Source organism: Bombus affinis, chromosome 3, assembly GCF_024516045.1.
Source record: "Bombus affinis isolate iyBomAffi1 chromosome 3, iyBomAffi1.2, whole genome shotgun sequence".
NCBI lineage: Eukaryota > Metazoa > Arthropoda > Insecta > Hymenoptera > Apidae > Bombus > Bombus affinis.
The window spans coordinates 15,761,197-15,905,375 of NC_066346.1; the positions used below are offsets into that span (position 1 = coordinate 15,761,197).

Consider the following 144,179-nt stretch of genomic DNA (forward strand, 5'->3'; position numbering starts at 1 on the left):
TAATAGAAAGCAAAATAAACTGCAACATCCCGTTAAAAACTCCTGAACACATAGAACAGGCAGTAGCAACATTGACAGCAACTATTCAAGAAGCAGCAAGGACAACCACTACACCCGAACCAACCAGCAGACAAACAATAACAATCCCGCAAGAAATACTTGACAAAATCAAAGAAAAAAGAAAAGCAAAAGCAAAATGGCAAAAATACAGAACCCGAGAAAACAAAAAACACTTAAACAAACTTGCAAAGGAAATAAAAAACAAAATAAAGGAGCACAACGATAATGAATTCGCAAAGTTCATAGGGACACTGTCCACACACGAGATCACCAACTATTCACTATGGAAAGCCACGAAAAAAATAAGGAAGCCAATAATACCCGTCCCGGCAATCAGAAAAGCAGATAACACATGGGCAAGAAGCAACGAAGAACAAGCTGAAGAATTCTCCATCCACCTCTGCAACACATTCACACCACACATTATCAACAACAGCAACCTCAAAAGTCATACGGAGGAGGATCCACAAACCACTACTACCACAGCCGACAAGGAATACAACATAGCTAAAACATCGGCACAAGAAATTAGAAACATAATTGATAAAACAAAAAACAACAAAGCGCCAGGAATCGACCTAATCAATGGTAAAATCTTGAAAAACCTTCCGCCAAAAGCAATAAGACTAATGACAATAATATTCAATGCAATTCTAAGAATTCAATACTTCCCCAAACCATGGAAATTAGCACAGATCAAAATTGTACATAAACCAGGCAAAGACCCGCACCAAACTGCATCTTACAGACCAATATCACTGCTTCCAGTATTTTCCAAAATACTGGAAAAAATAATATATTGCCGGATAAAAACAATAATAGAGACAAAAAAACTAATACCGGATCACCAATTTGGTTTCAGAAACAAACACTCCACGATAGAGCAAATGCACAGGCTTATAAACGAAATAATAGTAGCACTAGAAAACAAGGAATACTGCACAGCCCTCTTTATAGACATAGAGAAAGCATTCGATAAAATTAACCATGAAAGTCTACTACAAACAATTAGGAAACAATTCCCGGAGCAAATACACCACTTAATAAAATCCTACCTAAGCAGCAGAACCTTCGTAATAAAAATCAAGGACACACATTCTCAAGTTAAAGACATCAAGGCCGGGGTACCACAAGGAAGCGTCCTAGGCCCAATACTATACACATTATACACGGCGAACATACCAACAACTACCAACAGCACAGTATTGACATTCGCGGACGACACAGCTATACTAGTCAGGCATACTAACCCAGAAACGGCAGTCAAAATACTACAAGAACATATCATAAAAATAGAAAATTGGCTACAAGAAAAACAAATAAAAGCAAACCCCAATAAATGCAACCATATTACATTCACGCTACGAAAAAAGATACCACCAAACATCCTATTGAACGGCACGCATATAACGCAAACAAAGCATGTCAAATACCTAGGACTCCACTTAGATCAAAAACTCACCTGGAAACTACACATCAAATCGATAGTAGAAAAAATACAGAAAACAAGGAGACAAATGCATTGGCTAACAAGCCAAAAATCCAAACTAAGCACAGAAAATAAATTAAAAATATATAAAACGATCATAAAACCAATCTGGACGTACGGAATACCACTATGGGGGACGGCAGCAATGAGCCATATAAACAAAATAGAGGTAATACAGGCTAAAATCCTCAGAACAATAGTAAACGGATCTTGGTACGTCAGAAACGAAGATATACGAAGGGACCTGGGAATGCCAACGGTCAAGGAAGAAATTAGCAGATACTCCGAGAAATACAAATCAAGAATAGCAACACACACAAACCGGCTAGCTGCGGAACCATACAAAACCATAAATATAGACAGAAGACTAAAAAGGAAGCACCCAGCAGACCTTATAAAGGACATAACCTAACAAACACGAGGATGGTACCCCGCTGGGGGTAGGCACCAACATGCTAATTTAACCGTTAAAAAATTCCACCAAATGTCCAAATTGGGCAAATTGTGAATTTTAATAAATAAATAAAAAAAAAAAAAACGTTGTACACGTCAAACGTTCCTTGATTCGATGAAATGCAGCCTCTACTTTGCTCGATTTGTCACGGATTAGTTGCACCGTGCAAGCAAGGTTTATACTTAGACTTCAAAGTACCGAACATCGATAAAACACAACGCAGGTACGTGTTCTAAACGATGACACGAGCTTCCAAGTTTTCCAAGGAAAAATTGTTTCCCGCGGTTTGCGCGGTGGCTCGCGCTGCTATTCCAACGTTCGCAACGGAAAATTTTTTCCAAATGCGCATTACGCGACACTTTCCGAAAGTTTGTTAACGCTGTAACGAGACAGGAACCGCTGCGAGAATTATAACAGTGAAATTTGAAACGAAACCGACGATGCAGATGGAAATTACGTTATTCTGGACATTTACTCGCGAACGTAGTTTATTTAGTATTAGTGAAAAATTAGCACAAGGTATGAACAATAGTTTTAAACGCACTATTAATCTCAAAAACGATCTCGCTATTTACCGTGGCTTATCGACGTAGCGAACAAAATTGGTTTTCCCAATAATTCGATGATCTTTTTTCCGATACTTGTGTGATACATTTTCAAATCTGTTCCACATTTTGCACGTATAATAATAATAATCACCATAGTTTTGTCTCGTTACAGCGCCAGTGAAATTTCGAAATTATTCGGTGCGATATACCCAATGGCTTGAGAAAGCGTTCCAACGTTTATCACGGAATGTTTTCACGAATGTGCGATGCGTGTCATGCGAGATATTTGGAAATTTCGCTGGTGCTGTAACGAGACGCGAGTATTGTATTGGAAAAATTTGAAATGGATCGGAAAATGTATATGGAAGTTACAGGACCTTTCTCGAAAATTATCGACAGTTCAAATATCAGGTTGTACAACAAAAGAGTCTTTCGTTTTATAAGAAAATAATAGACGCACGACGTTTCTTGTTTCCTTTATTTTATCGAACTACGTACGTTCCATTTTGTTCTATTAAGGTAAAGACCACGACATTTGACAGATTAGCTGTCGTGTTTGTATAAAGATGCATTGTCGTAAAAGACATATTCGTAGAGGAAAGACACTTTTGGGGCAACCTAATATTTGGCTGAACCTGACAAAACTGTACGCTTGTAATAAATAAAAAAAAAGCCTGCTACGCCCTTTCGATCATTTTAGCTCGAGTTATGTATGGGTCGACCCAATTACGTTCTTACAACGTTAGAGGATACCTTCGTTTTGAAGAAAATGAAATAAGATCGCACATTTTCGTTTCAATTTTCTTGATTAAAAATCTTCTCCCAACGTTACAAATATGTTTTATTATCGTTAAAATAGGGACAGACTCGAAAGTACAAAAATTGCAGAGTCGCAACTGATGTAACGAACATAATCATGATAGTCGTGTCTCGTTACAGCGTTAACGGGATTTCAAAATGTTTGGCATAATACGCGATCCTACGCAAAATTTCCGCCAGCTCGGTGAAGTTTCGGCTATCCGAGTCTCGTATTATACGATGTGTTTCCAGCTTTCTCCTAACTGCGCGTTTTTTTTTCGAAATTTTAACGCCGGCACCGCGCGAACAAAGTAAATAGATTAATTGAACTTTTAATCGATCAAATAGTCAACTAAACTGAAACGCAAGTACGATGTTAAGTTATCGAAATCAATTTTACGATTTTACCGTACGAACGCCGGTATCATCCGACCTTTCGGTATTTTCCGAGTTTTCTATTGTTCGTGTGATACGCGTCACCTCGGAACGATCAAGATTATTCGAACACTTTCGCAAGCCATAATAAGATTACAGAAAAAAGTACTTTGCTGTGAATACACGTTTCATCGGAGGAATCGAAATTTGTACAGGACGAAGTAACGTCGTTCGAACGAAGCTGCGATAGACTTAAAGTTGGGCTGTACAATTTCTAGATTTATATTAATCTTATAGAACGAAAAGACCCAGAGCTCTATGAACGTTCTAAGAGAACGGATCTCCTTCGGCGTAAATGGCGCTCCTTATCGGCGAACGGCTACAATATCCTGAATCTTTCTTTTCGACGGTTTCCACGTCGATCGAGAGAAACTATTCGTCGAACTGGACTATCCGTGGCTGATCTATTACGGCAGAAAGTGAAAAAGAACGTAAACGAAGGAAATGGCCGACATAAAGGACGATAACTGTTAATTTAAACGTAATAGAACGAAAGAATACGACGTATTCGTTAAAGGATATTTAAGACAATTTAAATTAAAATCGATTTTCACACGACGTTCTTCGATTTTTTCCAGAACCAGATTATATCTATGATAACGTTTCGATTATATCGTTTTATGCAAAAGAAAGCCAATTATATGATTGAAAGTAGAAATTTGGATCAACGTATGGATATCCTCCTATTTCGTTGCACGAGTTGCGAATAACCTGTCGAATAATGATAAAGATAGAAACGAATATGACAAAGGCATAACGAAGGAACTAATATTCAGAATTTCGTGCGTTTAATTCCTCGAAAATTGCACTTTTAAACGCATCGGTCTCGCAGTTCAACCTGCCGGGAACAAAGAATTTTATCGGAAACATCGTTCTAACATTTCAATTTTACAAACGTTTCGCTCTGCTTCGTTAAAAGCTGCGCGTATTTGGTAGATAGAAAATTATGCACATACGTTAAAACGTATAACGCGCAACAGGCAAGGATATACGCGTACGCGCTGCAAACGCGTTAAAAGCGAAAAATATCGCTGAAATTATTTTCCCATAATAAAGAAATCGTCGGGCCTCTTACGAATACAAAAGATAATTCGTTAAGATTATAGTGTCTATTAATTTTACCATAACGAGTTTAACAGAGCTTTCGAAACTAAAAGCTTTATCACAGACGATAAACCCTTTGAGTGCTGAATACTCACGGCCTATGTCGTCCGTAAAGACGGCGCTTGTCTAGCGCTGACGATCGCTGTGGATGGAATACTTTTTCGTTAGACTGAACTCTGTTGATTAACTATTCAAAGCGCAAATCGTAATAAGTTATAGTAGTTTAAATGATTAAAATGAAAGAGATTAAATGATTCAAGAGCGTTATATTTTAGTTATTTTTAATTATTTATTATAAACATTGAAATTTACAGTTAACTAGAATTTGGGTAATAAACTAGAAAACTAAATTTAGTAAATATGTGAAATCCCTAGAGTTCATGTAGGATAGGGATTCTTTTTGTTTTACGGGTTGTAAATTCGAGCTATCGCGGGGAGACGCGGTCGTTAGAATACGCGTCAACGGGAGTCGTAAATTCCCGTTACGATTAGAATAATCGACACCACGAATAGTTCGATCCCCGTATTTCGGTTAGGATAATCGGGGTGGTTAATGCGGTATAACACTGGGAGTCAGAGTTATAATAATGTATATTTCCAACACTTTATACAATCACACAAAGTAGTAACGCCGTTGAAAAGATATAAACAATTAACAACTTTATCGCACGCAGATAATATAGATGTATACAATATAGAGCAATGCTCTTACAATTGAACTTAGTCTCTTGGTGGACGTAGCACGATATGATACTTAATAGAATAAGCGAATGTTTGGCAATGTCGCGGATCGACTTGAATTGGCGTTCTGTTCAGAGTTAGACGTTAGGCGTTAGAATTTTGACTAGCTGGTCGCTCTTGCGTTGAGATGGAAGAAAGTTCAGTGTGGGTGTGCCCTTTTGCATGACGAACGCGGATTCGTTGTTCACACTTTTCGTTAAGAAAAGTGAGGGTAACGATCCGCGATGTCGATTGGTTATGCCCTACGCTGATGCTTGAAGGGATGGGTAGAAGGCCTCCTACCATCGTGGTTGATAGGTGACCTTGTTCATGGAAAAACCTGATTGTTTTATTAGCTAGCTATTCGATTCTTCCCGATGGGTGCGTGTTCGCTTTCTCCGTATTTTTTCAGCGCGCCTAATAAATCCAAGGACCTCTCTAAAAACCAGATGTGGTTCGAAAATATGTTTGGCTTAAGAAATTCTTCAGGACAAAGGGGTTGAATGAAGACGCCTGTTGATACAATACAGTGACAGCGAAAGAATATATTGGGTCCTTAGGTTTATTGAGGGTCGGAGTGACGTTACGCAGGCCGCTGGCTGTCCGGTCGCGAGGGCTGGCATGCAGATGTTTAGGCGACGTAACACGGGTAGCACGACAGGCTGTGTTTAACGGAGAGATCGATACGGACGAGCAGTTGAAGAAGTACGTGTTCCCCAGACGGACAGACAGAGAGTTACATTAGAGAGACAGACAAGGTTATAGAATAGTTGTTTAAGATTGTAAAGACTGAAGATTTAAGATTTAAAGATTGAAGAAGAAAGATCGGTAGCTCAGGACGTTCAGGTAAACATTGCACCAAAGACTTATAATTTCCCGTTTAGATAATCATCGTTATTGATTGTTATAGACGCATATTAATTGTTGTTCATTTTTGTATTTTATCAAATCATTTCATAATAAAAAAAACTCGATTTTCAGACTTCAGAATCGAAATATTAAACTCCCAATAGACGATGAGACAGCAGCACTGATACCGATACGGATTCAAACTTCGTATTCCGAGACATTGTCTTAGAGGAAGCATAAATAACATCCACAAGAAAAACAAAGACGGAAATGGAGAAACTCAACGTGGACATGGAAAAACTTCTAGAGACCCTTTAAAGACGAGATAAGAGGGAAATAGTTGAAACAAACAACAATATAGAACGATTAGAAGGAACTCAGAAAGCCACAAACTGGATATCAGAGTATGAAGAGGAATGCAAAAAATACAAAATAAAAAGCGATGAGGAAAAGTCAAAGGTATGAGAAAGTACCTAGGAAAAACAGCAAAAAGGCGGTACCAAACAAATCTACTGAAAGCTGGAGGACACAACTGGGAAGATTGGAAAGAAACATTTATCAAAGCCTTTAAGAATAAAGGTTGGCCGGCAACGGTGCATGCTTACAACTGTAAATACCTTTCAGGTTCGTTCGTAGAATATGCAATAGAGAAAGAACGACTAATATTGGAAGTAAAAAGGGAAATGGATGAAGAGGTGAGGATACACCTGATTGTCATTGGATTACCTATCGAAGTCCAAGACAAAATCGAAAGGGAAAATATACAGACAACAAATGACCTAATAGGAATATATTTAAATATATTATGCAAACGTTGGACAACGTTATGTTTTGTTAAGCTAACAGGATACACTAAAAGTCCATTATCAAGAAAGGGGATGTGGCCCGTAAGCAAGTATGTTCTTCTCGATATGATCATCAGACAGTACCTGTGATGCGGTTATCCCGGAAGTACATTGCGGAGTCGGTAGAGAGCGTTTCCTGACCTCTCGCCAGGGAGACAATAGATGAGGATTTAAGGGTGTCGAATAGGGATCCATGCAACGCGGAGGCGACTCGTTCCTTCGCCCTTCCTCTTCCTCTTCGCCCGATGTGCTTTCCTTTATGACGATTTGAGGCTCGCCATAGTTTGCCACATTCACATTCGGGCTGCACAATTGTCTTCTCATCTTGATTTAGAAAACTCTCACTTGAACATAAATAAAACGTTTCTTCGTTGAAACCGTATCATAGTGGAGAACGATCGAACAGTACAAAAGAATGAATAAAATTAAGTCACATTTTTATTAATTTTCTTTTGTATCTAAAAACAAATCTGATAGATTCAAAGATACAAGATCTTTGAAAATATCGTATGGAATTTAATACTAATTTAGTGTGCAATTAAAAAATTACTATACTATTTTATTTCTCCTATATACATGTTGGAGATAAAAGGACATCGGGGCCTTTCTTTTGGAATTTTTGGGAAGACCCCCAATACTTTAGTCTAGACTTTTTATTATAGCTGCACTTAAATAATAAAACTCAGAAGTAGTTGTTTATGATTTAATCCGACTATGTTTACCCGAGATTTATGACAGTAGGCTTGGGCTCGAAGTGACACAACTGGTCGCTAAACGTAGCCACGGTCATGGCATGGACGTTTTTACCTAACAAAGCTATGGAGTAATTGTATAGATCTCCTTAAAAATATAGTTGACCCGAGGGGTACAGAGACGAGTATATAAGTGCAGTTCCATTTGGACTGAGGGAGTTCTACTTATACTGTAGACAAGTAAGTTGAGTTCTACTTATATCGTAGACAAGTAAGTTGAGTTACACTTGAATTGTGGACAAGTAAGCTCAGTACGACTTAGACTTTGGAAGAAGACGTATTTGTTATCCCTTTGACCATGGATTCGTTATTGAACCTAAGATCATTGTCATTGGCATCTCGAGTATCTAATTGCCACAGTTACTTGCCAACTCTGTACCATATCGGTACTGTAATCATGTCGGTACCAGTAAATACTATCCATATCGTATAACAACAATGGTTAATCCAAATGAAGATTCGTTACACGCCCCTAATCCCAATGAGAACTCGAGATATGTGTATTTTTCTTTTCTTTTTGCTTAAAAGATTTCCTGTTTATTGTCACATTAGAATGTCAGATTCTTTTGGCACACGAAGGCTTCGTAAATATCAGAAGGAATATAGCGTGGAAAAATGTTGTTTTATTTTTAAAGTTCTACGCTTCGCTACTTTTTTCCTAGTACGTTCGCTTTAGCAATAACACTGACTTTTTCGCCCGTTAAAAACGGATTACGCAGACGCGCTCACGCAGCACGTGCCCAGAACGAATGTTGCGAGTCGATATTTTCTTTTGCGAATCGCTCTCGTTATTTCGTTGGAAATGTTACCGTGCGGATATCAAACAGCCATTGTAAGTTATTAGACGTTAAAATTTTTCGACAGCTTCGCGTATTCCACCAGTTTCTCGATATTCCCCTTCGAACCTACAAATTGCTTCCGTATCTCGCCAACAGCTAGTCCTCGTATCTTACGCAGACGTCGATTAGAAGTAGAATTTTCGATAAAATTTAAATTTCCCTTTTCAGTTCGTACTTCGATTTATGGGCTCGTACATACGTTTCTCTCTTATATATTACGTGCATTTGCATATATATCTGTTTCTCTATCCCATGCGTCGTAGTTTTTGGATGAAACCAACAGCTTGTACACACGTGCAGGATTTTATTTTTCGTGATAAATCGAACAAGAATATATTCTTTCGTGCTTAGGGCGAGGTTTAAGGCGAGGAAGGCCCGAACCGTATCGAAGTTCTAAAGGTACGTGACCAAGGACATGTCGCCGGAGGAGTTCCTGAGCAGATTCGACGACACACTGAAGAAGGAGGACCTCAACGCGGCTATCGGAGATGATGGGGCCGAGCCCTTGCAAAAGAGCATCGAAGGTACGTGCGAAGGGATGCTAAGGAAGTCGAACTGTGCGGCGAGCCGCAAGTACGCGAACTACTGGTGGAACCCGATGATCGCGGAACTGAGAACGCAGGCGCACAAAGCGCTCAGGAAGGTGACGAGAGAAAGGAAGAAGAATGCCGGCAACACCGAGCCCCTCGTCAACGCCTACAAGGAGATCCGAAGGCAGTTAAAAAAGGAGATCGCCCGCAGCAAAAAAACAGCTTGGGCAGAATACTGCAAGATACTGAAGAGCGACCCTTGGGGCAAACCCTATCGCACGGTCATGAAGAAATGTAAAAGCAAGGGACCAACCAACGACATGCCGATCGACATGGTGAAGGCAGTCCTACAGAGGCTATTCACCTTGGGACACGGACCCCCCCCCCCCATTATGAGGGCCGCGAAGAGGCAGAGACCGAAGAAGAAGGAGATATTAGCCTCAGCGTCGCCATCGGCGAAGGCGATGTCGTCGATGCCGCCGGAAGAATGAACACCAAGAAGGCTGCAGGAGTCGATGGCGTGCCGGGCGAGATCGCGAAGCTGATAGCGAGTCGCAGGAGCGAGCTCGTGACAAGGCCGTTCAACGGCATCACCGAATCAGGAAGGATCCCAGACTGCTGGAAGACGGCCAGAGTAATACTGCTAAGGAAACCGGGAAAGGATCCCAGTCTCCCTAACGCATACCGGCCGATAAGCATACTCCCAACCATGAGCAAGATCTGGGGAAAATGCTTTAAGAAGATCATCGAGAGATGCATCGGAATGGACCCGTTCCATCGGAGGCAATATGGCTTCAGAAAGAAGAGGAGTACGGTAGATGCCATCACGCAGGTGATAAAAGTTTGCCAACATCTGCAAACAGAAGAAGGTAATTTGCGTGATGATCACCCTGGATATTAGCAATGCCTTCAATTCGCTCAGCTGGAAGAGCATATACGAGGAATTTGACAAGAGGAAGCTGCCATGGAAGGTCAAAAGGCTAATCGGCAGTTACCTATCCGGAAAGAGGATCATCGTGAGCAACCAGCACGGCACGGTGGAGCACGAGGTGGCGGCGGGAGTTCCGCAGGGATCCATCCTCGGACCATTCCTGTGGATCTTGGTATACGACCGGTTGCTCGAGAGACTCGACAACATGCCAATGGTCAGAGCAACCTCCTTCGCGGATGAGCTGGCCATCACATGTTCCGTCGGGAGGAACGAAGAGGCCACCGCCAAGGTCAACACGATGCTAAGGATCGCCAACGATTGGTGCACGAGTGTCGGGCTCACCCTGGCGAGAGAAAAGACGGAGGTCATGCTCATCACAAGCTTGCGAGTGCCGAGAGTGGTGAAACTCAGGTTGGGCTCCTCGGACATCGAAACGGTCGATCGCATCAGGTATCTCGGAGTCGTCATCGACTCCAGTCGGAGGTTCGGTGCGCATATCGAGATGGTGTGTAATAGAGCCGACAAGTTAATAGGAGCCTTTAGGGGAATTCTACCCAACATCAACGGGCCGACCAGCTTGGCTCGTAGGCTCTACTACAATGTGTGGGAGTCCATCGTAACTTACGGAGCACCGGTGTGGGCTAGAGCAGCGAATACCGATAAGAACAGGAAAAAGTTGAAACGAGCACAACGAACGGCCCTGTGCATAACAACGACGGCATACCGTACCGTCTCCCACGCGGCACAAAATATCACAAAGAAGCCAATACCGAGTGCGCTGCTATTTACCAAAAAGAAGATGGACATCGATCACCACATCATGCAGCTGCTAACCGGGCATGGGAGCTTCGGTGTCTATAGGAAAAGGATTGGCAGGGACAGCGACAGCAACTGTCTCGACTGTGGAGACCCGAACGGCGGTGCAGAGCACGCCCTCTTCGCGTGCCCGAAGTGGACGGACAGAAGGATCGAGCTGGAGAACGCTCTGGGCGGGAAGATAGACGTGGGCAATCTGATCGCCACGTTGACCGCCAAGAACGAGAGCTGGAATAAATTCAGGCAATTCTGCAAGACCGTCATGTGCCACAGGAGGGTGACAGCGAGGGCCTGGGAAGAGGCAAGGAGGAGAACGAGCGAAACAACAACTACGCGGAGCAATGAGGGCAAGAACACGAAACAACGAAAAACCGCAGAAGGAGACCAGCCCAGTATTCTGAACTGGCTGAGAGGACGACATGAGCAGTAACTGCCCCAAGAAGTAGATACAACGGGGCACGAAAGGACAACCCTGATGACTGCCGACAGGTTTTACCGGGGTTGTCTGCCCTCTAAGCGGAGGAAGAAGGAGGAGGGGTTTTTAGTGGGTATGGCAACGACATCCGACCGACTCCCACATAACCCAGTGATGCGGGTCACTGGGCATGCGTAATAGCATTTTCCCCTCCCCACGCAAAAAAAAAAGTCATACGAGTAGCATTGAATCGGTGGAAATATCGAATTTCGAAAGTTTGATTCGAGTCCAAGATACGAGATTCCAAAGAGAAAGTTCGCCCTCAGGTCGACGATATCGATTTAATATTACATGCGATTTATTTTCGTTCGCTGAATCAGTGAACTTCTACATTTCACGCGGTTCATCGGGTCGAATGATTTTTCTGCATACAAAGGGCCGGAAAATTTGAAACATACTGTAGCCTAAACCGGTCGCCGGATTAAACTCGACGAAGCTTCGAATCGAGAAAAACGTGCAATCGTAATCTGGCTTTTACGAAAATGGACACAACGACGTTACCGGACAAATAACGAAATTCTTGTCCATTATTGAAATTCTATTGAAATTCTATTAAATCGCCAACTACGTTCTTATTGAAATTTTCATTTATTTCTTTTTAAACGCACGATCGAATTTATCGCACGCGTACTCTTCTGATTATATTCTATCGTTGATATTATTACGACGAACATTGTACATAAAAATTTAGAAAGTTACTATGCACAATATTTGATTTTTCCTCAATTTTACTTTAACGAATTTCGAGTTTTAGTTTACGTTACTTAGAAAGTTCGAATTTTCTCCGTTTATGGCAATACGAAACTATTAGGTCGTCCGAAAAGTTTCTTTCGTTCTATAAGGAAATAATGGATGCACATTTTCCGTTTTATATTATTTTATCGAATTACCTATGATCCGTTTTGTTTTATCAAACTAAAGATCACAATGTTCGACAGATTAGGTTTTATGTTTGTATAAAGATGCGTCGTTGAAAAAGACGTCTCTTTGAAAGAAAGACACTTTCCGGACAACCCAACATACAGGGTGGTTGGTAACTGGTGGTACAAGCGGGAAGGGGGTGATTCTACGCGAAAAAAGAAGTCGAAAATATAGAATAAAAATTTTTCGTTCGAGGTTTTATTTTCGAGCAATTGAAAGAAAAGATTATTGTAGCCTTTCATACTTTAAAACAAACGAATGCGTTAGAAAGTGTTCATAGAAATTTAATTAGAAGAGCAGAAGTATGTGTTGGACAGAATGGGCAACACTTTCGGCAATTTTTGTAATAATAAACTTTATGATTACTTCATGTTATTTCATTATGTATTCCTAATTTTCCGTTGCGGCAAAAACAAACTTAAACTGCGATAATATCCATCGAGACAACGATGTACAGTGAGGTCCGTTATAACGAGACGTGATAAAGTGCACGCGTACCGAGCGAAAATTCAAAGTCGATTTTCTCGAAAACGAAGCCTCAAACGAAAAATTTTTATTCTATATTTTCGACTTCTTTTTCGCGTAGAATCACCCCCTTTCCGTTTGTACCACCAGTTACCAACCAACCTGTATAATATTACTGGAAACATTGTACTCGGACACAAGGTTTAATACGATGCTTTAAATAATAGAAGTTTCAGATGGAACGATAATATTGGGTTGGCAACTAAGTGATTGCGGATTTTGTCAGTGCCACCTAATGATAAAATCCGCAACCACTTAGTTGCCAACCCAATATAAAATATTAGGAGGAAAAAGTCCGAAATAGTAAAAGTTCGTGGTCGACTAAGTGCAGACCAGCATTTTCATGGCGATAAATTAAGTTGAAGCACAATATCATTAATTCTCGATGCTGCAGCGCTCGCCAAGTTTTATACCCCAATTTCGTCCTCGTTTCGACAAATGAAAATACTCCTGATGCTTGAAGAAAATTTCGAACTTTTAACGTTCGAAGAAAGAAACTTGCATATAAAGTAACGGTTCTCTCATATTTTCCTCAAACTCGAGAAAGTTTGTTAACGAAAGGAAGATACGACCGAGTGGAAACTGTGGACAGAATGAAAAATATCTAAACACCCAGAATAACAATCAATTACGAAATTACGAAGAAAAAGTCACACAAATATAAGTCGTGTAATAAATAAATTTCGTAAAACATCGATAAACATTGCTTTGTTTGCTGTTAGTTTGTTATCAACTAAACTGTACATGTAAATGATACTATATCGCGTTAATTTGAATCCAAATTTTCAAAGTTTGAAGAGAAATCGTAAGAAATTCCTACGTGCAACATATTTTTCAGTTTTTACTTTTCCATCTTTTTATTTCTTTTTGCAATGCTTTGTTACGTTACGCGAGATTATAAAAGTTGAGAATCGCGCGGAATAAAACGAAAAATAGTACATTTTACTTTCTCGTATAATCTCGATGAGAAAAACAAAATTGCAGCGTATATCGAAAAACAAATTTTCGTTCCGCGTAAAATCTCGAGAAATTCTTCCTTTCTTCGTCCGTGTCAGATGATAGACGAATGACGCATCAGATGACTCGTGCGATTCCTTAGCATAGAAGAGTGAATTGAAATATTCACGAAGCGCGATGTACTGTTAACCAGTTAACCGTGGAATTTAGTTTTAGAAATCAACGTGAATAAAATGCAAATAAAAATAAACGACGACGAGTATACACGTCGAACACAAAGAAAATGTGTTACGTGTTCCTGTTATAAGTTTTACGACGACGTTAAACCAAAATGACGATGGCTTACATTTTTCTTCGAAAAAATGAATTATTTCCGACATAAAATGTTAAAATTGTAACAAAATAACAAAATTCGTAAACAAGAAAAATGTGAAAAGATAGAAGAAATTCAGTGGATCCTCCCAGTGTGGTATTTCTCGAAACAGAATATCGCACAAAGTGGCACTTGGCAAATCTAACACCAGCAACGTGAAGTGGATTCGATCAATGATATAACTGGTATAAAATTGGGGAAATGTTTTTTGATAGGAAGCGTAGGTTTTACGGTTGAACTCGTAGATGGTGGAGCAACTTTCGAAGCTCGTGTTCGTGGAATTGCATATTCGATAATTTATTCAACACACATTCGACCAAAAAACTGAATCGCATTATATTTTCTGTATTATATTTCGATCGTTATCGGGGAATACCGGACACACGCAGTAAAACATCCACTCAATTTGCAAGCATACAAAATTGCGCAAACAATTCGGGCATAGCCGATATATCGGTGAAAATAATCAACTGAGTTTATAAAAAGGAATACGTTGTACAGGGAATAACCGATATAACAAAGGAACAAATCAAATTTTTCAGTTTTACTGACAAAGCGAACGTATCACTAAATAACATTCTTAGCGCTTCTTACTAAAATTTGGAATTTTTATGGTAAATGGTAATGTTTTATATTATACGACAGATGAAACACACCGAGATTAACATTTTTCTCGACCTGTTTAATTCATGAAACGCGGTTAACTGTTTAAAAACGCTATCGACGATAGCTTTTCGAAAGATGTATAAATAAAACGAGGAGATAGAGCGAAATGAAATAACAACGAGTCGTTCGATTTCTCGTTATGTCGTGTTGTTAAGAAGCAACAGAAATGAAATTTCAATTTTCCATTAGAATCGACGGAAGGATCAAACGACGATACGGTAAGAGAAATCGCATGATTCCACTCAAGTGGCACCGTTTTGTCAACGCAGGCTAACGCGTGACCTTCGTTTCGATCAACATGGTTCAACATGGATCATACCGCCTGTGCTGTCAGATGTTCAGCCAAATGGTGTTTGCATTTGTCGTAGATAAAACGCTTGGAAAACTCGTCGCGCGCTAGTGCGCTTCTCCGTTTTCGCATGAAATCTCCGACTTTTTTCTACTTTCCTAGTTTCCTATTTTTTCTTTTTATCCGTTCTATACGATTCGCCTCTGAAAGGTTATTCTTGCTGTACCGCTACTATTAGGTTGTCCGAAAAGTTTCTCTCGTTTTATGAGGAAACAATAGACGCACGTTCTTTCTTTTATATTATTTTGTCGAATTACGTACGATCCGTTTTGTTCTGTTGAGATAAACACCGCGATATTTCACAGACTTACTTTCACGTTTGTACGAAGGTGCACTGTTGTAAAAAATTCTTTTTGCGAAAGAAAGACACTTTTCGGGCAACTTAATACGTTGTGTTCGTTTTATAAAGAAATAATAGACGCGCGATGTCCTTTCTTTTATATTAGTTTATCGAATTATGCACGAACATAATAATAGAGATATAAGGAAATGGATCGCACCTAATTCGATAAAATGATATAAAACAGAAATTGTTGCTCATCTATTATCATTTTATGAAACGAAAGAAACTTCTCGGACAACCTAGTACATCGAACGACTACCGTTGAATAAATTCTCTAAAAACGAAAATGTTTTTAATCGAATTAAACGATCGAGATGGCTGTAATACTTTTGTAGGATTTTACGAATACTTACCGAGCGTTGAAAGTTCGATGTGCTCAAATACTTATAAGCGATTTTTCTTTCTCGAGACGATTCCCTTTCGTTCGCGAACAACCTAAAAATGGAAAAAATATCGTTAACGGGTGTGTTCGTGGTAATCGTAACAACGTCGTTAACCGATTTATCGATGAATCGTTACGTGTGCTTTACGTTCTTTGCGAGATTCCACGACAAATATCGTTACGCGCGAGTTAATCGAGTAAACGACGTTTAAAACGGTTTAAAGTTATTCCCGATATCGCAACTATAAATAGGGAAATGATACAAAGAACAGTGTTTTAAACCTTTGAGTGCTGTGGGCGCATATAGGTGTCTGGCGAAAGCTATCGGTGTGGACTAAGGACATATATATGCGTTTTCTGTAAGTGCTCGGCATGGACTAAGGACGCATGTATGGGTTTTTCAATTTTTCCGAACACCTATGCAGAAGTAATACTATTACGTTTGCGTGAAATAAATATAAATGCATTCCTTACGGCAGTAAACAAATGCCAATAGTACCTCGTTATTGTTGAAGTGGTCACCACTTGTAAGAAAACTCTACATCTGGTTTTTTTAGTTTTCCCAAGCACTGAATTTTTCACACACAACTAAATTATTAACTCGTGTTATATTTATAAGGTTCAATAATGCGATAATTCAGGGATCGATTCTGAAGTCTGAAAATCGAGTTTTTTTTATTATGAAATGATTTGATAAAATATAAAAATGAACAACAATTAATATGCGTCTATAACAATCAATAACGATGATTATCTAAACGGGAAATTATAAGTCTTTGGTGCAATGTTTACCTGAACGTCCTGAGCTACCGATCTTTCTTCTTCAGTCTTTAAATCTTAAATCTTCAGTCTTCACAATCTCAAACAACTATTCTATAACCTTGTCTGTCTCTCTAATGTAACTCTCTGTCCACCCGTCTGGGGAACACGTGCTTCTTCAACTGCTCGTCCATGCAATAAAGGAAGATCGGAAGATCTTGTATCTTTGAATCTATCAGATTTGTTTTTACATACAAAAGAAAATTAATAAAAATGTGACTTATTTTTATTCATTCTTTTGTACTGTTCGATCGTTCTCCACTATGATACGGTTTCAACGAAGAAACGTTTTATTTATGTTCAAGTGAGAGTTTTCTAAATCAAGATGAGAAGACAATGGTACAGCCCGAATGTGAATGTGGCAAACTATGGCGAGCCTCAAATCGTCATAGAGGAAAGCACATCGGGCGAAGAGGAAGAGGAAGGGCGAAGGAACGAGTCGCCTCCGCGTTGCATGGATCCCGATTCGACACCCTTAAATCCTCATCTATTGTCTCCCTGGCGAGAGGTCAGGAAACGCTCTCTACCGACTCCGCAATGTACTTCCGGGATAACCGCATCACAGGTACTGTCTGATGGTCATATGTAGAAGAACATACTTGCTTATGGGCCACATCCCCTTTCTTGATAATGTATTTTTAGTGTATCCTGTTAGCTTAACAAAACATAACGTTGTCCAACGTTTGCATAATATATTTAAATATATTCCTATTAGGTCATTTGTTGTCTGTATATTTTATACTCTCTATCTTCTCCCCTTTCGCGTTCTCGGTCATGACGACACGTAGGTTAACTCTCAGCGGCATGACGTGGCGAAAATCGATTTATAAGGTTCAATAATGGGATAATTCAGGGATCGATTCTGAAGTCTGAAAATCGAGTTTTTTTTATTATGAAATGATTTGATAAAATGAAAAAATGAACAACAATTAATATGCGTCTATAACAATCAATAACGACGATTATCTAAACGGGAAATTATAAGTCTTTGGTGCAATGTTTACCTGAACGTCCTGAGCTACCGATCTTTCTTCTTCAGTCTTTAAATCTTAAATCTTCAGTCTTTACAATCTTAAACAACTATTCTATAGCCTGGTCTGTCTCTCTAATGTAACTCTCTGTCCGTCCGTCTGGGGAACATGTACTTCTTCAACTGCTCGTCCGTATCGATCTCTCCGTTAAGCACAGCCTGTCGTGCTACCCGTAAAACAAAAAGAATCCCTATCCTACACGAACTCTAGGGATTTTACATATTTACTAAATTTAGTTTTCTAGTTTATTACGCAAATTCTAGTTAACTGTAAATTTCAATGTTTATAATAAATAATTAAAAATAACTAAAATATAACGCTCTTGAATCATTTAATCTCTTTCATTTTAATCATTTAAACTACTATAACTTATTACGATTTGCGCTTTGAATAGTTAATCAACAGAGTTCAGTCTAACGAAAAAGTATTCCATCCACAGCGATCGTCAGCGCTAGACACGCGCCGTCTTTACGGACGACATAGGCCGTGAGTATTCAGCACTCAAAGGGTTTATCGTCTGTGATAAAGCTTTTAGTTTCGAAAGCTCTGTTAAACTCGTTATGGTAAAATTAATATACACTATAATCTTAACGAATTATCTTTTGTATTCGTAAGAGGCCCGACGATTTCTTTATTATGGGAAAATAATTTCAGCGATATTTTTCGCTTTTAACGCGTTTGCAGCGCGTACGCGTATATCCTTGCCTGTTGCGCGTTATACGTTTTAACGTATGTGCATAATTTTGTATCTACCAAATACGCGCAGCTTTTAACGAAGCAGAGCGAAACGTTTGTAAAATTGAAATGTTAGAACGATGTTTCCGATAAAATTCTTTGTTCCCGGCAGGTTGAACTGCGAGACCGATGCGTTTAAAAGTGCAATTTTCGAGGAATTAAACGCACGAAATTCTGAATATTAGTTCCTTCGTTATGCCTTTGTCATATTCGTTTCTATCTTTATCATTATTCGACAGGTTATTCGCAACTCGTGCAACGAAATAGGAGGATATCCATACGTTGATCCAAATTTCTACTTTCAATCATATAATTGGCTTTCTTTTGCATAAAACGATATAATCGAAACGTTATCATAGATATAATCTGGTTCTGGAAAAAATCGAAGAACGTCGTGTGAAAATCGATTTTAATTTAAATTGTCTTAAATATCCTTTAACGAATACGTCGTATTCTTTCGTTCTATTACGTTTAAATTAACAGTTATCGTCCTTTATGTCGGCCATTTCCTTCGTTTACGTTCTTTTTCACTTTCTGCCGTAATAGATCAGCCACGGATAGTCCAGTTCGACGAATAGTTTCTCTCGATCGACGTGGAAACCGTCGAAAAGAAAGATTCAGGATATTGTAACCGTTCGCCGATAAGGAGCGCCATTTACGCCGAAGGAGATCCGTTCTCTTAGAACGTTCATAGAGCTCTGGGTCTTTTCGTTCTATAAGATTAATATAAATCTAGAAATTGTACAGCCCAACTTTAAGTCTATCGCAGCTTCGTTCGAACGACGTTACTTCGTCCTGTACAAATTTCGATTCCTCCGATGAAACGTGTATTCACAGCAAAGTACTTTTTTCTGTAATCTTATTATGGCTTGCGAAAGTGTTCGAATAATCTTGATCGTTCCGAGGTGACGCGTATCACACGAACAATAGAAAACTCGGAAAATACCGAAAGGTCGGATGATACCGGCGTTCGTACGGTAAAATCGTAAAATTGATTTCGATAACTTAACATCGTACTTGCGTTTCAGTTTAGTTGACTATTTGATCGATTAAAAGTTCAATTAATCTATTTACTTTGTTCGCGCGGTGCCGGCGTTAAAATTTCGAAAAAAAAACGCGCAGTTAGGAGAAAGCTGGAAACACATCGTATAATACGAGACTCGGATAGCCGAAACTTCACCGAGCTGGCGGAAATTTTGCGTAGGATCGCGTATTATGCCAAACATTTTGAAATCCCGTTAACGCTGTAACGAGACACGACTATCATGATTATGTTCGTTACATCAGTTGCGACTCTGCAATTTTTGTACTTTCGAGTCTGTCCCTATTTTAACGATAATAAAACATATTTGTAACGTTGGGAGAAGATTTTTAATCAAGAAAATTGAAACGAAAATGTGCGATCTTTTTTCATTTTCTTCAAAACGAAGGTATCCTCTAACGTTGTAAGAACGTAATTGGGTCGACCCATACATAACTTGAGCTAAAATGATCGAAAGGGCGTAGCAGGCTTTTTTTTTATTTATTACAAGCGTACAGTTTTGTCAGGTTCAGCCAAATATTAGGTTGCCCCAAAAGTGTCTTTCCTCTACGAATATGTCTTTTACGACAATGCATCTTTATACAAACACGACAGCTAATCTGTCAAATGTCGTGGTCTTTACCTTAATAGAACAAAATGGAACGTACGTAGTTCGATAAAATAAAGGAAACAAGAAACGTCGTGCGTCTATTATTTTCTTATAAAACGAAAGACTCTTTTGTTGTACAACCTGATATTTGAACTATCGATAATTTTCGAGAAAGGTCCTGTAACTTCCATATACATTTTCCGATCCATTTCAAATTTTTCCAATACAATTGTTGGGAATATGATACATTTACACTGTACATGTGAATGTGTGTGTAAGCATCAGAGGACGTCCGGGTCTTGGTTGAGACAAAAGACAAGAGCCAGTCGTTAGAAGTATCTGGAAGAGTCGGTTGACAGCAAGCGTGCGTGCGAGTAGGTTTTTGAGGTCTTAAGAGTATAAGATATATGTATAACAGTTGTGTGCTAAATAAAGGGAATTATTTGTATTTCCGAATCCATTCTATATCTTTTTAGCATAATATATTTAAAGAAAAAGATTGATCGTACCTTCTGATCTGAAAAAATAGCTCTGTTTATTATACATTGTACATTATACATGTGTATGGGAATTAACTAGTGTCTATATAGTTTCACACTGACAAAATAGTTTCGAGTTACTTGAAAATAGTTGCTTGATTCAAGCAACTGTACGCGTTAACAAAATAGTTCCAACTTACTTGAAAATAGTTGCTTGATTCAAGCAACTGTACGCGTTAACAAAATAGCTTCGAGTTATTTGAAAATACTTGCTTCACTCAACTGCACACATTAATAAAATAGTTTCAAGTTACTTGAAAATAGTTGCTTGATTGAGGTAACTTGACCAATCTGAATCATCATAAAAACTTGGAAGGATATTTCAGACAAAATTACAGGTTCACATTGGCAAAATGATTTTAACTTACTTGAAAATAGTTGCTTGATTCAAGCAACTGTACACGTTAACAAAATAGTTTCAAGTAACTTGAAAATAGTTGTTTGATTCAGGTAACCTGACCAGTCTGAATCATCATAAAAACTTGGAAGGATATTTCAAGCAAAATTACAGATTCACATTGGTAAAATAATAGGTTCACATTGACAAAATGGTTTCGAATTACTTGAATTCAAATCGTTTGACGAAGCAACATGACTAATCTGAATAGTTTAATTGTCATCTTTATCCAAGAATCGCATAGTCGTCAATCGAGCCATTCGGAAATCACATTGACCAACTCCAAAATTGAAAAGTAGAGAAAAGTAATTACAAGTATCGCAAGTGGTGAGACAATATGCGATAAAAGTGAAAAGATAAGCGTGGCGTCAAGCTCTAAGGAACTAGAGGTTTTGTGAGAATCAATCGTGTACTTGGACGATGAAATTGCGAAATTATGAGATTGTCCAAAGATGAAGTTGGTCAATTTGACTTTCGCCAGGCTCGATCGTCACTACGACAGTTCTCGCGTATCGAAACTATCTTGATGTTTGTGTGGACAGGTGAGACGAATGAGCGATCGTGGCGGAGAAGAATCAGGACTGTTACGCCGCGTAACACATCCGCAGTCCATCCCGCGCGGCGTGACAGCCAACGGTCTACGTGCCGTCCTTCGAACCTTCCATAGGCCTAAGGACCCACCATAAAGTGAAATCCTAACTGCATTGTTCGCACACATGGTTTGAGTCAATCTGTCTGCCAGAAAAGACTTTCTAATTCCAGAAGTGTTTTCAGCTGGTTCTTTAGAAGGGTCCTTGGGTTTATTACGTGCTCTTAAGAATTGCGGAGAAAGCAGGTAGTGGCGTAACGAAAAAGGCGGAGATCTCCCTAACGGAAAATCCGAGTCTCCCCATAAACAATGTCGCCTAGGACCCAAGTTAGTAGGAGGCTTTTTCCTCCTATCTTCCTTCCCAACATTGGTCATAACCAATCAGCATCGCGGATCATTGCCCTCACTTGCCTAACTGAATATGTAAGCAACGAATCCGCGTTCTTCGGTCAAAGGGCACACCCATACCGAGCTTTCCTCCGCATTCACATTAGAATAAAACTTTAGAGTTTGATCGTCTCTCACGGTGCCTAGAGTTCCTGCATTTCCTACAACTCTCACCGTTCCTACCTCTCTAAGTGTTTGATCGTCTCTCACGGTGTCTAGAGTTCCCATAATCCCTATAGCTCTCACCGTTCCTATATCTTTCAGAGTTCCTTCATCATTTCTCAAGGTGCCTACACGGCCTAGAGTCTCCTAAGGCTCTCACATTATCCAGAACTCCGACAGTTCCTATAACTCTCAAGGGCCTAGAGCGCCTAAACGGGAATTTACGACTCCCGTTGACGCGTATTCTAACGACCGCTTCTCCCCGCGATAGCTCAAAAATACAAGGACCATCGCCGAGGGAAGCTACTTTCCTGTCCACCCTCTCTCAAACATCGGCTCCTCAGCTAGGTGGCCGAAGACATTCGGTCGTTACGATTGAAAGAGTGTCACCGACTTTGTTTGGCCGTAATCGTCGCGAATCAATCGCCGGATTTCCTCTTGGAGGCGTGACCAGAATATTGCCGAATCGTCGAGACCCAGAGTCTAGAATGTCCGCACCACCGAGCGGTAGAGGAAGTACGCACAATCTTCGGTTGGACATTATGGACGACATCGCAGACCTAAAAGCGAGGAAGATAAGATGAGTGTAGAGATGAAAAAATTAAGCAGAGATCAAACTTACGCGCTACACTTGATCTTCATTTTCTTTAAATTTTGATCCAGCTGATAAATCAGTAATTAAACCAAGGGAACTAAGTTTGAAATCAAGCGAATCTGAAATACTATCAGACTGTTGCTACGTGAGAACAATAGCCATCTTGTACTTCGTATTTGCTCGATTCCAAACTCTAATCGATATACCAGCAGAATTTACCAGCAAAATAATTATTCAGAGATTCTGTCGATAAAACAATTGAAGTTTAAAATCGAACGAATCCGAATTACTGCGAGATCGTTGGTGGCTATTGTTCTCGTAGCAACAAACTGATGATACTTCAGATTCGTTTGATTTCAAACTACAATTGATTTATCAATAGAGTTGTCGAAGAATTATTTTGTCGATATCGGTGTAGAACAATAGCCAACAACGATCTCGCTGTACTTCATATTTCCTCTATTACAAACGTCGATTCATTTACCAGCAGAGCATCTGAAGAATTATTTCACATGGATCATGTAGAAAAAAAAACGAACACGAAAATGGAACTGTAATAACATTTTTTATTCCTTGTTGAGAGCCGTTCTTAAACATTTTGCAGGAATTTTCCCTTCGCAAGAAGATCGAAAAATAACCACTTTTGACGCTCTGTTTTCATCCCATATGAATTTTATCTTTAATATTACCGATTGATAATAATGTCACTGCGATATTGTCCGCAATGATTGCAAATTATCTTCTCCGCGTTTCACCTATATCGATAATACAGAATATCAAACAACAATTATTTAATTTCACGTTGTTGTTGACTTTATTAATTTTTACGATAAAGTGCATTCTCTGGAAGAAATTTTACGATTTACGATTTTCTTTTTCATTCCTCCTTTCACCTACGATGGCTCTTAAACAAGAAACGATATCGTAACGAGAAATACAACTTACCTGAGCGTCCACTTTGGTTCCACTAGTGTTGTCCCATACGACTTTGTGTTTGACCTCGCTATTAGGGGACTTTTTACCCAACGTTTCCTTCACCGCCCTCACTACCTTCGATTTATCGAACTTGAGACTTAAACTGGCCGTTACTAAATCTTCCGGCTTCTTCGACATCGGTTGGTGTCTCTTCGTGAACCAATTCGACGGTACCATAAAGGTCGAAATAGCGGCTTTCGAGGATCCGCTAAGCTTACTTTTAGCTCCGTGCAATGTCGACACGTCGAAGCTATTGGAACGGAAGCTCTTCGATCGACTTCCTTTCTGTTCGGTCGTTTTTCCGGGCCAGTTTGATTTGCTATCATCCCGCGAACTCGGCGCTTCCTCGCCGCATCGGTTGATTTCCGTCGCAGAAGACGCTAACGAGCTTAGGATCGATATCAGATCCGCATTAGAGCAGACAATGCCCGCAGCACCGGAAACGGATGCACTCGCGGCTCTTGGCAGTTCCGAGACGCGCTTTCGGAGAGAAGACGTCGGCGAAACCGACGGAGTAGGCATTTCAGAGAATCGTTGTTTCGGCTGTTGAGTGTAACGTTGAGCGGAACTGTTACCCTCCAGCGGCTGTATTTCGTACACTTGCTCCGTCGACGTCCTGTACATCCTTAAGCGCACCTGGCAAACGGATTGCTTTTATTCGAAAGACAGTTTCTTTTTTATCATAATTCGTGCGTTATGATACACGTTTCGATGATTGAGCCGTTTAGCGTGACAAAGCGATGGAATTGTTTTGCACAGAAATTCTGGTTCTAAAATTATGTTAGGGATTCTAGGGCGTAATAACATCTTGGAACGCAAAGTTATCGATGTGTCGATGAAAGTTAAGCGAGCTTTATCGAATCACACGTTCGAGTCTTTGGGCGATTGCTAGGAATACGCGTAATGTTCTTTTCTGTGAGCTGAAAAGTTGAACGACTATAAAAGGCGTTTGTAGAGGATTTCAAAGCGGAAGAAGAAGCGATACAAATGTTTAGAATCAGAAATTATCTGTTTATATAGAGATCTATTTGATGCAAGGTCTAAAATCAATCAAATCGGATTGTACGGACGTATATTTGTAAAGCAACGAATATTTGGTTCTTTCAAATCTTAACTTCGCACGATCGTATAGAAGTTCGTCAACTTTAAACTCGGTTTTTCTTAGTCTGCAAACTAGCGGAGATAGAACGGCTAAAATAAACGAAAGATCCTTACCCTCCTCGCTTTTAGGTGCGTGCTTCCTCTACCGCTCGGTGGTGCGGACATTCTAGAGACTCTGGATCTCGACGACTCGGCAATATTCTGGTCACGCCTCCAAGAGGAAAACCGGCGATTGATTCGCGACGATTACGGCCAAACAAAGTCGGTGACACTCTTTCAATCGTAACGACCGAATGTCTTCGGCCACCTATCTGAGGAGCCGATGTTTGAGAGAGAGTGGACAGGAAAGTAGCTTCCCTCGGCGATGGTCCTGATCCTTCTCCGCCACGATCGCTCATTCGTCTCACCTGTCGACACAAACATCAAGATAGTTTCGATACGCGAGAACTGTCGTAGTGACGATCGAGCCTGGCGAAAGTCAAATTGACCAACTTCATCTTTGGACAATCTCATAATTTCGCAATTTCATCGTTCAAGTACACGATTGATTCTCACAAAACCTCTAGTTCCTTAGAGCTTGACGCCAAGCTCATCTTTTCACTTTTATCGCATATTGTCTCACCACTTGCGATACTTGTAATTACTTTTCTCTACTTTTCAATTTTGGAGTTGGTCAATGTGGTTTCCGAATGGCTCGATTGACTATGCGAGTCTTGGATAAAGATGACAATTAAACTATTCAGATTAGTCATGTTTATTATTTTCCTATCCTTATTTTTAATTTACACTATCCTTATTTTTTATAGACTTAAAACAAAAAACAAACAACAAAGAAATCTACAACATCAATCGGCTGATGAACTCCATAGTTAAGTTCGAGCCACCTCTTGTAAAGAAAGAAATAATACAATGCAAAAGGTGCCAAAGGTACGGCCACACGCAGAAATACTGCAATCATAACTTCCGGTGCGTAAAATGTGCAGGTAATGACCCCACTGACCAATGCACTAAATCCCCGGAAACCCCCGCCAAGTGTATCCACTGTCAAGGAGAGCATCCTGCGAACTACAAAGGATGCTCAGCCTACAAAACACTACATAATATAAAGTATCCAAAACTGAGACCCAAGGACATAACCATACAAGAACCTAAACACCAAAAACTCACCACACCAACAGTATCCTATGCGCAGGCAACGTAAGGAAACGTAAACAACTCGAAAACACACAGTGTACACACAGAAAATAGAATTCCCACCCCACAAAACACAGACAACTTTACCAGACTCGAAAAACTTATCGAGAAGCAAACTGAGCAAATTAACAACTTGCTGTCACTACTCACACTCTTCATGGACAAATTCATATGCACAGAAGCAAAATAAAACCAATGCGAATAGCTCTGTGGAACGCCAACGGTCTAGCTCAGCACAAATTTGAACTAGAACTATTCTTAAAACAACAGCAAATCGATGTGATGCTCATATCCGAAACCGACTTCACCGACAAAAACTACGTCAAAGTACATGGCTACAACTTCTACCACACACAACACCCCAGCGGAAAGGCCCACGGCGGCACCGGAATCATAATCAAATCAAACATCAAGCACTACGAACTTCCACCATTCCAGAAAGACTACCTCCAAGCAACAAACGTAGCAATAGAAGACTGTCATGGTACAATCATCACTTCAGCTGTATACTGCCCTCCCAGACACTCCATCGCCAAAGAAGACTTCGACAACTTCCTGGACACCCTGGGCAATAGATTCATAGCCGGAGGAGACTACAACGCCAAACACACCCAATGGGGCAGCAGACTGGTTACAGTAAGAGGCAAAAACCTCCTCAACAGCATAATAACCAACAACCTCAACTACCTTACCACATACGAACCCACACACTGGCCCACCGACACAAACAAAATACCCGATCTCCTTGATTTCCTCATAACTATAAATATCTCGTCAAGAAACGTCCAAATCAATTCCTCGGCTGATCTCTCCTCCAACCATTCCCCCGTGATAGTAACAGTCATTTCAACAATCATCGAGAATACACCTAATGGCTCCATTCATAACCAACACACCAACTGGCAGCTCTTTAGAGAAGTCTTTACCCACACAACTTCAGCCTCAACCTCACTAAAAACCAATGAAGAAATCGAAGCAGTCACGGAATACCTAAACACGAGCATAATAAACGCTATCCGCTTCTCCACACCGGCAATAACGTCCATCAGCAATCACGAATACCCCCAGTACATATTTAAAAAAATAGCAGAAAAACGTAGACTAAGAAGGATATGGCAGACCCATAGAACACCGGAGGACAAACGCAAACTAAACAACGCAACTAGAAAACTATCCAAAACCATAAAAAACTACAATAATGACCGTTTTCACAAATATCTCGCCAGCCTGTCCCCCACAGCCGACTCTAACTACTCACTATGGAAAGCCTCCAGGAAACTCACGCGTCCCCCACAAATAATACCTCCAATCCGCCGTCCGCAGGGTGGATGGGCGCGTAGCCCTATAGAAAAAGCCAACCTATTTGCCAAACACTTGACTGAAGTATTTCAACCCCATTCCTCCATAGCTGCAGCGGACGTCACCGAATACCTGCACACTCCCTTCCAAATGTCCCCTCCTATTGAGCCCTTCACTTCTGCAGAGATTATACAAGCAATCAGTCGCCTAAACCCCAAGAAAGCAGCAGGTCACGACCTAATAGGAAATAAAGCAATCAAGGAACTTCCCATAAAAGGGATTGCACTCGTCGCATCAATCTTTAACGCTATCCTCCGCCTTCAACACTTTCCCAAGGCTTGGAAAATCTCACTAATCACCCTCATCCCTAAACCCGGTAAACCAATATATGAAACCACCTCCTATCGCCCAATCAGTCTTTTACCTACCCTGTCTAAACTATTCGAGAGAATGCTCACGAATCGTCTCCTCCCACTCCTAGAAGAATTGAAAACACTCCCAGACCAGCAATTCGGCTTCCGAAAACAACACTCAACAGTAGAGCAAATCCACCGCATAACCCACATGATCAGCCAAACCCTTGAAAAGAAAAAATACTGTTCAGCGGTATTCCTAGACATCCAACAGGCATTCGACAAAGTATGGCATGAAGGGCTACTCTACAAGATCAAAAAGATCCTACCCCATCCATACTACTCCATCTTAAAATCCTACTTAACCAACAGACAATTCATAGTTAAATGCCTAGGCGCCTCTTCCGCAACATTCCCAATAGAATCCGGCATACACCAAGGTAGTGTCCTCGGACCCCTACTGTTCTCCATCTACACTGCCGACTTACCTATATCAAACGAGGTAACAATAGCAACATTTGCCGACGACACAGCACTATTAGCTACCCACGCAGACCCGGCAATTGCCTCATCCACTCTCCAGCGAAGTCTCGACTCCATGGAAAAGTGGTTCCAAAAATGGGGTTTTAAAATAAACGAAAAAAGATCCTCCCGTGTAACATTCACGCTCCGAAAACAAACCTGCCCCCAGGTCACCATTAACAACGCAATAATCCCAAGCAAGGACTCCGTAAGATACCTGGGCATGACCCTGGACAGGAGGCTAACTTGGAAAAAACATATCTCAGAAAAAACAAAGCAACTAAAGGAAAAACTAAGAAAATTCTATTGGCTCACGGGCCGACGCTCCAAACTAAACATACAGAACAAAATAACCCTCTACAAGACCGTAATAAAACCTGTCTGGACCTACGGAATCCAACTATGGGGAACAGCAAGTAACTCCAACATTGAAATACTCCAACGCTTCCAATCGAAAACGCTAAGATCCCTATTAAATGCACCCTGGTATGTTACCAACGAAACAATCCACCGTGACCTCAAGATACCTACAGTCAAAGATAAAATACACAAGTCCAGAAGCAGATATAACACAAGAGTCAACAACCACCACATCCCATTAGTGACCCAACTACTGGACACGACGGACCAGATCCGCAGACTAAAAAGAAAATACCCTCTAGATTAAATCCTTAGTTTCTACTAGAACCAACAATACAAAACTATTATAATCCATGTCATCGTATCACGCCAAACTAAGTTACTGAAAATTCTCAACGAGAATTGATTGTAAATATTCTAATAAATAAAAAAAAAACATCTTCTCAATTGCGCTACCAAATACCTACGGACAAAATTGTTCTTATAAATTTATGAATATTATGTGTTTACGTATTTGAATGAAAAGTGTTTTTCTTCACTTCACTTCAATGTAACGAGACGTGTCTATCATGATTACACCGGTAAAAATTGAGACTAATTTGGAAATATATATATGGAAGCTAGAAGATGCTTATTGCAGACGTACACATAGCAAAAAACTAATGTACAATGTAAAGAGTATTTTTAAACATATGATTGATTAGGGGTAAAAATGCTGCTACTAAAAATATTGTGACTTATTTATGCAATACATAATTAACTGTCCAAATACCGATGGTAATCAATAAGCATCTTATAATTCCTATTTACATTTATTTCAAAAGTTTCTTTCGTTTCATAAGGAAATAATAGATGCACGACACTTTTTGTTTTATATTATTTTATCGATTTATGTATGATCTATTTTGTAGTAATAGAACAAAACGAAAGAAACTTTTGAGACAGCCTAATGCATCTTGAAATTCATGAAAAACTTCAACAAAATATTCATGGAAAATTTCTGTAAGCGTCCGAGTACTTTCGTGAGCCGTTATATGTATAATAATTCGTTACAATGTTAGTGATAGCTTGGAAAGTGAACTATTTTTATTATACATCTTTTTACTTTCCATATTACGCTCATAGATACTCTAAAACGCCGCGATACTAACTCTTATCTATCATGTTTACGAATGCCTATAATTTGTGAAACCGCTTCTGATTTTACGGAAATTTTGCAGTTGCTTGATGAATGAAACAGATTTGTTAAGAGAATCACATGTTATAGATACCTGAACTGTGATTTATTTAATATATCTTTTCTGATTTGTTATCCTGCAACATTTCCATGTTTTACGAAGCTTTAAATTAAATTTCACAAGTTTATTTTCCTTAAGCTAAAGACGATGCTGGTGAAATATTTATTTCTGAAGTAAAAAGTAAAAATATAGCTTACATATTGCTTGTATTTAATCATGTATTACGATTAATCCTGTTGCGATACTCGTATATTTCAGTTAGGCTCTGGTTTTAGTAAACAAGAAAGATTTATAATATCTTAAGAGGATGTTTAGCATGAAATCATGCTAATAAGAAGTTTTTCATGTTTTTCTTCAGGCTTAAAATATTTTTTAATGTTGTGAAAAAATTGGGTTGAAAATGAATAAAAGGGTGCAACAGGGTATTTAAACAAACTAATGTCTCTTATATGAATAAGTCGAGTGATATGCTGTAAATTATTTTCACAAAAAGACACCCATTTTTATTATTGTTTTCTAAACAAAATTCAATATGATTTGTTATACCTGTAATAGGAAGTTTCTTTAACTAACATTTAGTTATCGATCCTATTTTTATTGAAGTTTAACAATACTGTTCAATGTTAATAATTATTAATTTATAAGTGAAGGGTAATTCCAACGAAGAAAGATATCATTTGCAAACAAATAGTTTCAGATGAAATCAGCATTGGTACTGTAAATTTAAGATATTATAAATCTAATATGTATTGTATCGCAAAGCGGGATTCATGATGAAAAATTAAATATAAAAGTCCATGAAATTTCGCAAATTTAAACATCTCAGTTGATACAGCTTTAATAAATGTGGACAAAAGTTTAGTCTATCTTTATATTTAAATAACGCATGATATTTAATTCTACAGTATAATTAAACAAAGATTCGAAGCTGAAAATTTCGAAATATAATTGAACAATATATCGTACAATAAATGTTATATGATGTTCTGTAAAGGAGAATTGCATTTTTATGAAGAGGATCAAAGATAAAAGAGATTTTTGTTGAACGATACGACCGTTTCGAAATTCCATTTTGATCTTGTGTATGTATAGTGTATCTCGTACAAAAGATATTACAACAAGCGTCCAGTCATAATGTGAAACATTAATCAAAATTTCTAATCTCGAGTGTTTCAAGTCCCAGAACTCATCTTAATAAATATAAGAAGGACAGATTAAATTCAATCTTATTTTTCTAATTTTCTCGTTAATAATTAAATATGAGCATCAATCAATCAATAGTTCATAATGCACGGTATAATGCGTGTATAACATTCATCTGATTTCAATTAACTTACGTTTAAGCAAAATAATTATTCGAACTAGTTTATCATTCACATTATTACACATTTTAATTGTATATATATCTAGTACAACATAGAAAGGATGTTTTAGGATTATGAGTATTCATTTAATTTTTAAGAAGAACAATAAGATTCAATACATGTACACAATAGTTAAAAATATGAAATCCAGTCGCTTTTACATTAAGTACCATTTCCTCGTAAATGAACATACAAAAGATAAATGTCAATAACTATAAATGCCTGTTTAATGTTTCTTTTTTGTTACGATTATATATGTAAAATTAGTTCTTGTAATGAATACTGCTTATAGGAATAAGGATTATTTTTCACTTGAAATAAGTTTGCTTTGATATTTTAAATGACTGAATAAAATGCGGACAAAATATTTTAACCATACACGTAAAGATTCAAGTACGTTACATACAATAACTATAAGAATATATTTTTAAAAACGTAAGAATTTGTACTTTAGATAGCAATGCGTTTAAAAGTTATTTTATGAATTCACTTTATTAATTACTGATTTAAAATCTCCAGCATTTTCAGTAAAATGTCCAGAAAGTAGAAGAAAAGTACAACAAAAGTAGAAAACAGTTAATTTTGTAATATAAATTTATAGTCTACCGAATTAATACTCATATTTCTAAAACAGGGTCTATACACTTTCAAAATTTCAATCAAATCATATGCATAGTATTTCTTTTATCTCATATTCTAATTTCACCACATTGAATTTTCTAAAGAAAGATGATCTATTTATTTTATATAACGCAAATCCTTTATTTTAGATATGCAAAGTCAAATATATTTTTGTCAATAAAGACACAAAAAATCTTAGATGTCTAAATGTCAGCTTTAAGAACAGTAGACTTGCCTGCCTTCAAACTTAAATGTCCTTTCCAGTAGTAAAACTTAAATAACATTAACAACGGCAGTAATATTTACACCTACAGATGGAGGATATTAGACTTCGATTAAAATACAAGTAGCTCAATAAATATGTGTCTAAGTACGATGGTTAAAGAATAACGATTCGTCATTCTTTATTCCAGCGCTTAATACTATCCTTCTTTCAACAAATACAATCCTAGAACAATGCCGCTGAAGAGAAATGTTATACGTGAATTTATTTGCCTTTGCAGGACGAAGGTTTATTAAATTATTAAATGAAAATATTAAATGAAAATGAATATGTATAATTATGTGTATAAAAATTGATATATGTATGTATGTATAAAATATATATATGTATGTATATATATATATATATATATGTCGGGTTGGCGTTAAGATTAGAGTTAGGTTTAAGGGTGTGAAACGAATCCCTATTGGCGCTAGACGTGATCGTTATGCAATAGAGGAGATATTTACTAGTGCAAATATGACTATGATGGAATTGGACAAGTAATCGCGATAATTAGATACTCGAGAAGCAAATGACAATGATCCTAGGCTCAATAACGAATCCGCGGTCAACGGGATGACGAACTTTACCCTTCGTTAGCGTCTAAGTTACACTGTATGTTAGAGCAAGGGGCAATTATTACGTATACGAAAGACAGGTCGATTGCCGATGAGATCACACTAGAGAGAGTGGCTCTCCGTCGCGGTGACGCTGTCGAAGAAATCTATGATGGGTGTGCCTAAGGGCACGATCATGAGAGTGCCAAGAGATCATCGGATTCGCGGAGAAAAGTCTTCGTTCGAAGGGTGAGGGAAATTGAAGTTGCTGTTAATTGGTCAATTTCCATGGTGGTGGTTAGAGAAAGATATTAGCTGTCCTTGGGAAAAGTTGCTAGCGGGAAGCGTCGTTCGTGGAAGGATAGATTTCTCTTATCTTCCCGTAGTGGGGGCACAGGCTATTTGTCTACTTGAAAGACTTTGTATAATTGAAACTTAATATTCGTAGCCGGTCCTCGCCCAGCTAAACATATACTGTGAAGATGCGTTGGCATCTGGCAATCACCTTACCCGAAGGACAAAGTCTGCGTGTGGCGAGCCACGGGGCAGAAACCATTGAAACGTTTACCGTCGTGCCCTGTCCCAAGTATTTCTTTTAAGAAGAGCTATAGAATTACTTCATGCCTTTGTTAGACAAAACGTTCATCCCTTTGACCGCGGCTACGTTCGGCGACTGATTGTCGCCTCGAGCCCGAGCTCACTATCATAAATCTCAAATAAATACAGTCGGATCGAATGACAACAGTTTCTTAATACGGCTATGGTGAAATCTAAATTTCAATACTAGGGGTCTTCCCAAAGTTCCAAAGGGAAGGTTCCGGTGTTCTTTCATCTCCGACATATATATATTATTATAATGACTTATTTTAATAATGACTTAATTTGTATAGTAAAAACAGCTAAAATCTCATGTAAGATTGTTGGGATGTTACGTGATATTTCTGTTGCATCATTGATTATCGTTATACTTTGAAAAATAATTAAGGAAGCGAACAATGCGTGGACGATTATGGCAGTTTTATTAATAAACGAACGTTTAATAGAGAATATGGATTTACTGGATAAATAAATGTTTCATTAAATGTAACTGTTACGTGCAGAATAATATGTTGTTACATGTATGAACTAAAGTTGATGTAATACTCATATTATATTTATGGTTTCAAAGAATTAATAAAATCTGCTGAGATTCAAACGTATGCTCTCCCTTTTATTCTATGAGAATTAAACATTTGGAAGATTTTATGAAAATGCACTAAACAATCAGAAGCATCTGTTTCTCCTTTTCTTTTTCTTCTTTTTTTTTTTTTTTTTAACATGTTGATTGCCACGCGATTTTTATACTTATTTTGACTTGGATAGATAGATTAAAGCGTACCATACCAAGACATTTTATTCTTGCAAAATATTCTAGTCTATTTGCGTACCTAAACACCTAAACACTCAACGTGTTGAAGAATTTCTGTGCAAAACAATTCCATCGCTTTGTCACGCTTAACGGCTCAATCATCGAAACATGTATCATAACGCACGAATTATGATAAAAAAGAAACTGTCTTTCGAATAAAAGCAATCCGTTTGCCAGGTGCGCTTAAGGATGTACAGGACGTCGACGGAGCAAGTGTACGAAATACAGCCGCTGGAGGGTAACAGTTCCGCTCAACGTTACACTCAACAGCCGAAACAACGATTCTCTGAAATGCCTACTCCGTCGGTTTCGCCGACGTCTTCTCTCCGAAAGCGCGTCTCGGAACTGCCAAGAGCCGCGAGTGCATCCGTTTCCGGTGCTGCGGGCATTGTCTGCTCTAATACGGATCTGATATCGATCCTAAGCTCGTTAGCGTCTTCCGCGACGGAAATCAACCGATGCGGCGAGGAAGCGCCGAGTTCGCGGGACGATAGCAAATCAAACTGGCCCGGAAAAACGACCGAACAGAAAGGAAGTCGATCGAAGAGCTTCCGTTCCAACAGCTTCGACGTGTCGACATTGCACGGAGCTAAAAGTAAGCTTAGCGGATCCTCGAAAGCCGCTATTTCGACCTTTATGGCTCCGTCGAATTGGTTCACGAAGAGACACCAACCGATGTCGAAAAAGCCGGAAGATTTGGTAACGGCCAGTTTAAGTCTCAAGTTCGATAAATCGAAGGTAGTGAAGGCGGTGAAGGAAACGTTGGGTAAAAAGTCCCCTAATAGCGAGGTCAAACACAAAGTCGTATGGGACAACACTAGTGGAACCAAAGTGGACGCTCAGGTAAGTTGTATTTCTCGTTACGATATCGTTTCTTGTTTAAGAGCCATCGTAGGTGAAAGGAGGAATGCAAGAACGCACATAATACGCAAAAATCTATGGCAGATTCAAAGTACAGTACTCGTTGTGATATTCGGTAAAGATAATAAGTTCTTCTATGGAGATTTCATTTTTCAAATTATTCTCGTACAAGTACGTATTTGCATAAATAAATAACACACGGTCTCTGCGTAAATACCCAGGCCAGTTATAAATATTTCAGTTTGCCAACGATATCTCAACATGTGGGACACTCACATGCGTGCTACTTCGTGAGCGATGATAAAGGCGCTGGTCAAGCCTTCGTCTCGATTTAACGCGCACGATCTCGAAGGACCTCCTATATCTAATCGCGTCAACCATACAGCAACATCGTGATTTACGTCCTTCGAGGACAGCATCTTTCTGTTCCATTTGTTCACGTTCTCGAGAGATCGTCTGGCATCGCCACGGCGGACCTACGACAATTTATTAATATTTTCTTAATAAAAGCTAGCAAATATTACGAATATATTATATTTATTATTACATCATGCATTATATACTATATATAAATATTCGTCAATGATAATAAATATATGTGCAAGTAATCGTGTTGTTGATTGTAATCAAATGTAACTTGTAACGCTATTAGTATTTTAATCTTCCTGAAAAATGTTGAAATGTTGATTCGACAGCAGAGAAGAATAGCAGAAAAAGAAAAGTAAAAGGAATCGCAAGTGTCGTATATCAATGATATTATCATAGGTCTATAACATTAAATTAAGATTCTTAAGAGATGAAAAAGGTTTAATAGTCGATTATACAGATATTTCGGATACACGATAAATGCGAGGTTTGTCAATGATCCGTGAAAATTGTTTGTTTGGAAATTTGTTTCCAAGGGATCGTTCACGGTTGTCCAATTTAACAAAATGGAACTCGTTGCATTTTATCGATCTAGAACGTCATGCGCAGATATTTTGACCTATATAATTTATATACCATACACAGTACAGATAAGTAGAAAATAAAATAATTGACACTCGCATATGCGTATCTCAGATAGTTACTACTTTAGTTAAATGATTTAATTTAATGGAAATCGCTTACCATAACGTCTCGTTTTTCCGCGTATAAAATCATTCGTACGATCACTAGAATCATGTTGGATTCGAGCGATGGGTCCATGTAAATTGCACTGACCTAGGATTAAAATACGTACGAAAATGTAACAGGCGTTAAAACAGTATTACAGCCTTACAAATAAATTATTATTCAAAACTCTCGTAAATACATCGTATCTTATATAATTTTCCTAAAAAATTAATTTTATTCGTTATATTTATCTTAGGAAATGTACGTTATTAATCTCAACAGCATTGGAAAACCAATTACCGAATGGCTGAAATTAATCGATTACAAAATTCCATTCCGGATAAATTATTCGCTGAACTTTTTAAAAGATACGTGTAAGCTTTGAACAGTGTAAACAGAAAATACAGAGCTTCCATCCGAATATACGATCGAGATGTTTGAAAGCAAGTAGCGTACCTTGAAAATACAGAGATACGCATAACTCTGCCCTATGTTTCCCGGTTGCTTGCGTACATATGTAGGAGGAGGTATTCTATATCTAAGTATAATAACAGAATTTCGTTTGGTATTACTTACGATGTTTAAAAGAGCCAAGATATATTGCTGTACTCGAATTCCATGAAAATCTACCACGGAGTAATCAGCAGCTATTCCAAGCTCTAGCCATCGTGGCGGCGAATCCTTAGCAGCTGGTCTTTTCTCTATGAAATGACTTATCTTAGAAATCGACTTATCTTCCACGAAATTAGAAAGTCTACTCGACTCGACTTGATAGCTTAAACGCATGATTATTAAAAGCATAAATTAATATCTACGAGCAAGTATTCGTGGAATAATTATTATGATATAAATAATTATTTCAAAAGTATAATTTCAAAAATATCAATTCGGTATCACCGTGAATTTCATCCTGCAAATTTCTTTAAAATTCTTGACAAATTTTGGTAAACGTATTCCTCCAGCAAATTTTTCTATTTTTCTATTTTTTTACATTAAATTAGGCAAGATAGATAAAGATTCGTGCAATGGACAATATACATATGTGTAATAGACAGGGAATAATAAAATAAATTAAAAACAGCGAAATATAGATGAACGTGTAGAAGATCAAGCGAGAGTGGAACGCAATAGGGAGAATACTTGTAAACCGAGTTTCTTTTAAGGCTGAAGATAAGCTATTCTTATATTACATGTTGTTATTATTACTTTTGTACACGATAGATTGGAATATCAGTACAATTTCTTTCTTTCAGTAATATTCGATGATTCGTTAATTTATTAACCGCTATATTGTACGTGGTAAGTAGAAAAGCAACGATTGTACAAGAATGGCATTTGGAAAAATATTTGACTTACTTGATAATCTGTTCCTTTGCCATTTAGGACCAGAGAAGTATCCAATTTCCTCGGGATTTGTTATTTTATATAGGTTGGGGTTGATAATCAATCTCGGATCCACTCGGATTGGTTATCACACCTTTTATTTTATCTCTTATACAAAACACCAAATCACACAGCAAACGTCTAAACTCTCCCAATGCGTCTTAGCAATTAAGGCGTGGTCGACTCCTATGACAAAAGAGCGTCGTTAGGAGTCGTACCAACATAACCCTAGTAACCTTTTAGTAACTAGCGGTCATACCAACTGAGCATTTCTCAACAGGATTTACGTCGATCGATAATTCTTCCACTATTGTATCGTTGTATTCTGTGGAGACATCGTCTTTTTCATCGTACAGAATCAATTTCTCAGCTTCTGGATATTCCACGTCGAAGACGTCACCGGAAAGATTATAAAATCCCTGAACATCGTGGCTTAAGGAATCGCGTTTGCTTCGTTTCGACTTTTTCTTAATTTCTTCAACTTCAAATTTATTCGATTTCCCTGTAACCGAATTTTCAACGTTTTACCACGTTTGCCTGTCTTATCTTCGCTATTCTCGTTACGGATAAAATGAAAAAATAGTTGCAAAATTTCTGAAATTGTAAATACGACCAGACTGGAACGTATCAACGACATATACGGTGTCACAAAATTGTGACAAGTCAATATTCCAGTTGTTAGTTTGTTGAATTTACGCCACCGCTGATTAAACGTATCACGCTTTAATAGAAAATTCAATTTCCCAGCGGGGAAAATGGAATTTTGCGCTAATTAAATTATTGCGCTTTTGTACAAAATTCCATTGTTTTCTGTTGCCCGCGAAAATGCAATTTTACGACGGACATTTCAGACAAATTTCCATCAGACGGCTTTCCATCCGTAAAAAAGAATGCTATCTATAAAAGTATGATACAGTGCACTTACTTGATTGCAATGATATCTCAACGATTATTAACAGATACCAAGATGTCTCGACAGTTGCAAAAATCTTTTATAAATAAATTACACGTGGCTCGCGAATCTGTTTCAACGTTGCTGGAAACTTTTTGCGTATATGATATACGAAGCATTTCGAAATGATCATTGCAGCACTGTAGCGAGACACGCCTAACTTGATCGTATCGATGAAATTTCAAACGGATTTGGAAGTGTGCGTAGAAGTTATATTTATCAGGGACACGTACTTTCCAAAAATCATCAAACTATTCGAACAGTCCATTATTATTTAGTATGTTAATAAGCCACGATGTAATACTCTTAAAGAGTTAGAAAGAATAAATTTTCGGAAAATGGAACAATTTGACTTTCAAATGGCTCGTACGTGATGTAATCATCTGTTTGATGAACTTTTAATTGCTATCGTAGATAGGATCGTAAAATACTACGAATGTTACAGACATTGTCGTGATTTTCCTATAAAGTAACACACGACGCGTAGTCCGTTTGATGTTCGATTTGCTTGGCTCTTGTAATCCAATTTCAATAAAATTGTACCAAATGCACGTGATATGAAAGAAAATATAAAATATACAAAATACTCTTTACTTCTCTTTTTTTTTTCTTTTCAATCATATCCTCAAAAATATGAATTTGCATCAAAATCTACAGTCTAATTAGAATATTAGAAAGAATATTCAGACAGACGATGTATATAAAGGAGATACAAATTACGACGATGAGAGAACTCGCAAGATATTTGTATCTGTGAAATTGCAACTGTTGCGTCGATAAATATCTACGCCGATTAAATTTTTGATACATTTCGGATTCTCATCAGAAAACCAGTAATAACATATTTCTATTTCGTAATATATTTCTGATATACAGAGGATGCTCTCAAAAATATATACACCCACTTTAATTAAATGGTATCGTGAAATTGCTGCATCGTATTATTACAATTTTTATACAAATCTTCCTTTCCTTCAATTTTGTGTACATTTCGGATGTATTCCTTTCTTTTAATCCTATTAATGGATCGATAGATTTAATTTTATAAAATTGATTTTTTGAATATTTATACATTCCATATCTTTTTAAGCACCACGTCACATGATTCTTTCGGTAGAAATAACTGCGTAAAATTACATTTTCTCTGTACCTGGGAGCTTTTGCGCGGTGAATTTTATACGATCGAAGCCCCTTTTTCGAGTGGCGTGGGTGCTTCGGCATGGGAAAGTGCCTCTCGTTAGCTGGCTGTTTCCATTTGTATAAAATCGTCGTTATTAGCGTCTTTATCACAACGAAACCATCCCATTACATCAGTGTATTTAAGGTTTCCCCACAGTTACCCCATCATTCGAGCAATCCACGTGCTTTACATAATTCTCAATATCACGTTTCCATTTTCTAACATCTGTGACTGTAGCTTTTCCAACGTCACGTACTCTTGATGAATTCTATCGCCGATTCTTACACCACCTCCCACGTTTTTAATTAAATTGTATTTTCTTTCTGTACGACTGGAACGTTGTTAGTTTCATACCAAATTCTTATTTATCGGAATTCTATTCTATTCTATTCGAACAGAGAAAAGAATGTGTAGATTTTTTAAAAAGAAACTGTTTTTTCGAGCTATCGCGGGGAGACGCGGTCGTTAGAATACGCGTCAACGGGAGTCGTAAATTCCCGTTACGATTAGAATGATCGACACCACGAATAGTTCGATCCCCGTATTTCGATTAAGATAATAGGGGTGATTCAGGTATGATAACACTGTGGTTCACAGAGTTAAAATATATATTTCCAACACTTAGTATACACGATTGAATAGATATAAACACTTAATAACTTATCACGCTGCAATAATATAGATATGAAAGTAACACGGTATGAGACTTAATGTTAGAAGTTAGATCTTTGACTGTGGTAGGAAATTCTGAGAGATATAGAAACGGTGAGAGTTATAGGGAATGCAGGAACTCTAGTCACCGTGAGAGACGATGGAAAACTCTGAAGCTTATTCTAATGTAAATACGGAGGAAAGCTTGGTATGGGTGTGCCCTTTGAACGAAGAACGCGGATTCGTTGCTTACATTTTTAGTTAGTAAAGTGAGGGCAACAATCCGCGATGTCGATTGGTTGGGACCAATGTTAGGAAGGAAGAGAGGAGGAAGAAACCTCCTACCAACTTGGGTCCTAGGCGACATTGTTTACAGGGAAACTCAGATTTTTCGTTAGGTATATCTCCGCTTTCTTCGTAATTCTGAAGAGCACGTAATAAACCCAAGGACCTTTCTAAAAACCGGCCGAAAACTCTTCTGGAATTAGAAAGTCTTTTCTGGCAAACAGATGTGCTTAGACCATGTGTGCGAACAATGCAGCTAGAATTGCAACTTTATAGTGGGTCCTTGGGCCTCTGGAGTGTTAGAAGGACGGCAGATAGACCGTTGGTTGGCAAGCCGCGCGGGATGGCGTGCAGATGTGTTGCGCGACAGAACAGAAACTTATCCGTCACTGAGAAATGTTAGGTTCGACTGATAAAACGTACAGACACCAGAGTATTCGTGGGAGCAGTCGAACATCAACGATTCTACGATCTCGGCATATTCCACCTCAAACGCGATTCCGTAAAATTCAAACTAATCGTCCAGCGAGCTGTTCCATGTTTTCCAAACTGAACAGATCGTGAGCATCGGCCAGCGATATGGGAAATGAAGATAATTTCCAATTGTTCGTAACATCTGACGATCATTCGACTTAAAACATAGTTCTCGCGGTCGCGGCAAACAAGTTACGCAGGCAATTTGTCAGCTGTCGAACGAGAGAGCTGGCTGGTTGTACTGCGTTGAAGCAGAGCGATTCGAAGAACGGCAGAGACGCGAAAGGGAAGCGTTCACCGAGAATACGTCCGTTTCGTCTTTCTCATTAGACGGTGGAAATGAATTGGCGATTTCACCATGAATACTACAAAGGAAGTTAACGCTGTAACTGGCGCGAGTTTCGCGTGAAACGTAGCCTTTGACGAGGTGAAAGCCGGTTTGTTTGCGCGTCTCGCCGAACAAATCCGATAACTAAAATTGTCTGACGAAATTGTTTTACACGAGCCGTGTTCTCGGTAACGCTAGCGGCTATTTAATCAAAATTGTCGGCCGCGTTTCTCGTTGGCCGTTCGATCAACCAACGTGTAATTAAAATGATAATCTTAATAGATCCTCATGGACATAGATAGCGAGGCTGGCAGTTGGCGAAGCGAGCTAAGCAAATAGCGAATTATATCGCGTGTTATAACTGGATCGTGGAAGTTTGCGCATATTTTTACACTGACAAATTAACCCTGCTGCTGATCCTCTAATATTTCTCGTTCGATCTCATCTATTACAAATAACAGATACGTAAGACAACATAGGAAAATATATAAGTAAATAGTATCGCGAATAATTACGAATAATTGCATTCATTTTCGTTAAAGGTAAATTATATTGTATTTACGTGCCAAGGATAGAACTGAAATTGCCGCTGATATTGATTTATTCTTGTTAAATTTCAATGTCAGAATAAAAAAGTTTAGCAGTTAGCGGTTGCGACCTCTTTGAAAAGCGTGTACCTAAAAGTGTGTCGCGAACAGTAAGCGATGGCGAGTATACTCGTCGAACACGGAATACGGGTGGCTGTTATAATATAGAATTAAGTTGTTACGAAACGACTGTTTTATTTTTCAATTTAGTACTGACGGGGCTCGTCGTAACGTAAAATACTGCCATCTCTTCGTGACGAGTATACTCGTGGAAAACAGCCAATTGGTTAAACCAGGACCAGATCACGATACCGTTTAAAGATGAAATTTGTAGAATGGCTAGAGTTAGAGAATATCGGAACTTTGTATTATTATAACGTTTACCATCGCTGCGCTCTCGATATTAACCCTTAACTGCTGCTCTGGGACTCCCAGACGATATAAACATCCGCGTAACTTCGCTCTCGAGCAACGCGTGATGTCAAGTGTCTTGGTAATTTTCAATTAAGTCGCCCCTTATGACTATAACTTATAACTTCTGATCTTTGTTCCGTATAGGAGTAATTGAGAACGTACAACTTTCCTTTCGCTTTGTTTCGTCTTGTCCATTATGGATGAAAATGCGATTATAGTTACGAAACGAATCATTCTTCGTTGATCGCGATACAATGGAAATGTTTACAGCGAACGTTCCCGAGTGCTTCGAATAAAGAAAGAACGATGCAATACGATACTCTTTGACTTATAAATAACTTTCCTTTGAGACCAATCGGTGGATCAATTTTCTGGCTCCGCAGACGCAATGTTACACGTAATCCTAGGAATCGTGAAGTTTTCAGTCTTTTCTAATATTATTTTTCAACTTGAAATTCAATCTATTGGACGTAGGAATATTTTTACTGTAAACTATTAGAAAAATGTCCATCGTATAATCGACGAGCATCGCGAGAGTAATATCCAGGCTTTAAATTCTAAAGGCTCGTTACCGTACAACTGTAGTAGGCAACGTCGTTGCTCTAAACACGTACGTAATTTTGTTCACATTGTATAACCGATAACTATTTTCTTTTTATTATTTCTTTTTATTCGAATGTCCTTCAGCTTTCGCTTTACCACCGTACATCATCCCTACGTCATGCACCGATACTATTTTTCTTTTACACTGTGACACTTACTTGTCTGCTTGACCATGCGATCCTGATCATCATGCAAATGGTCCAAGACTGTTGTCGTAATACTCTACGGAATAACTAAAATTGTTGTATCGTTCTAACACGTTATAGATTTTATTAAAGAGGAACGTTTACTCGATAGAAGACTCAGATTCATGAAATAAGACACCGGTTTTCCCTGACGCCACTTTACGATATAAATAATTAAACTTTTTCTCCCTCGTATATGGAAAGCTTAAAATACTTTTCCTGTATTATCTATGCCAAATCTCCTGTCAATTTCGTTACTAAAATAAATGTTACAGTTATCAGCAATAATCGCCTGCACTCGACTATACGTTTCTTTAATTAAAAATTTATTAAAGCGAAGTCTTCGATTCTTTAAATTCTGCAAAATTTGATAAAAACGCGCAATGACTCGAAACTTCCGACGAGTAATGTACGCGAAAGACTCTGTATACTCGTTAGGTCGTTCCACAAACGAGAAACAGATCGAACTGTTCGCGTTCGAGTCAAACGTAAAGGGAAAAGATTAAATTTCCTAACTTTCCGTCGATAGGATCTTCATCGACGTTTATGACAGTTGACTTCTCTTAATTAGCGAAGCTTCAAGCTTTCGATATTTCCAAGTTTCAATAATTCTCATCAGTTCGCTGTCGAGTGCCGAAGCGTGCAGACGTGCCTCTAGTGCCCAGTGAAGTTCGAAAACAACACGTGTCGCCCAACCGTCGAAAGTGAACACAACGTGCTCCTATCTTCCCAAGTGTTTCCTATCCGCCAGAGAGAAGAAAAGCCTACGCACCTAACCCCAACCCGATCCCTGCCGCATAGCCTCACGACTAGTTATTCATATTGAAATAGCTAGCTCGATGATGGCCCAACAATCACGACCAGGCTCGCCTGTCCAAACCCATCACTACCCCGCGCTACTCCCCCCGTGGCAGAAATTCTGCAGATCCCCCCGTGCCAACGACGCCAATAAGGCGAAAAAACGCAAAACCGAACCAGCAGATACAAACTCGAACGAACAGCCACCAACGCAAATTAACACCCACAACAGGTTCGCAATTTTGGAATCCACCAACGATGCCATGGAAACCGCAGGCTCACCACTTAACCACCACGCACAGAGACGCCCCCCTCCCCCACCAATATTTATTAACGATGTCATCGACATCCAGACAATGACCAAGTCCTTAGAGAGAGATATCTCCAAGGAGGACTATAACCTGAAGATAACCAACAATCAGGTAAAAATCCTGCCTACGAATCCAGAAGCTTACAGGAAGCTCACCAAGACACTCAGGGCCCTGAACGCCAACTTCCACACCTACCAACTCAAAGAAGAAAGACCTTTTCGGGTGGTGCTACGAAACATCCACCACTCCGCAGACATCGACGAACTAAAAATAGAACTATCGAAACTCGGCCACGAAGTCACCAATGTCAGCAACATAAGGCATAGAGTCACAAAAGACCCGCTATCCCTATTTTTCATTGATTTAAAACAGAAACCAAACAACAAGGAAATCTACAATATCAGTCGCATAATGAACGCCATCGTTAAATTCGAACCACCGCAAACCAAAAAGGAGATAGTCCAATGCAAAAGGTGCCAAAGATATGGGCACACACAGAAATACTGCAACCACACCTTCCGCTGCGTCAAATGTGCAGGTACACACCCCACCGACCAGTGCAGGAAATCACCGGAAACCCCAGCGAAGTGCATCCACTGTCAAGGTGATCATCCTGCCAACTACAAAGGCTGCTCAGCCTACAAAACTCTGTACTCAAGCAAATACCCCAAACTTAGAACAAAAGAGGAAAATTACCAAACACCCAGCTCGCCGAAATCCACCGTTATCCCAATCCCCCCAACCAATCAAACACCCAGCCCTATCAAACTCACCACTCCCTCAAACTCCTATGCCCAAGCGGTACAAGGCACTCAAAATACACCAAATAGCCACAGGGATCCTCCCCAAAATAGTGCCCCCACCTCACCTAACACAGACAACGTCTCTAGACTTGAAAAGCTAATAGAGAAACAATCAGAGCAAATAAACAATTTGCTATCGCTATTAACAATCATAATGGAAAAATTAATACGCCCAGACACAAAATAAAACCAAGACGCATAGCTCTGTGGAACGCCAATGGTCTAGCGCAACGCAAACTTGAGCTAGAACTCTTCCTAAAACACCAGCTAATCGACATAATGCTCATATCTGAAACCCACTTCACCGACAAAAACTACCTGAACATAAACGGATACAAGTTCTACCATACCCAACACCCCAGCGGAAAGGCCCACGGTGGCACCGGAATCATAATCAAATCAAACATTAAGCACTACGAACTTCCACCATTCCAGAAAGACTACCTCCAAGCAACAAACGTAGCAATAGAAGACTGTCATGGTACAATCACCACTTCAGCTGTATACTGCCCTCCCAGACATTCCATCGCCAAAGAAGACTTCGACTACTTCCTGGACACCCTGGGCAATAGATTCATAGCCGGAGGAGACTACAATGCTAAACATACCCAATGGGGTAGCAGACTGGTTACAGTAAGAGGCAAAAACCTCCTCAACAGCATAATAACCAACAACCTCAACTACCTTACCACATACGAACCCACACACTGGCCCACCGACACAAACAAAATACCCGATCTCCTTGATTTCTTCATAACCAAAAATATCTCGCCAAGACACGTCCAAATCAATTCCTCGGCCGATCTCTCCTCTGATCATTCCCCTGTGATAGTAACAGTCAGTTCAACCATCATCGAGAATACACCTAATGGCTCCATTCATAACCAACACACCAACTGGCAGCTCTTTAGAGAAGTCTTTACCCGCACAACTTCAGCCTCAACCTCACTAAAAACCAATGACGAAATCGAAGCAGCCACGGAATACCTAAATGCGAGCATAATAAACGCTATTCGCGTCTCCACACCGGCAAAAACGTCCATCAGCAATCACGAATACCCCCAGTACATATTAAAAAAAATAGCAGAAAAACGTAGACTAAGAAGGATATGGCAGACCCATAGAACACCGGAGGACAAACGCAAACTAAACAACGCAACTAGAAAACTATCCAAAACCATAAAGAACTACAATAACGACCGTTTTCACAAATATCTCGCCAGCCTGTCCCCCACAGCCGACTCAAACTACTCACTATGGAAAGCATCCAGGAAACTCACGCGCCCCCCACAAATAATACCTCCAATCCGCCGCCCGCAGGGTGGATGGGCGCGTAGCCCTATAGAAAAAGCCAACATATTTGCTGAACACCTGACTGAAGTATTCCAACCCCATTCCTCCATAGCTGCAGCGGACGTCACCGAATACCTGCACACTCCCTTCCAAATGTCCCCTCCTATTGAACCCTTCACTTCTGCAGAGATCATAGAAGCAATCAGTCGCCTAAACCCCAAGAAAGCAGCAGGTCACGACCTAATAGGAAATAAAGCAATCAAGGAACTCCCCATAAAAGGGATCGCACTCATCGCATCAATCTTCAACGCCATCCTCCGCCTAGAACACTTTCCTAAGGCGTGGAAAATCTCACTAATCACCCTCATCCCCAAACCCGGTAAACCAATATATGAAGCCAGCTCCTATCGCCCAATCAGTCTCTTACCTACCCTGTCTAAACTATTCGAGAGGATGCTCACGAATCGTCTCCTTCCACTCCTAGAAGAATTGAAAACTCTCCCAGATCACCAATTCGGCTTCCGAAAACAACACTCAACAGTAGAGCAAATCCACCGCATAACCCACATGATCAGCCAAACCCTTGAAAAGAAAAAATACTGCTCAGCCGTATTCCTAGACATCCAACAGGCATTCGATAAAGTATGGCATGAAGGGCTACTCTACAAGCTTAAAAAAATCCTACCCCACCCATACTACTCCATCTTAAAATCCTACCTTACCAACAGACAATTCATAGTTAAATGTCTAGGCGCCACTTCCGCAACATTCCCAATAGAATCCGGCATACCGCAAGGTAGTGTCCTCGGACCCCTACTATTCTCCATCTACACTGCCGACTTACCCATATCAAACGAGGTAACAATAGCAACATTTGCCGACGACACAGCACTATTAGCTACCCACGCAGACCCGGCAATTGCCTCATCCACTCTCCAGCGAAGTCTCGACTCCATGGAAAAGTGGTTCCAAAAATGGGGTTTTAAAATAAACGAAAAAAAATCCTCCCATGTAACCTTCACGCTCCGAAAACAAACCTGCCCCCAGGTCACCATTAACAACACAATAATCCCAAGCAAGGACTCCGTAAGATACCTGGGCATGACCCTGGACAGGAGGCTAACTTGGAAAAATCATATCTCGGAAAAAACAAAGCAACTAAAGGAAAAACTAAGAAAATTTTATTGGCTCACGGGCCGACGCTCCAAACTAAACATACAGAACAAAATAACCCTCTACAAAGCCGTAATAAAACCTGTCTGGACCTACGGAATCCAACTATGGGGAACAGCAAGTAACTCCAACATTGAAATACTCCAACGCTTCCAATCGAAAACGCTAAGATCCCTATTAAATGCACCCTGGTATGTTACCAATGAAACAATCCACCGAGACCTCAAGATACCTACAGTCAAAGAAGAAATACACAAGTCCAGAAGCAGATATAGCACAAGAGGCAACAACCACCACAACCCACTAGTCACCCAACTACTGGACACGACGGACCAGATCCGCAGACTAAAAAGAAAATACCCACTAGATTAAACCCTTAGTCCTACTAGAATCAACAATATAAAGCTATTATAATCCATGTCATTGTATCACGCCAAATTAAGTTACTGAAAATTCTCAACGAGAATTGATTGTAAATATTCTAATAAATAAAAAAAAAAAAAAAAAAAAAAAAAAAAAAAAAAATAATTCTCATTCTCCGTTCGCCTTTCAATGACCGTTATTAGCGTGAGCGTGTGTCAATAATCAAAGCGAACGATGCTCTTTTGAACCTTCCTTTCCTCTTCCATTCGTCTTCCTTTTCAGAACGGAATAATGGCTAGATCTACTTTACTCGTTGCGCTGATTTAACGAGTGCGTGTTTATTCTCTCTTTATTCTTCGTCTGCTTCTGCCCTCGCGTCTGTTGAACATCGATTCGATTGCTGAACTCGACTGTGTGATTCTCCTATCAGGAACGACATTTGCGTCGGAATATACATGTTACGGTCGTTCTTTAAAATTCTTCTAAATTAAAAGTTCCTTAAAACTCTCCTAGCTGCAAAGTTCTTCTCCTGAAAGAGTCGCGGTAAACGTGGATATCTGACGTTACGCGTTCGTTAACGAGCATCTCTTATGTCAAATATTACAAAGCAACGATTTACCCAAAATATAGAAATATCTTCCGAAATAGCGGACTCATCGTTAGATTATTAGATCGCGGATGTTCGTGCATTTGTGGGAATTTTAAAAATGCAAAAGTCCATGAAACGTTTAGGAAACGTAGAGGATGAAATAAATCTCTATCCGTTTCGGTTTATTCAGTCGTATTCGTGAAAGTAGCAAACTGCACGAACATACGTATATTATTATTATTATATCTTGTTTTTGCGAAAAGCATTTCTCTTGCAAGCATTTGCCTTTTATATTTCTTACTTTTGGCGTTCCGCGTACTTATAGGAAATTGCAGCTTAATCGTTGCAATAAAACTTATCGCTTTCTATTTTCCGTTTCTGCACATCTTCGTAAATTTATCGTATTAGCGACGTGAAGTATAACGGACGATTGATCGTAAATTGAAATCACAAATTCCCCATCGACCATTTCACAACAGACTGCCGCAGTTGCATGTTTTATAGGGGTGAATAGCCGCAGAGAAATCGATTCCAGTTCTACAAGGGACAAGTGTTATTGCTTTCATTTGAGCGCTCTGCCTAAGTATATTGTTCGTGGATTTACTGCAACAATGTTTGGGATTCTAAATTGCAACCTCCCAAGAGAAAACTTCGAAATGCTCTAAATATCGTATCGGCTACTTTCACGTAATGATATATTTGTTTTTTGACAAATAAATAAAGAAAAGAAAAGAAGAGTAAAATACACATCGAGAGTATTTTACCTGGAATACGTATTCAAGGATTATTTGCAGATTTTTCAGACCAAAGATACTTTTGTAAAGTGTATAATCATTTATCTGGAAAGTATTAAAAGTACTTCGTTTCTAGTAGGATTATATAATATCAATATCGTATTTAGGAAGTTGTGAAATTGCGAACTTATTAATAGGAAACACCATATAGATACAGAGAATGAAATTACTGATCGATACGGAGGATATTAATTCATTTAATATCTTGGCGATAGCAGATGATCGCTTTGCAATTAATCAGTACTCTGCAATTTATAATTGGATATAATGCAGTTAATTATTTAAATCAATTGTTACGTGTATAAAGATTGATAGCAGGTATTTATAACTTTTCTGCGATTTTCACATTAAGCATGATGAAGCAGTTGAATGATTAATTGATTCTCTTTAACATAGCCATGAGGGAGACGAATTTTTTTAAAAAGAAATATTCTCTTACCAACTACCGTCGGCAAAATACCGAGCGTAGGATTAAACTGTTAGTTGTGAAAACTATTAATATTAAATTAACGTTCGTTGGGACGATATTCGTTGGAATTATATTTTCAAAGTCTCATCTTTATGTATACTACCTGAAGTATAATATTTCTGCAAATAGTGAAATATAAAATAGTGAAATGACGATGTTACAGTAAAAATTGTTTTATCGTACAAAATTGAATATCTTTGTGTATTTGCTACGATATAATTATTAAAAAGAAGAAGAAACTTTCGATCATGAGAAAGATGGAATATAATGAAATATATTCAGACATTGAATAAAAATTTTTATTTTCATTTCGGAGGATGGAACGAACACGAAATATGCAGCAAATTTTGCGAATATTTCAAAATGAAGGAACTGCGCAAATATAAATATTTGCAAGTTAATTGCACTTAATATGGAACACCTGACTTTAAAAGCTTCCCAAAAACAGAAACATGCTTTTCTTTTCAATTGCTTTCGAGAAATTAATAAGTCCTTTCTGTGTCGCTTTATAAATTCTTTTAACATCGATATTACGTTTTTTCCTAATATTAAATTCTAACAATTTCTTACAATTTTTCAGCTGAAAGTTGTATTAAAATAATTTTGGCAACTGCTGAAAATTGTTGAAATTGTTGCACCAAGAGCGTAATTTCTGGGAAAAAAGGGTCGATGAGAACTCAAATCCTTCCGGGACTGTTTTACTCGCTCTATTAAACAAACATGTTTAATGATAAATCATGCAAAAAGTAATATTTTTTACGTTCATTATTTAACACGACTCTCAGAAAAATTTTATAGGCTGTCAAACGTAACAATCAACTGCATTCGATCAACATGCTTTCATTTTTAAGGAAATATTTCATTTATTATTTGCGTTATTACTTTAATAAACGTTTGCTATACCGTTAACGTTCATATCTATAAACCAACGTTTACTTACAGCTTTACCCTTACATAACGTCAATCTTCGAAAGAATTACGGATTTTTATTATACAATATATTAATCTTAGTTATTATAACGTTAAGTTATTAGCAAAATTACAAGATTGAAGTTACCAGAAGAAAAAAAGCGAGGTGTTCGTTTCCTCTTTTACAAATATAGAAGAGGAAGGTTGCTTAAGAATGATTAAAACGTAAAATGAAATTCTAATTAAATAAACGCCGTATTACCATTTTTCTACTATAGTTTCGAGTAAATTCCGCGCACTAATCGTATTTCTCTACGGCACAATAATAACATTCTGTTAATCAGTCTTTGAAATGTCACCGCAAATGTTCCATGTGCAACGTGACGTGTATTCCGTGATAATTTTCTTAAACTATATGAAGTTAATGTAAATTCGAGCTATCGCGGGGAGACGCGGTCGTTAGAATACGCGTCAACGAGAGTCGTAAATTCCCGTTACGATTAGAATAATCGACACCACGAATAGTTCGATCCCCGTATTTCGGTTAGGATAATCGGGGTGGTTGATGCGGTATAACACTGAGAGTCACAGAATTATAATAATATATATTTCCAACAATTAGTCTACACGATTGAAAAGATATAAACAATTAACAACTTTATCGCACGCAGATAATATAGATGTATACAATATAGAGCAAGGCTCTTACAATTGAGCTTAGTCTCTTGGTGGACGTAGCACGATATTATACTTAATAAAATAAGCGAATGTTTGGCTATGTCGCGGATCGACTTGAATTGGCGTTCAGAATTTGACTCAAAGTGTAACGTTCGACGTTACAAGTGTAACGTCACAAGGAACTGATCGACTTTAGATGATTTCTTTGTTTCATCTTTAAGACGACCCCCACTATACTTAGGTCACGCCACCGTTCGCGCCTATGATCACGTATGTCTGTTCTTGCGTGGAAAACGTAACGGACCAAATTCGACGTTTCGAGAACTCGCTGCTTGGCGACAGCTATGCGCTCGTCGATACATTGTATATGATCCGGCGGTCAGATAAGACGATCTGACTGAGACATTATAGGGCCGCGAGTGACGGTTAGAAAATACAGCCTGTGTTAAGCCTCGTGGCGTAACATCCTCCCCCCGTTGAGAGGGTACCGATCAAATGATATGGTGTGGAGTCAGGTGCGTCGCTGGCGAATCTCCTTCGCTCCGTGTGGGTGGTCGGACTCGTCTGGATCTGGGTGAATGGGTAAGGGGACCAGTCTTTTGACGCCACGATCCAGGGTAGTTGTTGCCGTCTGCACGGTAGCGGTCCGTATGATTCCGTCGACTCCTGGATGGACCTTGATCACGCGGCCCAAAGGCCATTGCATGGATGGTACGTTATCCTCCCTGAGGACTACTACGGTGCCTACTCGGATGTCGTGACTGCCCTTGCTCCATTTATTTCGGATGTTCAGCTCGTTCAGGTATTCTCGATGCCAGCGGCGCCAGACATGTTGTTTGACCCTTTGAATGTGTTGCCAGCTGGAGAGACGATTGGATGGAGTGTCCCGGAAATCTCGTTCTCGAAAGCTTGTTAGTGCATCTCCGATGAGGAAGTGACCGGGAGTAAGGACAAGAAGATCGTTTGGGTCAGATGATATTGGAGTCAGAGGACGGGAGTTGAGGATAGACTCGATTTCAATGATCAGTGTGTTCAAATTTTCGTATGTTAAGAGCTCGTTACCTGCGACACGTCTGAGATGTCGTTTGAAGGACTTCACCGCAGCCTCCCACAGCCCGCCAATGTGAGGTGAGTTGGGAGGAATGAAGTGCCATTCGATTCGTCGATCGGCTAAAAAGGACTGAATCTTTACCTTATGATCGTCGGACTGCAGGAGGTTTCGGAGCTCTCGTAATTCATTGTTGGCGCCAACGAAGTTGGTGCCGTTGTCAGAATAAATTGTTACACAGAATCCTCGGCGAGCGATGAATCTTCGCAGAGCAGCAATGAAGGCCTCGCTAGTGAGATCGGTGACCAGCTCGAGGTGGACTGCTTTAACTGCAAGGCATACGAAGATTGCTACATATACCTTGATTTTTCGTCGGTTGCGATCCTTTCGTTCCTTGATGTAGAACGGTCCGCAATAATCGATTCCGACGTTAGTAAATGGACGAGATTCCGTTATCCGTGCAGCTGGAAGGTCGCCCATTACGTACTCTACTGGAGGTGGATTGGCTCGGCAGCAACGTACGCACTTCTTCAGCGTGCTCCAAACTTGACTACGGCCGTCGATAGGCCAGTAAGATCTCCTTAAGGCATATAAGGTAGCTTGAGTTCCGGAGTGGAGATTTAGGAGGTGTTCATGCTCGATTATGAGTGCTGTAACTGAGGATTTGGGTAGAATGATTGGGTGTTTTTGAGTGAAGGGCATTGGTGAATGACTGAGTCGGCCTCCGACTCGCAATATCTCGTCCTTGTCCAGAAATGGATTGAGTCGTTGCAGCTTCCCCTTCACTGCAGCATTTCGATCTGTGCGGAGAGTACGTATTTCATCTGGAAAATAACAGAGTTGTAACAATTTGACCAATTTGTTATGCGCATCGGTTAAATCATGTGTGGTTAGAGGTCCCCCCCGATCCTGTTTTTGCCTCCATCTGAGGCAACGAGCGGCAATTCTTATCAGCTTGGGCCAAGAAGAATATCTCTCCAGTAGACTGTGGTCAGGCGGAGTCACGGACAGACATGTTGCCTTCTTTTGCTCTGGTATTTCAACTAATGGTATTGGGTTCCACGACGGCCAGTATTTTTCAGGTTGTTGGAGCCATTCTGGTCCATGTTGCCAAATGGTAGATCGCAGGAAGTCTCGGGGTGATTGGCCTCGAGATATGAGATCGGCAGGGTTATCGGTAGTGGGAATGTGGCGCCAATCTGAGGTGTGAGTCTTTTGTTGAATCTCTGTCACACGATTGGCGACGAAGGTTTTCAGCGTGTGAGGTGATGTATTAATCCAGTGTAGAACGATTGTAGAATCAGTCCAGTAAACGGTCCGAGAAATGTTGCTTGGTAACGCTTGAAGAACTGTAGTGGCCAATGATGCGAGAAGAAGTGCTCCACTTAGTTCCAGCCTTGGAATGGTTTGTGATTTGAGTGGAGCCACCTTTGACCTTGCAGTGAGGAGTCGTGTCCAAACATGACCATCCGGAGCGATGGTGCGAAGGTAGACGCATGCCCCATACGCCCTTTCGCTGGCGTCGCAGAATCCGTGTAATTCGATTTCCGCTGCAGTCTTGATTATAGTTTTACGTGGAAACTTCACGTTATTTAGCAAAGGTAGCTGTGAATAATATTTGCTCCATTCTGTGTGTACGTCAGCCGGAAGAGATTCGTCCCAGTCAAGTTTTAAAGTCCAAAGTCGTTGGAGCAACATCTTAGCGCGAACGATCACTGGTGCCAGTAATCCAAGAGGGTCGTAGATCTTGGCAATTTCGGAGCTGATTGTTCTCTTCGTAATTCGAGAGGCGGTAGGATTGATTTTGACGGAATATAGGATCGAATCGTCAAAGGAATTCCAAACAACACCCAGAGTTTTGAAAGTTTGCGATTCGCCTAGTAGCAGCTTATCGTTTATGTCCTGCTCGGAAAGTCCTCGTAGCAGTGCCCGGTCGTTCGCTGCCCATTTTCGGATGTTTAAGCCGGCTAGTTTAAGCAATTCTATGAGCTCCGTTCTCAGTAGTTGTGCCTCGTTCTTTGTATCGGCTCCTGTGAGAACATCGTCGACGTAGAAGTCTCGCTGTAAGACCATCGCTGCTCGTGGGTATCGATGTCCCTCGTCGTCTGCCAGTTGTTTGAGGCACCGAATGGCTAGATAGGGGGCCGCTGGCAGCCCGAATGTCACTGTGTTAAGTTGATAGGTGTCAACTTCTCCGTCAGAGTTGCGCCACAAGATTTGTTGGAATTTCCGATCCTCTGGACGCACAAGAAATTGTCGATACATCTTTTCGACATCGCCTGTGTTACGCCACTAGGCTTAACACAGGCTGTATTTTCTAACCGTCACTCGCGGCCCTACAATGTCTCAGTCAGATCGTCTTATCTGACCACCGGATCATATACAATGTATCGACGAGCGCATAGCTGTCGCCAAGCAGCGAGTTCTCGAAACGTCGAATTTGGTCCGTTACGTTTTCCACGCAAGAACAGACATACGTGATCATAGGCGCGAACGGTGGCGTGACCTAAGTATAGTGGGGGTCGTCTTAAAGATGAAACAAAGAAATCATCTAAAGTCGATCAGTTCCTTGTGACGCGTCGAACGTTACACATTGAGTCAAAGATCTAACGCCGAATTTCTAACATTAAGTCTCATACCGTGCTACTCTATTATTGCAGCGTGATAAGTTATTAAGTGTTTATATCTATTCATTCGTGTATATTAAGTGTTGGAAATATAAATTTTAACTCTGTGAGCCACAGTGTTATCATACCTGAATCACCCCTATTATCTTAATCGAAATACGGGGATCGAACTATTCGTGGTGTCGATCATTCTGATCGTAACGGGAATTTACGACTCCCGTTGGCGCATATTCTAACGACCGCGTCTCCCCGCGATAGCTCGAAAATACATGGTCCTTCGAGCCGGATCACGTGCCATCAAAGAAGTGCACTAACCAGTGACTATACAGTGTCACGTGAAATCCACATTCCAACACCTTAGTCAACTGACCAAAGGAGCCGCCACCGGAGAGGAACACCTCCTTCGTTCAGCATCTACACGAGCCCACGCCACACTGTAGCGAGTAAAAACCGACTCTCTGACCAACGCCCATTTGATCCAGGTAAGATCGTTCCTACCATTAAAATCAAATATGGCCCAACCTGACTCGATCAACACATTGAGGCGGAGACGAAGCGGCCTCGCCAACCGCTTTACAATCACGAAACGCCAACTCGATGAATACGAAGAGTCTGGTCAAGTAGACAACGGCTACTTAGTATCTTGCCGTCAAGCGTTCGACGACGTCTGGAAGAAGTTACTCGCGGTTCAAGACGAGTTAGAAGGGTTAGATGAAGGGGAAGTCGATCGGGCCGCCGCGTTGTATCAAGAGAGGCTGGAGATTGACGTACGGTTCACAGGTCTCCTTGATAAAATACCCGCACCAAACCCCTCTCCGACTAAAACGCGCGATTCAGGCGTGAAGCCCGAGCCGACATCACTTACCTTACCAGAGGTCCGCGCTCCTCCGTTCGACGGTGCCCTCGAGAACTGGACCTATTTTTATGACACGTTCTCATCCACTGTAGATCGTAATGAAAATTTAACGAATGTCCAGAAATTTCAATATCTACGCGCAGCTATCACTGGACGGGCCGCACGGAGCATCCAATCATTGGAACCCACAGATGCCAACTACCCCATCGCGCTTAACACATTGAAGGAGAAATTTAATTGCCCCCTCCGGATCTGTATGCGTCATTGGGAATTGATGCGCAGTTATCCCGAAATGGAAAAGGAAACTCCTGAAGCCATTGAGGATTTGATGGAAACCATCAGCGTAAATCTCAAAGCGCTCGAAAGATTAGGACAGTCTGTAACTTCAGATGTAGTACTTATCGAGTTGATCGCGTCAAAATTGCCTTCGTCTAGTATGCGTAAATGGCAACGTACGTTGCCAAATCAGGAAGTACCTTCCTACCATCAGCTGATGGAATTCCTAAAAACACGAGCCAACGGGAATCAGCTCCTCTCTAAAGTAACGAAAACAAAGGAGCCACCCCCCAAACCTCATCGTCGCCGATATAACCTACCACATGGACGAACCTATGCTACAACCAGCAGGGCGCTGGTGTGTCCGACCTGCGACGGACCCCACAACCTCAGAGACTGTAAAGTTTTCAAAGCCAAATCAACCATAGAACGCCTTCAACTCGTAAAAATGGCATCGCTGTGTACAAACTGTCTAGGCAACGGACATTCGATAACACAGTGCACCGCGCGTTCGTGTCATATCTGCGGGCGACGACATCATACGTACCTACACCGAGAACAAATACAAGAAAATTCGCGGTCGTCGAGCAGTCGTTCATCGAGCGGTCGGTCATCGTCAGACAGTCGTTCATCAAGCGGTCGATCGTCGGGATGTCGTTCATCGTACGAACGATCCTCTCATGGACAATCGCCATCCGGATCATCGAAGTCGCGTTCGGTCCACCATTCGAGACGACCCGCCAAACATTCAAATAACCCTACACCTTCGGCTCCAAGCGATACAAAAGTTCACACTTCGTATGAGTCACGCGCATCACGGACCAAGGGTAATGTTCCAGAATCCTCGTCCAAAACCCAACCAGGTCAAAACTGACTAGACAAACGGGCCGCAAAGGAAGGGACCGAAACGACACATATATCTCTAGACGTTACGCCGCATCATGATCTGCTGGTCACAGCACAGATCGATGTGCTAGACAAGAGGGCATCTCCAATTCGAGCCAGAGCACTGCTAGATACTGGCTCTAGTATGAATTTCATGACTGAGAAATTCGCAAACTCCCTCGGTATAAAACGAAAGAGATGTTCGGTCCCAATCGGAGCCCTCGACGACTTGACCACTATCGCAAGGAGCCAACTAACGACAACCATTGTTTCTATGGATGGCAAATATGAACGCACAGCAACGTTTTTAGTAATCCCAACAATATCATCGGCAGTCCCAGACCACCCAATCGATCGGTCCGCTCTCCAGATACCCAAAAATCTAAAATTAGCCGATCCAACATTTCACATACCAAGCCCTATCGAAATATTATTGAGCTCGGGACCAACGTTAGCCTCATTATGTGTCGGGCAGATTAAAATATCACAATCCATCGATACTGAGTTATGTTTGCAGAAAACTCGCTTCGGTTGGGTTATCGGGGGGAGCCCATCCACGCAATCGGGCACACATTCGTTTCACATTACCACAGCCGATCTACAAACGGATCTCTCGCGATTTTGGGAAATCGGCGAGGGACCATCCACCACACATTTATCGGAAGCGGAATTACAGTGCGAAGAACATTTCCGTAACCATGTCCGACGCAACAAGGAAGGGCGATATATCGTCGCCCTGCCCTTCAACGAGAAGCTTCCCACACTTGGGACATCAAAGTCCGTTGCAATGAGTAGACTCGCCGCTCTTTCTCGCCGGTTCCAACGCGATAAGCAATTCGAAGCCGCGTACAACACGGTGATCCAAGAATATTTAGACTTAGGTCATATGACCAAGATTCCGCACACTCATCCCTCAAATAATGGTTACTATTTGCCGCATCACGGCGTGATAAAGGAATCGAGCAACACCACTAAACTCCGGGTAGTGTTCGATGGATCAGCAATCAGCACCACCGGAGTTTCTCTCAACGACACTCTGCATACCGGACCCAAACTCCAAGAAGATCTGGTTGAGATTCTGCTGAGATTCCGATCACATCAGTATGTCCTAACGGGTGACATCGAGAAGATGTATCGACAAATTCTCGTACGCCCAGACGATCGTAAATATCAACTGATTCTATGGCGCAATTCCAACGGGGAAATCGATACTTATCAGCTCAACACCGTGACCTTCGGACTATCAGCTGCCCCATATTTAGCACTCCGCTGCCTGAAACAATTGGCAGAAGACGAAGGAAATCGATTTCCGCGAGCGTCATCGGTTGTACAGCGTGATTTCTATGTCGACGACGCCCTCACCGGGGCCGATACAAAGGAAGAGTTAATAGCGGTACGACACGAACTCACGGACCTTCTCAGATCGGGCGGCTTAAACATCCGTGAATGGGCATCTAACGATAAGGACATACTGCGTGGACTATCCGAGAGAGAGACAAATCGAACACTACAATTGGGTGAGTCACAGACATTGAAAACTCTAGGTATCTATTGGGATTCCCAGGATGACACAATACTGTACTCAATTGAACCCACAGCGACCATCACCCGTGTCACAAAGCGATCAATGAGTTCGGTGATAGCCCGAATCTATGATCCATTAGGATTGCTCGCGCCAGTGATTGTCAGAGCCAAAATATTGCTTCAACGCGTCTGGGCATTAAAACTAGACTGGGATGAATCATTGCCATCCGAATTGCATACAGAATGGGACCGATACTATACCCAACTACCCTTGCTTAGTGATATTCGATTTCCTCGCAAAACGGTGGTCAAGGCAGCCACTCAGATAGAACTACACGGTTTTTGCGACGCCAGTGAAAAGGCATACGGGGCATGTATATATCTGCGCAGTCTCAGCTCGGATGGACATATCGAAACCCAATTACTCACCGTGCGATCAAAGGTCGCGCCGCTAAAATCCTTGACAATCCCAAGACTCGAATTAAGCGGAGCATTGCTCCTCACCTCGCTAATGTCCATGGTAAAGAATTCCCTCACTATAGACGTTTCTCGGATCGTTTATTGGACAGATTCGACCATCGTGCTCCAGTGGATCAAGTCCTCGCCACATACGTTAAAAACATTCGTAGCGAACCGCGTGGCCGAGATCCAAACGAAAACCAACATCGCCGATTGGCGGCATGTGCCTACGGATGACAACCCAGCGGATCTGATCTCCCGAGGGCAGGCTCCCAAGGAATTCCTGCGTCCAAACATCTGGAAACACGGACCCGAATGGCTCAAGCAGCAGCAGGAGAACTGGCCGATCTGGATTCCTACACCGTCGGGGGACATCCCGGAACAGAAAAAAACGATCTGTCTAACGACGAATAACAACGATAACCCCCTCCTTCACCGATACTCGTCCTGGACCAGACTAATCAGAGTCGTCGCTTGGTGTCTTCGATGGAAACATAAACAACACCTAGCTGCCCATCTAACAACAGACGAATTAACCAGGGCTCACAACAGGGTGATCAAAATCATACAATCCGGTCATTTTGCGACGGAAATTCGGACACTACAGAAAGATCGAAGCAGGGACGTTGGAGGAAAACTACAACCATTAAATCCCTTCCTCGACGAAGATGGGATATTACGAGTCGGAGGACGACTAACCAACTCTTCTATACCCTTCAATCAAAAATACCCCATTATATTACCCAAAGCATCTGTTACAGAGCTCATCATAAACCAGGAGCATCGGAAAAACCACCACACCGGGACACAAGCCACCCTGTACGCGGTAAGATTGCGCTACTGGCCGATCGACAGTCGTAGCCAAGTGTGGCGTACCATTAAAAGGTGCGTCCGCTGCTGCAGAGCCAACCCGCCACCAGTGGAATATTTGATGGGTGATTTGCCAGAGGCGCGTATTACCGAATCGCGTCCGCTTACGAACGTCGGAATCGACTACTGCGGCCCATTCTACATCAAGGAGAGGAGGGATCGCAACCGACGTAAAATAAAAATATACGCTGCCATATTCGTTTGTCTAGCAACCAAGGCTGTCCATATAGAACTAGTCAGCGATCTAACCACCGACGCTTTCCTAGCCGCTCTACGTCGATTCATTTCGCGGCGAGGACATTGCGCAACCATCCTTACCGACAATGGCACCAATTTCGTCGGGGCCAACCGGGAGCTGCAAGAACTCCGGACCCTATTGCAGTCTGACGACCACAAGGAGAGGGTACAGAATTTTCTCGCCGACCGACAGATACAATGGCGTTTCAACCCTCCAAACTCACCACACTTTGGCGGTTTATGGGAAGCCGCGGTGAAATCCTTCAAGCGCCATCTCATCCGCGTCGTCGGCACGGAGCTATTGACCTTTGAGCACCTTCATACTCTTGTGGTTGAGATTGAAGCCATCCCCAATTCACGCCCACTGACTCCCATATCACCCGATCCGAAAGATCCCCCTGTCCTCACTCCCGGTCATTTTCTAATCGGTGACACACTCACGAGTTTACGGGAGCGTGATTTCAGGACAGTTTCATCAGGACGGTTATCAAGTTGGCAGCGCATCCACCAGATCAAACAGCAGTTCTGGAGCAGATGGCATCGAGAGTACCTCAACGAGCTAACCCGCCGCAATAAATGGGACAAGGGCAAACATGATATCCGAGAAGGCACCGTAGTAGTTCTCAGGGAGGATAACGTACCACCCATGCAATGGCCTTTGGGCCGCGTGATCAAGGTCCATCCAGGAGTCGACGGAATCATACGGACCGCTACCGTGCAGACGGCAACAACTACCCTGGATCGTGGCGTCAAAAGATTGGACCCCTTACCCATTCACCCAGATCCAGACCCTTCCGACCACCCCCACGGAGCGAAGGAGATTCGCCAGCGACGCACCTGACTCCACACCATATCATTTGATCGGTACCCTCTCAACGGGGGGAGGATGTTACGCCACTAGGCTTAACACAGGCTGTATTTTCTAACCGTCACTCGCGGCCCTACAATGTCTCAGTCAGATCGTCTTATCTGACCGCCGGATCATATACAATGTATCGACGAGCGCATAGCTGTCGCCAAGCAGCGAGTTCTCGAAACGTCGAATTTGGTCCGTTACGTTTTCCACGCAAGAACAGACATACGTGATCATAGGCGCGAACGGTGGCGTGACCTAAGTATAGTGGGGGTCGTCTTAAAGATGAAACAAAGAAATCATCTAAAGTCGATCAGTTCCTTGTGACGCGTCGAACGTTACACATTGAGTCAAAGATCTAACGCCGAATTTCTAACATTAAGTCTCATACCGTGCTACTCTATTATTGCAGCGTGATAAGTTATTAAGTGTTTATATCTATTCATTCGTGTATATTAAGTGTTGGAAATATAAATTTTAACTCTGTGAGCCACAGTGTTATCATACCTGAATCACCCCTATTATCTTAATCGAAATACGGGGATCGAACTATTCGTGGTGTCGATCATTCTGATCGTAACGGGAATTTACGACTCCCGTTGGCGCATATTCTAACGACCGCGTCTCCCCGCGATAGCTCGAAAATACAGCCTGTAATGACATACTGATGAAAACGAAATCTTAAAAGGATAAGAAATATGTCGTCTTGTAGTTTCGGTCCCGTATGAAGTACGTCGTTTAATGAAACTCCGGTGGTGGTTGGTGCAGATCCGTCAAACACAACTCGGAGTTTTGTAGTCCGGCTGGATTCTTTGATCACGCCGTGATGTGGCAGAAAATATCCGTCGTCCGTGCAGTGGTCCGTGGTGATCTTCGTCATATGTCCTAATTCCAAGTATTCTTGTATTACGGCGTGATAGTCGGCTTCGAATTGTTTGTCTCGTTGGAATCGACGGCAGAGGGAAGTGAGTCGCTTCATTGCCATGGCTTTCGAAGATCCAAGCGGAGGAGTTGTTTCGTTGAATGGGAGAGCGACAACGTATCGCCCTTCGTTGTTGCGTTGAACGTGATTTCGAAAGTGCTCCTCGCACTGTCGTTCCGCTTCCGAAATTCGTGCGGTGGACGGACCCTCGTCGATTTCCCAAAAACGGGCGAGGTCCGCCTGTAAAGCCGTCGTGGAGGTGTGAAATGCGTATGCTAATGATTGTGAGGTTGGGCTCCCCCCGATGACCCATCCGAATCTCGTCTTTTGCAGACGCAAGTCGGGCCCGTTTGCTTGACTGATATCAAGTTGGCCGACACAGAGTGATGCTAGTGTTGGTCCGGCGCTCAACAATATTTCGATCGGAGCAGGTCTATGGAATCTTGGATCGGCTAATTGGAGATTCCTAGGTATCTGTATTGTTGAGCGATCTACGGGTTGGTTTGGGACCCAAGACGCGATAGTCGGTATGATCAGAAACGTCAAGTTGCGTTCGTATGTGCCGTCAATAGAGGTGATCGTGGCCGTGATGTAGCGTTTCGAGGTCGTCGATAACGTGTTGAGTGCTCCGATTGGGACCGAACATTTCTGTTGATTGAGTTTTAATGAGTTAGCGAGCCTTTCGGCGATAAAGTTCATGCTAGAGCCGGTATCTAGCAGAGCTCTACAACGAACTGGTTGAATTTCATTATTCAAGATGTTGACCTGCGCTGTGACTAACAAGTCGTGTTGCAATGGTTCAAAAGGGAGCGGGGTCGATGAGTCCGTTTTCTGTGGTTCGGTCCCTAACAGGCTCGTCTGATGACGTCATTGTTTTCCGTGTCGTTTAGGACTGGACGATATGGTCGATCCCGATGCCGCCGATCGCGGTAACCGAGATTCGCGTGTCGGGGATGTTCGCGGAGACGTTCGGGGAGACTCTCGGCGAGAATCTCGACGAGACGCTCGGGGAGACGTTCGGGGAGACGCTCGGGGAGACTCTCGGGGAGACTCTCGGCGAGAATACCGGCGAGACGATCGGGGAGACGAAGATGAGCGTCTCGAACGATGTGACGAACGCGGGGACGGTGAACTGGGCGAAGATCGACCGCTGGATGATCGGTCGCTTGACGATCGACCGCTCGATGTTCGGCCGACACGTGTTCGTGTTTTGCTATGCCCCTGGCCTTGATGCAGATACGTGTGATGTCGCTGTCTACAGATGCGACATGATCCCGCGGAGCATTGAGTGAGAGCGTGTCCCTTGCCTAAACAATTGGTACAGAGCGACGCCCTTTTGGCGATTTCCAGGCGTTCTTTGGGCGTCTTCGTTTTGAAGACATGGCAATTCCATAATTCGTGTTGTCCGTGGCAGTTCGGACACAACAACGTATTATGTGTAGTTACGAATGTATAGCTTCGCGGCGTGTCCTGTCGCCGACGGTCGTGTTGATCGGACGCCCCCTTTTTGACGGTTAATGATGAACACGCTCTGTCGCTATTCGTCCGTGTTTTCAGAAAATCTACTAAATGCGTATATGGCGGCAATTTCTTGTCCGGTAGGGTATGTTGCCATTCGCGAACAACGGCTGAGGGTAACTTCGACGTGACAAGCTTTATGAGAATGGCGTTTGACGTGACTGGGTCCCCGAGTCTTTCTAACGCTTGGAGATGTACTTTAACTGTCTCGATAAGATCGTCTATAGCTTCTGGTGTTTCTTTAGTTATTTTGGGATAGTCGAAAAGCAAATCCCAGTGACGCATGCAGATCTGACGGTGGCAGTCGAATTTTTCCCTAAGAGCGTCCATGGCGATTGCATAATTTGCGTCGGTGATGGGTAATGACTGTATGCTTCGCGCGGCCCAGCCAGTCAGGGCTGTTCGGAGATGATGAAATTTCTGAACCGGTGCTAAATTTTCATTTCTATCTATCGCTGATGAGAAGGCATCGTGAAACGACTGCCAATCTTCGAGGGCGCCATCAAATGTAGGTATGCGAACCTCCGGTAGTTTGAGCGACGCGGACTCGCGGCCGACGGCTGATTCGCCGCTTGTCGACTGTGACGGCGTACTTCGTCGTGTATTGATTAATTGTTTGGCTACTCGGCATTGCAGCCTTTCGTATTCTTCCGCTAGCTCACTGCCGCGCGCGATCTCTCCCTCGTCTAAAGTTACGATCTGGTGTTGTAATGCACGGATTTCCTTCTCGAAGGTTTCTAGACGTTCTTTAATTTGAAGCAAGTCGATCTCGTCCGGACAGCCTGATTGTTCGATGTCTTCCAGTTTTTTTGCGAGGCGTGTAAACTGGGCGCTACAGTAGCCCCGGCGACGACGCAAGTTGGCGAGCTCGTCTCCGGTTGACATTATTTTTTATGTAATTGATAGTGAAATCGTTTGGACTTACTTCTGTTGGCGATTATCCACCTTGCGGTAGGAGGATGTGTGGTTGCGTTTCAACCACCGAATTATACCTCTTCAAATGTGTCGACCCTTAACGTTACTGACCTCGCTGGGGTGGTAACGCTTCCGCTGCTGGTTGTGTTGGATTCACGTGGCACTGTATTGTAGTGGGTGTCACTGGCGTGCACTCTTCACTTGACACTGAATCCGGCTCGAAGGACCATGTAATTTCGAGCTATCGCGGGGAGACGCGGTCGTTAGAATACGCGTCAACGAGAGTCGTAAATTCCCGTTACGATTAGAATAATCGACACCACGAATAGTTCGATCCCCGTATTTCGGTTAGGATAATCGGGGTGGTTGATGCGGTATAACACTGAGAGTCACAGAATTATAATAATATATATTTCCAACAATTAGTCTACACGATTGAAAAGATATAAACAATTAACAACTTTATCGCACGCAGATAATATAGATGTATACAATATAGAGCAAGGCTCTTACAATTGAGCTTAGTCTCTTGGTGGACGTAGCACGATATTATACTTAATAAAATAAGCGAATGTTTGGCTATGTCGCGGATCGACTTGAATTGGCGTTCAGAATTTGACTCAAAGTGTAACGTTCGACGCGTCACAAGGAACTGATCGACTTTTGATGATTTCTTTGTCTCATCTTTAAGACGACCCCCACTATACTTAGGTCACGCCACCGTTCGCGCCTATGATCACGTATGTCTGTTCTTGCGTGGAAAACGTAACGGACCAAATTCGACGTTTCGAGAACTCGCTGCTTGGCGACAGCTATGCGCTCGTCGATACATTGTATATGATCCGGCGGTCAGATAAGACGATCTGACTGAGACATTGTAGGGCCGCGAGTGACGGTTAGAAAATACAGCCTGTGTTAAGCCTCGTGGCGTAACATTAACGTTTATAACATTCTATAAAGTAATAAGCAAACTAAATGAATAGCCTTCATCACGCTGTATATCCTGTTTGCATATTTAATATTAATATCAAAGCTTCCATGCAAAAAGATGTTGTATTTTGCAAGCGTATTTTATTACCGAGTGCATAATAATTCATTAACAATCCCCACGATTTATCGTCACAGTACGAAAGTACGTTCAATAATTTACATTCTGTTTTTAAACAGCCTGTTGTAGCTATACTTTGTTTTCACGTATTTCAAGTAAACATATCATCGATAAATACACCAGTACAAACGCTATTATATCGATGCAAACGTTGAAACATTTTCGTCATGGTGAAATGTATTTGGTACATCAATTTTAGCGAATTCAATTAATGTATGACGAATGTTAAGCATTTACTTTGATTCGTTGAGTTTTAAGAATGAAATTAATTAAAATTTCCTTCAATCAAGGTAGATGTAATTTTAACAGAAAATTCCATTAAATTTCTATAAGTATTTCTGTAGTATCGGAAAAAGGATAGGATTAGGATGATTTAGATTTGTAAAATTCTCCTAATACTATTTATTAAGATAAATAAAAATAACAGAGATTAAATGGACAGAGAACGATAAATGTTCAAATTGAACTAAAACACAAAAGTCTTATTCCGTTCAAATCATTCTCGCAACTCTATAACTAACAACTCGATCTCTCTACAACGCTAGCAACTCTACAACTCTCGTCTTCGGCATCTGCACTCGCACGCTCTCGCTTCTCAACTCATACTGCACGCCTTTTGAATTCGTTCTCGCTGGCGTCTCAACTAACACTACCCTTAGCGTCTCTTTGTTTTTTCTCGTCCCATCGAACACGTGTCCCGAAACCCCGTGGCCAGAGTCACGCAGGCTCTTTCCACAAAACTGTCCACTTGAAAGGACCGACGACACATTGATGTACTCGACGGCGCCACGGCTCTCGCCACTTTGTATACGGTTCGGCCGATATCTTGGGCCTTTTGCCCACGATACTACATTTCTAATGGTTACTCTTATCCCTATAGATAAAAATTAAAAAGCAAACTATCCTATAAAAATTAACAGATAAGATTATTTTTTCCTGTTAATTTCTATGCCATAATTGCCTCTTCGATTCCCTATTTCTCTACGATTTATTCGTCTCGTACACAATTTTAACGTAATATTTGTAACAACAGACAGAGATACTTAGTTAGATTTAACACGATTCTTTTTTTTCGCTTTTGTTAACAAATTATTCGCAGACCGCAGCTCCTCCTTCGATAAATTTTAATTCTCATTACGTGTACGTACATAAAACGTAGCGAGTACGAAACAATCACAGAATAACGTGATCTTCGATGAGATGCGATGTTTTAATAAGTTCTGATAATAGATGCATCATTAAATATGTAATTGGAAATGGTTGTTAATCGCGAGCATTAAATAATAATGTAATTTGAAAATAAATTAAATTCGATATATTTATACCGAATATATTAAAGACGTTTTAACATCGACATATTCAACATTTACTACTATTTTCCAGGCACAATATCTTCTTGTCGTTACGTATTTGAAACCTCCATAATATCTGAATTTATTTTAGCGGACACAGCAGTATGTAAAAGTTACATTAATAAAAAAAAAAAAAAACAACAAATCGCGATTATCTTCGTTAACTTACAAGATACGTATTATTAAATATCCAAAGAACAATTCTAAACAATTTTGCAGAAATAACATTCCAAACAAATATAATACTTATTAATTGATATATTAAATTCGTCGGATGCAATTTTTTAATCGCACATGAAACAAACGTATATTTCTCATTTCGTTGAATTGTTTTCTACATTTAAATTATTCCTGGATAGATGAGAATTATACGAAACTCTCGAAATAAGGAAATAAGCAAAATAAAAAGAAAAAAAGAAGAAAAAAGAGAAGAAACTGGTAGATTTCACTTATCGTTAAACTTATATTCTTAAACCAAGTTAAACTTAGTTCGCCATCTTCGTGATATCACGCAATTCAACAAACTGTCAGATGCAAATACAACGTTAACATAGAATTGTAACGATAAAAGTTATATTCGAAGTTATGGTAATCTCATCTGCTATGACTCATCATTGTGCAACTGTAACTTATACCATTAACAAATCTGTATTTTCAGCCACGTTTCTAACTATAATCGTACATTCCATGTACATAAGTAATGTCCACATTGAGGAACGTATAACGCTTAGTTAATAAATTCGAAACCACATCGTTCGCGTGTAGTCCACGTGAACTATATTTGAATTGTGTTAAAATGGCAATTTGTAAATTTTATACGTCATATCGAAGGGATTAAGGATATTGAAGGAGAATACATAAATATTCGAGTCGCGTACATAAGTCTTAATATTACGAGCATAAATCTCCAAAATCTTCCGAATCTCCGTCGTATCTCAGCCACGTGAAATTATTTTTCATAATCTTAGTACGTTATTGATCTACGATATAGTAAAAGTTCTATACAATAAGTAATAAGCTTTATACAATAGCTCGTGGTTGATAACTCCGCTAAAGACGTTAAATACAATTTATGGCAACAAAATTTTATCCTATTTTAACAGTTCGTGGAAATAAAAATCGACGGACTTATGCAACCTCCAGTTGGCGAACAAATTAACGCAAGTTCCCAACGAATGAAACGCGAATAATGAAATTACACGAATACCGAGGAACGAACTTTAAAATTCCTCGTATCGATCGAATCGACTGTTATTCATTGAATTTCCCAGGATCGCTAAAATAGGCTAAATCTCACGGGCCAAGGAATTTCCGACGATATGAAGGAATTAGGTAACGTTGTCGGAGAAGAGTGCGCGAATGTAATACAATACCTTGGAAAAGTAAAACGTTTCTTTTAATAATGTAAATGGGCTGAAAAATATTGCGGCAGAAGCGAGCAATTACTGATTCTACGTGAAAAACCGAGTGGAAAATGTGGAATAAAATTTGTAAAAATTTCAGTACACCGGTTAAATCCTCAATTTCGATCCTCGGATGAAAAAAAATTAATTGTAATAAATCATACCAGGTGTTTTTCCTATCTTTCTTATCTTTCACGTAGAATCACACTCTGTGTTTCTATTCGATCTATTGGCCAAAATCTATAAAATTCACGTGGCGATCAACGTATCGATGCATTCTGTCAATTAAAAAAAGAAGATATAGCTTAACGTAGAATAATCTTTTTTATTGCGATAGTGATGGAAATTTCATTATCGAGATTAATCGTGACCTTGTTGAAAGTCTGATCGGCGCTATAACGAAAGAGTAGTTAGGCGAGCGGAATCACGGCGTGGAATGGAAAAGCGTGAGAAAGTAGTCTCATAATGTAATTAATGATCGAGGAATCGAAATTCTGTCGTATTTTACAGCGAGGATAAGAACTACTCAAGCGACAATCGAATGTCACTTAAGCGCTCTGGAGATGGAATCAATTAGTACTTGAGTGGCGTTAATTCTTGCGCGAAGATAAATTCTCGCAAACTATTCGAAAAATAAGGATTAAAAGGTTTTTTCATAGGGAAGCGTAGGATTGAAGCTTAGGATTTAATTTTGACGCGAATAAATGAAAGTTTAAGAATCGAGATTTAATTGAAATAAAAGTAGGATCGTTAAATTAAAAAACGTGAATAATTCTCAATTTTTGTCGCATATGAAGTATAGACACAAGTCTTTCAAATAATAAAATATTTAACCAACGTTAAATATTTAACTATAACGTGAAAGTAATATAAATGTAAATGAATATCGAACATTCTGAATTATAACACCAATTAATCGCATGCTAATTAATATTTACGAATCATAAGCGAAACACGATGGAAAATCGAAATTCGATATATATATTTCGAACCGTAAAAATAAGATCAGTAGAATGAACATGAGTTGGTGTACACTAGTTTTTTATTAAATGAAAAATAATTGATACGAATAGTAATAATAATAGAATATTTCTTAATTAACTTTTTCATTAATAGATATTATGTTTACATATATACAAATAAATATAATTTTCTACAAATAATATATATGTTATCAATTTAGGATATGAGTATAAAATTTCTCACCATGTCACAAATTTTCCCGAACGTTATTTTTCGCATTTGAACTTGCAGTTGGATACTACGACTATATTTCTTATATTTGTTTACAAGTTTAATAAAACTATTTTACGCTATGGCTTCGCTTGTTACTTACGGCTTCTTCAAACCAAGCGATTAAGAGATGGAATAAAGCTGAAATTACGTGATATAATATGCGCGTATACTTCGTGTGCCTGACATTACGAGCATCACACTACTTACAAAGGAGATTTTACCTTGTATAAATCATACTTTTACTTTAGCAGCATGATAAATTTTATCCGATTACTTGAAAGCTGTTTGTATTCCGAGTTATTAAGCATCGTTATAACAACGAATGGTGTTGATAATTCTCTAATTTATTTAAATTTCCAAATTAACATAAAGTGTTACGTAATTATTTTATAAATGTCTTAAAACGTTATGAATATTAGTTTATATGAAATCTTCCCTTAGAGAACGTGGGCGGATGAATATTAAACTTTGATGGAACGCATCTAACGATGAAATATTACATATCTATGAAATTCATCTAAATGATTAAATATCAGATATCTATGGTATTCATCAAACGATTAAATATCAAATAATATAAAAAAAATATAAAATAACAGTTAGCAACATTTCGATATTATGGATTAATTGAATTAACTTTTAAATCGAAACACAAACGTGTTAACTACAACCTGCGGATTAAAGCGATTACAACTTTTTCCTTTTTTTTTACTTTTTTTTTTTTTTTGATAGGAAAACTTCAACCAATACTTTTGTGTAAGCCTGTGAGGTAAGCCTCGACTTCTAAACTAACTTCGTAAGCTATAGAACTAAAAGAGCATAATCGTAATGTGATACGAATAGTCGGAAGAAATTTAACATTTATTTAAAAACTATATATATTTATTTAAAAACCGCTATATTACAAAGTCTTTAACTATATTTTTATGAATCTGTATAATTTTTTAGAATTTTAAAAGGATACATATATATATGCAAGATCCCTAGATTTCATGTAGAATAGGGATTCTTTTTGTTTCGCGGGTAGCACGACAGGCTGTGTTTCACGGACAGACCGATCTTCCCTTGTTTTACGGACGACCATTTTAAGAAGCACTTTTTTCCCGAACGGACGGATAGAGAGTTACATTAGAGACAAACAAGGTTATGGAATAGTTATTTAAGATTTTAAAGACTGAAGAAGAAAGATCGGTAGCTCAGGACGTTGAAAATCGATTCTCAATTTTCAGGTAAACATTGTACTAAAGACTTGTTATTTCCCGTTTATATAATTATTGTTATTTATTGTTATAAACGCATATTAATTGTCGTTTATTTTTGTATTTTATTATTTACTTCATAATAAAAACTCGATTTTCAGACTACAGAATCGATCCCTGAATTATCACCAAATTACCATCTTACAAATCGATTTTCACTACGCCATGCCGTTAGAAGTGAAGCTACGTATCGCCGTGAACGAGAACGCAAGAGGGAGAAAATAGAATGCATAAGAATCCATAAGAAAACCAGAAGATGAAGTATGTGATGTCTTTCCTCCAGAATATCAAGCAAGAGATCATCGTCCGCGGTTATTCAGTTTATCGATAGTGAAGAAAGCCGCAAACAACTTAACCAAGGTAAGCCATTACAGAAACATTGCACTCACGATGGATGACGCAACGGCAGCGTCATACATCGGTACAAGTTTAAACTTCGTGTTTCGAGATATTTACTTAGAAGAATCGGAGATCATCCCCACAAGGAAAATAAAGACCGAAATCGAAAAGCCCAATCTTCAAACAGAAACATTATTAGAAATCTTCCAGAAACAAAACATGCATGAGAGAGAAGGAACAGACTTTGTCATAAAACAATTTGATGGAACGCAAAAAGCCACAGATTGGAGTATGAAATATTCATATTTCACATACGCATCCCTTCCATACTCTAATATGAGTATGAAACCGAATACGAAAAATACGAAATCCAAACTGATGAAAAAAGGATCAAGAATTTGAAGAAATATCTGGGAAAAACAGCATCAGAATGGTACCAGACAAATCTGCCGAAGGATGAAGAATACAACTGGGAAAATTGGAAGGTGGCAGTTCAAAAAGCTTCTGGCAATAAAGGTTGGTCTGCAGTACGATACGCTTATAACTTTAAATACATTTCAGGTTCATTCACTGAATATGCCATAAAAAAGGAATGATTAATATTGGAAGTAAGGAGGAAGACTTCTGAAGAGACAGGGATAAATCTAATTGTTATTGGATTACCCATACACATTCAAGATAAAATCGATAAAGAAACAGTACAATCAACAAATGGCTTAATCGGATTCTTGGGGCAATATCAGACGAAGGGAAGAAAAACACAAGGGAGTAACGCAAGATTGGACAGAAAGCCAGAACCACTGCCCAAGAAACAACCTTGTATGATTTATGAAGCACTGAATTTCCCAGGTCGATTTCACCCAATAACAACTCACCAAAGAAATACATGCACATACTCATCGATCATTTTTCAAGGGCTGTTTTTATGTCCACATCGAAAACACAACACACAGAAGATATCATAAAACTTATAGACTCGACAGGAGAAACTGATTGCATAAAAATTATCCTTGCAGACCGATACCCAGTAATGACATCCAAAGAAATTCAAGAGTATACGAGGAAAAGGAACATTAAATTAATTTTCACCTCGACAGACTGCCCATCCTCCAATGGACTGAACAAAAGGGTAAATCAAACATTAGTAAACAGGATCAGATGTAATTCAGACAAAAATAAGAGAAACTGGACAAAAATCACAGAAGAAAGCGTAGAAGAAAACAATAACACCAGACACAGTGTAACGGGGTTTGCCCCAAATCATTTACTGAATGGAAAAATGATTGAAATCGTCCCTAAGGAAATAATGGAGAATAAGATAAACCTAAAAAGAGACAGAGAAGAAGCATTCAAAAACTCAACAAGAAATTTCGAAATTAACAAACAAAAATACGATAAAAAAAGAAGAGAACACGAATTTAAAATCGGTGATATGGTCTTCACCCATAACGGAAAAAAAATGAATAGAAATAAGCTGGAAGAAATTAGGAAAGGACCTTTCATAATTCTAAGAAGGATTTCAAACTCCATATATGAAGTGGATAACGGTAATCGGGGATCTGAAGGGAATCTGTTCCACTCCCCATTCGAGGGGCGGTGTAAACTCCCTAGAGTTCATGTAGGATAGGGATTCTTTTTGTTTTACGAGTAGCACGACAGGCTGTGTTTCACGGACAGACCTTCTTTTGTTTTATGGACGATCATTTTAAGAAGCACGTTTTTCCCGAACGGACGGACAGAGAGTTACATTAGAGACAAACAAGGTTACGGAATAGTTATTTAAAACTTTAAAGACTGAAGAAGAAAGATCGGTAGCTCAGGACGTTGAAAATCGATTCTCGATTTTCAGGTAAACATTGTACTAAAGACTTCTTATTTCCCGTTTATATAATTATTGTTATTTATTGTTATAGACGCATATTAATTGTTGTTTATTTTTGTATTTTATCATTTACTCCATAATAAAAACTCGATTTTCAGACTACAGAATAGATCCCTGAATTATCCCCGGATTACGATCTTATATATATGTACATATTTGTATATTTATATATATATACAAATATATATATATATATATACAAATATATATATATATATATATATATATATATAGAGAGAGAGAGAGAGAGAGAGAGAGAATGTTACAAGGAAGTAATCTAAAACTTCGTAAATTTGTAGTACATGTTTAATGAGAGAAGTATAAAATATCTGATAAGCGTAGATCCAAAAATTAATCCTATTTATTTGATATACCGTACTTTTTATTTAACATTTAAATCGAACGTTTAAATCGAACCCTCGATAGAATAGATAGAATAAACGTGTCCAATAAAATAATCTCCTCCATCATCTGATTTGAATTCAACGAATTTTTTTTATGAATACACATAGAGAGAAATCTACCTATTGTGGACACACGTACAAATCAATAAATAATGCATGTCGTGCAATATCGGCTACAGAAGGAAAAAATAGAGAATTATGTGTTATCCATAGATGGCAGTTATACAGTGACTACGAAAGGTATTTAAATAATATGAATATAAATACATGATACATGTATTAAACTTGGTATTATTTAATGGTACTTTCATACGATTATAAGGATTTGATTTGAAATATAAAAGCTGATAGGAAAACGGTTCATTGGAAAATATGGACACGCGCAAATATTTTCTCGTGCCCGCAGTATATTAAAACAGAAAGTCAAATGAAATATTTCTTATCAATGGCGGAGGATATTTTTCTCTTCTTCTTGACCCAGCAATTGGATTTCATCAATATTATATAACGTTGATTAAAATATCCTTTTCTCTCGAGTGAGTACTATAAGATCACAAAATGACATAGATCTTTTCTTTGCAACTTGCTGAATATAAAACTGCGTCCTTTTACAGGCAACCATGTATATTCCAAGCGTGATGAAGGGATTAGATCATCGTATCGTAAATTATGCTTACTTCCAACCCCAAAGGCAGACTTTCTATGTGCTTGTCTCTTTGCTTCGAGGGCCAGCGAACTCTTCACTCTATATGACAGAAACAGCCTAGAATCCAGGGGGAAATTTGAAAGTCAATCAAGGAAAGAACTGCAAGGTGGACAGAGCAAGGTCTCGTAGAAATGTATGTGAGATTCGTTTCTCGCAAATTACGAGATACGGAAACGTTTAAAGTCATCTACAGGCGGAAATCTGTTCAAGACAGTCGCGGTAATATTTCGACGTTATATTTTATACGTTAAGCCAGCTATTATTTAAATATGTTCTTTGAAATTAAGTAAAATCAAAGTAGCTGAAAAAGTACAGCTGATAAAATTACGTTCAAAACGTGAATGAACAATAATTTTTACTTTCGTTACGCTATTGTTATCGATTATCCATTATTTCTTATGGCAAGAAATGGGAACGTGCTTAATTTACGATAAAAACGAGAAACAATACGTAAAATATTTTTCACGATAAATTATTTTCATATTGTTTGAAATAATTTTACGCTTCCGCGATATAAGTGGCGAATGTAATTGAACAAGAATCATTTTTGATAAATGTAACAGATATATACCGTATATATATGCAAAATATATTATAACGTTTTAATTCATAAAGTTACGTAAAATTATTGGAAATCTATGTACGTAGGTATGTTTAAATATTTCATTCATGTTTTTATTCCATTGAATTGCAAGTTATATAAAATCATTTCATTAATAGTATAGTTCAATGATATAAGAATTGCGAATTAAGAATATTGTTTATTAGTGATATAAATAATTAAATTAGTAATAATGTATACTTAACGCGTTCTTGTATTTTGCTATTAAGGTAGAATTAAATGGTTAAAGAATTAAAATTATTTCGCTCTTCTTTCAAAATTATTTCAATCTCGATCTCATGTTTTAGAAGGGAAAACTATAATTTTTGTTCTTAAAACATATCATCCCCTAATAGTCTGCGTTCGAATCATGATTATTCTAAAAACCACTATGATTGTGTTATTGAAACAACGTCATCAACTAGTTTCTTAAAGTACGTAGATGCTATTGAAACAAACTACGTACATGCATAGTAAGTTTATATGAATATTAAACATAAGAAACTTCGTTTGACTTGATTTGGCTGAAATCAGCTTGTCGAAGTGCATCATAGAAATAAGTCACGTCGATAAAAGTTGTAGCGCAATATCTATTAGACTGTCATTAAAGTCATCGTTGGTACATTAATAGATGGTATCATACAGTTAAACGACATGTCATAATATTCTTTCATCTAAACCATAGTAGCAACAGACTGTTTCCTACAGACTAGAGGTATTTCATGGGACGATCATATAAATTCTTAAATACAATAATGTATAATACACATACGTACATACATGAACCAAGTCTGTAAGCATAATCTATAGACTATAATAAATACGTGAAACATTTTGAATTCTGTATTAGATTTGAAGAAATCTCGAATAAATCAAAAGATATTAAATACTACAAAACTGTGAGCATTATTAAGGATTAGGATGTGATTTTTTGAAAGATATAAATATAATTTATGAATAGTTTCAAAGATGAAGGTGAAAGAAATCTGTAACAAGAATTAGTCTCTTAAGGAAACGTTAATTACTTTGTTACTGTAGAAACACTTGTGGATTCTTCGTTATAAAACTAACAATTATCTTTTATCTAAAGGATATGTTATAATACAAAGATCCTTAAAATTATTCGATGGAATATCCTATTGATATTAATGCTGATTACCTACTTTTTAACCTATCATTTACAAAGAACAGTTTATTTATCGAAGCTATAAACTTTTTTGCCCGCTTCAGAGCTTTCATCGACGATTTATGACGTACATGGTGCAATAATGCCTAATGCGATTCTCTTTAATATCCCATATTGCATACATTCTCGTACCGATTACACAAATTGTTTGAATTCAAGAAACATGCGATCACTATACCGGTATAAATTTGTTATTTACTTGATCTGAAATATCCTTTCAAGTTTGAAGTGAAATTGAAATTCTTTCAAATAATCTTTGACTTAAAGATGTTATTTATAGTTTCGCGTTTATCGATATTGATTCCCTAAATTTAACTGATTTTAGATGTATATTTATTTTACGATTTAAGCATTACATGTTAGTTTAAGTATCATTTACATACCAGCTACTTGAAATCCATTTAATTTCATGTAACTTAACTAATTACAGAACAAGGTTTAACTTTTACGTTAACTAAGCTCAAAATGTCCATGAAGCATGATTTGTTTCTGGAAAGTCATTTAACTATTTTAACTAACGAAATGTATAACGAAAATTATCGATTTTCAGAACTTTATAATATAATGGAATCGTTTTACATATTTGCGGACAAACAACACAACACAGTTTTCGTTTATGAATACGAAATAAAAAATTTAAATAAAAATTATATTAATCCTTTCGGTGCGAGTTGTTTTTTAACATCGATGGTACGTATAAAGCAGTAAAGCATGTGCGTGACCTGAATACATTTCCGGTCTTTTTATAACGATTGTGAACAAATAATGTAAAACTATAACTTCAAAACTATAACGTATGTTTCCAGATAAAGAAAATAATCACAGACTTCGCTGGATGCATAAGCATTCATAGACAACATCAATGGAATTTTTTCTGATGAATATGTACTTCTCCTGTAGGAAAGTATGAGATGACTCGTTTGTTTGTAAGAAATGTTCAAGAGCAGTCATGAAATCATTTACGGATTTCACTACGTTTTACATATTCGAAACCTTCCATCCTTGCATTTCTTTTCTGTCTCCCCTTTCTCGTGAATACTTAAATACATGATTTTTTCAAAACTTCACAAAAATAATCGTAAGAATCTGTTCTATTTTTTCTCGTATATTTCCTTGTTTGGAAAAAGGAATAATTTATGACTTGTAATTTGTAAAATTACGCTAATAATATCAGTTTACTTGTACAAGATGGCCACCATACACATATTTGTCACATTAGAAAATATAGACCTAACCAAACAGGAATATTACACATTACAAGTTAACGTACATATATATGTAGTATCTATTTACAAGTATCGCAGATTACCTCTTGAAAAGTAAGAAAACATAAAGACTAAAGTAAAGTTGTAAATCTAAACTACAGTTCAAGTTATACAAGGCATGCAAAGCTTCTCTTGAAACGCTAGGTGCGTACTTCGATATACAATATAAAGAAACATAGCCCGCGAGAAAAGCTATATAGTACATACCATACAGATCCCTCGCCATAACTTTGTCAATATGCGCAACGAAATCGGTAATTTTCGCGCCACCACTCAAACGCCGTTTCTCTCGCTTTGGATAATTGAATTAAATCCAGATCGTCCATGTTTACAGCGAAGCAACACGTGATACCGCCAAAAGTGCTTTCCACCCCCTCACATAACTGACATCGGCCGTCCGTGGATCCAACGGAAGGATTTTGAACGTTGGAGAATGCGTAACGCTGATTGGCTATTGAGCTCGGGGGTCGATCGTAGAAGGGGACGCCGGGTCGCAACGAGCCTCACAGTACCACTTCGACTGTGAACGCGATAGGAATTGGATCGTCTATTTTACAAAGCTCCTTTATCTTTTGCAACAATTACATTCGAATGTCTTTTCAAGCGCTAACGACATAATCGACGTTTGGTAAGCGATTAGTAACTGCGAATTCGTAGAATTCGTGGATAATTCTCGAGCTGTTTCGTGCGTACGCGATATTAAGTGGCACGCAAACAGGTGCACCTATTCGCGTAGCGCAAGAAATGTATCACGGAGGTCGTTCGAATTCGGGTGCACGATCTATGCCTATGACTGTGCAGTAGGGCATACTCTTCTCGACCACTTGTCTGGCGCCAACCACCACTATTGTCTCGCGAAGGCCAAGCTGTAAATCTTCGTTGCTTATACCGTTTTCTTGGTGAGTGTTAATTTTTTACTTATTCGATGGTATAATAATACCGTTATTACGAGGTAAAAGTTTTTGTATGTGTGATTTCTTGATTGAAGAGACGCTATCATTATTAAAAGTTTGAATATCCCGCCACTAGCGAGGGAAACATAATACAGAATGATTCTTTCATTTGCTTACATTCGATTTGTTAATTTTACTCCTATTCTCCTTTTTAATTCGTAATTTAATTGTGAGGACATATGCTATGGAGCAATTTTTGTTACTTTTAGCATCGTTGCTTTATTTGTTAAGACTGTTGAGCAATACGATCGTTTACTTTATTTACTGCCTTGTTTGCTATTATTCTACTTTTAAAGACAGGTATTTTGGAAATATAAACTTCTACATATTGGTATAATATTGATATACTTGAGATAAGCTCGTTTATGCTGTTACTGTTTAGGATCGTTTATTCATTAAAGTTATTGTAATCATATGACAACGAGAACTAGTGTAAAATATATAAAATGTATAGTTCTATTTTAATAATCAATTTTTAGTGCCTTTAGCGAAACGAATTGATTCGTATTAAAAATGTCGTTTAGTGAATAGGAAAATAGGACACTGAAGGTTTAACTAATTTAAAAGGATTTAGTTATTGAAGATAGTACTTGCTGAGCAAATGGATCGCGAAGTTGTCATAATGCTACAAATGATACACGCTTGTTAAATGAAAATCCATCGACTTTTCATTTTTCCATTTGTTTAAGAAATATGTTGTCCTATTAGTTTATTCCATTAATATTTATAATGATATATGCAAACAAAAGTGTATAAATAATAATATGCAAATAATTTTTTAACTTAAATGTCACTTATTTAATGTTTTATAGAATGCTATAAGTATACTACTGATAAGATTAATTAATCGAGAACGGAATTAATGCTGTTTACTGTAATCAGAAAGAAAATGGATTAAGGAGCGAGAAGATTTCGAACGTAGCGAAATTATTTGTTGATTGAATATCTCCTCCAACCCGACAAGCAATGCGGGTTATTACAAGTAGTTTTTACTTAATTTCCAATTAGTTATCGTATCTATAAGGTGTGGTCAAAGTTTTGGTACATAAATTTAGCTTGCATCGTATTGTACCGATTTATTTATATATCCTTTTTTATATGATTTATGTTATTGAGTTAGGATTATATTAAATTATTAATAAAATGAAAGAAAAATGGAAATTAAAATTAAATAAAATAGAATTGCATTAAATAAGAAATAGAAATAAAGTTGAACTAAAGCAAATTCAATTAAATTATTTCTTTTTACTTGCCTATGGGATTCTGGGATTATTAAAGTTCCTATTACGTACTCGTATTCTCGCTAATTCTTAAAATGAATTGACTATGAAATGAATGAGACTATTTCTCCGATTATATTAAATAGGCAATATCAATTACGTGTAATTGAATACATTATTCGAACGTTTTCTACAAAACTCTTGTTATTAATACATTATGGAAAATTTGAAACCAATTCGATATATATATATAGAGGTTGCAATGCATTTATTGCAAACATATGCTTAACGAAAAATTAGTATACAACATTAGTAGTAGTCTCAAACATACAATTAATTGCAGTAAATGTCCTGCGACTCTTACATACATTGTCATACTCGTTTGAAATTGTAATAATACGTTAATCTTGTCACAGTATCGATAGGATATCAAGATATTCTTAATAATATGTCCACAAGGAGTTTGCAGGGATATTCAAATATTTTCGCGAACCACTGTAATTCAGCACAAGAGCAGAAAATTCCAGATTTTTTAGTTCTCGATCAGAGTGAATGTTTATACAAGTAACATTCGCTATCTGTGTCCATATTTACCGAACATTTCTATTAAACCTGCGCCAAGCTCGTAGAATGCCTCAGGTCGTATATGAGATGTCAGTTTTATCAAACGAAACGGGACCAGCTCCGTCTTACGTTTTCGATTAATTTTTTTCAAGATTTTGCTCTTGCATAATTAAATAATTTGAAAATTTATAATAATATGTATATATAGAAATTTAATAGAAACAAATAGCAGGTGGACTTGTTAGATCGTCAGAAAATTATAGATTGTTATGTTTATGTATCGTTCGTATGACACGCTGTAAAAGTAAGAAACGATAATTATAAATTTATCGAAATATATTTATTATAAAGAGGAAAGAGAAAATGGCAGGGAAATATAGAGGAAAATTTGTTCGTAGGACGCTTCGTATTCAAGAGATTCCAAGATTGAAAATTTGCCTACCAAGTATACTTGAACTTGGCTCATTACGTGATAAATTAAAAAAATGTATTCGATGATATACATTTGATTTGTATAAATCGGTTTCGTTCGACAACTTAAATTCGAATATACAGGATTCTTTATTTTCGAGAAGATCGCGTTTGAAAATTTACCAAGCGTACTAGAACATGGCTAATTCTGGACCGAAGAGGAGTAAACAATCGACAGGACGCTATTCTACGTGTGAAAATAAACTGAGAATGTGGAACAAAATTTATTCGCAAGACGCATTGTTTTCAAGAAAAATACATTTTTTTAATTTATCACGTAATGAGCCAAGTTCAAGTATACTTGGTAGGCAAATTTTCAATCTTGGAATCTCTTGAATACGAAGCGTCCTACGAACAAATTTTCCTCTATATTTCCCTGCCATTTTCTCTTTTCTCTTTATAATAAATATATTTCGATAAATTTATAATTATCGTTTCTTACTTTTACAGCGTGTCATACGAACGATACATAAACATAACAATCTATAATTTTCTGACGATCTAACAAGTCCACCTGCTATTTGTTTCTATTAAATTTCTATATATACATATTATTATAAATTTTCAAATTATTTAATTATGCAAGAGCAAGATCTTGAAAAAAATTAATCGAAAACGTAAGACGGAGCTGGTCCCGTTTCGTTTGATAAAACTGACATCTCATATACGACCTGAGGCATTCTACGAGCTTGGCGCAGGTTTAATAGAAATGTTCGGTAAATATGGACACAGATAGCGAATGTTACTTGTATAAACATTCACTCTGATCGAGAACTAAAAAATCTGGAATTTTCTGCTCTTGTGCTGAATTACAGTGGTTCGCGAAAATATTTGAATATCCCTGCAAACTCCTTGTGGACATATTATTAAGAATATCTTGATATCCTATCGATACTGTGACAAGATTAACGTATTATTACAATTTCAAACGAGTATGACAATGTATGTAAGAGTCGCAGGACATTTACTGCAATTAATTGTATGTTTGAGACTACTACTAATGTTGTATACTAATTTTTCGTTAAGCATATGTTTGCAATAAATGCATTGCAACCTCTATATATATATATCGAATTGGTTTCAAATTTTCCATAATGTATTAATAACAAGAGTTCTGTAGAAAACGTTCGAATAATGTATTCAATTACACGTAATTGATATTGCCTATTTAATATAATCGGAGAAATAGTCTCATTCATTTCATAGTCAATTCATTTTAAGAATTAGCGAGAATACGAGTACGTAATAGGAACTTTAATAATCCCAGAATCCCATAGGCAAGTAAAAAGAAATAATTTAATTGAATTTGCTTTAGTTCAACTTTATTTCTATTTCTTATTTAATGCAATTCTATTTTATTTAATTTTAATTTCCATTTTTCTTTCATTTTATTAATAATTTAATATAATCCTAACTCAATAACATAAATCATATAAAAAAGGATATATAAATAAATCGGTACAATACGATGCAAGCTAAATTTATGTACCAAAACTTTGACCACACCTTATAGATACGATAACTAATTGGAAATTAAGTAAAAACTACTTGTAATAACCCGCATTGCTTGTCGGGTTGGAGGAGATATTCAATCAACAAATAATTTCGCTACGTTCGAAATCTTCTCGCTCCTTAATCCATTTTCTTTCTGATTACAGTAAACAGCATTAATTCCGTTCTCGATTAATTAATCTTATCAGTAGTATACTTATAGCATTCTATAAAACATTAAATAAGTGACATTTAAGTTAAAAAATTATTTGCATATTATTATTTATACACTTTTGTTTGCATATATCATTATAAATATTAATGGAATAAACTAATAGGACAACATATTTCTTAAACAAATGGAAAAATGAAAAGTCGATGGATTTTCATTTAACAAGCGTGTATCATTTGTAGCATTATGACAACTTCGCGATCCATTTGCTCAGCAAGTACTATCTTCAATAACTAAATCCTTTTAAATTAGTTAAACCTTCAGTGTCCTATTTTCCTATTCACTAAACGACATTTTTAATACGAATCAATTCGTTTCGCTAAAGGCACTAAAAATTGATTATTAAAATAGAACTATACATTTTATATATTTTACACTAGTTCTCGTTGTCATATGATTACAATAACTTTAATGAATAAACGATCCTAAACAGTAACAGCATAAACGAGCTTATCTCAAGTATATCAATATTATACCAATATGTAGAAGTTTATATTTCCAAAATACCTGTCTTTAAAAGTAGAATAATAGCAAACAAGGCAGTAAATAAAGTAAACGATCGTATTGCTCAACAGTCTTAACAAATAAAGCAACGATGCTAAAAGTAACAAAAATTGCTCCATAGCATATGTCCTCACAATTAAATTACGAATTAAAAAGGAGAATAGGAGTAAAATTAACAAATCGAATGTAAGCAAATGAAAGAATCATTCTGTATTATGTTTCCCTCGCTAGTGGCGGGATATTCAAACTTTTAATAATGATAGCGTCTCTTCAATCAAGAAATGACACATCCAAAAACTTTTACCTCGTAATAACGGTATTATTATACCATCGAATAAGTAAAAAATTAACACTCACCAAGAAAACGGTATAAGCAACGAAGATTTACAGCTTGGCCTTCGCGAGACAATAGTGGTGGTTGGCGCCAGACAAGTGGTCGAGAAGAGTATGCCCTACTGCACAGTTATAGGCATAGATCGTGCACCCGAATTCGAACGACCTCCGTGATACATTTCTTGCGCTACGCGAATAGGTGCACCTGTTTGCGTGCCACTTAATATCGCGTACGCACGAAACAGCTCGAGAATTATCCACGAATTCTACGAATTCGCAGTTACTAATCGCTTACCAAACGTCGATTATGTCGTTAGCGCTTGAAAAGACATTCGAATGTAATTGTTGCAAAAGATAAAGGAGCTTTGTAAAATAGACGATCCAATTCCTATCGCGTTCACAGTCGAAGTGGTACTGTGAGGCTCGTTGCGACCCGGCGTCCGCTTCTACGATCGACCCCCGAGCTCAATAGCCAATCAGCGTTACGCATTCTCCAACGTTCAAGATCCTTCCGTTGGATCCACGGACGGCCGATGTCAGTTATGTGAGGGGATGGAAAGCACTTTTGGCGGTATCACGTGTTGCTTCGCTGTAAACATGGACGATCTGGATTTAATTCAATTATCCAAAGCGAGAGAAACGGCGTTTGAGTGGTGGCGCCGAAATTACCGATTTCGTTGAGCATATTGACAAAGTTATGGCGAGGGATCTGTATGGTATGTATTATATAGCTTTTCTCGCGGGCTATGTTTCTTTATATTGTATATCGAAGTACGCACCTAACGTTTCAAGAGAAGCTTTGCATGCCTCGTATAACTTGAACTGTAGTTTAGATTTACAACTTTACTTTAGTCTTTATGTTTTCTTACTTTTCAAGAGGTAATCTGCGATACTTGTAAATAGATACTACATATATATGTCGCGTCGGCGTTAAGATTAGAGTTAGGGTTAAAGGCGTGAAACGAATCCCTATTGGCGCTAGACGTGATCATTGTGCAATAGAGGAGATATTTACTAGTGCAAATATGACAATGATGGAATTGGACAAGTAATCGCGATAATTAAATACTCGAGAAGCTAATGACAATGATCCTAGGCTCAATAACGAATCCGCGGTCAACGGGATGACGAACTTTACCCTTCGTTAGCGTCTAAGTTACACTGTACGTTAGAGAAAGGGGCAATTATTACGTATACGAAAGACAGGTCGATTACTGATGAGATCGCACTAGAGAGTGACTCTCCGTCGCGGTGACGCTGTCGAAGAATACTATGATGGGTGTGCCTAAGGGCACGAGATCATCGGATTCGCGGAGAAAAGTCTTCGTTCGAAGGGTGAGGGAAATTGACGTTGCTGTTAATTGGTCAATTTCCATGTTGGTGGTTAGAGAAAGATATTAGCTGTCCTTGGGGAAAGTTGCTAGCGAGAAGCGTCGTTCGTGGAAGGATAGATTTCTCTTATCTTCCCGTAGTTGGGGCACAGGCCATTTGTCTATTTGAGAGACTTTGTGTAATTGAAATTTAATATTCGTAGCGGGTCCTCGCCCAGCTAAACATATACTTTGAAGATGCGTTGGCATCTGGCAATCGTCTTACCCGAAGGACAAAGTCTGCGTGTGGCGAGCCACGGGACAGAAATCGTTGAAATGTTTACCGTCTTGCCCTGTCCCAAGTATTTCTTTTAAGGAGAGCTATAGAATTACTTCATGCCTTTGTTAGACAAAACGTTCATCCCTTTGACCGCGGCTACGTTCGGCGACTGATTGTCGCCTCGAGCCCGAGCTCACTATCATAAATCTCAAATAAATACAGTCGGATCGAATGACAACAGTTTCTTAATACGGCTATGGTGAAATCTAAATTACAATACTAGGGGTCTTCCCAAAGTTCCAAAGGGAATGTTCCGGTGTTCTTTCATCTCCGACACGGCCATTCTGACTATCACACGTCCTCGGGTGGATCTAAAATATTGGGTTCTCCCAACATTAGACTTGATATGACTAATATTTTACTCCTTTATAGTTTAGCTAAATTATATTACACTAGTTTATTTATGGTTTAACTAACTGTCCAAATAGGTCAAGGGCCCAGGTTAACAACAAAAATTTCGATCGGACGTTCAATGATAAAGTAGGGAAGAAAAAAAAAACACAAAAGTCAGTAGCATTATGATTGGTATTCAAAGCGCCAGTTGCATTTTGTGAGTTACCAGTCAGACCGTAATGACATGACAGATCATTTTCGATTTCGTACACGGACGAGTCTCAGTTTGTTGGATCATATTACCGCACTGGGCGTGTGTGGAGACACTGAGTGCGGGTGCATTGACGTAATAGGTGTGTATGGAGACACTGAATGCGAGTGCAGTGTATGGGGACACTGGACACGGGTGCATTGATGTAATAGGCGTGTATGGAGACACTGAATGCGAGTGCAGTGTATGGAGACACTGAACACGAGTGCATTTATGTAATAGGCGTGTATGGAGACACTGAATGCGAGTGCAGTGTATGGAGACACTGAACACGAGTGCATTGATGTAATAGGCGTGTATGGAGACACTGAACACGAGTGCATTGATGTAATAGGCGTGTATGGAGACACTGAATGCGAGTGCAGTGTATGGAGACACTGAACACGAGTGCATTGGTGTAATAGGCGTGTATGGAGACACTGAATGCGAGTGCAGTGTATGGAGACACTGAACACGAGTGCATTGATGTAATAGGCGTGTATGGAGACACTGAATGCTAGTGTGTGGTCACACTAGGCTTATGTGGGAATATCGAATGCTAGTGTGTGGTCGCACTAGGCTTGTGTGGAAATATCGAATGCTAGTGTGTGGTCGCACTAGGCTTGTGTGCTAGTGTATGGTAACACTAGGCTTGTGTGTGGAAACACTGTGTTACATGTCATGGTCATAGTGTTAATGATCCTCTGAGATCGGTGTAGTGATATCGTCATTGTCACTGCCATTGTCATCACTACAGACGTCCAACTCAGCAGGAACGCAACTATTCGGCATTTTTCTTAATCTGTCATGACTGTATTTATACGATCGTTTGCCGTCTAATATCTTTAAAGTATATCTATCCCCTTCCAAAATCTCTGCTATTACGAATGGGCCCCTAAATTTTGGATCTAACTTGATTTGGTTTCTTTCCTCGATTTTGCGCAATACGAAATCACCGACATTAAACCTAACCACTTTAGCTTTGGTGTTATCGAATCTTTCTTTGTCGTGTTTGGCGCTACTTGCTATATTTTTTTGTCGCCTGTTGTCTTACATCGGAGATGTCTATTCCTCTTTCTTCAACGCTATCAGGTAGCAACAAGTCGTACGGTCTTGCTATCCTACCGATTAGTAGTTCCAGTGGGCTCGCCTTAGTCACGCGGTTGGTGGTGCAATTCAGGGCCAATTGTATCTCCCCAATCGCGTCTTGCCATGACCGCCCGGTCGTCTCTACTACCGTGAACATATTTTCAATGTACGCATAACACGCTCTACCTGTCTATTGGCTCTACTAGCACCGGTCGCTATCAAGCGAACTTTAATTCGTTTGCTTTCGCAGAATTCTCGAAATTCTTTACCCTTAGAACATCTTTCCTGATCTGCTATTATCGGCAGGGACTTCCGAATAAAAATATAGCGGATTTAAGCGCTTTAATGGTGTTACGGGAATCTATCTTACGATTATGATGCAGGTATACGAATTTAGTGAGCACGTTGATCAAAACAATGACGTACTCCTTTGAATCGCTTTTACCACTCAACTTGCCTGTTATGTCCATGTGGACCGTATGCCAGGGTATGCTGGTCTTAGGTATAGGATGTAGTTCGGCTTGTATCTTACCTGAACTAGCTTTCGAAACTTGACAAGCATGACAGTTCTCAATGAATCGGCGAACGTACTTCGCCATCCCTTCGAACCAGTAATACTCGTATAGTTTCTCGAGCGTTTTCTCCCAACCTAAGTGCATAATTGACTGGTGCACATGGTTAATAACAGACTATCTAAAACCTCTTAGGACTATAGGTAAACAGAGAGTCCTGTCTTTTCTTTGTATCCTACGGTAAAGAGTACCGGACCGTAATTCGTATATATTCGCGGTGTCTTCCGCGAGCTCATCGTTTTGCAATTCCTTGACGACTTCCAAGGTTTGAGAATCACGACGTTGTTCGGCTAGTAGCCAGTCTTCCGATATTTCGGCCAGATTGATTTCTTTCTCCCCAATTTTATCAATTTTACGGTGGTCTAAGTCTACGGGGTTTCGCAAGAAGAAATCTACGTAGGCCGTCCGTTTACTTTCCAGGTACAAAATGTCATAAAAACAAAAGTCTGCAAGTAGGCCCATCACCTATGGTCCCTGTCATTTAAATGTACTCTATTACTCGACGCTTTCGACGAGTTGCAATCCGCGACGACAAGAAATTCCCCTCCATGTAGATAGTGACGGAAATGCTCGACTGCGTTTACGACTGCTATCGTCTCTAGTTCGTAGGAATTATACCTAGATTCCGCGAGGGTAGTTCTTTTGCTGTAATACTCTATTACTTTGCCTTTACCTTCAACTTGATGCGTCGAAATCGCCCCGTAACTCTCCGAGCTAGCGTCAGTATGTAGTTCTATCGGATAATTGGGGTCGAATATCATTAACACCGGCGCGTCGATCAGGGCGGAAACTCCCTGTTTTATTTTCTCGTGCCTATCTGTCCAAGTTATATTTCTGTTATCTGAGATGAGCGCATACAGGGGTTTCATCACCTGTGAGAATTTAGGGATGAACTTTCGGAAGTACGAAGCTAACCCTATGAACTGCCTGAACTGTGTGACGGCCGTTGGCACAGGTAAAGAACTTAAGGTGTGTATTTTACCCGGGTTGGGACGAACTTCTTCGTTATGAATTACATATCTCAAATAGAGCACCGATGTTTTTAGAAAAGAACATTTCGCAAAGTTAACAGAGAATCCTGCTTTTACGAGGATATCTAATACTGTGTTCAATCTTCCTAAAGCTTGATCTATCGAGTCGGCAATAATTAGAACGTTATCGAAATAAATAACAACGTACGAATGAGCGAGGTCGCCTAGGGCCTTGCGAATGGCCCTCCGAAAAACGGACGGTGCAATTTTTTTCAGTTCAAACGGCATCGTCATCTACTCATATTGTCTGTCGTAACGAACGCTGTATACTCTGCTGAATTAGGATAAATAGGAATTTGGTGAAACCCGCTGGCCATATCCAGGCTAATAAAATATCTCGCCTCTTGCAATCTCGCGACTTGATCCGCAATAAGGAGTAAAGGGTACCGATCCGTGACGATACTTTGATTTAGATCTCGGGGATCCATTCGTAATCTATCTGAACCGTTTTTTTTTTCTTCACGAGTTACGGCTCGCTAATGGCGAATTACTAGGCCTTATAATCTTTGCTTTAATTAGAACGCTTATTTTCTCACGTACCGCTCTCCGCTCCTCCTCGCTAAGTCTATAAGGACTTCCTCCTACGGTGGTGTTAGGATCAGTTAATCGTATTTCTAACCGGCCTGCATTTACGCGAATACGTAGGAAACCCGTAACGAATGAATCTTTGAATTTGTCGAGAAGCGAAATTGATCGACTTTTATTATTACCATGTACATCAGCGTCAACTTCATTAACGACGATCTCGTTTGCAGTGGTTTCATTACAGACATTAATTATTTTCGTTTTACACATAGCGAGGCTATTTTGTGTAAATGTTACGTCAAAACCCAGACTTAGAGTTCCGCAACTAATCGCGATATCATATTTTAAATAACTATCAGCAAGGACATGAGAAATTATCTTCGATGTAAAAATCATTAATACACACGATGAACAAATGGGAGGCGTATGTTTAATATAGGTATTTCCTACTCCTCGCATTACCAATATGTCAGTCATTCTTTTGCCAGAAATCTCGAGGCCACGGACTCTTTAATTAGTGAACGCTCGGCTCCCGAATCGGAGTAAAATGGAAACGACTCACCCAGATGACTTGATCTACCCAATGATGCTTCCAGTACGTAGAAGTCGACTCGCCACTCGTTATTGAAATTATGGTTTCCTTTCATAATCAGGTTGACAGCTGCGCCCCATGCAGCGGGGTCGGAACGTGCGATTTTAAGGGTTAAAACGTGGTAGCGAAAACTTGTTAGGTTTCACACTCGATTTTGCACTAGCGACTGAATTACTCGCGCACTATGGTCGTAAGTTCTAACACTGTTATAATCGGCACTGATCCCACTTCTGATGTCGGGTCGGCGTTAAGATTAGAGTTAGGGTTAAAGGCGTGAAACGAATCCCTATTGGCACTAGACGTGATCATTGTGCAATAGAGGAGATATTTACTAGTGCAAATATGACTATGATGGAATTGGACAAGTAATCGCGATAATTAAATACTCGAGAAGCTGATGACAATGATCCTAGGCTCAATAACGAATCCGCGGTCAACGGGATGACGAACTTTACCCTTCGTTAGCGTCTAAGTTACACTGTACGTTAGAGAAAGGGGCAATTATTACGTATACGAAAGACAGGTCGATTACTGATGAGATCGCACTAGAGAGTGACTCTCCGTCGCGGTGACGCTGTCGAAGAAAACTATGATGGGTGTGCCTAAGGGCACGAGATCATCGGATTCGCGGAGAAAAGTCTTCGTTCGAAGGGTGAGGGAAATTGACGTTGCTGTTAATTGGTCCATTTCCATGTTGGTGGTTAGAGAAAGATATTAGCTGTCCTTGGGAAAAGTTGCTAGCGGGAAGCGTCGTTCGTGGAAGGATAGATTTCTCTTATCTTCCCGTAGTTGGAGCACAGGCTATTTGTCTATTTGAAAGACTTTGTATAATTGAAACTTAATATTCGTAGCGGGTCCTCGCCCAGCTAAACATATACTGTGAAGATGCGTTGGCATCTGGCAATCATCTTACCCGAAGGACAAAGTCTGCGTGTGGCGAGCCACGGGGCAGAAACCATTGAAACGTTTACCGTCGTGCCCTGTCCCAAGTATTTCTTTTAAGAAGAGCTATAGAATTAATTCATGCCTTTGTTAGACAAAACGATCATCCCTTTGACCGCGGCTACGTTCGGCGACTGATTGTCGTCTCGAGCTCGAGCTCACTATCATAAATCTCAAATAAATACAGTCGGATCGAATGACAACAGTTTCTTAATACGGCTATGGTGAAATCTAAATTTCAATACTAGGGGTCTTCCCAAAGTTCCAAAGGGAAGGTTCCGGTGTTCTGTCATCTCCGACATATATATATTATTATAATGACTTATTTTAATAATGACTTAATTTGTTTAGTAAAAACAGCTAAAATCTCATGTAAGATTGTTGGGATGTTACGTGATATTTCTGTTGCATCATTGATTATCGTTATACTTTGAAAAATAATTAAGGAAGCGAACAATGCGTGGACGATTATGGCAGTTTTATTAATAAACGAACGTTTAATAGAGAATATGGATTTACTGGATAAATAAATGTTTCATTAAATGTAACTGTTACGTGCAGAATAATATGTTGTTACATGTATGAACTAAAGTTGATGTAATACTCAAACGTATGCTCTCCCTTTTATTCTATGAGATTTAAACATTTAGAAGATTTTATGAAAATGCACTAAACAATCAGAAGCATCTGTTTCTCCTTTTCTTTTTCTTTTTTTTTTTTTTTTTTTTAACATGTTGATTGCCACGCGATTTTTATACTTATTTTGACTTGGATAGATAGATTAAAGCGTACCATACCAAGACATTTCATTCTTGCAAAATATTCTAGTCTATTTGCGTACCTAAACACCTAAACACCTAAACACCTAAACACCTAAACACTCAACGTGTTGAAGAATTAAATTTGAGATTTAAAGTGCCACAATCTCAATGACTATATCTACTTTCATGCGAGTACCGATATAGTTTACCAGAAAATTACAAATATGTATCATTTTAATATGAATATAAATAGAAGCATCTGTTTCTCCTTTTTTTTTTTTTTTTTAATATGTTGATTGCCACGCGATTTTTATACTTATTTTGACTTGGATGGATAGATTAAAGCGTACCATACCAAGACATTTCATACTTGCAAAATATTATAGTCTGTTTGCGTACGTGCTCATAATCTTGGCTGATAACCGCCATTCGCTATATACATCGTTGGTATCGACGTCAAAGGATTAACACAGACAAATACACAATCCATACAATCCGATTTGATTGATTTTAGATCTTGCATCAAACAGATCTCTATATAAACAGATAATTTCTGATTCTAAACATTTGTATTACGTTCATCTAATTATTAGGATATTAGATATATTATAAAGGAAGATATTATGTATTAAATAATCTGCCTCTTCTTCCGCTTTCAAATCCTCTACAAACGCCTTTTATAGTCGTTCAACTTTTCAGCTCACAGAAAAGAACATTACGCGTATTCCTAGCAATCGCCCAAAGACTCGAACGTGTGCTTCGATAAAGCTCGCTTAACTTTCATCGACACATCGATAACTTTGCGTTCCAAGATGTTATTACGCCCTAGAATCCCTAACATAATTTTAGAACCAGAATTTCTGTACAAAACAATTCCATCGCTTTGTCACGCTTAACGGCTCAATCATCGAAACATGTATCATAACGCACGAATTATGATAAAAAAGAAACTGTCTTTCGAATAAAAGCAATCCGTTTGCCAGGTGCGCTTAAGGATGTACAGGACGTCGACGGAGCAAGTGTACGAAATACAGCCGCTGGAGGGTAACAGTTCCGCTCAACGTTACACTCAACAGCCGAAACAACGATTCTCTGAAATGCCTACTCCGTCGGTTTCGCCGACGTCTTCTCTCCGAAAGCGCGTCTCGGAACTGCCAAGAGCCGCGAGTGCATCCGTTTCCGGTGCTGCGGGCATTGTCTGCTCTAATACGGATCTGATATCGATCGTAAGCTCGTTAGCGTCTTCCGCGATGGAAATCAACGGATGCGGCGAGGAAGCGCCGAGTTCCCGGGACGATAGCAAATCAAACTGGCCCGGAAAAACGACCGAACAGAAAGGAAGTCGATCGAAGAGCTTCCGTTCCAATAGCTTCGACGTGTCGAGATTGCACGGAGCTAAAAGTAAGCTTAGCGGATCCTCGAAAGCCGCTATTTCGACCTTTATGGCATCGTCGAATTGGTTCACGAAGAGACACCAACCGATGTCGAAGAAGCCGAAAGATTTAGTAACGGCCAGTTTAAGTCTCAAGTTCGATAAATCGAAGGTAGTGAAGGCGATGAAGGAAACGTTGGGTAAAAAGTCCCCTAATAGCGAGGTCAAACACAAAGTCGTATGGGACAACACTAGTGGAACCAAAGTGGACGCTCAGCTAAGTTGTATTTCTCGTTACGATATCGTTTCTTGTTTAAGAGCCATCGTAGGTGAAAGGAGGAATGCAAGAACGCACATAATACGCAAAAATCTATGGCAGATTCAAAGTACAGTACTCGTTGTGATATTCGGTAAAGATAATAAGTTCTCCTATGGAGATTTCATTTTTCAAATTATTCTCGTAAAAGTACGTATTTGCATAAATAAATAGCACACGGTCTCTGCGTAAATACCCAGGCCAGTTATAAATATTTCAGTTTGCCAACGATATCCCAACATGTGGGACACTCACATGTGTGCTACTTCGTGAGCGATGATAAAGGTGCTGGTCAAGCCTTCGTCTCGATTTAACGCGCACGATCTCGCGGGATAGCATACTCCTGACACAGGTGCGTAACCGGAAGGACCTCCTATATCTAATCGCGTCAACCATACAGCAACATCGTGATTTACGTCCTTCGAGGACAGCATCATTCTGTTCCATTTGTTCACGTTCTCGAGAGATCGTCTGGCATCGCCACGGCGGACCTACGACAACGTTTAATATTTTCTTAATAAAAGCTAGCAAATATTACGAATATATTATATTTATTATTACATCATGCATTATATACTATATATAAATATTCGTCAATGATAATAAATATATGTGCAAGTAATCGTGTTGTTGATTGTAATCAAATGTAACTTGTAACGCTATTAGTATTTTAATCTTCCTGAAAAATGTTGAAATGTTGATTCAACAGCAGAGAAGAATAGCAGAAAAAGAAAAGTAAAAGGAATCGCAAGTGTCGTATATCAATGATATTATCATAGGTCTATAACATTAAATTAAGATTCTTAAGAGATGAAAAAGGTTTAATAGTCGATTATACAGATATTTCGGATACACGATAAATGCGAGGTTTGTCAATGATCCGTGAAAATTGTTTGTTTGGAAATTTGTTTTCAAGGGATCGTTCACGGTTGTCCAATTTAACAGAATGGAACTCGTTGCATTTTATCGATCTAGAACGTCATGCGCAGATATTTTGACCTATATAATTTATATACCATACACTGTACAGATAAGTAGAAAATAAAATAATTGACACTCGCATAGGCGTATCTCAGATAGTTACTACTTTAGTTAAATGATTTAATTTAATGGAAATCGCTTACCATAACGTCTCGTTTTTCCGCGTATAAAATCATTCGTACGATCACTAGAATCATGTTGGATTCGAGCGATGGGTCCATGTAAATTGCACTGACCTAGGATTAAAATACGTACGAAAATGTAACAGGCGTTAAAACAGTATTACAGCCTTACAAATAAATTATTATTCAAAACTCTCGTAAATACATCGTATCTTATATAATTTTCCTAAAAAATTAATTTTATTCGTTATATTTATCTTAGGAAATGTACGTTATTAATCTCAACAGCATTGGAAAACCAATTACCGAATGGCTGAAATTAATCGATTACAAAATTCCATTACGGATAAATTATTCGCTGAACTTTTTAAAAGATACGTGCAAGCTTTGAACAGTGTAAACAGAAAATACAGAGCTTCCATCCGAATATACGATCGAGATGTTTGAAAGCAAGTAGCGTACCTTGAAAATACAGAGATACGCATAACTCTGCCCTATGTTTCCCGGTTGCTTGCGTACATATGTAGGAGGAGGTATTCTATATCTAAGTATAATAACAGAATTTCGTTTGGTATTACTTACGATGTTTAAAAGAGCCAAGATATATTGCTGTACTCGAATTCCATGAAAATCTACCACGGAGTAATCAGCAGCTATTCCAAGCTCTAGCCATCGTGGCGGCGAATCCTTAGCAGCTGGTCTTTTCTCTATGAAATGACTTATCTTAGAAATCGACTTATCTTCCACGAAATTAGAAAGTCTACTCGACTCGACTTGATAGCTTAAACGCATGATTATTAAAAGCATAAATTAATATCTACGAGCAAGTATTCGTGGAATAATTATTATGATATAAATAATTATTTCAAAAGTATAATTTCAAAAATATCAATTCGGTATCACCGTGAATTTCATCCTGCAAATTTCTTTAAAATTCTTGACAAATTTTGGTAAACGTATTCCTCCAGCAAATTTTTCTATTTTTCTATTTTTTTACATTAAATTAGGCAAGATAGATAAAGATTCGTGCAATGGACAATATACATATGTGTAATAGACAGGGAATAATAAAATAAATTAAAAACAGCGAAATATAGATGAACGTGTAGAAGATCAAGCGAGAGTGGAACGCAATAGGGAGAATAATTGTAAACCGAGTTCCTTTTAAGGCTGAAGATAAGCTATTCTTATATTACATGCTGTTATTATTACTTTTGTACACGATAGATTGGAATATCAGTACAATTTCTTTCTTTCAGTAATATTCGATGATTCGTTAATTTATTAACCGCTATATTGTACGTGGTAAGTAGAAAAGCAACGATTGTACAAGAATGGCATTTGGAAAAATATTTGACTTACTTGATAATCTGTTCCTTTGCCATTTAGGACCAGAGAAGTATCCAATTTCCTCGGGATTTGTTATTTTATATAGGTTGGGGTTGATAATCAATCTCGGATCCACTCGGATTGGTTATCACACCTTTTATTTTCTCTCTTATACAAAACACCAAATCACACAGCAAACGTCTAAACTCTCCCAATGCGTCTTAGCAATTAAGGCGTGGTCGACTCCTATGGCAAAAGAGCGTCGTTAGGAGTCGTACCAACATAACCCTAGTAACCTTTTAGTAACTAGCGGTCATACCAACTGAGCATTTCTCAACAGGATTTACGTCGATCGATAATTCTTCCACTATTGTATCGTTGTATTCTGTGGAGACATCGTCTTTTTCATCGTACAGAATCAATTTCTCAGCTTCTGGGTATTCCACGTCGAAGACGTCACCGGAAAGATTATAAAATCCCTGAACATCGTGGCTTAAGGAATCGCGTTTGCTTCGTTTCGACTTTCTCTTACTTTCTTCAACTTCAAATTTATTCGATTTCCCTGTAACCGAATTATCAACGTTTTACCACGTTTGCCTGTCTTATCTTCGCTATTCTCGTTACGGATAAAATGAAAAAATAGTTGCAAAATTTCTGAAATTGTAAATACGACCAGACTGGAACGTATCAACGACATATACGGTGTCACAAAATTGTGACAAGTCAATATTCCAGTTGTTAGTTTGTTGAAATTACGCCACCGCTGATTAAACGTATCACGCTTTAATAGAAAATTCAATTTCCCAGCGGGGAAAATGGAATTTTGCGCTAATTAAAGTATTGCGCTTTTGTACAAAATTCCATTGTTTTCTGTTGCCCGCGAAAATGCAATTTTACGACGGACATTTCAGACAAATTTCCATCAGACGGCTTTCCATCCGTAAAAAAGAATGCTATCTATAAAAGTGTCAATGGAAATTGATCAAAGTAACGTCAAACAAACCCGTTTAAACAGCGAGGTAAGTAGACCAATTGCTTTTAACAAAACCTGTATCGTTGCTCTTAACCGTTTCACTTTTAAATATCAATCGGCGCTGTTCCTCATTAAAATTTCGATTTAAATCGAACGAGAAATACAGCGTAACACTTGGAATTTTCTATCGTTTCTCAACCATACTTCGAACATTTACGTCGCATTCTTCGATTCATAGGATCGCGATGTTGGATTCTTCGATTTCGATACAAAAACGTTTCACAGCTTTCGACGCGGGCAATTTAATTAAGAGAACAAATAATTTGTTTATAAACTGCCAATTACGTGCCTTGAATTTCCGATATATGCAATAAATTTCATTGCTACTTGACCTAAGTGGGTCATAAAGTTGCAACCGTGTAAACCGTGCCACGTAATTTTATTGCATTCAATTTTCCACGTTTCCAACAATTTATCAAATTAGAATTTATCCGCGCATCGTACGAAATTTTTCATAAAAATTGATTAATAATAGTAGATATATAGCTCCTCGTATTCGTAAAACAGATTTTTAATCTGTAAACAACGAGTCGTGGTAATTACGATACGATCGATTTTCAACTTAGCAAAATTTGTTTCCATTTAACATTCACATCCAGATTGTATTTCCTTTGTAATAAATTAATTATATAATTAAATAAATTTATTATTCGAACCGATATTCAGATACAGTTCGAGTATACTTGATAAATTTTCAGACTCGATTCTCCAAGTCGAAAATGAGAACGTTTTATCCTATACTTTTTCTTCATTTTTCCACAAGGATTCGCGTTGTTCTCGCTTTCAGACGTTGTTCCGTTGCATCCTGTATATACGGGGTGTGCCAAATTTAAACCGTCAAATTGTAAGGAGTTGATTTACAGACAAGAAGAAGAAGAAGAAGGAAGAACTTTATATAATGTTCGTCAACGGACGTTTCTTTACAGAATTACAAACGAGTATCGTTCGTACGAAACAGGTAACGACGCGTTTTCCATCGCAGCGTGCAAAAGTTCGCTGTATTATCGTGTCAGCGCAGTTGCATGCTTTTTATCATGCGACAACAAGCCCGTGTCGTTAATAGCTACAATAATGATACAATGAATAATTATTATCTGGTATGTTTGATTGGTCGTTGGAGAACGTTGTCCGTGTGCTCGGATAGAAGCCTGACATCGATCAACGATGGGAGTAATACGATCTCGTACACACAGTTGCTAACAATTCGATCGAGTTGCAAAAACCGCGTGTTTTTACTCGTTGCGCTAGTTGTTCACGCGAACTCGCATCTCCAGAATAAACCTTCCGTTTTACAGTTGCGAAACCATAAATACAGAAAAGAAAACGCAGTTCTTGAAACTCTGACGAAACGCTGATAATACGGTCAATTGTCGCGTGCTGTGAAATGGAAAATTCGTCGTTACTTGTTTCATACGTACGATACTTGTTTGTATCTGTGGAAAAACGCGTTTATTGCCCAGCTTCGTACGACATGTTTTTCGGTAAATATTTACAAAGCGGACAATCTCGCCATATTCAACGGCTTTGAAATATGTTTGCCAAGGCTAATATTCCGAACAACTTTTTCCTGTAATACTCTTTACCGTCGCTCTGCTTTCCGCGATATTCGCAGCAATTTCTGTCTCGACGACAGCGATGATTTCGTAGTTTCGCTTTTCTCGATATCACTGCTAAAGCTTTTCCTACCTCGAATAACGACGCAAAGCTTCGTATGAATCGTATCTATCCTGTTACTTGATACGCGAATTTAATTCACGGTAGCCTCAGTGATGTTTCTTTCCTGTGCGAGTTGAAAATGATTATCAGAAATGCATATATATGTCGGGTTGGCGTTAAGATTAGAGTTAGGGTTAAAGGCGTGAAACGAATCCCTATTGGCGCTAGACGTGATCATTATGCAATAGAGGAGATATTTACTAGTGCAAATATGACTATGATGGAATTGGACAAGTAATCGCGATAATTAGATACTCGAGAAGCAAATGACAATGATCCTAGGCTCAATAACGAATCCGCGGTCAACGGGATGACGAACTTTACCCTTCGTTAGCGTCTAAGTTACACTGTACGTTAGAGAAAGGGGCAATTATTACGTATACGAAAGACAGGTCGATTACTGATGAGATCGCACTAGAGAGTGACTCTCCGTCGCGGTGACGCTGTCGAAGAAAACTATGATGGGTGTGCCTAAGGGCACGAGATCATCGGATTCGCGGAGAAAAGTCTTCGTTCGAAGGGTGAGGGAAATTGACGTTGCTGTCAATTGGTCAATTTCCATGTTGGTGGTTAGAGAAAGATATTAGCTGTCCTTGGGAAAAGTTGCTAGCGGGAAGCGTCGTTCGTGGAAGGATAGATTTCTCTTATCTTCCCGTAGTTGGAGCACAGGCTATTTGTCTATTTGAAAGACTTTGTATAATTGAAACTTAATATTCGTAGCGGGTCCTCGCCCAGCTAAACATATACTGTGAAGATGCGTTGGCATCTGGCAATCATCTTACCCGAAGGACAAAGTCTGCGTGTGGCGAGCCACGGGACAGAAATCGTTGAAATGTTTACCCTCGTGCCCTGTCCCAAGTATTTCTTTTAAGGAGAGCTATAGAATTACTTCATGCCTTTGTTAGACAAAACGTTCATTCCTTTGACCGCGGCTACGTTCGGCGACTGATTGTCGCCTCGAGTCCGAGCTCACCATCATAAATCTCAAATAAATACAGTCGGATCGAATGACAACAGTTTCTTAATACGGCTATGGTGAAATCTAAATTACAATACTAGGGGTCTTCCCAAAGTTCCAAAGGGAAGGTTCCGGTGTTCTTTCATCTCCGACATATATATATGTCGGGTCGTCGTTAAGATTTGAGTTAGGGTCGAGGGCGTGAAACGAATCCCTATTGGCGCTAGACGTGATCATTATGCAATAGAGGAGATATTTACTAGTGCAAATATGACTATGATGGAATTGGACAAGTAATCGGATAATTAGGTACTCGAGAAGCTAATGACAATGATCCTAGGCTCACTAACGAATCCGCGGTCAAGGGGATGACGGACTCTACTTTTCCACAGCGTCTAAGTTGTACTCAATGTTAATGCACGAGGCAATCACTACGTATCTGAGAGTTACTTGAATCGTCTTTGAGATCGTACCGGAGAGTGGTTCTCCATCACGGTAACGCTGTCGAGGAAAACTATGATGGGTGTGCCCAAGGGCACGAAATCATCGGATTCGCGGAGAAAAGTCTTCGTTCGAAGGGTGAGGGAAATTGACGTTGCTGTCAATTGGTCAATTTCCATGTTGGTGGTTAGAGAAAGATATTAGCTGTCCTTGGGAAAAGTTGCTAGCGGGAAGCGTCGTTCGTGGAAGGATAGATTTCTCTTATCTTCCCGTAGTTGGAGCACAGGCTATTTGTCTATTTGAAAGACTTTGTATAATTGAAACTTAATATTCGTAGCGGGTCCTCGCCCAGCTAAACATATACTGTGAAGATGCGTTGGCATCTGGCAATCATCTTACCCGAAGGACAAAGTCTGCGTGTGGCGAGCCACGGGACAGAAATCGTTGAAATGTTTACCCTCGTGCCCTGTCCCAAGTATTTCTTTTAAGGAGAGCTATAGAATTACTTCATGCCTTTGTTAGACAAAACGTTCATTCCTTTGACCGCGGCTACGTTCGGCGACTGATTGTCGCCTCGAGTCCGAGCTCACCATCATAAATCTCAAATAAATACAGTCGGATCGAATGACAACAGTTTCTTAATACGGCTATGGTGAAATCTAAATTACAATACTAGGGGTCTTCCCAAAGTTCCAAAGGGAAGGTTCCGGTGTTCTTTCATCTCCGACATATATATATGTCGGGTCGTCGTTAAGATTTGAGTTAGGGTCGAGGGCGTGAAACGAATCCCTATTGGCGCTAGACGTGATCATTATGCAATAGAGGAGATATTTACTAGTGCAAATATGACTATGATGGAATTGGACAAGTAATCGGATAATTAGGTACTCGAGAAGCTAATGACAATGATCCTAGGCTCACTAACGAATCCGCGGTCAAGGGGATGACGGACTCTACTTTTCCTCAGCGTCTAAGTTGTACTCAATGTTAATGCACGAGGCAATCACTACGTATCTGAGAGTTACTTGAATCGTCTTTGAGATCGTACCGGAGAGTGGTTCTCCATCACGGTAACGCTGTCGAGGAAAACTATGATGGGTGTGCCCAAGGGCACGAAATCATCGGATTCGTGGAGAAAAGCCTTCATTCGGAAAGTGAGGGAAATTGGCGTTACTGTTAATTGGTCAATTTCCATGTTGGTGGTTAGGGAAGGGTGCTAGCCGCCCTTAAGAGAAAGTTCGAGAAGAGGAAGCGTCGTTCGTGAGAAAAATAGATTTCTCCTATTTTCTCGTAGTTGGAACGAGGACTGTTTGTCGGTTTGAAGGACTTTAGTTAAACAGATCTTAAGATTTATAGCAGGTCCTCGGGCTAGCTGAACATGTACTGTGGAGACGCGTCGACATCTGGTAATCATCTTACTCAAAGAATAGAGTCTGCGTGTGGCGAGCCACGGGACAGAAATCGTTGAAATGCTTACCGTCGTGCCCCGTCCTAAGTATTTCTTTTAAGGAGAGCTATAGGGTTACTTCATGCCTTTGTTAGACAAAACGTTCATCCCTTGACCGCGACTACGTTCGGCGACTGGTTGTCGCCTCGAGCCCGAGCTCACTATCATAAATCTCAAATAAGTACAGTCGAATCGAATGACAACAGTTTCTTAATTCGGCTATGGTGGAATCCAAATTACAATACTAGGAGTCTTCCCAAAGTTCCGAAGGGAAGGTTCCAGTATTCTTTCATCTCCGACACGGCCATTCTGACTATCACACGTCCTCGTGTGTAACTAAAATATTGAGTTTCCTAACATTAGACTCGATACAATTGACATTATTCACAACTAGATGTTCGAATAAGGCAAGGGTCCAGTGTAGCAACAAATCCTGTTCGGGGGTTTGGCAGCAAAGAAATATAAGATAATGAAAATTAGTAGCGTTATAGTTAGTATTCAAGGTGATAGTTGCATCCTGCAGGTTATTAGTCGGATCGTAACGGCATGATGGACCATTTTCGATTTCGCACTCCAAAGGATCTCGGTCTTCTAGATCGTGTGAGCACATAGAGCCTTGTTCCACGGTTTCACCGAGTTTTACCATATTGTTGCCCCGAGATGCATACGAACCACACCGCATGTTCTCACTGAGCCTTATCATACTGTCGCCCCGAGATGCATGCGAACCACACCGCATGTTCTCACTGAGCCTTATCATACTGTCACCCCGAGATGCATGCGAATCACATCGCATGTTCTCACTGAGCCTTATCATACTGTCGCCCCGAGATGCATGCGAGTCACATCGCATGTTCTCACTGAGCCTCATCACACTATTACCACAAAAAGCGTGTGAACTACATCACACGTTCTCTCTGAACTTTATCACATTATTTCCCCGAAACACGTGCGAACTCGCTCTGCCGGGTGTTACTGGCATAGTGCTACTGATCTTCCGAGGTCGAAGTGCTCATATCGTCATGGTCACTGTTATTGCCTTCACTACAGACATCCAACTCAGTAGGGATGCGACCATCTGGCATTTTCCTCAACCTGTCGTGACTGTATTTGTACGATCGCTTACCGTCTAATGTCTTTAGGATATTCCTGTCCCCTTCCAAGACTTCTGCTATTACAAGTGGACCTCTAAATTTTGGATCTAGTTTGGTTTGATTTCTTTCCTCATTCTTGCGTAATACGAAATCACCGAGGTTAAACCTGACCGCTTAAGCTTTAGCTTTGTCAAATCCATCCTCATCATACCTAGCACTAGTTTCCATCCACTTTATTGCCTGTCGTCTTATATTGGAGATATCGATACTTTTGATGTTATCGGGTAACAACAGATCGTGAAGTCTTGCTGTTCTACCTATTAGTAGTTCTAATGAGCTCGAGTTTGTCACGCGGTTGGTGGTGCAATTCAAAGCCAACTGTATTTCCCCAATCGCGTCTTGCCGCGGCCGCCCGGTCGTCTCTACTACCGTGAACATATTTTCCAATGTACCCATAACACGCTCTACCTGCCCATTGGCTCTACTAGCACCGATCGCTATCAAGTGAACTTTAATTCGTTTGCTTTCGCAGAATTCTCGAAATTCTTTTACCCTTAAAACATCTTCCCCGATCTGGTATTATCCGGCAGGGACTCCCGAATAAAAATATAGCGGATTTAAGCGCTTTAATGGTGTTAAGGGAATCTATCTTACGAGTATGATGCAGGTATACGAATTTAGTGAAGACGTCGATCAAAACAATGACGTACTCCTTTGAATTGCTTTTACCACTCAACTTGCCTGTTATGTCCATGTGGACCGTATGCCAGGGTATGCTGGTCTTAGGTATAGGATGCAGTTCGGCTTGTATCTTACCTAAACTAGCTTTCGAAACTTGACAAGCATGACAGTTCTCAATGAATCGGCGAACGTACTTCGCCATCCCTTCGAACCAGTAATACTCGTATAGTTTCTCCAGCGTTTTCTCCCAACCTAAGTGCATAATTGACTGGTGCACATGGTTAATAACAGACTATCTAAAACATCTTGGGACTATAGGTACACAGAGAATCCTGCCTTTTCTTTGTATCCTACGGTGCAGAGTACCGAACCGTAATTCGTATGTATTCGCGATGTCTTCCGCGAGTCCATCGTTTTGCAATCCCTTGACGATTTCCAAGGTTTGAGAATCACAACGTTGTCCCGCTAATAGCCAATCTTCCGAAATTTCGGCCAGTCAACTATTTTCTCTTTGATTTTGTCGAATTTAATAGGGTCAACGCCTGTGGGGTTTCGCGACAAGAAATTTGTGAGCCGTCCATTTACTTTCCCGATACATAATGTCAAAAATAAAAGTCTGCAAGTAAGCCCATCACCTATGGTCCCTGTCATTTAAATGTACTTTATTACTCGATGCTTTCAACGAGTTTCAATCCGTGACGACAAGAAATTCCCGTCCCTATAGATAGTGACAGAAATGTTTTACGGCGTTTACGATAGCTAATGTATTGTGATCATAGGAGTGATATCTGGATTCCGCGGGGCTGGTTCTTTTACTGTAATACCCTATTACCTTGTTCTTACCTTCGGCTTGATGCGTCAAAATCACCCCGTAACTCTCCGAGCTAGCGTCAGTATGTAGTTCTATCGGGTAATTGGGGTTGAATATCGTTAGCACCGGCGCGTCGGTCAGGGCGGAAACTACCTGTTGTCTTATTTTCTCGTGTCTATCTGTCCAAGTTATATTTCTGTTATCTGAGATGAGCGCATACAGGGATTTCATCATCTGTGAGAATTTAGGGATGAATTTTCGGAAGTACGGAGCTAACCCTATGAACTGCCTGAACTGTGTAACGGTCGTTGGCACAGGTGAAGAACTTAAGGTGTGTATTTTACCCGGGTTAGGACGAACTTCTCCGTTATGAATTACATATCGCAAATAGAGCACCGATGTCTTTAGAAAAGAACGTTTCGCAAAATTAAAAGAGAATTCGGCTTTTACGAGGGTATCTAATACGGTGTTCAATCTTTCTAAAGCTTGATCTATCGAGTTGGCAATAATTAGGGCGTCATTGAAATAAATAACAACATACGAATGAGCGAGGTCACCTAAGGCTTTGCGAATGACCCTTCGAAAGACGGACGGTGCAATTTTTCAGTCCAAACGGCATCGTTATCTACTCACATTGTCTGTCGGGGTAACGAACGCTGTAAACTCCGTTGGATTAGGATAAATAGAAATTTGGTGAAACCCGCTGGCCATATCCAGGCTAATAAAATATCTCGCCTCTTGCAATCTCGCGACTTGATCCGCAATAAGGAGTAAAGGGTACCGATCCGTGACGATACTTTGATTTGGATCTCGGGGATCCATTCGTAATCTATCTGAGCCGTTTTTTTTTCTTCACGAGTTACGGCTCGCTAATGGCGAATTACTAGGCCTTATAATCTTTGCTTTAATTAGAACGCTTATTTTCTCACGTACCGCTCTCCGCTCCTCCTCGCTAAGTCTATAAGGACTTCCTCCTACGGTGGTGTTAGGATCAGTTAATCGTATTTCTAACCGGCCTGCATTTACGCGAATACGTAGGAAACCCGTAACGAATGAATCTTTGAATTTGTCGAGAAGCGAAATTGATCGACTTTTATTATTACCATGTACATCAGCGTCAACTTCATTAACGACGATCTCGTTTGCAGTGGTTTCATTACAGACACCAATCATTTTTGTTTTACACATAGCGAGGCTATTTTGTGTAATGTTACGTCAAAACCCAGACTTAGAGTTCCGCAACTAATCGCGACATCATATTTCAAATAACTATCAGCAAGGACATGAGAAATTATCTTCGATGTAAAAATCATTAATACACACAATGAACAAATGGGAGGCGTATGTTTAATACAGGTATTCCCTACTCCTCGCATTACTAATATGTCAGTCATCCCTTTGCCAGAAAATCTCGAGGCCGCGGACACTTTAATTAGTGAACGCTCGGCTCCCGAATCGGAGTAAAATGGAAACGACTCACCCAGATGACTTGATCTATCCGTTGGTGCTTCCAGTACGTAGAAGTCGACTCGCCACTCGTTATTGAAATTATAGTTTCCTTCCATAATCAGGTTGGCAGCTGCGCCCCATGCAGCGGAGTCGGAGCACGCGATTTTAAGGGTTAAAACGTGGTAGCGATAATTGTTAGGTTTCACACTCGATTTGCACTAGCGACTGAATTGCGCACGACTTGCGACTTGAGCACGATGATCGTAAGTTCTAGCACTGTTATAATCGGCACGGATCCCACTTCTGATGTCGGGTCGTCGTTAAGATTTGAGTTAGGGTCGAGGGCGTGAAACGAATCCCTATTGGCGCTAGACGTGATCATTATGCAATAGAGGAGATATTTACTAGTGCAAATATGACTATGATGGAATTGGACAAGTAATCGGATAATTAGGTACTCGAGAAGCTAATGACAATGATCCTAGGCTCACTAACGAATCCGCGGTCAAGGGGATGACGGACTCTACTTTTCCTCAGCGTCTAAGTTGTACTCAATGTTAATGCACGAGGCAATCACTACGTATCTGAGAGTTACTTGAATCGTCTATGAGATCGTACCGGAGAGTGGTTCTCCATCACGGTAACGCTGTCGAGGAAAACTATGATGGGTGTGCCCAAGGGCACGAAATCATCGGATTCGTGGAGAAAAGCCTTCATTCGGAAAGTGAGGGAAATTGGCGTTACTGTTAATTGGTCAATTTCCATGTTGGTGGTTAGGGAAGGGTGCTAGCCGCCCTTAAGAGAAAGTTCGAGAAGAGGAAGCGTCGTTCGTGAGAAAAATAGATTTCTCCTATTTTCTCGTAGTTGGAACGAGGACTGTTTGTCGGTTTGAAGGACCTTAGTTAAACAGATCTTAAGATTTATAGCAGGTCCTCGGGCTAGCCGAACATGTACTGTGGAGACGCATCAACATCTGGTAATCGTCTTACTCGAAGCATAGTCTGCGTGTGGCGAGCCACGGGACAGAAACCATTGAGACATTTACCATCGCACCCTGTCCCAAGCATTTCTTTTAAGGAGAGTTATAGAGTTACTTCCTGCCTTGGTTAAACAAAACGTTCATCCCCTTGACCGCGACTACGTTCGGCGACTGGTTGTCGCCTCGAGCCCGAGCTCACTATCATAAATCTCGAATAAGTACAGTCGGATCGAATGACAACGGTTTTCTTAATACGGCTATGGTGAAATCTAAATTACAGTACTAGGTGTCTTCCCAATGTTCCGAGGAGAAGGCTCCGGTGCTCTTTCATCTCCGACATATATATATGTCCGACATCTCCGACATATATATATAAGGCTCCGACACCGGAGCCTTCCGTTGAAACCGGGGAAAAACCCCTAATTTTGTAGTTTGGATTTCACCATAGCCGTAGTTAAACAATCACCGTCCTTCAGCCCGATTGTAATTGCCTGCAATCTATGAGAATGAGTTTGGGTTCGAGGTGACAACCAGTCACCGAACGTAGCCGCGGTCAAAGGACGAACGTTTTTCTAACAAAGTCATGAAAAAGTCTATAGCCCTCCATAAAAAGAAATAGTTGTAACGGCACTTGACAGTAAGCATACTAACGGTTTCTGTCTCATGGCTCGTCATAAGCAGACCCTATTCTATGGGTAGGTCGATTGCCGGTTGTCGAGACATATTCGCAAAACATCGACCCGTCATAAACCTTAAACCTTGATTAACGAAAATAGGCAAACAGTCTTTTCCGTGAAGGACACTTCCAAAGACTGACTAATTAACAACAACGGCAATTTCCCTCACTCTCTGAACGAAGACTTGTCTCCACGAATATAAAAGACCTGGTGTCGCTAGAGAGTGGGGCAATTTTTCCTAGACAGTGTCATCGTGAGAGCTTCGAGTACGATTTCATCGACTAAGATATCATTTCGATAGAGTGCTTACTTCGCGGGCTAACTGAGAGTACCACCTAGGCGTTGCCTACGAGTAAAGAATAAAAGAGTCCCGTGGACTGCGGATTCGTTTCGAACCTAAGGTCATTATCACTAGTGCTACGAGTGCCTAATCTTGTTAATAAGTCTGTGCTAATAAACTCTCCATCGTATCACGGCAATGGCCAACCCTAATGAAAATTCATTAAACGCCCATCTCCTTAATCCTGACTTCTATCCGACATATATATAAATGTACGGACATCAACGTCCGAGACGTTCGTCCATGCCAAACGGTAACGCGTACAGGAAACATTTGTTCAAAATGACTTTGACTTTAGCTATATTTTCAAATTGGAATTAGCTAATGGTCGTTCGCTTTGTAAATGATTATTTCTTTTTCTTCTTTTTGCCTGCAGATTAAGCCCTTCCTGTTTGACGGTTTAAATTTATTAAATTAAATTTATTAAACCGAATATATATATATTCGTTTGTACTACGATTACTCTCATACTCTATGTATGGTATTATCATATCGACGCTATCAGTTCTTACAGTATCACGATCAGAGTCAATTTTAGAATAGAAGAAGCAATTAACGGCGGATCGCAAAGTAAGAAGCTTATAACATAATTGGCAAGGAAGTCGGTAAATCGATCAACCAATCACCTACATCCAACCGTCTAACGAAAGATGAAAAGCCATCGCGATAACGATCCTTCTCACCTGCAGGGTTTTCCGGATTCACAGACACGAAGCTCGAATTATTCCTGATCGACCACCACTTTTCTTTTTTCGGCTGAAACATCACATGCTGGCCATTCGTCAGCGGCTGAACGAAGAACGATCTCTGCCCGATCAACATCAAGGCGTACACTTCTTCTTCGCATATCGTCACGACGACGAAGGAACTCGCGTCTCCTTCCAAGCTGCCTTGTGGAAGATCGCAGTTCGCCTTGGCGTTACGTCGCTCGGACTTGGTTTTACCCTGGCGCACCCAATTCACGGTGAAATTCGACGACAGTATCAATGGATCGTTGGCCATGGTCCTTAAGGTCCAGTTGCTGATCTCGAGGAACACCGGCTCTTGGTGAAGATACTCGCGCCAAGTTTCTCGGTATTCGTGGGTCGATCTTCTGTTCCGCGCGCTCTCATTCGGGATCACTCGAGGGTAAACGATCTCGTATTCCTGCAAGCTTTGCAGAAAGTCGCTCATTCGCGACTTAGTAGCGATCGTGCCGAGCAGCCACGTGGCGAGGAGAAAACTGGGAAGTTTCGATCGCGTCATGTCTCGCGCGCTTTGATCGAAATTTCAATAGGATTTTCTGGCTACCCAAAACTCGCCAGGCATGCTCGTTCACTCGCAGACGTAGTTATCGCGATGAAAGCAGCTAATTCGCAGACCCGATATTCTCATTTCATTTCGCCGGTTCGTAACGCTTTCGAAACGCCGTGTCATATAGACGCGGATGCGACGATACTCTCGCGTTCTAACATTTTCAATGTCTCGCGCTTCATCACGTAGCTCGCGCGGAAGTAATACGAAGGTGAATCGTTGGTTTTAATACACAGGGTGTTGTTTAATCGATCGAAATAATGGAAAAGGGAACGATTCTACGGTACACCAGAGATGAAATGAAATCATAGAATGCAGTGGTTTTGTAGGTAGTGTTTTATCGAAAAGATTAACCGTGAATATTTGCTCGACCTATTTATACCAAATTGATACAGAATCTTAAATTACAGACGAATCTTTCTCAATTTCCTTCGATCATCCTCTCTAGGCGTACGAAACTGCCTCGTTGAATTCGAACGTTTCTCGATTTCCTTCGACGTCTTTCAATTTCTTCTTTTTTCAATCGCCGTTCGCCTTCTCAAAGCTGTCTTCGAACAGAATTCTTAGAACGACTTCCAATTCCTTTCGATTCGTCCAATCGTTTAGCTTTACGAAACTGTTTCGCTAAACTCCTTTTTCCACTGTACTTGCGTATCGTAACAAACTCGTCGGCGGTAACTCGCGTCGATTAACGATTCACCACCAGTAAAGTAACCGGGAATGCAGCAAACTAGTAGTCGGTAGAACGAAGCGGAACGTAAGTGGAGCGAGCGATAAGAGCGATCGCGACAATCGCACGCCTCGCCGTGCGATTCCCACGCGAACGAATCATCAAATTCGAGCCAAAGATTCTCACTAACTCGAAGATTCGCGCCAGTATTTTCCACGCGCGCGTCACAGAAATTCGAACGACTTTCGCGAAAAGGACAGAAGGATAAGACGATCGATCGGATCTCGGGTCGATCGCCATACCCCCGGACAGAAGGTTTCGACGAAAAAGTGGAGTAAACGCGATGAACGAGCTTCGTGCTACGACTGGCAGCCACATGGACGGATGAACGCGGCTGCAAACGCACGCGAGTGCAGCGGCGAACTGTGCGTAAGAGTAAGCGCGAACGCGAGACTGGAAAAAGCACCAGCGCTTACCGCCCACTGAAGTTCTAGTAATGGCAGCTTTATGTGCAATCACCGAGAAACGAGGATGCTGGCGAACGCATTGTTCGACCCCGACTGAGACGATTTAACAAGGGCCGAGGATTTCATCTTGAACGACCTTGCTCTTGTCACGACCGGCATACTTCAAATCCGATGGACCGATGATGGAGATAGAGATGTGGCGGCCTTGGCGACAATGTATATCGCCGAAGTGCCTAATGAGTCATCTGTATCCTAACGGTCCTTCCACCGAACGTCCTAGAAGTGTGACAACGGTCACGTACGCCTACAGGGTAGTGGGGATATTGAGGGATGACAAACAAAGAAGAAACAGATGTTACCGAAAGTCAAATTGTAAGAGCTTCAGTCTTGGAAAGTCACGGCTGGAGCTCAGAACAAAATCGCAGTCAGTGTAAATTCAGAAATAAATTCTCTTGTTTTTTTGTTATCTTAATTTTTTCTTTTCGTTCGAGCCTCCTGCTTTTTATTTTACGTGACATTTTTGGCGATTACTGCCAGGATAGTGAAAAGTGTTTGTTCGGAAACCAAAAGACATTCATCATCTACGGAAGATAGAATTATTTGGGACTACGGTCATCCGCAACAACGAAGTAACTATCACGAACCGAGTGAAGTGACAAAGGAAGGTAAACTGGATTCCTTCGTACGTTACCGTGAAAGAAAATCTAGCTTCAGTAGCCAAGACTCATCTTCGCCCGAAAGCAGGAAGATGTCTAAGACAAACGAATCTCAAACTTCTACCTCAACGGATCCAACGTTGCGAACAATATTGGATAGCATTCAAAAACAGCAAGAGAGTATTGCCCGTTTACAAGAGGATATGTTACGTTTGTCTATGCAAAGTGACGAAACAAATAGATGCTGGGTAGCAGAAATCGGAAATATTAGGAGAACCGTCGCAGAGCTACGGACTGGGTTCGGATCCCTTGCGACCGATGATTCTGGTTCCATCATTACTGAAAGCAACGAAAGTGAATCGACAGCGATTAATCGCACCGGGAGTACGGTTAGGGCACGCGAACCGACCGGGTTAACGATTCCAGTCATTCCACCTGCGCACATCGACACCGAACAACCCGAGGTTGAAGAAAGAGGCTATTTTCCACCCGCTCTTTCCACTCTGTGAGTTAAGGATGCAATACGTTGTATTCCAATGCTCAACGGAGACGATGATGTAGGTGTGGAAGAATTTATCAAAGAAGTGAGCAGTATGAAAGACCGTTGCATGGAGCAAGATTTATTGCTAAAAGCAATAAAGGCAGAAAAAATCGTAGGAAAAGCAGCTCAAAGTATCCGCAACATCCCCATTGAGTGCTACAGTGATCTGTACAACGCACTGAGGAACAATGTGGCAGCTCAAGTGACTTCGGAAGAATATCGGGAACAATTAAAAGAGTTGAGACTGGGACGGGAAGAATCAGTGCAGAGTTTTAATATTCGGTTCAGAAGAATACTCAACCGTTTACTGTACGCAGTAACCAACGAGTACCCACAACCACTTCTACGCAAGCTAATGATCGAAGAAACTACAAAGAAGATTGTCCGTGTGTACCTAAAGGGATTCAGGCGCGAAATAGGCCGAACATTATTAATCATTGAACCCTTGAATCTTGAAGAAGCTGAAAAGAAAGCAGCCGACTTAGAACGCTACTCACGAAAAGAACGGCAAGCCAATTGGTCAAGTAGTCGCTTGCCTTCCGCTAGTAATCGCCTCAACAATCAATCAATGCAGGTTTTTTTTCTTTTTTTTTTTTATTTATTAGAATATTTACAATCAATTCTCGTTGAGAATTTTCAGTAACATAATTTGGCGTGGTACAATGACATGGATTATAATAGCTTTATATTGTTGATTCTAGTAGAACTAAGGATTTAATCTAGTGGGTATTTTCTTTTTAGTCTGCGGATCTGGTCCGTCGTGTCCAGTAGTTGGGTGACTAGTGGGTTGTGGTGGTTGTTGACACTTGTGCTATATCTGCTTCTGAACTTGTGTATTTCATCTTTGACTGTAGGTATCTTGAGGTCTCGGTGGATTGTTTCGTTCGTAACATACCAGGGTGCATTTAATAGGGATCTTAGCGTTTTCGATTGGAAGCGTTGGAGTATTTCAATGTTGGAGTTACTTGCTGTTCCCCATAGTTGGATTCCGTAGGTCCAGACAGGTTTTATTACGGCCTTGTAGAGGGTTATTTTGTTCTGTATGTTTAGTTTGGAGCGTCGGCCCGTGAGCCAATAGAATTTTCTTAGTTTTTCCTTTAGTTGCTTTGTTTTTTCGGAGATATGTTTTTCCCAAGTTAGCCTCCTGTCCAGGGTCATGCCCAGGTATCTTACGGAGTCCTTGCTTGGGATTATTGTGTTGTTAATGGTGACCTGGGGACAGGTTTGTTTTCGGAGCGTGAAGGTTACATGGGAGGATTTTTTTTCGTTTATTTTAAAACCCCATTTTTGGAACCACTTTTCCATGGAGTCGAGACTTCGCTGGAGAGTGGATGAGGCAATTGCCGGGTCTGCGTGTGTAGCTAATAGTGCTGTGTCGTCGGCAAATGTTGCTATTGTTACCTCGATTGATATGGGTAAGTCGGCAGTGTAGATGGATAACAGTAGGGGTCCGAGGAAACTACCTTTTGGTATGCCAGATTCTATTGGGAATGTTGCGGAAGTGGCGTCTAGACATTTAACTATGAGTTGTCTGTTGGTTAGGTAGGATTTTAAGATGGAGTAGTATGGGTGGAGTAGGATTTTTTTAAGCTTGTAGAGTAGCCCTTCATGCCATACTTTATCGAATGCCTGTTGGATGTCTAGGAATGCGGCTGAGCAGTATTTTTTCTTTTCAAGGGTTTGGCTGATCATGTGGCTTATGCGGTGGATTTGCTCTACTGTTGAGTGTTGTTTTCGGAAGCCGAATTGGTGGTCTGGGAGTGTTTTCAATTCTTCTACGAGTGGAAGGAGACGATTCGTGAGCATTCTCTCGAATAGTTTAGACAGGGCAGGTAAAAGACTGATTGGGCGATAGGAGCTGGTTTCATATATTGGCTTACCGGGTTTGGGGATGAGGGTGATTAGTGAGATTTTCCACGCCTTAGGAAAGTGTTCAAGGCGGAGGATGGCGTTAAAGATTGCAAGTGCAATCTTTAGAAGTGCAATCCCTTTTATGGGAAGTTCCTTGATTGCTTTATTTCCTATTAGGTCGTGAGTTTGAGGTTTAGGCGACTGATTGCTTCTATGATCTCTGCAGAAGTGAAGGGTTCAATAGGAGGGGACATTTGGAAGGGAGTGTGCAGGTATTCGGTGACGTCCGCTGCAGCTTTGGAGGAATGGGGTTGGAATACTTCAGTCAAGTGTTTGGCAAATAGGTTGGCTTTTTCTATAGGGCTATGCGCCCATTCACCCTGCGGACGGCGGATTGGAGGTATTATTTGTGGGGGGCGCGTGAGTTTCCTGGAGGCTTTCCATAGTGAGTAGTTTGAGTCGGCTGTTGGGGGGATCATATGATGGCGGCAAGCAGAACGGACACGTGCACGTCGCTCTGTAGGCATAACCGAAATATCTGGGTAAATTAAAGAATTCGGGCCGAAACGTGCACGAAAGTGAAGTTTCTAGTGCTACGGAATGAGTGGGAATACAAGAAATAGGGGAGCTCGCTGGTATAGAGGCGAGAGAAACGATTGAAAGTGCTGTGTGTGAAAAGTGAGGTTAGCGGCAGAGCGGAGGCCATCTTGGGCCGCGCGACCGAAGCGCCACCGTGCGGGCTACCTGGGTAACCAAGGAGTGGTGGAGAGCGCCCCCGTGGAGGGCCAGTCAAAACTCCCCGCGTCGCACAGTGATAGTGACATTGCTAGTTTTAGAAATATCCGGTCATCAGTCATACGACTGGCGACTTTACGACGACATCGGCAAGTTTATTTAGGACACGAATCGCATACACGCGGAAGGATACAGTGGGATTATACGACGACCGGCTACGTTGAAGGACATCCATTTCAAACATACATACATATATATATATGTATATTAAAGATACAAATACAATATGGACAAGTACTATAAGGTAAGTAAACTTACGGCTCAGGGGGTTTCGGAGCTTCCAGGCCCCGTCGGGGATTGGAGTAGCGTCCCAGGCTCGACCTGACGGTCACCCAGCGACTGGACGAACGGCGAGGGGAAGGTCGATCCCAGGGCCTCCCCTCGTTCGGTAAACACGACCGGGGACCAAGAAACACCTGCAGTTGTCACAGAGGAAAAGATGTGCAAGAAAAGCACAAGAAGATACCTCGAATTTTGATGAAGACATCGCGGGAATCATCGAGGATGTCGAGATGCCAATGGAGGCACACAAGGAAAAGACACCACCCACCGAAAAGGCGACCCGAATCGCCAAGGAAAAAATCTTGAAAGGTGACAAGATCACCAGAAATATGAGAAAGTCCCCAGTGGAGGGGAGCGCGTGCAAGACAACGAGAAGCCTGGCCAGGAGCCAGCCGATGGCAACGAGGGACGAAGCGGCCAGCACCTCGGAGCTAGACACACCGGCGGAAATGTCGGACAGCGGCAGCGAAGCGGCGGCACCAAGGGAATGTCTCAGGAGGAAGGCCATGGCGAACAGAGCAACGGCCGAGACCAAATGCAATGACGAGGACAGTATCGTCATCAAAATGAGAGAATGCAAGGCGATGACGGAAATCATCACAGAAGTCCTCCGCGAAATCCAATGCATAGGTAGCAGACACCACCTCATGAGCAAAAAGGATACCGACATCAAGAAAAGGAGGGACGCTATCAGTAAAAAAGCGATCAAGCTCCACACGATGTTGGACGAGATGAGGCTCAAGAGGAACGCTAGACAGTCACGGCCACCAGGATCACCACCCCTCCGGGGAGGAGTGAGGAGAAGGAAGGAAAAAGGTAGGAGATATCGCCCGTCGAGGGGAAGGGCGACACCAAGAGAAAGAGACCAACGACCGTGGAGGCCTCCTACGCAGGAGCCTGTGCCGGCAACAGCTCGGCAAAAGCGACTACGGACTGCACGGACAGGCGATGTAAAGGAAGACTGGATCCCTGTCCGCGGAAGGAGAGGAAAAAGAACGGACACCCCGACGGTGGTCAGGAAGGCGAACGAAGGAAGGGCGGCATTGGACAAGCCAAAGTGGCCGGAGGGACCGATGAGGATACGTAACAGACCCGAAGCCATCCTCGTCAAAGTAGGGCAAGACAAGGAGTGGATCCAGGTCTACAAAGACTTGATGGGGGTAAGGGAGACCCTAAAAGAGAGCTGTGGAATTAGGAGGACCAGAACAGGTGACATTCTGATCGAGCTGAAAGCAGGTAGCAACGCCAAAAAGACCGCGGCGGATATGAACACGGCGCTAAGAGGCAAGGTGAGAGCGCTACCAATGCGCGACAAGACATCCGTAGAGATCAGGGATATAGACCCGCTCGTAGGCAAGGAAGAACTAGCCAGGGAGATAGTAATGCAACTGGGCATAAGCGACATCACCGAGGTTGAAGTAAAGACCCTAAAAATGGCGCCGTGGGGCACCCAATCGGCAATAGTGACGATGCCGAAAGCCTATCTGGCCAAAGAGGGGGCGAGCCGGAAGATCAGAACCGGCTTGACGATAGCCTCGATAAAGGCACTACCCAATGTGGTAAAGTGCTTCAGATGTCACATGTTCGGGCATATCGCGAACAAATGCACGGCGATAAGCGCTGGAAAGGAGATTTGCAGGAAGTGCGGAGCCAAAGACCACAAGATAGCTGCCTGCGTCAACGCACCCTGCTGCTCCATCTGCACCAAGGGGAAAGGAGTGAAATTTGACCACGTAACCGGATCCCTGGCTTGTCCAGAATATAGAACGCGGTTGAAAGCGTATAAATGAGGATACTGCAGATAAACCTCAACAGATGCAAGCTGGCGCAGGATATGATGCACCAATGCGCGATCGAACTTAGGCCGGATATAATAATAATTTCCGAGCCGAACAGGCAGCTACCGCACTGGTTTAATGACACCAAAGGAGACGCCTCGATATGGGTCACACTCCTCGATGGCAAACTGCCTGATGAAACAACAGAGGTCAAGAGCGACGGGATAGTGGGCGTCCGCGTCGGCGACGACTTCTGCTTCAGCGGATACTGTTCGCCCAACACAAATAAGCTAGCATAATCCAAATACATAGACACGCTGTCGACTATGACGAAGAGCGTTGCTAGAAGACACGACAAGGTCTTCGTGGCCGGAGACTTCAACGCAAAGTCAACCTGTTGGGGAGGATCGACCACAGACATGAGAGGGAGAGTCTTAATGGAGGCACTAAGCGGCCACCGGGTGTTTCCAGTGAGGCTCAAGGAAAAGTACACCTTCTTCATGAACGGGAAGACGAGCTTCCCCGACATAATAAGCGTATCCAACAAGGTCAGCGAGATACACGCCGGAAGCGCGCTCTTGGACAAATACTCGGCCTCGGACCATCTGTACGTGCTCCACAGGTTTAAGGCTAGGAAGACCCGGACCGTATCGAAGTTCTACAGGTACGTGACCAAGGACATGTCGCCGGAGGAGTTCCTGAGCAGATTCGACGACACGCTAAAGAAGGAGGACCTCAACGCGGCTATCGGAGCGGATGGGGCCGAGTCCTTGCAAAAGAGCATCGAAGGTACGTGCGAAGGGATGCTAAGGAAATCGAACTGTGCGGCGAGCCGCAAGTACGCGAACTACTGGTGGAACCCGATGATCGCGGAACTGAGAGCGCTGGCGCACAAAGCGCTCAGGAAGGTGACGAGAGAAAGGAAGAAGAATGCCGGCAACACCGAGCCCCTCGTCAACGCCTACAAGGAGATCCGAAGGCAGTTAAAAAAGGAGATCGCCCGCAGAAAAAAAACAGCTTGGGCAGAATACTGCAAGATACTGGAGAGCGACCCTTGGGGCAAACCCTATCGCACGGTCATGAAGAAATGTAAAAGCAAGGGACCAACCAACGACATGCCGATCGGCATGGTGAAGGTAGTCCTACAGAGGCTATTCACCTTGGGACACGGACCACCCCATTATGAGGGCCGCGAAGAGGCAGAGACCGAAGAAGAAGGAGATATTAGCCTCAGCGTCGCCATCGGCGAAGGCGATGTCGTCGATGCCGCCGGAAGAATGAACACCAAGAAGGCTGCAGGAGTCGATGGCGTGCCGGGCGAGATCGCGAAGCTGATAGCGAGTCGCAGGAGCGAGATCGTGACAAGGGCGTTCAACGGCATCACCGAATCAGGAAGGATCACAGACTGCTGGAAGACGGCCAGAGTAATACTGCTAAGGAAACCGGGAAAGGATCCCAGTCACCCTAACGCGTACCGGCCGATAAGCATACTCTCAACCATGAGCAGGATCTGGGAAAAATGCTTTAAGATCATCGAGAGATTCATCGGAATGGACCCGTTCCATCGGAGGCAATATGGCTTCAGAAAGAAGAAGAGTACGGTAGATGCCATCACGCAGGTGATGAAGTTTGCCAACATCTGCAAACAGAAGAAGGTAATTTGCGTGATGATCACCCTGGATATTAGCAATGCCTTCAATTCGCTCAGCTGGAAGAGCATATACGAGGAATTTGACAAGAGGAAGCTGCCATGGAAGGTCAAAAGGCTAATCGGCAGTTACCTATCCGGAAGGAGGATCATCGTGAGCAACCAGCACGGCACGGTGGAGCACGAGGTGGCGGCGGGAGTTCCGCAGGGATCCATCCTCGGACCATTCCTGTGGAACTTGGTATACGACCGGTTGCTCGAGAGACTCGACAACATGCCAATGGTCAGAGCAACCTCCATCGCGGATGAGCTGGCCATCACATGTTCCGTCGGGAGGAACGAAGAGGCCTCCGCCAAGGTCAACACGATGCTAAGGATCGCCAACGATTGGTGCACGAGTGTCGGGCTCACCCTGGCGAGAGAAAAAACGGAGGTCATGCTCATCACAAGCTTGCGAGTGCCGAGAGTGGTGAAACTCAGGTTGGGCTCCTCGGACATCGAAACGGTCGATCGCATCAGGTATCTCGGAGTCGTCATCGACTCCAGTCGGAGGTTCGGTGCGCATATCGAGATGGTGTGTAATAGAGCCGACAAGTTAATAGGAGCCTTTAGGGGAATTCTACCCAACATCAACGGGCCGACCAGCTTGGCTCGTAGGCTCTACTACAATGTGTGGGAGTCCATCGTAACTTACGGAGCACCGGTGTGGGCTAGAGCAGCGAATACCGATAAGAACAGGAAAAAGCTGAAACGAGCACAACGAACGGCCCTGTGCATAACAACGACGGCATACCGTACCGTCTCCCACGCGGCACTTTGCACGTTGACCGGGAATCTCCCGATTTACATAAAGATAAAGATGCTCGGAGAGACCTACGAGAGGAACAAGATCCATGGGTCCAGGATTGGCACGGATGACGGCAGCAAGCTGAAGGAGGAACTGGAGGCGATTCGCAAGAAGGCCCAAGAGGACTGTCAGAAGGAGTGGAACAACTACAAAAAGGAAAATATCACAAAGAAATTAATACCGAGTGCGCTGCTATTTACCAAAAAGAAGATGGACATCGATCACCACACCATGCAGCTGCTAACCGGGCATGGGAGCTTCGATGTCTATAGGAAAAGGATTGGCAGGGACAGCGACAGCAACTGTCTCGACTGTGGAGATTCGAACGACGATGCAGAGCACGCCCTCTTCGCGTGCCCGAAGTGGACGGACAGAAGGATCGAGCTGGAGAACGCTCTGGGCGGGAAGATAGACGTGGGCAATCTGATCGCCACGGTGACCGCCAAGGACGAGAGCTGGAATAAATTCAGGCAATTCTGCAAGACCGTCATGTGCCACAGGAGGGTGACAGCGAGGGCCTGGGAAGAGGCAAGGAGGAGAACGAGCGAAACAACAACTACGCGGAGCAATGAGGGCAAGAACATGAAACAACGAAAAACCGCAGAAGGAGACCAGCCCAGTATTCTGAACTGGCTGAGAGGACGACATGAGCAGTAACTGCCCGAAGAAGTAGATACAACGGGGCACGAAAGGACAACCCTGATGACTGCCGACAGGTTTTACCGGGGTTGTCTGCCCTCTAAGCGGAGGAAGAAGGAGGAGGGGTTTTTAGTGGGTATGGCAACGACATGACCGACTCCCACATAACCCAGTGATGCGGGTCACTGGGCATGCGTAATAGCATTTTCCCCTCCCCACGCAAAAAAAAAAGAGTCGGCTGTGGGGGACAGGTTGGCGAGATATTTGTGAAAACGGTCATTATTGTAGTTTTTTATGGTTTTGGATAGTTTTCTAGTTGCGTTGTTTAGTTTGCGTTTGTCCTCCGGTGTTCTATGGGTCTGCCATATCCTTCTTAGTCTACGTTTTTCTGCTATTTTTTTTAATATGTACTGGGGGTATTCGTGATTGCTGATGGACGTTTTTGCCGGTGTGGAGACGCGGATAGCGTTTATTATGCTCGCATTTAGGTATTCCGTGGCTGCTTCGATTTCTTCATTGGTTTTTAGTGAGGTTGAGGCTGAAGTTGAGTGGGTAAAGACTTCTCTAAAGAGCTGCCAGTTGGTGTGTTGGTTATGAATGGAGCCATTAGGTGTATTCTCGATGATAATTGAACTGACTGTTACTATCACGGGGGAATGGTCAGAGGAGAGATCAGCCGAGGAATTGATTTGGACGTGTCTTGACGAGATATTTATAGTTATGAGGAAATCAAGGAGATCGGGTATTTTGTTTGTGTCGGTGGGCCAGTGTGTGGGTTCGTATGTGGTAAGGTAGTTGAGGTTGTTGGTTATTATGCTGTTGTGGAGGTTTTTGCCTCTTACTGTAACCAGTCTGCTGCCCCATTGGGTGTGTTTGGCGTTGTAGTCTCCTCCGGCTATGAATCTATTGCCCAGGGTGTCCAGGAAGTAGTCGAAGTCTTCTTTGGCGATGGAGTGTCTGGGAGGGCAGTACACAGCTGAAGTGGTGATTGTACCATGACAGTCTTCTATTGCTACGTTTGTTGCTTGGAGGTAGTCTTTCTGGAATGGTGGAAGTTCGTAGTGCTTAATGTTTGATTTGATTATGATTCCGGTGCCGCCGTGGGCCTTTCCGCTGGGGTGTTGGCTATGGTAGAACTTGTATCCGTTTATGTTCAGGTAGTTTTTGTCGGTGAAGTGGGTTTCAGATATGAGCATTATGTCGATTAGCTGGTGTTTTAGGAAGAGTTATAGCTCAAGTTTGCGTTGCGCTAGACCGTTGGCATTCCACAGAGCTATGCGTCTTGGTTTTATTTTGTGTCGGGGCGTATTAATTTATCCATGATGAGTGTTAATAGCGATAGCAAATTGTTTATTTGCTCTGATTGTTTCTCTATTAGCTTTTTAAGTCTAGAGACGTTGTCTGTATTAGGTGGGGTGGGGGCACTATTTTGGGGAGGATCCCTGTGGCTATTTGGTGTATTTCGAGTGCCTTGTACCGCTTGGGCATAGGAGTTTGAGGGAGTGGTGAGTTTGATAGGGCTGGGTGTTTGATTGGTTGGGGGAATTGGGGTAAAGATGAATTTCGGCGAGCTGGGTGTTTGGTGATTTACCTCTTTTGGTCTAAGTTTGGGGTATTTGTTTGAGTACAGAGTTTTGTAGGCTGCGCAGCCTTTGTGGTTGGCAGGATGGTGATCTTGACAGTGGATGCACTTCGCTGGGGTTTCCGGTGATTTCCTGCACTGGTCGGTGGGGTGTGTACCTGCACATTTGACGCAGCGGAAGGTATGGTTGCAGTATTTCTGCGTGTGCTCGTATCTTTGGCACCTTTTGCATTGCACTATCTCCATTTTGATTTGCGGTGGTTCGAATTTTACGATGGCGTTCATTAGGCGACTGATGTTGTAGATTTCCTTGTTGTTGGGTTTCTGTTTTAAATCGATGAAAAATAGGGATAGCGGGTCTTTCGTGACTCTATGCCTTATGTTGCTGACATTTATGACTTCATGGCCGAGTTTAGATAATTCGGATATTAGTTCGTCGATGTCTGCGGAGTGGTGGATGTTTCGTAGCACCACCCGAAAAGGTCTTTCTTCTTTGAGTTGGTAGGTGTGGAAATTGGCGTTCAGGGCCCTAAGTGTCTTGGTGAGCTTCCTGTAGGCTTCTGGATTCGTCGGCAGGATTTTTACCTGGTTGTTGGTTATCTTCAGGTTGTAGTCCTCCTTGGAGATATCTCTCTCTAAGGACTTGGTCATTGTCTGGATGTTGATGACATCATTAATAAATATTGGTGGGGGAGGGGGGCTTCTCTGTGCGTGGTGGTTAGGTGGCGAGCCTGCGGTTTCCATGGCGTCGTTTGTGGATTCCAAAATTGCGAACCTGTTGTGGGTGTTAATTTGCGTTGATGGCTGTTCGTTCGAGTTTGTGTCTGATGGTTCGGTTTTGCGTTTTTTCGCCTTATTGGCGTCGTTGGCACGGGGGGATCTGCTGAACTTCTGCCACGGGGGGAGTAGCGCGGGGTAGTGATGGGTTTGCACAGGCGAGCCTGGTCGTGATTGTTGGGCCATCATCGAGCTAGCTATTTCAATATGAATAACTAGTCGTGAGGCTATGCGGCAGGGATCGGGTTGGGGTTAGGTGCGTAGGCTTTTCTTCTCTCTGGCGGATAGGAAACACTTGGGAAGATAGGAGCACGTTGTGTTCACTTTCGACGGTTGGGTGACACGTGTTACTTTCGAACTTCACTGGGCACTAGAGACACGTCTGCACGCTTCGGCACTCGACAGCGAACTGAATCAATGCAGGTAAGACGATCTAATACACTATCTAGATCGCCTAACGCACCAGTAGCTCAGAAACCTACCACATTCGACCGAGTAGAGAATGGGCCACCCGCTAAACGCGCGCAACTGAAGTGTTTCAAATGCGGAAAGCTGGGACACATGGCTAGCAAATGCCAAAATTTTCTACAACCGAGCCAGTACGACCGACCACCCGCAAGAATTCAAGCAGTCCAGGAAAGGGACGAAACACGAGAAGTAACATCGAACCAGAGTATAGACGAACCGCGCGAAACATACGAGTCAACATCACCACAGGAAGATTACTCACAATACCTTTGTCAACCCGAACCACAGAGCGAGTATTTCTGGTCGACACAGGAGCAGGGATAAACCTAGTGAAACGTAACAAAACTGTCAACGCGATACAAATAGGGCCTAGACAAAAATTTTCTATGGGACGAGACAAATACGAAACGAACGAATACGTAACGAAACGAATTTTTGGACAAGACCACATCTTTCACATAGTACCGGACAACTTCCCAATCATCGAAGACGGAATCATTGGGCTACCATGTTTAAAGAAGTATAACTATTCAATATCCAATGACAGAATCCGACTAAATGACAAAACCATTTTATTTCAGAAACCAATACAATTAACTCCTGGAGAAAACAGAGTTCAAACAATCTATCTGGAAGGCAAACCAACTAAAGTATGTTTTATCAACACTGGTGAGCAAAACATTGAAATTTCTAGTAATATTCAAAATTTCCATGACGTTTCCAACGTATCAAAACTAAAAAGCCTAGTGAGAACAGATCACATTGAAAAGCCAATCCGCGAATCCATAGAAAAGATTATTCTCCACTACGTTGACATCTTTAATTTAGAAACTGACCTTTTGCCCTGTACTAATTTAACCCAGCACACAATTTCATTAACCAAAGATAAAATCATTAACACACGATCGTATAGACCACCGGAATGTCATCGAGGCGAAATTTCGCGACAAATAGAAGACATGTTAAAGAAAAATATCATAGAAGAATCCGATTCCCCTTATAACTCTCCGGTATGGGTAGTTCCGAAAAAATTAGACGCCTCAGGAAAACAGAAATGGAGGATAGTCATTGATTTTAGGAAACTAAATGAACTCACGGAACAAGACGCTTATCCTTTACCTGACATAGACGTCATTTTGACACAACTAGGAAACGCGAAATTCTTTTCGGCGCTTGATTTATCCTCAGGATTTCATCAAATTCCAATGAACGAGAAATCCAAAAAATATACCGCTTTTTCGACACCGCAAGGCCACTTTCAGTTCAATCGAATGCCATTCGGTCTTAAAAACGCACCCGCTACTTTTCAAAGATTAATGGACAGAGCCTTAACTGGACTTGTAGGAAAATATTGCCTTGTTTATTTGGACGACATAGTGATATTGGGAAAAACGATTCAAGAACATAATGAAAACCTCGCGATAGTATTTCAGAGACTCAGAGAATTAGGACTTAAATTGCAACCGGATAAGTGCGAATTCGTAAAACCGGAACTAGAATACTTAGCCCACGTAGTTTCAGCCGAAGGAGTTAAACCAGACTCCAAGAAATTAGACGCTGTAAAAAACTTTCGATTACCCCGCAATGCCACGGACGTTAAATCATTCATAGGTTTAGCAGGTTATTACCGCAAATTTATTCGGAATTTTTCTAAAATCGTGAAAAGCCTTACAGACTTAACAAAAAAGGACACACCATTCCATTGGACTGACAAACACCAGACTAGCTTTGATACTTTAAAGGACAAACTCTGTAATTCCCCAATACTAGCTTATCCGGACTTTAACAAAACCTTTACCCTAACCACCGACGCAAGTAACGAAGGACTAGGAGCAATACTGTCACAAGACGGTCATCCTTGCTGTTACATTTCAAGGACACTAAACCCACCCGAACGAAACTATACCACGACAGAAAAGGAACTCTTGGCCATCGTATGGGCCGTGAAAAGACTTAGGCAATACTTGTTAGGACGACGCTTCATTATTCGAACCGACCACCAAGCCCTTAAGTGGCTACACAATTGCAAAGACCTCTCTAGTCAACTGATTCGTTGGAGACTTAGACTCGAAGAATATAACTATGAAATCGAATACACAAAGGGTAAAGATAATACAGCTGCAGACGCCTTATCTAGGGTTCACGCGGTAACTCGCAACGAAATAGTTAATCTCGACCTATTAATTGACCACACTAATTCATTCAACGAATGGAAAAACAACAACGAAAACCCGAAACTCATAGAAATTAAACCGAATGATCAAACATTTTACCAATTAACTCGAAACGATTTAGGAGAATACGACGAGACACTTTGGATCAGAAAACTTTACAAAATTCTTAAAAATACAACAAAAATCGGCATAGGAAATAACGATTTCACTGAATTAGAGAACAGTTCGCTGTTGACGTGTTGACGATAACTAATATCGCTTTTAGCTAGCTGTTTGCTATATTCTGTTTGCTTTAAAAGCACGCGATCAAAGCAAAATATCAAACATCTGCTGAAACACGTGCGTGACCTGTGTATAATCAACAAGCGTTTGAATCGCTGTTATCATTTGTCATTACCATACAGGTCCTTTTGTCACCAGTGCACTTGTGCCCGAAAGTGGTGAAGTTTCCGGTCAGATTGGCGCATCTCTCTCCATCTTCCATTGTATCACACTGATGACACCATAAATTGTTTGCTCGTTCCGACGCTGCGTGAGTTCGATGTTCCGTAGTTAACAGTTGGCCTGATCATCGGACACAATCAACCGACAAATACGTATTAATTAATAGATATCGTGATTTATCCTAGATTTCTAAAGATTATTAAAATCGACGTAGGAATCGGACGTAAGACGTTGGGCAAATCGTTGTCTACTTTTTAATGCTTCGCATCTTTCTCTCATTTATTTCTTAGAAATTACTTCCTTCTACTTCTTCCTTTCTTTCATTTTTCAAACAGATGTGTTGTGCTTTCATTAACGTCAGATTTTTGTACATTTTTGTAAAAATAAATAGATATTAGTCTTGACATTTAATAGACATATCGGCGATATGCGTAGGATGAAATTTCGTCGCGTTCGTTGACAAGATTGCTAGGAAGATTGCGGAAAGGGATATCATCGAGGAAATCGTCTAATAAGGTGAAACATCGGTTTAGGTTTCTTATTTACAACGGAATTCTTCGGATGTTTAGCTTTTCCGTCGAATAGCGTCTCTAACGATATTTCGCCAAATTTTCCTGCTGTTCTTGCGATACGTCCGACGGTAAGACTTGGCAAGCAAAATATCGTAAACGTATCTGGAAATTACGAAAAATTTATTTCGATTTATTTCAATTAAACGTATTCCGAGAGCAGCAAACGTATTCCTTATCCATTGGCAGGTAATCAACGAAATCATACACGGGTACTTAAAAATACCTACAGTTGTGAAAGATATTTCCAAGTTCGGAAAAACGCTTCCACGCAAGTTTGACCAATCGTACCAATCCTCTAGAGTTTCAGCTTCTTAACAGATTGGATCATCTCCGAAGACTAAACAGACGGTATACGACTACGTTTGCATCTATACGACAATTGGATCTACGCAAGACTGCAGATTCGATATCCACGAAATATTCTATGTATATTTCATGAAGTTAAAAATTATACTGTTTTATTTCACATCTAGTTCCAATAGAATAAGATGGATTAAACGTAATTCAATAAAATAATTTAAAACAAAAAATGTTGTGCGTCTATTATTTCCTTATAAGATAAAAGACACTTTTGGGACGATCTAATGTTAAAAATTCTCTGTGAAAGTTGACTGTAATATTCTTCTTATCTAAAGAAAAAGAGAAAATAGAAATAGATGTATTCAGTATGAATTATTTATTTTATACATAGGAAACATAGGCAAGACGGTAAATGAAAAAGGTAGCCTCGAAATGAGAATTCATCGCGAAGCTTATCACGGAAAAAAAGTCAATTAAATGCACCGTGTACGATGATCGTTGTTTACACGATTCGTAACACAAATGGCTAACACCTACGAGTGAAGGCTTCAACAGGTGCACTTTCCTCTATATGCAGTTTATATGTAGAGGAAGATCTTCGCTATAAATAGACGAAACATCGTTCCTTCACACATCTAGTGAAAACTCCCTCAACGAAACACGCTCCTAAAACGCAACTTGCTCGTAAAACAAATAGGGCCATGTAATTGAAAGGAACCTCGAGAAAGAAAGAGAAAAATGGGAAGAAACAGAAACTTCCATTTTCCATTACAGAAACGCTCTTTGTTGAAAGAAAAATTCCTCAAATTAAAAATTCTCAAAGACGAAATACCGCCATTGTCTATCCTGGCAAATTATCTTCCGTCTTAACCAGTTACCTACTCTTGACGAGTATACTCGTCACGCGTAAAAAGCAGTTTTTGCTGTTTAAACTGCAATTTCAGCGAAAACTAAAATATATTCGTAAATTTGAAGACGTTTCGACCATTCGGAAGCCAGGACCAGGTAAAACGAACAAATGAAGAGATATAAATAATTATTATGAAAAAACTATAATACAGCGTGAACAAAGTAGTTGTTCTGTCCTTTCTAACGCATTTTAGTCGCATTAGTCGCAACGGTTAACTGGTCAATTCATTGTCGAGTCGATCAACTTTGGTATTCCGATCGTATCGACGTGAAAATCGGCGTGACGAATAAGGCGCAAGAATCGTTTTCTTCTCTCGCAAATACCGAAGATGGACAACGCGTATCGGCGAATTTTTAATTTCAGAAAAATGTAATTTGATTCGTGGCGAAAGTTTAAGCAGCCCGACAAAGCGAGTGAAATGCGAGGCTTACTATTGATGCTTACGACCATGGAGATAGACGCGACGATCAGGAAGTACGTGACAGGGTACATGTATCGGCCATGTTGATAACGTCTAGCGCGTCACATTCGAAAATAAATTCGGCTATTTAAATTGCGATCGGCTGATGTCCTTGGCGCATTGATCGTATGCTGGTGTATGGCGGCGAGCGCGTTGCAACGCAAAACGAGCGGATTTGGGTACAATAGACAGCCATATTGAGAATAGCCGGAGTCTGCGCTGGATGGGTACAGCTGCTCCAGAAACCTTGAAGCCCAAGGAAAATCAATATCCATGGCAGCCGGAAGGTCCTGTTCGTTCAGCGGGAACGTTTGACGTCAGTTCTGCGCATTTGACGTTCAGTTTCTGCGCATTCGCATCACACCCAGAAAAAAGAAAATTCACTGTCACTGAATCAATGATTTGTCGACACCGCAACTAAAATTCAACTTACAATGCCTCGAAAGCTAAAATAGTCCGACACTCGCCGTAAAAATATCTTTCGTTTCGTACGTTCATTCGAACGAAATAACTCGTCTGCAACTGTGGACCGAACCATTTGAATTTTGCTCGACGAGTTAGAGGAAATCTTCGAAATGTGTTATTTAAATCTTCGTTACAGGTCCAGCTAGAAAAGTTGTAAAAATCTACCTTTACTTTCTTCTTCGCTATTCCGACTAATTGTACTTCTTTCAACATTTCTTTACACGTCACCAATTGTTAATCTTTCCAATTCTTCTAACTCGTAAAAAAAAAAAAAAGAAAAAAGGAAAGAAACAAATTGTTTGACTCAATTTTTGAAAAGTTATTCTGTTTTAAAGAACGCACCAACGCCTCCTATAGCCCGTTACACGAGACTTTTCGGGATTTCGTTCGTTTTGTAACGAAACACGACTATCCCGATCGCATTGGTAAAATTTGAAATCATCCTGAAAGTGCAAATGTAAAAGGCAGAAAATAATTGTGGCGAATATTTGGGGGGGGGGGGGGGGAATAGTACATAGTATAGATAGGTATTTTGAGCGTACAATAAATATCAAAAATTATTCCATTGAATATCAAGACGTATCGGTACAACAGATAATTGACTGTTTAATTAATTTCGTGAAATTAATTTCCTCCACGAGATACACCATAAAGAGCTATCTTCAACATGTTATAGACGCTAAATACTGTCCCATTGAACATTGAGATGCATCGATATGATGGATAATTGACTGTTTAATCACTTTTGGAATCTCTGCGAAATATCTTGTTACTTAAAATACAATATAATATGTAATATGCGATATGTAATATAATATGTAACATACACGTACACACGCGATATATTTATAAAGAAGCACGTATCAGAGTTGGAATAATTTCGTGAGCAACAGTAGACGGTAAATGTAATTTGCAAACGACCTCTTTATCAAATATCAATAAACGCGATCGATATGGAATGGATCAGTCCTTATGCTGGCCAAATATTCCGTCATCATTCAAACATCGATCGAAACTAATCCCAGTACATACCATTCGAATAATCAAGTAACTTCGTTATCGCGTATGATACAGTGCAATTACTTGATTGCAATGATATCTCAACGATTATTAACAGATACCAAGATGTCTCGACAGTTGCAAAAATCTTTTATAAATAAATTACACGTGGCTCGCGAATCTGTTTCAACGTTGCTGGAAACTTTTTGCGTATATGATATACGAAGCATTTCGAAATGATCATTGCAGCACTGTAGCGAGACACGCCTAACTTGATCGTATCGATGAAATTTCAAACGGATTTGGAAGTGTGCGTAGAAGTTATATTTATCAGGGACACGTACTTTCCAAAAATCATCAAACTATTCGAACAGTCAATTATTATTTAGTATGTTAATAAGTAATACTCTTAAAGAGTTAGAAAGAATAAATTTTCGGAAAATGGAACAATTTGACTTTCAAATGGCTTGTACGTGATGTAATCATCTGTTTGATGAACTTTTAATTGCTATCGTAGATAGGATCGTAAAATACTACGAATGTTACAGACATCGTCGTGATTTTCCTATAAAGTAACACACGACGCGTAGTCCGTTTGATGTTCGATTTGCTTGGCTCTTGTAATCCAATTTCAATAAAATTGTACAAAATGCACGTGATACGAAAGAAAATATAAAATATACAAAATACTCTTTACTTCTCTTTTTTTTTCTTTTCAATCATATCCTCAAAAATATGAATTTGCATCAAAATCTACAGTCTAATTAGAATATTAGAAAGAATATTCAGACAGACGATGTATATAAAGGAGATACAAATTACGACGATGAGAGAACTCGCAAGATATTTGTATCTGTGAAATTGCAACTGTTGCGTCGATAAATATCTACGCCGATTAAATTTTTGATACACTTCGGATTCTCATCAGAAAACCAGTAATAACATATTTCTATTTCGTAATATATTTCTGATATACAGAGGATGCTCTCAAAAATATATACACCCACTTTAATTAAATGGTATCGTGAAATTGCTGCATCGTATTATTACAATTTTTATACAAATCTTCCTTTCCTTCAATTTTGTGTACATTTCGGATGTATTCCTTTCTTTTAATCCTATTAATGGATCGATAGATTTAATTTTATAAAATTGATTTTTTGAATATTTATACATTCCATATCTTTTTAAGCACCACGTCACATGATTCTTTCGGTAGAAATAACTGCGTAAAATTACATTTTCTCTGTACCTGGGAGCTTTTGCGCGGTGAATTTTATACGATCGAAGCCCCTTTTTCGAGTGGCGTGGGTGCTTCGGCATGGGAAAGTGCCACTCCATTATCGTTTTAGCTGGCTGTTTCCATTTCTATAAAGTCGTCGTTATTATCGTCTTTATCACAACGAAACCATCCCATTACATCAGTGTATTTAAGGTTTCCCCACAGTTACCCCATCATTCGAGCAATCCACGTGCTTTACATAATTCTCAATATCACGTTTCCATTTTCTAACATCCGTGACTGTAGCTTTTCCAATGTCACGTACTCTTGATGAATCCTATCGCCGATTCTTACACCACCTCCCACGTTTTTAATTAAATTGTATTTTCTTTCTGTACGACTGGAGCGTTGTTAGTTTCATACCAAATTCTTATTTATCGGAATTCTATTCTATCGAACAGAGAAAAGAATGTGTAGATTTTTTAAAAAGAAACTTATCCGTCACTGAGAAATGTTAGGTTCGACTGATAAAACGTACAGACACCAGAGTATTCGTGGGAGCAGTCGAACATCAACGATTCTACGATCTCGGCATATTCCACCTCAAACGCGATTCCGTAAAATTCAAACTAATCGTCCAGCGAGCTGTTCCATGTTTTCCAAACTGAACAGATCGTGAGCATCGGCCAGCGATATGGGAAATGAAGATAATTTCCAATTGTTCGTAACATCTGACGATCATTCGACTTAAAACATAGTTCTCGCGGTCGCGGCAAACAAGTTACGCAGGCAATTTGTCAGCTGTCGAACGAGAGAGCTGGCTGGTTGTACTGCGTTGAAGCAGAGCGATGCGAAGAACGGGAGAGACGCGAAAAGGAAGCGTTCACCGAGAATACGTCCGTTTCGTCTTTCTCGTTAGACGGTGGAAATGAATTGGCGATTTCACCATGAATACTACAAAGGAAGTTAACGCTGTAACTGGCGCGAGTTTCGCGTGAAACGTAGCCTTTGACGAGGTGAAAGCCGGTTTGTTTGCGCGTCTCGCCGAACAAATCCGATAACTAAAATTGTCTGACGAAATTCTTTTACACGAGTCGTGTTCTCGGTAACGCTAGCGGCTATTTAATCAAAATTGTCGGCCGCGTTTCTCGTTGGCCGTTCGATCAACCAACGTGTAATTAAAATGATAACCTTAATAGATCCTCATGGACAAAGATAGCGAGGCTGGCAATTGGCGAAGCGAGCTAAGCAAATAGCGAATTATATCGCGTGTTATAACTGGATCGTGGAAGTTTGCGCATATTTTTAAACTGATAAATTAACCCTGCTGCTGATCCTCTAATATTTCTCGTTCGATCTCATCTATTACAAATAACAGATACGTAAGATAACATAGAAAAATATATAAGTAAATAGTATCGCGAATAATTACGAATAATTGCATTCATTTTCGTTAAAGGTAAATTATATTGTATTTACGTGCCAAGGATAGAACTGAAATAGCCGCTGATATTGATTTATTCTTGTTAAATTTCAATGTCAGAATAAAAAAATTTAGCAGTTAGCCGTTGCGACCTCTTTGAAAAGCGTGTACCTAAAAGTGTGTCGCGAACAGTAAGCGATGGCGAGTATACTCGTCGAACACGGAGTACGGGTGGCTGTTATAATATAGAATTAAGTTGTTACGAAACGACTGTTTTATTTTTCAATTTATTACTGACGGGCTCGTCATAAAAATTGGAGGAAAACAGCCGTGGAGGAAAACACTCGTGGAAAACAGCCAATTGGTTAAACCAGGACCAGATCACGATACCGTTTAAAGATGAAATTTGTAGAATGGTTAGAGTTAGAGAATATCGGAACTTTGTATTATTATAACGTTTACCATCGCTGCGCTCTCGATATTAACCTTTAACTGCTGCTCTGGGACTCCCAGAAGATATAAACATCCGCCTAACTTCGCTCTCGAGCAACGCGTGATGTCAAGTGTCTTGGTAATTTTCAGTTAAGTCGTATATATAATATTATAACGTATAACGTTATATAGTATTACCATATAACGTATAACGATATATAATATTACGTAATAATGTATAACGTTATACAGTATTAGCATATAAAGTATAACATTATATACTATTACGTAATAACGTATAGCGTTGTACATTCTTACGTTATAACGCATAACGATATATAGTATTACCATATAACGTATAACGTGTTACGTTATAACGTATAATGTTACATAGTATTACCATATAACGTATAACGATATATACTATTACGTAATAACGTATAACGTTATATAGTATTACCATATAACGTATAACGATATATAGTGTTACGTAATAACGTACAACGTTATATATTTTTTCGTTATAACGAATAGCGTTATATAGTATTACCAAATAACGTATAACGATATATACTATTACGTAATAACGTAAAACGTTATATGGTGTTACCGTGTAACGTATTGCGTTGTATACTACTACGTTATAACGTTATAACGTATAACGTTGTATAGTATTACCATATAAAGTATGACATTAGATACTGTTACGAAATAACCTATAACGTTGTATATTGTTACGTTATAACGTATAATGTTATATAGTATTACCATGTAACGTATAACATCATATACTATTACGTAATAACGTAAAACGTTATATGGTGTTACCGTGTATCGTATTGCGTTGTATACTACTACGTTATAACGTTATAACGTATAACGTTGTATATTGTTACGTTATAACGTATAACGATATATAGTAGTACCATATAACGTATATCGTTACATAGTGATACGTTATAACGTATAATTACCATACAATAAACGTGTATTCTTCTTTACAAAAATTCTGGTTTCATACTTACATACCTTTTACTATTACGTAAGAACGTATAACGAAATATAGCATTACGTAATAACGTATAACGTTGTATATTATTGCGTTATAACGTATTACGGTATATAGTATTACCATATAACGTATAACGATATATACTATTACGTAATAACGTATAACGTTGTATATTATTGCGTTATAACGTATAACGATATATAGTATTACCATATAACGTATATCGTTATTTAGTATCACCATGTAACGTATAACGGTATATACTGTGACGTAATAACATATAACGTTGTATATTGTTACGTTATAACGAATAACGTTATATAGTATTACCATATAACGTATAACGTTGTATATTGTTACGTTATAACGTATAACGATATGTAGTAGTACCATATAACGTATATCGTTATATAGTGATACGTTATAACGTATAATTACCATACAATAAACGTGTATTCTTCTTTACAAAAATTCCGGTTTCATACTTACATACCTTTTACTATTACGTAAGAACGTATAACGACGTATATTGTTACGTTATAACGTATAGCGATATATAGCATTACCATATTACGTATAACGATATATACTATTACGTAATAACGTATAACGTTATATAGTATTATCATATATCGTATAACGTTGTATATTCTTGCGTTATAACGTATAATGTTATATAGTATTACCATATATCGTATAACGATATATACTACTACGTAATAAAGTCTAACGTTATATAGTAATATCATATATCGTTTAACGTTGTATATTGTTACGTTATAACGTATAACGTTATATAGTATTACCATATAACGTATTACGATATATAATACTACGTAATAACGTATAACGTTATATAGTAATATCATATGTCGTATAACGTTGTATATTGTTACGTTATAACGTATAACGTTATATGGTATTACCATATAACGTATAGCGTTGCATATTCTTACGTTATAACGTATAACGATATACAGTTTTACCATATAACGTATAACATTATACAGTATTACCATGTAACGTATAACGTTATATACTATTACGTAATAACGTGTAGCGTTGTATATTCTTACGTTATAACGTATATCGTTATACAGTGTTACGTTATAACGTATAACGTTATATAGTATTACCATGTAACGTATAACGTTATATACTATTACGTAATAACGTGTAGCGTTGTATATTCTTGCGTTATAACGTATAACGTTATATTGTCACGTCCCGCGTTCCGCACGTGACGCCACGAACCAATAACTTATGAATAATTAAACACGACCAATAATAATAAATTAACTAATAACTAACCAATCAAAATAAAAAGAATTATACGACAGACAATCAAAATGAAATAAATGAATCAATAAGAAGAAACACTACAACCAATCAGCAATGACATATAAAATAAAAATAAAATGAAATAATTAAATGAACCAATAAATAAGACAAGCCGCGATTCAAATGTATGAGATTTCTCTGCGAAAACACATGTATATACACACACGTGTATGCATATCTGTGTGTGTGACCTACTTCGTGAATCTGAATAATTGGTAACCTAATAAAATAAATAAAAGAAATAAAATATACTACACTACGTCAGCATTCTAATAAAAGTGAAAATTGTATAGAAGATTGCTCTGCGACACACACATATATAGATATACACATGCGTACGCGTATCTTTGGGAAAAATTCATAATATATATATGTATGTATACGTTATTAAACCATTAAAACGCAAAGAAATAAATATATAGAATTACATTTCTACGAACCTAGAGAATTATATACGAAATCCACATTATGGAATATTCAACCAATTAACGATCCGAGAAACAATGAGAATAACAATACACGCACATATACATATGCATATATATATTTTACATAATGGAAAATTACATTGTGAAATGTATATATATATATATATATATACACACATATTATTATATCGAACAACTACTCATCTAATATACAAAACCACCCTGTGAAAATTACATTACTGAACATTCAACTAAACCAACTGAAGACTTAATATAATAATATATAATAATATAATAATATATATACATAGATATGTGAAATAGCGTTGTATATAACCAGAAACAATACAAATGTCACACGACTTCTTCAACAACTTCGACTCTTCGTTCCTGCCGACAACACCTCACACGATGACTGCGTCTTCTAGGGCCACTTACGGATTCTTTACAATTCTTCTTCTTCTTGCACTGAAATATCATATGCAGTGAATAAAACACGAAAGAAGCAGGATGAACTAAATAAAAGAAATCATAACAAGATACACACCGAGACACTCCGCATGGGAACCTCTTTACAAAGATACCTCCGTATCTATCATTAAACGCATAATAATCAAGATGCACAAACCTCATTTGGAAGTCGACACCACTCACAGCGTGCCAATGCAAGGGAGGAAAACGAATGAAATTGTATTTCGTGAAGACGTTTCACCACTTTCCATAGATCAGAAACTGGAGTTACACAACTAATAACCTAATAACAAGAAAGTAATATAAAATATACACGATTTAATATATAGCAAATATGGACATATAAATCTACAAGGAGCAAAATATATCTCATATTGTCAAATAAAACCAAATTGTCAAAAGATCATCAGGACACGACGTCAACGAAGGTGCCACTGTGCCTACTTGGGTGGAAAACCGCCCCTTCAGCATCATCCTTCGCACATATTCACACACGCACGTCGATCACGTCATCTCGTACCATTCACATATCTTCCTCCTCTTGCGCTAAAACAAATTCACAAGTTTAAGGAAACAAACAACATGCGAAACGAGATAGAATACTAAGAATACATACTCACACAGTTCGCACAGGCGCGGACGCTTTTGTGTCCATGACTCAACATAACCTGTAATCACAAAAAGAAGATAAAAACCCCAATAAACTAAAATACCGAAATAGCGATCGCATACTAAAAATCACTGATCGAGATTCATATAACCAAAATTCATAGCACGCCATTATGAATACAAGATAACCTCAAAATATAAAACTATACAACTTTATAATTAAATCAAACCCTCACGATCACACTACAACGACTTCAAAATGATATATTAAAACTTACCATTATGTAAAAATACTTTATTGGAAGAAACAAGAAATAACGCGTGCTACACATACAAAAGCCACGGCGGAACTGCGAGATGACCACCGCTATGAAGGGTTACAAGAGCATCGCAGATGCAACTTCGGCAAAGACACGTTGCTACACGCGTATGGAAAGTCCTTGCAATTTTGACAAAACGGATTGCACGTGCCTTGATCGTTCCCATTGGCATCAGCAGGAAAGGATTCGGAAGGATTGCAGACGCAATCTCGGCGAAAGACAAACCACTGCAATATCCACATTCAATCACGTATTTTGAATGTTTCCATCAGCATCGAAAAGGTATACGAGAAATCAAGACACGGCGTGGGATGAAGCAAACAAGACATCAGCAATCATCAAAATCCACGTTCTCTCATGGAAACTCTAAAAACCTGCAGCATTGCGATTCCCACCGGAACGAACTGCCACGTGACTGCCATCCCATTGGGGATGTCATTATAAAAAGCGTAGCGACACATTTCAAATCAGATTAATTGTTAGCGTTCGGGAGAATTTAGCGAAAATAAGGAGATTAATTGTTAGCGTTCGGGAGAATTTAGCGAAAATAAGGAGAGTAATTGTTAGTGGTTCAGTAGAATAAAGAAGAGTAATTGTGAAAAGAGAGTAACTGTCATTAGTTGGTTCAGTTAGATTAGAGTAAGAGTAATTGTTAGCGTTAGGGAGTATTTAGCGAAAATAGAGTAAGAGTAATTGTTAGCTGTTCGGGAGATTTTGGCGAAATTACAGAAGAGTAATCGTTATCAGTTAGAATAAAGAAATTGTTAGCGGTTCAGTTGAATAAGAGAATAATCGGAATAATTGATATTAGTTGAATCGGTCCGTTTCGGTAGAATAAGCAGATAATTGGTATTAGTCGTTCAATCGAATTTGAGTGAGTCTGATATCAGTTCGTTCAGTTGATTTAATTAGAATTTAAGTTAGGATTAGAGAATAATTGTTCGTTCCAGTTCGAGTTTAAGAGTTGCGAGATATAAATGTTATTAGTCAGTTCGAATTATAAAATAATTGTTATTAGTCAGTTAGAATTAAAACAATAGTTGGCTCAAGTTTTGCGTTAGAATTTCGAATTGTTAAACACGTCCGGACACACTGTTGTTTACACTGTTCAAATTAAATAAAGATTAAAACAAAAAAAATTATAGAAGTGTAAATCTTTGTAAAACCGGAATCACCCCAGCGGCCTGCCCGTTCATCAGCGGAGGCCAACGTCAGGTGAGTCAACTTTAATTATTATTAATAATTAATAATTAATAATTAATTATTACAATACACATAATTATTATTAATAATTAATAATTAATATATTAATTTATTAATATATTATATAATTATATATATTATATAATATATTATATTAATATATTATATATTAATAATTAATAATTAAAATAATAAATAATATCAATAATTAGTAAAATTCGTCATTAAATCCGCCAGGAATAATTATTTATAATATAATTGTTTATTCCAAACAATCCTCTCCCGTGCTAGTATTCCTGGGCATAGCAGGTTAGCCGAAACGTGGAGATTGTTGACCAGTGGCCTAAACTCCAATCAACGCTACTTAATCTAACAAGAAATATCTAATTGAAGCAGTCCTTAGACTGTTTCCGGTGGCAGCGACTACTACATTGATTAAAATTTGAAAATTTGGATAGCCAAACGTAACAATATGGTGTTACCGTGTAACGTGTAGCGTTGTATATTGTTACGTTATAACGTATAACATTATATGGTGTTACCATATAACGTATAATTATCATACAATAAACGTGTATTTTTTTATACAAAAATTCCGGTTTCATATTTACATACCTTTTACTATTACTTAATAACGTATAACGTTGTATATGGTTACGTTATAACGTATAACGTTATATAGTATTACCATATATCGTATGACGTTGTATACTATTACGTAACAACGTGTAGCGTTGTATGTTCTTACGTTATAACGTTCAACGTTATGTAGTACTACCATATAACGTATAACGTTATATACTATTACGTTATAACGTATAACGATATATAGTATTACCATATAACGTATAACGCTATATACTATTACGTATACTATATGTATACTATTACTTTTACGTTATAACGTATAACGTTATATAGTATTACCATGTATCGTATAACGTTATATAGTGTTACGTTGTAACGTATAACGTTGTATACTGTTACGTTATAACGCATAACGTTATATAGTAGTACCATGTAACGTATGTCGTTATACAGTGTTACGTTATAACGTATAACGTTATATGGTGTTACCATATAACGTATAATTATCATACAATAAACGTGCATTTTTCTATACAAAATTTCCGGTCTCATATTTACATACCTTTTACTATTAGGTAATAACTTATAACGTTATATAGTAATATCATATGTCGTATAACGTTGTATATTGTTACCATATAACGTATAACGTTATATAATATTACGTAAAAACGTGTAACGTTATATAGTATTATCATATAACGTATAATGTTATATCCTATTGCGATATAACGTACAACGTTGTATGTTGTTACGTTATAACGTTTGGCGATATATAGTATTACCATATATCGTATTACGGTATATACTATTACGTAATAACGTATAATGTCATGCAGTGTTACCATATAACGTATAACGTTATATAGTATTACCATGTAACGTATAACTATATATACCATTACGTAATAACGTATAACGTTATCTAGCATTATCGTATATCGTATAACGATATATACTATTACGTAATAACGTATAAAGATGTATATTGTTACGTTATAACGTTTAACGATATATAGTATTACCATATAACGTACAACGGTATATAGTGTTTCGTAATAACATATAATGTTATATATGTCGGATGTACGTCAGGATTGGGGGTGGTGGTGTTCGGTGAATCTTCGTTGAAATTAGCCATAGGTGCGGTGTAACAATAGTTGAGTTTATTGACACAAATTAGGGATATTACAGAGTCGATAGATAGTCGCAAGGTATCGATATTCGCGGCACTAGGACAATGGTCTCGGCTCCGGCAACGTTTCCGCGGTCAATGGATGCTGAACTTTACCCTTCGTTTGCGTCTAAGTTACACTGTATATTAGAGCAAGGAGCAATTATTACATATACGAAAGACAGGTCGATTACTGATGAGATCGCACTGGAGAGTGACTCTCCGTCGCGGAGACGCTGTCGAAGAAAACTATGATGGGTGTGCCTATGGGCACGAGATCATCGGATTCGCGGAGAAAAGTCTTCGTTCGAAGGGTGAGGGAAATTGTCGTTGCTGTTAATTGGTCAATTTCCATGTTGGTGGTTAGAGAAAGATATTAGCTGTCCTTGGGGAACGTTGCTAGCGGGAAGCGTCGTTCGTGGAAGGATAGATTTCTCTTATCTTCCCGTAGTTGGGGCACAGGCCATTTGTCTATTTGAGTGACTTTGTGTAATTGAAATTTAATATTCGTAGCGGGTCCTCGCCCAGCTAAACATATACTGCGAAGATGCGTTGGCATCTGGCAATCGTCTTACCCGAAGGACAAAGTCTGCGTGTGGCGAGCAACGGGACAGAAATCGTTGAAATGTTTACCGTCGTGCCCCGTCCCAAGTATTTCTTTTAAGGAAAGCTATAGAGTTACTTCATGGCTTTGTTAGATAAAACGTTCATCCCTTGACCGCGACTACGTTCGGCGACCGGTTGACGCCTCGAGCCCGAGCTCACTATCATAAATTTCGAATAAGTACAGTCGGACCGAATTACAACAGTTTCTTAGTGCGGCTATGATGAAATCTGGATTACAGCACTAAGGGGGTATCGCTTCAAAGGAGAGGCTCCGGTGTTCTTTCATCTCCGACACGGCCATTCTGATTATCACACGTCCTCGGGTGGATCTAAAATATTGGGTTTTCCTAACATTAAACTTGATATAACTGGTATTTTGTTCCTTTATAGTTTAGCTAAATTATATTGTACTGGTCTCTTTATGGCTTAACTAACTGTCCAAATAGGTCAAGGGCCCAGGTTAACAACAAAAATTTCGATCGGACGTTCAATGATAAAGTAGGGAGGAAAAAAAGACACAAAAGTCAGTATCATTACGGTTAGTATTCAAAGCGCCAGTTGCATTTTGTGAGTTACCGGTCAGACCGTAATGACATGACAGATCATTTTCGATTTCATACACGGATGAGTCTCAGTTTGTTGGATCATATTACCGCACTGGGCGTGTGTGGAGACACTGAATGCGAGTACAGTGTATGGTGACACTGAACACGAGTGCATTGATGTAATAGGCGTGTATGGAGACACTGAATGCGAGTACAGTGTATGGAGACACTGAACACGAGTGCATTGATGTAATAGGCGTGTATGGTGAGGTTGCCAGTGTCACGTCGGAGACGCAAGAAATCACGAAACCGATAGATCGCCGGTGATCTTGTGACAACGACCATACCCAAATAAAATAAATAAATAAAAAAATCCTACAATGTTAATATTTATAATCTAATATTAAGATTATTATATTATATCGTATTAATTGTTATATTACAATAGGAAAATTAGAAATCAATCTGGGAATCTACGTGGAAGTACAAGCGAAGCTCCAAAATAACAACTACGTTAAATATTTTTTGGCAGGAAAATCATTGGGTAGAAACTAGTTTTTATTTAAACGAAAGCCAGTTTTCAATTTCTCCAAAAGCGATACGATTCAAGAATTTTAATCGTTAATAATTCTGATTATGAATAATCATTACGAACGATTCGATTTGTTCCTCGGTCGCTCGATAATAATTTTAGATCATGGGAATTTAATTTGAAAAGGTAATCAATGGAAGTGACCTGAATTTTTGTTCGGTTATCGAACAGTGACCATTATCAAGGAAAACCGAATTTTGCTTTGGTTACCGATAACCATTATCGATGGCGAAATTGATTTTCGATTATCGCCAAGCAATATCGATGAAAAAAATATTTTCTAGTCACATTCGACTATCGTCGATATTTATTGACATTGCTGATAATCGGTTTTCACTGGCAACGTAAAGAAGCCTAATTATAAAACTGATATGTTTTATTATGCAAAGAAAAAGATACGAAAATGTACGAAACAAAGCATAAGATAAAAGATATCACGGTGCAACTGTTAATAAAAATATTCTACTGCGATATCTTTCATCCTATTCGTTTCCTATATTTTCATATGTTTTGTTTGCTCGATAAAACACACAAGTTTTATGAATAACTGCGAACACACGTACTTTTGGCTTGTTAACTAGGTGATTGAGGGTTTTGTCATTACATGATATTGACAAAATTCGCAATCACCTAGTTTCCAACCCAATAATTATCAGTGACGTTAATAACGATTGATAATATAGCCAGTGATAATTGACAATGTAGAGCAAATTTTTGCCATCGATAATGGTCATCGATAACCAAAATAAAATTTTCTCGCCACGGATAACAGTTACTCGTAACAGAAAAAAAAAAAAAATATTTAAAAATCCGGTTATTTATGTTGGTTACTGGTAACCAAAATGAAATTTCTCTCGTCGATAATGATTACCGGCAATCAAAAAAACTTTAATCCGTTTTAACGGTTATTCGCGATCAAAAATTTTTTAATTAAAAACATCAACCTTCATATCGCAACTTTGCAAACTTCTCTTGTAACAGTTATGATGTCTTGTAATTGTAACATTTATGGCAAATATACATTTAGCGAAAAATTAGTATATAGCATGAATAGAAGTAGTCTTAAACATTACAACTGGTGATAAAGATCGTTTCGCTAAATATCGTGGCTTAATACAGCGAATAATTGACTGCTCAAATATTTTCATCGTCTTTGCGCGACGAATATTTTATGTAACTTCTGGATACGGTTTTGCAGAGAAATTAGAAATTTTAGAAATTTCACAATCACGTATAATCGTGGCTCGTCGTGCTGTTAATGAAGTTTCTAAATATTTCGTGTAATATAGAAAAAGTGAAAAGTTTCTAAGAGTCTTCGAGTATCTTCGTGCGTCTCTGTGTGCGTATAATCGAGCGTCTTTAGATCGCGAACGTAGATCGAGGAAGAAATTGCGCGTCTTTGACCGGTTAGGCGGAGCAAAATTGTACGTTAAGAGATTAAAGACTGACACTTGCCAGGGTTACGAGTCATCTAGAAAAATAAGCTCCCGTAGAATATCACCTGAACGCCAATTTTGTCTCCGACTACGAGCACACGTAGTCCTATTACGCTGTTCTCTAGGGGGAAACGAGTGGAGAGCGAAAGAGAAGGCAGAGAAGAGCTCTCCGAGGAGCATCATATTAGTTTGAGAATTTTCTCATAAAAACAGGCTGAAATTTAAAGTTGATTTGAAAGTAGAGATCGGTTTTAGAAAGGCTACCGGTTCGATTGGATCTCAGGCTGAAAGTTTCATCTACAATTATATCTCAAATATTTGTGCAATTTTATATCTTCTTGCGTGTATTGCGTATGCTAAAAATCCGCAATTTTAATTATCACGTTTCGCACGAGACCAGCATTCGCGCAAATACTTACGAGCGAGAATTTATTCAAACAGTATAAATCTAATCTACAGTAATCTACAGTTAAAACTACCTAGAATTTATTTTATAATAATATGGCGTTAATTACCGTCGTTTCGGCACTTGCAAGTTTTCGAGAAGAATCGCCTCATAGCGTTGCACAAACGATAAACAATTAACATTGTCGTTATCGAACTCAATTTGTTACGAACTGTCGTCGCATTCGTGCAATTTATATTTAGCATAAACCGTACGCTTAATACAACCTTACGGTTATTAGCAAATTCCTTGTTAGCATATTCCTTATTAACTATTATTTCTAGAAACGAGATAACATTTGCTTGCCGAACTTATCAGAATATTTGTCTTTCGTTCGTTTGCGTTTATTAGCTGAGCGTAATTCTCGCAATGGTAACGCTACTCCGGGTTCTCCAGTTGCTGTGTATGATATCGTATAAAAGATAAATGCTTCGGTGAAGAGTAAATTTCGAAAGAAACTATTCGTTAATTTGCCAAGGATTCGTATTCTTCTAATTACACTTGCTAGCCAAGTGTAACTACCACAATCGATGCCAATAGCCCAAGTTCGATCGTAACAGGCGGATCGTTTCTAACTAATTTTACGTAGAACGTTCTGATCGATATTATCGTCGTCCCACTGAACCAGTTGTTCGCGTTTATCGCGTCGCGTCTTAAAATCGGGCAATTGTCTGGTTTGCATGATTCGTTCGACGAACGGTAACGCAGCTGTACGCACAGAAACCGATAAATCAGCTCTACAAACTGATTAGACCTCTCGTTTAGAAAGACGGTGTAAATGAACATAAACACGTTTGTACGCGAGAGCCCATAGAAAGGAAATTCCGCGTACACCGGCAGAAACGACTAGCTTAATTTCAACGACAGCATCGTTTCTGAGAATTGAGCATTCATCGTTAAACATCAAAGCGTTGGCTTTCAGAGATGTACAAGTTTCTGTATGGACGGTGTACACACTCCTGCTCGGACAGCCGAGGAGCACGGACGTGTCTAGACGGTCGTCCTCTCCAGGTATAAGTGAATAGTGAAAAAGTGCTTCAAAGTAATAGTGCTGCAAAGTGATAGTGAGGAGGAAATAAAATAGCAATGCAAATACCAACTATAAACATAGCAACAAAAGGAGAAACATATTATATAAGAAACAAACAAATTAACATGGAGACAGAAGAAACAAAAGAGCATCGGGGACAGGAAGATAGCAATTCAGAACATGAAAGATACTACCAGGACAAAAGCTGGAAGCTAGCGAAGGCTAGCAAAAAACGCAAAACAACTACAGACATAAGTGCCATAGGAAACCCAGCTACAGAAAAGCAGCGATGGCTGCAAGAATTATCATTAAGTAACTCCTTCAGCTCACTAACGGAAGAAATAGACGCTGACCCCGTAAATAAAACCACTATCCAAACAAATCATATTACAAAACCACCACCAATCCTTGTTGAGGCCCAAATAATAGACCCGCTCATCGATCTACTAAATAATCTAGATGAGAAAAACAACTACACAATAAAGCAAACAAAATTGGAACAAGTAAAAATACAAACAAACACCCCAGAAACATTTAGGAAAGTTATAAAAGCATTAAAAGAAAAAAATGCTATTTACCACACGTATCAGCTTAAAACTGAAAGGAGCTATAAAATTGTCATAAGAGGATTGCATCCTAAAACGAACATACATAAACTAAGCGATGAGTTAGCTAAAATTGGTCATCAAACAAGAACAATAAACAATATAACAAGATTCGACACAAAGCAACCATTACCACTATTCTTAATAGAACTGGAACCCAGAAACAATAACAAGGAAATATATGATATCAAACAAATACTAAACACAATAGTAACAGTCGAACCACCACGACACAAAAAAGATATACCTCAATGCATGCGGTGTCAACAATACGGACACACTAAAAATTATTGCAACAGAAGCCCAGCTTGCGTCAAGTGCGCAAAAAATCACTTAACTATACACTGCCCATATTCTGGAAAAATAGAAAAAGTTAAATGCTACAACTGTAACGGAAACCACCCAGCAAGCTATAAAGGATGTGAAGTAAGAAAACAATTACAACGTAAACTGTTCCCGCCCCTACGAAGCAGAACAATCACTAACACACAAGCCCAACAGGACAGCACAAATCCTGAAATAATTCCAAGTACAGAGCAAGCAACAAACACCAAACCTATCAGCACCAACACCATTCGTGGTCTAAGCTATGCTCAAATAACCAGCCAATCAACACATACACACAACCAATACCACAGCAATAGTAACAATGACACTGCAGAAATCAAAGAACTGCTCAAACAATCCATAAAGAACACCGAAATGCTAACCAGAATGATAAGCGAACAAAACGCAGTACTCAAACAGCAAACCCAACAAATCACAGTCATGCTACAACTAATTACAAACGTGCTAAGCAAAAAATAAAAACGGACACTCTAAAAATAGCAGCCTGGAACTCAAGCGGCCTACAACAACGGGCCCTCGAAACTAAAACATTCATATACAATAATAATATAGACATACTACTTGTCTCAGAAACACACTTCACTACAAAAAGCTACTTGAAAATACCATACTACACCATATATGATACCAAACACCCCTCAGGAAAAGCTCACGGAGGGACAGCAGTGATAGTCAGAAACGATATCAAACATTATCTACACAGCCAAGTTAACAAAGTATATTTACAAGCAACCACTGTTACAGTTCAAACTAGCAGCAACTACTTCCAGTTGTCAGCAGTATATGTGCCCCGCGACACAAAATAACAACTCAAATGTGGGAAGAATACTTCCAGGACCTAGGGGACAAGTACATCGCAGCGAGAGACTACAACTCCAAGCACACGCTATGGGGGTCAAGAAACATTACACCTCGAGGCAGAACACTGGAAAAATACATTAGAAATAATAACCTCAATATATTATCCACAGGAACACCGACACATTGGCCGACTGACCTGAACAAAAAACTAGATCTTCTGGACTTTGCAGTACAAGGGGACTAAACACAAATAAACTAAAAATAACACCCAACCTCGAGCTCAGCTCCGATCATACACCCATAATAATTGAATACAGAAACAAACCAATACACTATAGCAAACCAGAAACACTATGCAATAAAACCACCAAATGGCAAACTTTCAGAGAAATAATAGAAAGCAAAATAAACTGCAACATCCCGTTAAAAACTCCTGAACACATAGAACAGGCAGTAGCA

At 39.8% G+C, this 144,179-nt stretch overlaps 3 protein-coding genes and 6 long non-coding RNA genes across 12 annotated transcripts in view; 4 read left to right on the plus strand and 5 right to left on the minus strand.

Annotated features, from left to right (window-relative positions):
- Positions 1-16,222: 16,222 nt before the first annotated feature.
- Positions 16,223-18,122, minus strand: LOC126914825 (uncharacterized). Its single transcript, XR_007709833.1, has 4 exons — positions 17,985-18,122; positions 16,954-17,849; positions 16,661-16,818; positions 16,223-16,578 (listed from the first exon to the last, which is right to left on the minus strand). It is a non-coding gene; the product is annotated as an uncharacterized LOC126914825 (long non-coding RNA).
- Positions 17,306-22,152, plus strand: LOC126914792 (uncharacterized). Its single transcript, XM_050719210.1, has 2 exons — positions 17,306-17,545; positions 21,856-22,152. Exons 1-2 carry the CDS (start codon positions 17,306-17,308, stop codon positions 21,997-21,999), a joined length of 384 nt encoding a protein of 127 aa, XP_050575167.1. The 3' UTR covers positions 22,000-22,152.
- Positions 22,153-22,715: 563 nt separating this feature from the next.
- LOC126914808 (A disintegrin and metalloproteinase with thrombospondin motifs 3-like) lies at positions 22,716-94,222 on the minus strand. The gene is made up of 4 exons (XM_050719233.1): positions 94,099-94,222; positions 93,538-93,630; positions 92,669-92,904; positions 22,716-23,011 (listed from the first exon to the last, which is right to left on the minus strand). Exons 2-4 carry the CDS (start codon positions 93,613-93,615, stop codon positions 22,792-22,794), a joined length of 534 nt encoding a protein of 177 aa, XP_050575190.1. The 5' UTR covers positions 93,616-93,630; positions 94,099-94,222; the 3' UTR covers positions 22,716-22,791.
- On the minus strand, positions 25,506-37,966 carry LOC126914852 (uncharacterized). 3 transcript variants are annotated; one of them, XR_007709871.1, is made up of 4 exons: positions 37,616-37,966; positions 36,836-36,960; positions 36,275-36,367; positions 35,512-35,640 (listed from the first exon to the last, which is right to left on the minus strand). It is a non-coding gene; the product is annotated as an uncharacterized LOC126914852 (long non-coding RNA). The 3 variants fall into 3 exon arrangements; XR_007709872.1 differs by lacking the exons at positions 35,512-35,640; positions 36,275-36,367 and adding an exon at positions 25,506-25,529 and having other exon boundaries at positions 37,616-37,950; XR_007709873.1 differs by lacking the exon at positions 36,275-36,367 and having other exon boundaries at positions 37,616-37,949.
- On the plus strand, positions 34,372-92,566 carry LOC126914754 (uncharacterized). 2 transcript variants are annotated; one of them, XM_050719156.1, is made up of 3 exons: positions 34,377-35,056; positions 35,103-35,120; positions 92,328-92,566. In XM_050719156.1, exons 1-3 carry the CDS (start codon positions 34,493-34,495, stop codon positions 92,376-92,378), a joined length of 633 nt encoding a protein of 210 aa, XP_050575113.1. In that variant the 5' UTR covers positions 34,377-34,492; the 3' UTR covers positions 92,379-92,566. The 2 variants fall into 2 exon arrangements, with proteins under 2 accessions (XP_050575114.1, XP_050575113.1); XM_050719157.1 differs by lacking the exon at positions 35,103-35,120 and having other exon boundaries at positions 34,372-35,056; positions 92,331-92,566.
- Positions 72,933-74,083, plus strand: LOC126914856 (uncharacterized). Its single transcript, XR_007709876.1, has 3 exons — positions 72,933-73,017; positions 73,668-73,990; positions 74,069-74,083. It is a non-coding gene; the product is annotated as an uncharacterized LOC126914856 (long non-coding RNA).
- A 29,428-nt stretch (positions 94,223-123,650) lies between the features above and the next one.
- LOC126914878 (uncharacterized) lies at positions 123,651-125,939 on the minus strand. The gene is made up of 2 exons (XR_007709898.1): positions 125,597-125,939; positions 123,651-124,057 (listed from the first exon to the last, which is right to left on the minus strand). It is a non-coding gene; the product is annotated as an uncharacterized LOC126914878 (long non-coding RNA).
- Positions 125,940-133,259: 7,320 nt separating this feature from the next.
- On the minus strand, positions 133,260-134,604 carry LOC126914818 (uncharacterized). Its single transcript, XR_007709823.1, has 5 exons — positions 134,306-134,604; positions 134,039-134,086; positions 133,863-133,964; positions 133,576-133,701; positions 133,260-133,415 (listed from the first exon to the last, which is right to left on the minus strand). It is a non-coding gene; the product is annotated as an uncharacterized LOC126914818 (long non-coding RNA).
- A 244-nt stretch (positions 134,605-134,848) lies between these two features.
- LOC126914870 (uncharacterized) overlaps positions 134,849-144,179 on the plus strand; it is a 16,961-nt gene continuing 7,630 nt past the window's right edge. Inside the window, exon 1 of the long non-coding RNA XR_007709890.1 lies at positions 134,849-135,562. This is a non-coding gene — a long non-coding RNA (uncharacterized LOC126914870). The remainder of the gene's footprint in view (positions 135,563-144,179) is intronic.

Bases quoted from the DNA above. Each gene is read 5' to 3' on its own strand.
- LOC126914808 (XM_050719233.1), bottom strand. From the start codon at position 93,615: ATGGACCCATCGCTCGAATCCAACATGATTCTAGTGATCGTACGAATG. The intron at 92,905-93,537 runs GTAAGCGATTTC...ACGTTGTCGTAG, and splicing joins CGGAAAAACGAGACGTTATG to GTCCGCCGTGGCGATGCCAG. The intron at 23,012-92,668 runs GTGAGTGTCCCA...CCTCGCTTTTAG, and splicing joins GCTCACGAAGTAGCACACAT to GTCTGCGATGTCGTCCATAA.
- LOC126914754 (XM_050719156.1), top strand. From the start codon at position 34,493: ATGTACAGGACGTCGACGGAGCAAGTGTACGAAATACAGCCGCTGGAG.
- LOC126914792 (XM_050719210.1), top strand. From the start codon at position 17,306: ATGAGAAGACAATGGTACAGCCCGAATGTGAATGTGGCAAACTATGGC. The intron at 17,546-21,855 runs GTACTGTCTGAT...TTGTGTGGACAG, and splicing joins CCGGGATAACCGCATCACAG to GTGAGACGAATGAGCGATCG.